General features: G+C 53.5%; 4 protein-coding genes, 1 long non-coding RNA gene and 2 other non-coding genes across 9 annotated transcripts; 2 read left to right on the forward strand and 5 right to left on the reverse strand.

Annotated features, from left to right (window-relative positions):
* Nucleotides 1-11,817: 11,817 nt before the first annotated feature.
* Nucleotides 11,818-21,752, reverse strand: CCDC124 (coiled-coil domain containing 124). The gene is made up of 5 exons (XM_059696249.1): nt 21,620-21,752; nt 15,817-15,986; nt 13,241-13,430; nt 12,745-12,859; nt 11,818-12,272 (listed from the first exon to the last, which is right to left on the reverse strand). The coding sequence occupies exons 2-5, from the start codon at nt 15,973-15,975 to the stop codon at nt 12,065-12,067; spliced, it is 672 nt and encodes a 223-aa protein (XP_059552232.1). The 5' UTR covers nt 15,976-15,986; nt 21,620-21,752; the 3' UTR covers nt 11,818-12,064.
* Nucleotides 21,753-50,259: 28,507 nt separating this feature from the next.
* SLC5A5 (solute carrier family 5 member 5) lies at nt 50,260-65,778 on the reverse strand. Of its 2 annotated transcripts, XM_059696250.1 has the most exons (15): nt 65,065-65,773; nt 64,226-64,291; nt 63,845-63,896; nt 63,555-63,622; nt 62,048-62,202; nt 61,485-61,625; nt 61,268-61,397; nt 60,342-60,430; nt 59,489-59,601; nt 59,338-59,408; nt 58,789-58,875; nt 58,519-58,712; nt 54,280-54,398; nt 53,040-53,155; nt 50,260-50,588 (listed from the first exon to the last, which is right to left on the reverse strand). In XM_059696250.1, exons 1-15 carry the CDS (start codon nt 65,419-65,421, stop codon nt 50,418-50,420), a joined length of 1,929 nt encoding a protein of 642 aa, XP_059552233.1. In that variant the 5' UTR covers nt 65,422-65,773; the 3' UTR covers nt 50,260-50,417. The 2 variants fall into 2 exon arrangements, with proteins under 2 accessions (XP_059552233.1, XP_059552234.1); XM_059696251.1 differs by lacking the exon at nt 61,485-61,625 and having other exon boundaries at nt 65,065-65,778.
* Nucleotides 65,779-66,739: 961 nt separating this feature from the next.
* Nucleotides 66,740-71,881, forward strand: LOC132234823 (uncharacterized). Its single transcript, XR_009452942.1, has 2 exons — nt 66,740-66,886; nt 71,803-71,881. It is a non-coding gene; the product is annotated as an uncharacterized LOC132234823 (long non-coding RNA).
* A 1,629-nt stretch (nt 71,882-73,510) lies between these two features.
* Nucleotides 73,511-77,144, reverse strand: RPL18A (ribosomal protein L18a). 2 transcript variants are annotated; one of them, XM_059696254.1, is made up of 5 exons: nt 76,991-77,144; nt 75,564-75,743; nt 74,481-74,610; nt 73,819-73,928; nt 73,511-73,656 (listed from the first exon to the last, which is right to left on the reverse strand). In XM_059696254.1, exons 1-5 carry the CDS (start codon nt 77,006-77,008, stop codon nt 73,564-73,566), a joined length of 531 nt encoding a protein of 176 aa, XP_059552237.1. In that variant the 5' UTR covers nt 77,009-77,144; the 3' UTR covers nt 73,511-73,563. The 2 variants fall into 2 exon arrangements, with proteins under 2 accessions (XP_059552237.1, XP_059552236.1); XM_059696253.1 differs by lacking the exon at nt 76,991-77,144 and adding an exon at nt 76,064-76,114.
* On the reverse strand, nt 74,005-74,134 carry LOC132236299 (small nucleolar RNA SNORA68). The gene has a single exon (XR_009453245.1). It is a non-coding gene; the product is annotated as a small nucleolar RNA SNORA68 (small nucleolar RNA).
* On the reverse strand, nt 74,892-75,020 carry LOC132236300 (small nucleolar RNA SNORA68). The gene has a single exon (XR_009453246.1). It is a non-coding gene; the product is annotated as a small nucleolar RNA SNORA68 (small nucleolar RNA).
* A 24,759-nt stretch (nt 77,145-101,903) lies between the features above and the next one.
* Nucleotides 101,904-115,754, forward strand: JAK3 (Janus kinase 3). The gene is made up of 24 exons (XM_059696255.1): nt 101,904-101,908; nt 102,825-103,020; nt 103,431-103,554; nt 103,889-104,000; nt 104,173-104,318; nt 104,721-105,015; nt 105,592-105,714; nt 105,797-105,954; nt 106,372-106,483; nt 106,716-106,902; nt 107,459-107,586; nt 107,836-107,967; nt 108,517-108,601; nt 109,295-109,422; nt 110,379-110,511; nt 110,589-110,740; nt 110,838-110,988; nt 111,590-111,729; nt 111,801-111,990; nt 112,475-112,599; nt 112,851-113,023; nt 113,410-113,527; nt 113,735-113,845; nt 115,454-115,754. The coding sequence occupies exons 2-24, from the start codon at nt 102,837-102,839 to the stop codon at nt 115,559-115,561; spliced, it is 3,315 nt and encodes a 1,104-aa protein (XP_059552238.1). The 5' UTR covers nt 101,904-101,908; nt 102,825-102,836; the 3' UTR covers nt 115,562-115,754.
* Nucleotides 115,755-116,395: the final 641 nt, after the last annotated feature.

Below are 116,395 nucleotides of genomic sequence, written 5' to 3' on the forward strand. Positions count from 1 at the left end.
GGCCCAGAAAATAGCTGGATGGAATGAAGGAATGAGCGGACCCGACAGCTTGGGCAGGGGTGGTCCCATGGGTGGGTAAGGGCAGGGAGGCTGAGCAGGGACAAGTGACAGCCTTGGGCTGGTGACTCCTGTCCCCCCCTCTCAAGAGCTGTTCTTCATTCCAGCCGGATGGGGACACCCCAAGGAAGGCCTGGTTGTGTCCTTCCAGGTGGCAGTGCCCAGTGCTGTGATGGTGGAGAAGGGGAGGCCTGGGGAACACCCATCCCCTGCCATGTCCACAGGGCACCAGGAATGGGGTTGTGGTGACTCTAAAGGGGTCATTCCCTGCGCGCAACATCCCTCCTGCATCCCCCCATTTACCCACCACTCCCACCAGGTCTCCCATCTCCCCTCAGCTGTTCCCACCTCCAGGCCTTTGCACTGGCTCTTCCCCGGCCTGGGCTGCCGGGGACTCTTTCTAAACTACTGATGAAGCCAACCACACCTCCCTCGGGGTCTGGCACACATCCCTGCACCACATTCATCGTCCCGGCCCACATACGGGTCCCTGCCCCACAACAAGCATTCATATCCTGCCCACAGGCCGACCCTGGATACACAGGCTGCTGCAAGGGCCGTGCAACATCTGACACTTTCTAAATTCAAGTCCAACATGTAACCATCCAGAAACTTACAAAAGCACCAGCCACCTCCACCCCCACCAGAGGCCTCTCCAGGCCTCCCCTGGAAAAACCCGTCCCGTTTTCTCCTTTGAGCTCACCTGTGCTGAGGGCTCAGGGACTCCCTTCAAGGGGCTGAACTTAGGATGGTCAACCTGGTGACTGATCACCTCCTGCCCAAGTCTGCCTGCTGCCTGCTTGGACCTCACCTCTCAAAGACAAGGCTGGTGGTAGACAGGAGTTGGGGGGATGGATGGTGGTAGGGCAATAGGTGGGGTCCACCTGGGTCTCCATTCCAGACAGAACCTCTCAGCCCATGGCTGGCCAGGAGGGACTGGAGTATGGCTGGGTGTCCCAGGACCCATTCCCCCAGGAAATGGCCTACAGACGGGGCGGGGGGGGGGGGGGCTGGTGGCTGAACAGGAAGCCTCTCGTCCAGGATGTAGGTACAGGAGAGCTGAGAGAACCTCATAGGAGCTGAGGGACCCAGAGGGAGCCGCCTGAGCAGGGATGGCCTGGCCACCCCCCAAAGCTCCCAGCTGTGCATCCACAGAAATCTCAGCCCTATCCTAGGTCTAACTGATGGCTGCCTGGACAGAGGTGGGGCTGGATGCTGGTCCCCTGTGAGTAGGGTGGGATGGAAGAGTGGGAAAGGTATTCACTCACTCATTCATTTACTCACATATCCACCAAGCCCCTTCTCTGACTGGTGCTGGGGACATCTAGTCTGAGATAGATACAAACCTGCCCATCTTGGAGCTGAAGTTCTAGAAGAGGGGAACAATCCTCTCCAAATTAAGAACCAATAAGAATTCTAGATAAAAGTATTGGGAAAAAGGATGGGGAGACTTTAACTGGGGTGACCAGGAGAAGCCTCTCAGAAGAGGGAGCATTCAAATGGGCCCAGGAGCTGCACTGGATGAGCTGGGAGAAGGGTGCACCTGGCAGAGGCCACTTCAAGGGCATAGGCCCTGAGGTAGGACCAAGGGCATTTGGGAGACCAGCGGGGTTAGAGGGAAGAGACAAACAGGGTGGGGCCAGTCAGGGAGTGGGGGTAGGGGTCACACCAGCAGGGCTGTGTGTGGGGGGACTCTGAGCAGAGCAAAAGTCATGGAGGGTTAAGCCCCTTAGGGTCCTGGAAATTGTTGGGGCAGGATGAGGAACAGGGGCAAGCATCCTGGAGGGCTTATTCCTAGGGTCTCCAAATTCAGAGACTTGGAGAAGCTTCCTTTGTTCTATCAGCAAATATTGAGCACCTTCTGTATGCAAGGCTTATACCCTGAAATGGGGATCCTGTGGTGACAAAAGCACACAAAAAAACCAAACTTATGGTTTCAGGCCAGTGGGCAAGATAAGATCTTGATAGATAAATAAATACAGCCCTGGCCTGTGTATGTCAGTGGTTAGAGCGTGGGCTCTGCACACTGAAGGGTCGCAGGTTCAATTCCTGGTCAAGGGCACGTACCTGCATTGTGGGTTCACTCCCTGCCCTGGGTCAGGGCACTGCGGAGGCAACCAGTCGATGTGTCTCTCTCACATCAATGTTTCTCTCTTTCTCTCTTTCAGCATCTCCTGAAAGACAATGTGATCCCGGGGCCAGGTCCTGAGGCTGGGATTCCAAGGCCAGGATTCCTTGGTGAGGGTGGGGCTGAAGGACTGGAACCTGGGGTGGGGGGTGGGGTGGGGGGGGCATTGGGAGCGCATTCCCTCCCATTGTGTGAGTGAGACATGCTCCCTCCCTCCTTCCCTTCCTCCCTTCCACTCTCTTTGAAAAGCAATGCAAAAAATATCCTCAGGTGAGGATTATACATAAATAAATAAATACAGGGTGGGTGAGGGGGGTCAATGGGGAGGAGAGGGGGACATCTGTAATACTTTCAACTATAAAGATAAGTTGTAAATAAATAAATAAATAAATACAACTGATTCCTGCAGAAGATACACGGAGGAAATGAGGCGAAGGAGGGATGGGAAGGAGCTGCACCTGGCACCCCCTGGTTCTCTCCACTGGGCAGTCCACCGGGCCCTCAGTCCCTGCTCTGGAGGAGGAGGTGAGAACCTGGGGGTGACAGGAAGGCAGGAAACCACCTCGGTCATAAGCACAGAGTCCCCTCAAAGTCGCTGAGGTCCAGGAGCCCTGCCCTGAGCTGCCTTGTCCATTCAGGAAAAGGAAGGGCAAAGAGCGGCCCCCGAAGAGCTGTCTCCAGAGACTGAGGCCACAGAAGCCTGGTGGTGAAGATCTGGGAGGGAGTCAGGCCTTGCCAACCTGGGTGAGCTTCCTCCTTCCGCTGTGTGACACCGGGTAGGTCACCTAGCCTCTCTGCACAGGCTCTCCACCACGAGTGATCAGAGAAAGTGGACCGTGATGCTCAGGGGGGCTCTAGAGAACACAGTCATCATCATCATCATCATCATTATACTGTTACTATTATTGCAAAGGTTGGCACTTTTTCTTAAGTCATCAGTTTTCTGCCCAATCTCTGGGCCACCCCCACCCCCAAAGGGATCCACTCACCCTGGGGTGTAGGGATCTTCCGGATGAGCCACCACCAAAGGGACTGTCTCCTTCAGTCCTGCTGGGTTACCACTTGGCTGGTGGGGGGCTGTGTCTGCCTTTCTTTCCCCCTTGACCTGTAAGGACGAGACATAGGGGTAGGGCGGAGGCAGGGCCCCAGAAGGACGGGGTGCAAACACCTCCCAGACGGCAATGGTCTTTACAGCAGATATGAGGTCTGGATCACCTTGAAAGTTTTAAGGAAACTTAAGATTGGTGACATCGTCCAGCCAGTGTAGCCCTGTTTCCTTCCTCAGGCTCCTCAGTGAGTCCCTCCATATACCCACCCCATGCCAGGCCACCTCCCTGGAGGCCCCACCTTCTTCCACTGGACACTGTACTCTTAAGGCTCTATCTGACTCCCCCCATACTGTTCCCTGTCCTCCCTCCCCCCCAATTCCTTTCTCACGAGGAGATCTGAGTGGGTAAGGTTGGAGCGGCTGGTATGAGGATGATAGCATCAGGGATCAATGGCTCGGGCAGCTCTATTCTTGGCTACCCCCAAATCCCGCCCCCGTCCACTGCTGTCCTGGGGCCTGTAGCTCCCTCATGGTATCCCCCTGTCTATACAGGATGGTCTGCAGAGCTCCCGTAGGACACACAGTGCCCGTCCTGGAGGAGGAGGAAGAAAGGAAGACCGAGCAGCCCCATGGTGGGGGGAGTGGGAGGGCACAGCCAGGCCTCAGAATGAGGCTGAAAGGGAAACCCAGTTGGCTGTGGATGTTCCAGCTGCCCTTTCTCGCATCAGGGGTCTGGGGTGGGGCCAATGGCCACCTACATGGCTCAGGGGCTGCTGCCTGTTCCGGCCAGGTGCACCCCGGAGCTGACTCTGACCCTGGGGGGCCAGGGGGAGGATCATCCACTGGGCAGGTGCATCGGAATAAGTGTTATTCAACCAGCTCAGGATGCTCTGGCCCACCCATCAGGAAGATGCCCCCCAGGGATTTCCTTTGAGGCTGGGCAGCCTGAGGATGGGTTGGAGATATTGGGGGGCGGGGGGGACCTAGAAACCTGCGAGCCTGGAGGAGGAAGCCAAGCAGGGCAGTCCTGCCTGAGGCTCCAGCAGGGCAGAGAGACTGGGGGAGAGAGGAACCCTCCGCCTCCCAGTTCTGGGGTCCCCAGAAAGCTCCTCACACCTGCAGTGAAATGCAGGGAGCAGAAAACCCTGATGCTGATACCAGACTGGATTCTGGGGTTAGTGAGTCAGCCACAGACCCAGCTCAGCCCCTGCTCGTCTGGGTGACCTTGGGTAAGCACTAACGGGTCTGCCCACGAGAGTGTTGGGAAGGGGGAGCGGAGCAGGGAGGAGAGCTGAGCGGCAGCTCCGAAGCACAAAAGGCTGGCAGGTGTGTGCGTGTGGGGGAGTTCCCATCCGCTCTGCCCGAGGCGGGGAATCCCGCCACACCGCGAGAGCGATGACTGGGGGTGAGGGGCTGGAAGGGGGGAGAAGGCCAGTCCTTCCCTCTCCCTCTCCCCCACTGAGGGCTGCCTAGGAGGTCCTCAAGTCCACCTTCACAGGGCGGGGGGGGGGGGGGGCGGGGATGTCTCTGCGTCCCAAACTGCAGTAGCAGGAGCCCCCTCCTCACAGGGGTGTGGGGGTTTGAAGCTGACTCAGGGCTGGGTGTCGGGGGGTATGGAAGGGGTTTCTCTCCCTCCCGCAGCTCCCCCTCTGAGTTCCCCGAGCTGGGCACGCCCCTCCCACCAATACGCCCCTCCCAGGGAAGAGGAGCTCTGCGGGGACCTCCACCCGGGACCCCCCGCCACACTGCCGACTCACTGTCTGGAGACCGCCGGCCGCTGCAGCCGGAGCCCCGCGCCTGGCCGGAGCTCGAAGGCAAGTGCCAGGCAGGGCAAGGGCGTGAGAGCCAGAGGGTGTGAGCGCGCCGCCGCAGAGCGCCCCCTCCCCGTGGTCCGGGGCCCCACCCCACCGCCCCAACTGGGAAGGGCCGCTGCCTGACCGCCCTCCCTCCCACGTTGCTTTGTTGGGGATCCCCCTCTGGGTCTCCAGCAAGCTCCCTCCCCTCACGAGCGCGCCTGCCAACCTCAGAGAACCGCTCCAAGAGCTGTTGGGACCCTCTGCCGCCTCAAAGCGCTCATTTCATAGATGGGGAGCCGAGATCCTGAGAGGGGGTGTCCCAGGCCAGGGCCCAGCACCCCAGCAGCACAGATTACCGCTGTCCCCCTACCTCTGGGAGTTGCTTTCCTGTGTCAGAAAAGAACTGGAGCCAAAGAGCCAGGGGAAAGCAATTAAGCACCCCCCCACACCCTGAGCGGGCTCTGGGGCCTGGGGGGGGGGGAGGGGGGCGGGTGTCCAGTGGGAACCCCGAGGCCTCGCGGACAGCTGGTGATGTTGCCCAGGCTGGAAGGTCCCGGTGAAAGTGGGGACACCCTGGATGGCCAGAAAACAAACCAGGGAAACTTCTCTACGCCATTGTTGGGCCATGAAGTCTCCCCTCTCCCCTCACTATTGGGGTACCCCGCTGAGCGTGAGTGACAGAGGCCTGGGCAGCAGATTGTGAAGGTCACTCTGCCAAATTAGAACAATGCGGCTGCCCTGTTTGGGGTCGCAAAGGGCTGAGCACCTGCGGTGACCTTGGTCCTGCTCAGGCGGCCTGAGCCTGTTTCACTTCAGCACCTGGACAGCGCCCACTTCTGGGGGTCCTTTCTGCTCTGGGGAGGCCGTAAGGGTGCCTGCTACGTTTTGCTGTTCCCCTCCAGCTCCTCACCCCCATGAAACGCGGTGCCCTCCAGATCAGAATTCTCCCCACGCCACCCCCTGCCCCACCCAACCTGTCTCTAATCCCCACCCACCTTCTGCCTGGGCCTGGAGGGAGGGGGTTTCCTCTTGGGAGCCAGAGGGCTGCTCTGCAAGCCTCCGTCCTTTGTTGTTGTGATTTCCCCCTCTTTTCTTCCATTCATTCTAAAAATAGCCCTCTCCCTTCAAGCTCCCCCCCACACCCCACCCCCAACTGGTCGGAAGCATCTCCTGAAAGACAATGTGATCCCAGGGCCAGGTCCTGAGGCTGGGATTCCAAGGCCAGGATTCCTTGGTGAAGGTGGGGCTGAAGGACTGGAAGGGGGGGCGGGGGCGGGCATTGGGAGCGCATTCCCTCCCATTGTGGGAGTGTGACACGCTCAGAGGGCACTGCCATCGTGACCGTGACCATGTACAGGGAAAGAGAACAAAGAAGAGAACAAAGTGGGGGTTTGGGGTCTGTATTGAGGAGACAGAAAGGGAGCGAGCTGACAGTACCTCAGGTACCCCTGCCAGCATCTCCGTGGGGGTGACTCACCACTCCTGGGGGTAGGCTGAGGCCCATGCCTTGGTCGGATACCGTGATGGACAGTCGGGAGTCAGCAGTCACAGAACGCACATCATTGGGAAAGGTTCCCTACCCTTGAATCCTCACAATTGCCCTTTGGAGCCCCCAGAAGGCCCCTCCCAGTCCTGCAGCTTGTCTCCAATGTCTCCCCAGTCCCTTCTCCATGACTCAGCCACAGAATTCTATTCTCACCCACGTGACTGATCCAGTCCCTACCTACCCCTAATAACTGACACTCTCCTGCTTGAACCAAGAGAAGGACCCTGGACCACCCCCTCCTCAAAGTCCTACATAGTCTGGCTCTCCCTCCCCTTTGTCCAACCCCTCCAGCTGTCTCCCTGCACCATACATTATGCTCTGGCCATGCCCAGCATCTATCCTAACCAGCCCAGCCCCAGGACCTTTGCATCTGCTGTTCCTTCTGCTAGAATTGCCCTTCCCTGGCTCTCCTCACCCGCTGTTGTCTTTCAGAGCCTGATCCAATGTCACCTCTTATCTAGAGTCATCCCTTCTCTGGGAATATCACCCTAGTTCAGTGATGGCGAACCTTTTGAGCTCGGTGTGTCAGCATTTTGAAAAACCCTAACTTAACTCTGGTGCCGTGTCACATATAGAAATTTTTTGATATTTGCAACCATAGTAAAACAAAGATTTATATTCTTGATATTTATTTTATATATTTAAATGCCATTTAACAAAGAAAAATCAACCAAAAAACTGAGTTCGCGTGTCACAGGTTCGCCATCACTGCCCTAGTTTATTGTCCTCAACCCCTGGTACGGTCTATTCACCTAGTCACCTTCCTGCCCCGAAGAATGTGGGTCCCAGTGCACTTGGGCCTGGCTGATGAGAAGAGGGGGTCACTCTGAGCCAGTGCCACCTCAGAAGCTACCCAGCTCCAAATAAAGGGACAGCACTACTCAGCTCGCCACCCTGGAAAGCATCCCAAGACATGCAAAAAAGGGTACAGGTCCTGCTTCTGCAGGCGCACTGCCTAGGACAGCGACACTGAAAACATGTGTTCCCCACCTGGACCCACTTAGCCTGTTTCCAGAATAACATGCAGCTGGGGACAGTGATCCATAGGCACCAAGCTCCCGATCTGTGAGGTAGAAGCCAGGCCAGAGGAGCAGTTGTTGAAGTGTCCCCATGGCAAATAAGTCTGAGAGCAAAAATGAGAATGGGGGGTCGGAGGGAGGCCCTCAGGGGCTGACAGTTCCCATTATTAGTTTTTCCATAAAGCTTTATTATCTTACATTTTTTAAACCAAAGGGAAAGATAGAAGGAAGATTGCTTTGTTGGAGGGTATAAAGGTTCAGAGAGGGTATCCCTTTTGGGACAGAAAACACACTCTCCAATGCTTTTCAAGCACCTTCTATGTGCTACGTGCCCACAGATTGATCGTGAGCCTGGCCGGTGGGGATTCCTGGGGAGCAGGCAGAGAGTCGGGAGCCCTGGAGGTTCCAGGAGGTGATGGCTGTCAGGATGAGCCGGGACATTTTGCCTCAGCAGGGCCAGGCCCAAGGCAGAGGGTTTGGGTTGGGGGAAGAGAGAAGGCCCTTGAAGGTGCCTGTTAGTGCCACACCTTTGTGAAATTCACTACCTGGCCACACTCCACCTCAGGTTGGTGTTGAAATCCAGGAGGCTGGGAGAGGGCATAGGGAATGGGCTGTAGGGAACCAGGGAGGTGAGCGACAAAGACATCATCTGTTCCCGTGGCTTTCAGAAAGACTCAAAGGACCGGGGGTTTGGGGGGGGGGAGGAGAAAGGGGGGACGCCCAAGATTAGGGCTGCCAGATAATATATTGGGCACGAAATGGAACCTATTTATAATCATATAAATTATATTCATTATTTAACTGGGCATCCTGTACTTTTTTCCCTGGAGACCTTAGGCTGGGATCTTCTGGGGTTTGCTGGGGTAGGGTTGGGGCTCCAGAAGGTGTCCGTCCCAGTCTCTCTTCCCATCACCCGCACAACACCCCCACCCCGTGCTACCTTCATAGGCTTCTCTTTGTCCTCACATGGTCCCTCTTCCTTAACTGCTCCCCAAGGTCCTCCTCCCCTCCCTCTTCCTTTGTTGTCCGTCTCCCTCTGCGCTCTCCCCAGCCCCTCCTCCTCCTGCACCCCTCTCCCTACCCCACCCTGCGCATTTCCCCCAACCTTCCCCGGAACCCTTCCCTCCTCCACAGCCCCTCTCCCCTCGCTCACCCTCTCCCACAGCGCCACCCTCTCCTCTCCTCCCCGCATCCTCCCCTGCGGATCCCCCGGGAGCACGAAGGGAAACCCCGGCCACCGGCGCTGAGCTCCACGCAGGCGCAGAGCAGTCCGGCTTCCCCGAGGCCGCCTCCGCATTGCAGCCCGCGCGCCAAGTTGCCAAGGCAACGGCGAGGGCCGGAGCGGGAACCTGGGGAAGACCCTGCTCTCTCTCCCTCCGCCCGCCACCTCCTGGACTAAGGCGAACCCCGCTCCGGTTTGAGCCGGATTCCCCGCCCCGCCCCCCGGGCGCACTGCGGCGGGTGAGGATTCCCTGGCCCACCGGCAGGGCTCGACGCATGCGCGCTGGACGCGGCGTTCCCTCCCCGCCGCTCGCGCGCCACGGGAAAGCCCTGAAGCGTGGAGATTCCGCCCCCCACCCCCGGCCCCGCGCAGGCGCAGTGCGCACTCGGCGGACCCTCAGCCCCGCAAGGTCGTCCCGGCTCCGCGGGCGGGGAGGTCTGGAAGCGCTGGGAACTCCCAATTCACGCTCCCTCCCGCCACCGCGACAGGCCGGGGATTCCTTCCTGCCGGCGCGCACGTGCGCGCTCGGGATTTCGCGGGGCGGAGAGAGAAGGGGCTTTTCTAAGGCAGTGGTTCTCAACCTTGGCTGCACATTAGAATCACCTGGGAATCTTTTTAAAATCCTGGTTTCTGGGCCTCATCCTCCGGAAATTCTGGTTCTTTCGGGTGATTCTAATCTGCAGCCAAGGTTGAGAACCACTGGTCTAAAGCCGTGGTCGGCAAACTGCGGCTCGCGAGCCACATGCGGCTCTTTGGCCCCTTGAGTGGCTCTTCCTAAGCCTTAGGCGTACCCTAATTAAGTTAATAACAATGTACCTACCTATATCGTTTAAGTTTTAAAAAATTGGCTCTCAAAAGAAATTTCAATCATTGTACTGTTGATATTTGGCTCTGTTGACTAATGAGTTTGCTGACCACTGGTCTCCACTGGTCTAAGGGAACAGACGTTATTACCAACATCTTCACGTTTAGGGGCTGACGGCGGTCCTCTCAGCTCCTGCCCTGAATTTTATCATTACTCTGTAGCTGGCCGGCTGTCCCCCTACAGGTCCCCAAGCCGGGCTGCCAGTACAACTCCTCAGCTCCGATCCACTTCCTCCCCTAGTCACACAACTGCCTATCGCCCTTGCGTGGAGCCCCATTCCTCAGCCTGGAGGGTTCCTTCCTAGGGTTAATCACCATTGGTCCCTGACCTTCCCTGATCCCAGGCCCCAAAGACCCCATCATAGCCATGCCAGAGGCTCCCTTGCCAAGTTCTTCACGCTATGCCCTCCCCACCACCATCTTGTTGGTTCTCGAGATAGCTCAGGGGTAGGTACTGTTTTAGTCTCATTGTATACAGGAGTTAACAGGCTCAAACCCACTAAGTCCCTGGCCTAAGGTCCTAGAGGTAAGAGGCAGAGGCCTCCATTTGTGGGGAGCCATCTGGACTCCTGCACTGCTTATTGGCAGACACCTTCACCCCTGATTCTTGGTCCCACCACCCCTGCTGGTTCCCTCACAGCTCTGGGCACTTCCTGGCTTTATGACACAGGCAGGTGACAGTTCTCCCATCTGTAGAGGGGACCAACACCTCACAGGGCTGTCCTCTGGGCTCAGTGAGATATTACCAGGGCCCAGCATTCAGGGGATGCTTCTTACAGCTGGTCTAGTCCTCCCATTCCCTGTTAATGGGCGCCCTCTGCAGGGCTCCTCCCCCATCTTTCTTCCCTCACCTCCACAGGGTCCTCCTGAATCCTCCACATGCCTTCCAGTCCTCGTCTCAGGGTTGGCTCCTGGGGGACCCCGGCCTAAGCCAGTGCTCATTGTGTTGGTTAGTTTTTATGCCAGCTGCCACCGTCTCAGGCACCCTACATACGGCACTTCAGCTGTACCCAATTACTAATGGCACCCCTCCCTTGAACAGTAGAGTTGTGACCTCCAGGCCTTTGCTCCAGTGGCTCCTTTGGCCTTTTCTGTTTCTTGTCTGTGGAGAACTTCTATGCATCCTTCAAGGCCCTCCCTCCCTCTGGGCAGAGCCTGGCCCCATTTGGCCTAGCCCTGACTCACACAGTTGGGGATATCTATGAGGATCTGCATCTGAGACTTGCCACTTGAAAGAATAGCCTATTTGGCAGGAAGAACCAACAAGGCATAGGCCCTGAGGGGAAACAAGCCTGCTGTGCTGGAGCTGAGATCAAGGAGGCAGGAGGAGCTAGAGCTGAGCAGGGCGAAGAATGGGGGGTGGGGTGGGAAAGGAGGACTCGGACAGCCTTGTGGGTGCAGGGAGGGTGTCACTTCAGTGGGAGTCATAGCAGTGACTTGGTAAATGCTTAGACCCCACTCCTCACCTGTGGGCCCATCTCCAAGCTGCCCTCCCTCTCTGCTGACTCCCTAAGGGTAACTAAGCACTTGGAAGCAGAAACCAGGTTCAGATTCACCCAGCCCTTCCCAGTCATGTGGCCTCTGAAGGGATGCTTATTGCTACGCAGACCCACCTGCCTGCTGCAGCCTCCAGGCTTTTGCCTGCCCAGTGCCCTGCCTCGGTGATGGAATCTGACTGATCTTCCACTAAGGCCTGCTCTGGAGGAACCCTCCTCTGGGAAGCCTGCCCAGGCCTCCCCCCAGATGCCTCCTGTGTTGGAACAACAGAGCAGCCAGCACTGCCTGACCCCAAGCATAGCATGTGACTTGGCCGCTGACTCTGACCCAGACTTAGGATGCCAGCAACTTGCCTCTCCTCTCCTCTGAGTCATTCCCTAAAGTGACCTGGAGCCAGAGCCTCCTCAAGCTTGGAGTCGCACTCTTGCAGGAGCCCATCAAGATTCAGGAATGGCGGCACAGGGTCTTCACTGGACAAATGGCCCAGCCAGGAGGGAGCTCCTTTGGGCCTGAGGCACAGGTCTCAGGTAGCTTGCTGCACCAGGAGTGCTGCTAGGAGCTCTTATCATCCTTGGCTGTGTATCGCATATCCCCCCTCACTCCAGCCTCCCCCTGCCCCCCAGACTTCAAGTACACACTCTGCCTCACCCACCACCTTTATTGGGCATCAGCCCAGGACTGCACACGGGAGGGCGGTGGGTGTCACTCACAGCAGGGACCCTGGGCGGGAGGCATGGCTGATGATGCCAACTAGCCCCCAGGACACGCACTGGCCCGGGCCTCTCTAACCTTGGGACCTGACCCGGTGAGATGGCAGCAGGATCACGACCCTGACCGCCCCTAGGGCGGCTCCCCCAGTTCGTGGGGCTGCTCCCGCAGTTCGGGGCTCACTTGGGGGTGTTGAAGGGCACGGCCCGCTGGTTCATGGGGTTGTCTGGTGAGCGCAGCCACTCCTTCTTGAGTAGCTGCTTCAGCTGCGACAGCCGCATGTTGGGGTTCTCTTGCTTGAGCCGAGGCAGTTGCTCCTCCTCAAAGGCGGTGAAAGCAGCCCGCATGCGGCGCTCTGGGTGCCTGTCTCCGGCCTCCTCCGCCACGCTGCAGGGAGGACACAGGACTTCAAAGGGGCCCAGGAGCGACCTCGCCCTAGAGACTCAGGCCCCGCCCCCAGAGGCTCAGTCCCCGCCCAGGCTTAAGCCGCGCCCCAGAGGCTCAGGCCCCGCCCAGGCTTAAGCCGAGCCCCAGAGGCTCAGGCCCCGCCCAGGCTTAAGCCGCGCCCCAGAGCTCAGGCCCCGCCCCCAGAGGCTCAGTCCCCGCCCAGGCTTAAGCTGCGCCCCAGAGGCTCAGGCCCCGCCCCCAGAGCGCAGTCCCCGCCCAGGCTTAAGCCGCGCCCCAGAGGCCCAGGCCCCGCCCCCAGAGCGCAGTCCCCGCCCAGGCTTAAGCCACGCCCCAGAGGCTCAGGCCCCGCCCCCAGAACGCAGTCCCCGCCCAGGCTTAAGCCACGCCCCAGAAGGCTCAGTCCCCGCCCAGGCTTAAGCCGCGCCCCAGAGGCTCAGGCCCCGCCCCCTACCTGAGCACCGCGATGGCGTCCTCGATGGTGCGCGCCTCCAAGCTGCACTCCTCCAGCACTCGGCGGTTCACGTTTTCCTCCAGTGGCACCTCCAGGTGGCTCTTGGCTTTCTCGGCTGGGGATGGGCAGCCAGCCGGGTGACAGAGACATATCCAGAGAGACACAGTGGGGACAGAAGGGAGGGGAGAATGATGGCAGGAACGCGACTTGAGCTGAGAAGCCCTTCCAGGACCGACCTAGGGGGTGGTCCTACCCTTCCGGTGCCCAGCCCTCTGCCCTCCCCTGGAGCTGGGCACACGGAGGAGACTCGCACACAGCTGCTAGCTCCGCAGCCTCGGGCAGCGTCCCCCATACTGGGGAGGAGCGGCGCTCAAGCCGAGGCCTTCTGGGCCACGCCCACCCATGCTTCCTGCAGAGCCCAGGCTTCTGGGGTGGGGAGGGCCGCTGCCTATTCTTTAATGTTTAAGAGGGCGGAGCACAGGGGACCCTGCCCCACCTGGTTCTTGGGCTTCCTTGTGCTGATGGTCTCTGCGGAGCGTCTCCTCAATCTGGGCACGGGTGACTTTGCTTGGCACAGCTACCCGGGGGGCCTTGCTGCTCTTGAGCTTCGAGTCCTCCTCCTCCAGCAAGCGCTGGGTCTCCTTTTTGCGCTCCAGCTGCTCCAGGCGCCGCTTCTCCTTCTCCTCCTGGGGTGATGGGGCAGTCAGGGGTGGACCCCACCCTACCACCAAGGTGGACTGAGACCCTGCGGTGTGCCAGACCCTGTGTTGGACACAGGGGACACGGCTGGGAGCACGACGGCCCAACATATATGAGGATAGGAACAACACAGGTGGGGATAGGTCTGGAAGGAAAAAGTGACCCCTGGGCAGAGGAGGAGCCAGCCAGGAGGGGGGGGGGGAGTGGTGGGAGTGGCAGGTGTAAAAACCCTGAGGCAAGAGCCACCCGGCAAGCCGAGAAGCACAGAGAACCTAACCGGCGTAGCTGACCTGGGATGGGAGGTATAGAGGGAGAAGTGTGTGTGTGTGTGTGTGTGTGTGTGTGTGTGTGTGTGTGTGTGTGTGTGTGTGTGTGTGGAGTTGGGGGTGGGGCAGTTTAGGAGCCTCAAGGGCTTGGGGCGCAGTTTGTATTGGATTGCAAAGGCGACAGGGGTCACAGAGGGTCTGAATCCATTTGCGAGCTGGGGCAAGAGTTCTGCCCTTTTGGGTACAGAGACCTTGGAGGAGGCAGTCCCCAGTCTAACATCACAGTGGATGGGACTGATGGCACCATGGCTCCTCACGGAGAGAGACCCAGATGCCAGTGGGACGAGGGGACATCTGGCCTAAGAACTTATCCTTGGTCACTGCCCTTCCACTGCTCCAGGGACAGAGAGAGGTTCTCATTGTAGTGTGTGTGGCCTTTGGCTGGGTTCTGCACTGCAGGCACCCTCACTTGCCTACAATTCTGCCATCTGCCTCCCATGCCTCCGGGATAGTCCCTGCCTGCAATTCCCCAGGACACTCCCGTGGCTGGACTAAATGTCCCAGGAGAGGGGTTGACGTGCCTGAGGATACCCACTGAGCTTCCATCCTGCCTGCGTGGCACAAAAGTGTGTGTGGGCAGGTTTAAAGGTCAAGGGTGTTTGAGTATAGCTTCTGGGGCTCCCACTTCTGTGCTCAGGCACCTCAGGCAAGGCCACTGTGTTCTGAGCCTCAGTTTCCTCATCTGGAGGATGGGGATGACCCCACGGCCCAAAGCGAAGGCCTGGGGAGGGCTCCCCGGGCCCAGACTGCCAAAAGGTTTCTGGCTTTTCTGTCTGCATAATGGGTCTTTGGCGGACACTGATTTTCCCTTTGGGTTTTCAACTTTGCTATGTTGTCAAAATGCTGACAATCAAAAAGTTTAAAGACCCCTCCCCCACAAACCCAATGTAGAATGTGAAGAGTGGAGGGAACCAGTGACATTCAATGTCTACTAACCACAAGGCAGGATCCAGTTCTGCACAGAAAGACAATGGGCAAACTCTCAAAAGTGCCCAGGCACCCCATGATCTAGGTGTGCAGGGACTGCATCAGCACTGCTACTTTCCACAACCTTTATCAGTTTTCCAACGGAGGAAACCCCTGTTCTCTGCCTGGAGTCACCATCGCATCCCTCAGGATCCTAGGCAGGCGGGACCAGCCCAGGAACCAGGACGTGTTCTGCGGGTCTCTGGTGCCACCTACTGGGCTGGACAGGTAAGCACCAGCCCTCAAACATTCCCAGACAATTAAGCACCCATTGTGTGCGTGGCACTGGGGCCCATCAGGGATAGCAGCCATCTCTGCCCTCTTCTGTGTTTTCATAAACTCCTGGGAGATCCTGCAGGCCCAGGTCAGCAGGTCACAAGTGGGAGTCTATCCAGAACTTCCCAGCCTCGGTTCTGCTGATGTCTGGGCTGGCTCATTCTTTGCTAGGGGCCCAGTCGCATGCCTGGCCTCACCCACCAGATGCCAGGAACACCCTCCACCAACCAGTTGTGACAACCAAAAATGTCTCCATGCCCTGGCTGGCTTGGCTCAGTGGATAGAGTGTTGGCCTCAGACTGAAGGGTCCCAGGTTCGATTCCAGTCAAGGGCACATGCCCAGGTTGCAGGCTTGATCCCCAGTAGGGGGTGTGCAGGAGGCAGCCGATCAATGATTCTCTCTCATCGTTGTTGTTTCTATCTCTCTCTCCCTCTCCCTTCCTCTCTGAAATCAATAAAATATATATATATATTCTTTTTTTTTTTTTAAGTCTCCAGATGTTGTCAGGTGTTCCCTGGATGCAGAATCACCCAAGTGAGAACTGCCAGTGTAACCTGACCCTGGCATCACACGAAGGAGAGAAACGAGCCCATGGAGGGCAGTGGCTGCCTTGCTGTTCTTCCAACGTGCCAAGTCCTGGCCACCCCAGGACCTTTGTATGAGCTGTTGCTTCTGCCTCCCTCCCTGCCCCTGCTCCGGGTTTAGTGGCTCCTTGCCCTTCAGGCCAAAGCCCCGGAGGCCTCCCCCCACCTTCTCCCATGAATGCCTGTCTCAGCCACAGCACAGCAGCCCAGGGCCCCCAACCTTGCGCTGCTCCTTCCTCATGACGTGTTTGTCCTCATCCTTCCAGTAGGCATCCTCCAGCTCCTTGTGCTTCCGGGCATCCGCCGCCGCCTTAGCCTCAGCCCTCCGTGCCCGGGCTGCTGCTGACTTGGTGTTCTCGCCCTGGAACTTCTTGGGCATCCCTCAGCAGGCTGTGGGAGGAGGGTGGGGACCAGTGAGTCAGGGGCATCCATCTCCAGGAGCCCCAGACTCATTCCTGGGCAGCCGGGACCCCCTTGGGGCCTCACTAGCGTCGTCTGTAAAACAAGGGCTCAGACTTAGTGATTTCTCTTTTTAAAAATGTATTGAAGTGAAACGTACAGAACACAAAATGAACCCTTTTCAATGTACAATTCAGTGGCATTTCATACATTCACAATGTTGTATAATCACCACCTCTAACTAGTTCCAGAACACTCCTATCCCCCCACGTCCCTCCTTCCCCCGGCCCCTGGCAACCAGTAATCTGCTTTGTGTCCCTACAGATTTGCCTGTTCTGGACGCTGCATAGAGATGGAATCACACATGTGGTCTGCACCTGGCTTCCTTCACTCAGCATGTTTTTCAGGATCATCCACATTGTAACGTGAGTCAGGGCTTCATTCCTTTGTATGGCTAAATAACATTCCCCTGTGCGAATGGCTATTTTGTTTATCCACCCAACCCCCGGTGGACATCTGGGTTCTCTCCACTTTTTAGCTCTTGTGAGTCATGCTAGTGTGGACTTCTACAGGCCAGTCTGCCCCCTCGAGGCTTCAGTTCCTGAGTCCCACCACCCTGAGGCTCAGTCCCCCCCATCCTGGGCCAGCAGCGCCGTGAATGGCAAAGAAGGACCCAGCCCCGGCTCACACAGCTGGGAGGTGCTGCAACAATCATGAAGCTGCTGTCTGGGGGGCACATGGTCTGTGCGAGTCCCAGCTACTTCCCAGTGCCCAGGCCTCTGCTAAGCACTTTATATGGGCCAACTCAATGAATGCCCCAAAGCCGTAAATGTGGGGACTGTTCTTATTCCCATTCTCAGACAAGAAAGCCGAGGTACCTGGCCAGGTCACATGGGGCTGAGCTTGGAGTGTCACCTCCAAAGTCTGCCTTTCAGGTGAGGAAGGGAAGGCTGTGCAGTTGAGACATTAACAGCACTACTTCCTCAAGTGCTGACTGAGGACCAAGTGCTGTGTGGCCCAGGGCACATGCCTTCGGGGCCTCAGTTTTCCTCATTTGGGAAATGGGCTGATGCACATCCCTCTTATGTCATCCTCACCCCTCGCAGAGCCTTGGAGAAATGGGCCCAGCATCCAAGAATAAAGGGGAGGGAATGTGGGGCCATCCCGACTTAGGACAGGCAACCTCTAAGTCCGAACTCTCAGCGGGGTGACTGGTGGGAGGAAGCTGCTATCTCTGAGCCCTCGGCAGAAACGCTAATATCAGCTCCTGTTTGCAGCAGTTGTGCGCGCTGGGCCAAGTGCTTCACAGGCAGCGTCTTAGTGAGTTCCCACCACCCTGGTGGGTGACAGCCCGGCTGAGACCTGAAGGAGGGGTTGAAGGCAGCCCTGTGAGGATAAAGGGGTGAGGATACAGGGTGAAGGGCACGTCACATGCAAAGGCCTCGAGGCAAGAATGAGGCTATGTTCAGGCACCAGGGAGTGACAAGGCAGCTTTGAGCAGGGCAGGAACACTTTCTGATTAGTTGGTTCCAAAGCCCTCCCTGGCTGTCAGGTGGGCGGCACCGAACACTGAGGGAATGATGATGATGCAGCGGGCAGAGCCGGAGGTTTGATCGGATAAAGCTGTGTGTGTTCTAAACCAGTGGTCGGCAAACTGCGGCCCCTTGAGTGTGGCTCTTCCACAAAATACCACGTGCGGGCGCGCACGTACAGAGCGATTGAAACTTCGTGGCCACACTCAAGGGGCCAAAGAGCCGCATGTGGCTCGCGAGCCGCAGTTTGCCGATCACTGTTCTAAACCATTTCATCCCCGGCAGCAGCAAAGGCATCCTCCACCAAGCACTTTACAAGGACCAACTCAAACAAATGTCCCACAACCTTAACCATGGACTGTCCTCATTCCCATTCGAAGGTGGAACGCTGAGGTACCTCACCAGGTGCCCATTTACACGTGAGAAACCGGAGGCTTTGAAAGGTTAAGTGACAGGCTGAGAGCCATACCGGGGGCTAGTGAAGGGGCCTGGATTCCAACCCAGGCCTAGCTCCTCAGTCCCAACTCCATGCTCCTTTTTTAAAAATTGATTTCAGCCAAAACCGGTTTGGCTCGGTGGATAGAGCGTCAGCCTGCGGACTGAAATGTCCCAGGTTCGATTCCGGTCAGGGGCATGTGCCTGGGTTGCGGGCACTTCCCCGGTGGGGGGTGTGCAGGAGGCAGCTGATTGATGTTTCTCTCATCGATGTTTCTAACTCTCTATTCCTCTCCCTTACTCTCTGTAAAAAATCAATAAAATATATTTTAAAAAAAATTGATTTCAGAGAAGAAGGGAGAGGGGGAGAGAGAGAAAAACATCAATGATGAGAGAGAATCATTGATGGGCTGCCTCCTGCAGGCCCCCTTCTGGGGATTGAGCCCGAAACCCGGGCATGTGCCCTGGCTGGGAATCGAACCGTTGACCTCCTGGTTCATAGGCAGATGCTCAACAACTGAACTATACTGGCCAGGCCGGACTCCATGCTCTGTATCACTGCTCCACCCTAGGGTCCTGGCAGGTCCCTCAGGGAACATCAACACAGATCAGGACTCAGAAGCCACTAGGGCCCCTCACTTGACACAGAAGGACAGTCCCTCCGGGCTGAGATGGGAAGCAAACCCCACGAGGAAGAACGGGACAGACTGGGGATCAGTGGATCCAGGAGACTCAGGATTGAGTCCTCGGCTCTGTAATCGTAATTGATGCATTTCCCTTCAAACCCCAGTTTTCTTATTTGAGATGTGGGGGTGATTCTAGTCCTTCCCCACACTAAATCCAGCATCCATCACTGAGCATCTACAACAGAAACCCTCTCCAGATTCCCCAGGAAAGCACCACGGAGTGGGGATTACTGTCCAAGTTACAGATGAGAACATGCCTCACCCCCTACTCCAGTGCGAGTCCCTCCATTTCTCCCTTAGGAATCCTGCAGCAGGCACACCAGCCTCCTTGCTATTTTTCAAATATGTCAAGAGGGTCCCCACCTCAGTGCCTTTGCACTTGCTGTGCGCTCTACCTGGCTATTCTTTGTTCCTCTTTGTACCTAGTTAACTCCTATTTAAACCTCTTGCAGCCTTCAAGAAGCCTTCCCTGGGTCCCCTGACTCTTAGACCTCAAACTTTTCTTTGAGATCCTTGTCTGGGTTGCCTTCTGTTCATTTATATGATTAACAAACGTCCCTTTTTCTCACCGGCTGGGAGCTCCATAAAGGCAGGGCTGGGACTACCTAGGTCACTACCGTGTCCCCAGTACCCTCATTCACTTGCACAATAAATGTTTTTCTTTTTCCTCTCAATAAATGTGTCTTTAAAATTTTTATTTATTGACTCGAGAGAGGTTGATTTATTGTTCCTCTTATTTATGCGTTCATCGGTTACTTCTTGTATGTGCCCTTACCAGGGAGTGAATCTACAACCTTGGTGTACGGGGATGGTGCTCCAACCAACTGAGCTACCAGCCAGGGCTCAGTAAATGTTTTAGGCAAATGAGTGAACAAGTGTTGACTTCCAGGGTTCCTCCAGTATTTACTTCATGCTGGGTTGTGTCCAAACTCAGCTTCTTACTGTTCTTCCCACTCACCCCCTCCCCTCCTGCCTCTGGGACTCTGCTCTTGCTATGCCCTCATCTAACACACCCCGCCCTAACCCCTCCTCCTGTGAAAACCCGGCCCAACCACAGGGACTCTGCCCCAGCATCTCCTCATCCTCACCTGCAACCCAAGGCCTGACAGGACTTTCTGACCCCCTCTTCAGGCTGAGAACCCAGGACTGATTGCTTGTGTCCTTCTAACATGCCCATGCTGAAGCCCTAACCCTCAGTGTGACTGTATTTGGAGACAGGACCAGTGAGGAGGTGATAAAGATTAAATGAGGTCAGCCCTGGCCGGTGTGGCTCAATTGGTTGAGCGTTGTCCTATGGACTGAGGTCCCCAGTTCGATTCCCAGTCAAGGGCACATGCCTGGGTTGAGGGCTCAATCCCCAGTAGGGGGCATGCAGGAGGCAGCCAATCAATGATTCTCTCTCATTGTGTGGTATTTTTAAAAAAATATACTTTTATTGATTTCAGAGAGGAAGGGAGAGGGAGAGAGAGATAGAAACATCAATGATGAGAGCGAATCATCAATCGGATGCTTCCTGCACGCCCTATACTGGGGATCAAGCCCACAGCCTGGGCATGTGCCTTTGACTGAAATCGAACCTGGGACCCTTCAGTCCGCAGGCCGGAGCTCCATCCACTGAGCCAGCTAGGGCTCTCATTGTTGATATTTCTGTCTCTCTCCCTCTCCCCTCCTCTCTGAAATCAATAAAAATATTTTTTTCCAAAAAAAGAAGACATTGGTGGAAATCCTACCTTAAAAAAAAAAAGATTCATGTGGTCATAGGGTGGGGCCCTAATCTAATAGGGTTGGTACCCCTGTCAGAGCAAAAGACACTAGAGCATACCCTCCACCATGTGAGTACACAAGGAGAAGGTGGCCGTCGGCAGGTCAGGAAAAGCCTGCACCAGGAACTAAACTACCTGGCACCTTGATCTTGGACTTCCCACCTCCAGAACTGTGAGCAAATCACTGTCTGTGACTAAGCTGCCTGGTCTGTGGTATTTGCTATGGCAGCCCAGGCTGACTCAGACAGACAGCTCTTCTCTGGAACACAGTCCCTCACTTTGTCATTCAGCAAGCAGGTACTAAGCACCTAAAACAAGGGGGACGCTGGAGAAAGAGGTGGAGCCAATGGGCTTCCTGCCCACATGGGATTGCCAGGCTGTCTGGGAGATAAACATTAAGAGTGACAACTTGAGATCTGAGCTGTGATAGGGACCTGCAAAAAAAAGGGGGGGGGGGCTGGAGGGGGCTTCTGGGAGATGTGTGTCAAAGGACTTCCTGGATGAGTTATCCAGGAAAAGGTCTAAAGGAGAGGAAAATCCTAGCCCCCAGGAATGTGGGGCAGGCAGGCTAGGAGGAGGGATTTGTACTCCGGGGTGATGGGAGGGTGGGGAGGGTGCTAGAGCCCGGAGGCGCAGACCTATGGGAAGGAACCCTCTGAGGTTGGTGAGGAAGTAAACTGGGATGGGGAGTGGGGAGGAGACAGAAGCAGGGAGCTCGAGCAGGGATCCGGGGAGTGGCTCTGGCTGGACAGCGGGGACACTCAGGTGGGAATCAAGAACCACAAAACTGCTTGGATGTGAAGGTAAGAGAGAAGAGATGAAGCGCAACGCCGCCTCCTCCAAGAAGCCCTCCGGCCCTCCCTTCTGGGCTCGCCCGGCCCACGGTCCCTCGCTCCCGTCCTGATCCCACTGCAAGAAGCCGGGGACGGAGCTCTGTCATCCCCTAGCCTGGGAGCTGCTCAAGGGCAGGGCAGGGCCGGAGCTGGCGGACTCGAACACGCCGCTGTCCCTCTGGGTTACCGTCGCGAGCTGTGGTTAATGAGCACAGCCCCCGCGGCAGCCTCCGCGACTGGGCGCCGGAAGTGCGCCCGCCCCGAGCACCCCACCTCTCGCCCTCCTCGGGGACGGTCCCAGGCCCAGGCGCCCACCCGGCCCACCCGCACCCCGCCCCCCGAACCCCAGTTCCGCCCGCACACGACCGCTCCTACCTCCTGCCCCCGGCGCCGGTCAGGTCGCTCCTCTGTGAAGTCATCGCGGGACTTGCGTGCTGCGCTCCCGGCGGCGCGTGCTGATGACGTATCCGCGCTGCCGCCATCTTGGTAAAGGAAGTGCCGGCTGATCTCCGGACCCAAGCCGAGGTTCATTTATTCGTTTTCTTCAAAAAGCGTATAGTCTGCCCTAACCGGTTTGGCTCAGTGGATAGAGCGTCAGCCTGTGGACTGAAGGGTCCCAGGTTCGATTCCGGTCAAGGGCATGTACCTTGGTTGCGAGCACATCCCCAGTAGGAGGTGTGCAGGAGGCAGCTGATCCATGTTTCTCTCTCATCGATGTTTCTAACTCTCTATCCCTCGCCCTTCCTCTTTGTAAAAAATCAATTTAAAAACAAAGAAGAAGCGTATAGTCCATAAAAACTCATCCCTGGTGCTCACTGTAGATATTTGCGAGCCGGGAGGGGCAGGTACAGGCAACCTAGAGCCTTGCCTTTACCAAGATGGCCGCTGCCCGGAGGCCGGACGGCCGCTGGCACCTCGCACGTGGTCGGGTGGCATCAGCCGGGGGCTGTCCCCGCTGCCCCCGCCAGGGCGCGCCAGAGCCCGCAGCCCGCGCGCGGTCTGTAGCCCCAAGAGGCGGGGAAATGGTCTTGAGCCCTGCGCTATGGCTTTTATTTTTTCAGCGCTCTCCTGTCTCCCCTTCCCTGCCTCCCGTTTGCGGAGCTGGGGAGGGAGGCGGCAGGAGAAGGGGGCAGGAAAGTTAACACCGCGCTGTCCAGGTGGGGAAACTGAGGCCCGTCAAGGCCAGGAATTGAATTTAGCCAAAATGTAACCGCGAGCGGCTCCGATTTCTCGCGGGCCCCTCCTTCTGGATTACTGTCCTCCCCTACCCCCTTGCAATGTTATTTATTATTTTGTTAAACAGATTTGGGGGTCATTTTGAAACCCGGTCTGGGCTGCCTGCCACTCACTACTTGAGCCAGTTAAGCAGAGGCAGGGTTGAATCCTGCGAGTGTTTATTCCAATACTGAGGGCAGTGTGGGATAGCAGCAGGCCATCCACAGAAATCTGCTCTGCAGACCCCCTGCCCCCTAAAGCCAGCTGCTTATATTGGGTGGCAGGACAAAGATGATATGGGGAAGTAGGCGAAGGAATAAGAAAGGGTGTAAAGGTTACAGGTTACTGGCAGTGCGGGCTGGGGTTGCAAAGGGGTGGGGGCACCTCCAGGACTCCATTGTTTCATGGAGTTAATCTTTCTTGGATAAAGAGAATGGACCACATTTTGAGGTTAATCCCCAGGTCCCAGGATGTACAACTCCCAGGCAGGTCAGAATGTGCTTTCTTTTTTTTAGATATTATATATATCTGGGTGGGACTGTGGTCCATGGAAGCAAAGAATTTTCAGTAACCACCAGAGGCTTGCCCTGATGACAGTGACCGGCACCCTGCCTTGGTCTGGCGCCCCCGCTCACCTGCTCCACCATCCTGCCATGGCCAGTGCCTGCCATGGTCCGCATATGCCCCCTGGTGGTCAGCACACTTCATAGTGACTGGTTGTTCAGTTGTTCCACCATTTGGTCTATTTGCATATTAGGGTTTTATATATAGAGATTTTTTTTATTGATTTCAGAGAGGAAGGGAGAGGGAGAGAGAGATAGAAACATCAGTGATGAGAGAGAATCATTGATTGGCTGACTCCTGCATGCTCCCTATTGGGGCTTGAGCCCGCAACCCAGGCATGTGCCCTGATCTCCTGGTTTGTAGTTCGGTGCTCAACCACTGAGCCACATGGGCAGGGCAGAATTACTTTCTTTAATCAGAACAAAACAATCACAGTTAACAGAGCATGATTAACATCCTATATAATAAAAGCCTAATATGCTAAGTGTCTGGTTGTCTGGTCGTCCATTCAACCAATCAAAGCATAATATGCTAGTGTTATGCTAAGGCCACTCTACTGCTCGCTATGACATGCACTGACCACCAGGGGGCAGACACTCCAACCGGTAGGTTAACTTGCTGCTGGGGTCCAGCAGATCAGGACTGAGCAGATGGGCTGGACACGCCCTAGAGCCCTCCTGGGGTTCCTCCCCAGCTGGCTAACCTCCTGCATCCCTCCCTGGCCCCCGATCGTGCACCAGTGGGGTCCCTCAGCCTGGCCTGCGCCCTCTCACAATCCGGGGCCCCTTGGGTGCAGGACAAAGCCACCCTTTGTCTTCACTAGCAGAGAATGCAAACAAGGATTCCGGAATGCTGGTGAACCTTGAACCCATGGCAAGGGCCAAAGTTATGCACCAATTGTCTAGTCCAGACAATGGGGGTTCAAGTTATTTCCTGATAACTGATCCTTCTAATATTCACTGACCTTTAAGATAGTCTGTCTGTTACCGCAATTACCTGCCTAAGAGCTAGATGTGTATTCAATATTGAATAAAAGGCTGGGCACCAGTGTAAGTCCTTCCCCTTGAGTTGGGCTTGCCTGCCTGGACCCCAATATTTCCAAATTATCTCTTGTCTCTTTCATTTGCGTGCGGCCCCTCCTCCAGATCCTGAACCCTGAACCATGCGGGACATGGGGGAACATACACACTTGGGGAATGTTGGAGAGCTGCTTTCAGCCTAATCCCGCTCAATGCAGGAGCTGCCACCTGGTGGTCAGTGCGCTCCCACAAGGGGAGTGCTGCTCAGCCAGAAGCCAGGCTCATGGCTGGCGAGTGCAGCAGTGGTGGTGGGCGCCTCTCTTGTCTCCATGGCAGCGCTAAGGATGTCCAACTGCCCTGAGGGGAGCGAGCCTAAGCTGTCAGTCAGACATCCCCCGAGGGCTCCCGGACTGCGAGAGGGAGCAGGCCGGGCTGAGGGACCCTCTCCAAGTGCACGAATTTCATGCACCGGGCCTCTAGTTTCTTATAACTACAGCTAGTCCCCACTATTCTATTTCTCCCTCCCACCCCTAACAATATGTGCTAGGGATCTGAGGATGGTTACACTGGGCCTGGCTGTGAGGAGAAGCAGTGAGTGAACTTGGGAGTCAGATCACAAGAGTCTGACTTGACCACAGAGTCCAACCCCAGTGACACTGCTGGGACCTAGGTCAGACCATGGACCTCTCCTGCCTTAAAGCCTCGCCTAGGTCCTTCCTGCCCCCTTCTCCCATCTCCCCACCTCTCCTCCCTTGTCTTCCCCATTCTCTCTCAGCCCCAGCCACACCAGCCTCCTTTCTCCAAATGACCAGTCACTGTCCTGCCTCAGGGAGTTCACCTGTGCTCTTCCCTCTGTCCTCACCCAGCATTTCCCGTGGCCAGCTCCTTCCCTTCCTGCAGGCCTTGGCCCAAATATCCCGTCCTGAGTCAAGACCTCCCCGGCCTCCTGAGTAGTTGGTGCTCCACCTCCAGCCCTCTTTTTTGCTTCCATCATAACATCAACTTGCTTTGTCCATTTAGTGACATGTTTGTTCCCTGTCTTTCCCATGGAATGGTGTTCGTCATCAAGAAGAAGGGGCTTAATGTAAACCAAGCATGTCAAACTTGCAGCCCGCGGGCCACATGGGGCCCACAACGAGTATCTTAGCGGCCCAGCCAATATAATGGTATATAAGAAACGTTTTAATAAAAATTTCGTAACTTGATTTTGACAATATCCTGTTACACATAATTATTAACAACGAGCTACAACGTTCACTTATGACTGATTACTATAATCATGTTGCATTCATTTCTCTTACGCACCTTATGCGCAGGCACACCATTTCTCTCCACTAATACTAGCAGCAAATGTTTTAGCAGCCGATTGCCACGTCATTAGTCTTGTACTGACTTGTTTGGTGTGCACAATAGGAAATATTTCGCTTTTGGAGAACAAGAAAAATAGGTTTATTTGCGTTACGCTTATTAATTTGTGCAGTTATTCAGTGTCTGGTAAGTTAATGTTCAAGAAAAAATATTAATTTTTGTTAAAATGTTCGATGATTTTATGTTAACGTTTACTCATTTATTTCAGCCCTTTGTATTCACCATGTCTCTATCGAAATAAACCTGCGTTTCTATGAAAATTGAAGCCTTTGGTTTTTTCCGGCCCACATAAACTTGAACCTTGTTTGCTTGGCCTTTGAGTTGACATGCTTGATGTAAACATTTATTGTTGTTCACTATCAGGGTGTGAAGGTGTGGAGGTGCCACAGGCAACACCTACTTAACCTTCCACTGAACCGGTTTGTGCCAGGTTTATTTTTTTATTTTTTGTTGATCCTCATGCAAGGCTATTTTTTCCATTGATTTTTAGAGAAAGTGGAAGGGAGAGACAGAGAGAGAAAACATCGATGTGAGAGAGAGAGAGACATTGATTGATTGCCTCCTACAGGCGCCCCAACCTGGGCTGGGGATGGAGCCTGTAACCAAGGTACATGTCCTTGACCGGAATCGAACCCAGGACCCTGCAGTCCAAGGGCTGACACTCTATCCACTGAGCCAAACTGGCTAGGGTTGAACCAGGTTTAAAAATAAATAAGCCCTGGCTGGTCTGGCTCAGTGGATAGAGCATTGGCCTTCGGACCAAAGGGTCCCAGGTTCTATTCCAGTCAAGGGCACATGCCTGGGTTGTGGCTCAGTCCAACGTGCAGGAGGCAGCCAATCAATGGTTTCCTCTCGTCATTGATGTTTCTATCTCTTTCTTCCTCTCCCTTCCTCTCTGAAATAAATGGAAATATATTTTTTAAAATATAGCCGAAACCGGTTTGGCTCAGTGGATAGGGCGTCGGCCTGCGGACTGAAAGGTCCCAGGTTCAATTCCGGTCAAGGGCATGTACCTGGGTTGCGGGCATATCCCCAGTGGGAGATGTGCAGGAGGCAGTTGATCGATGTTTCTCTCTCATCGATGTTTCTGACTCTCTATCTCTCTCCCTCTCTGTAAAAGATCAATAAAATATATTTAAAAAATATATATAAATAAAATTTTTAAAAGAGGCTTGTCACACCTTCCTGGGGGCGAGGAGCCTGTTACTTCATATTGACATAGCTGAAGGCTGCAGGTCAAGTGAATTATTCTGTATGGGGTCAAGCGAGGTTATAGCCCAGTTCCCCTCCCAGTCAGTGCAAAGGTGTCTGCCGGGCCAGCAGCCACAAGGAGGAGAGCAGCCCAGACCTGGGTGGTTCCCACGTCCTTGATAGCTAAACAAACTTCACCAGTCTCTCTTTGTCTTTGGCCTGCACAAGCCATTACAAGCCTGGCTCCCTCCTCCTCCTCACTGCTAGTTAAGTGCCTAGCAGACCCCTAGCAGAAACTCACCTGCCAGGCCATCATTGGGCCTTCCCCATTGTGTAGATAACAGAAGCTATGATCTTCCCCGCTGGTCCCCCACGTGGTTTCTTCAGACTAGCGAAGAACAGCGCGGCACTCCCAGGCTTGGGGTCCTACAGTACACTAGGCTGGTCCGGAAAACCTGGCTTCTAGACCGGGGGTGTGGGCAAGCCTAGCGGGGAAGCGTTGGGAAGGACACCCCAAAGTCTGCCTGGGGCAATCCTGGACCCACAGGGCGAATCCCAGGGTGGCCCGCAGGCCCCACGGTTCGCTGTATTCTGGGGGACCGCCAAGGGACAGGGGTGATGCCCCCTGCATGCCAGCAGGGTTGCTCATGGTCCTGGGGACCGAGGGCAAAGAGCAAATAAGGAAAGGAAAGGATTATGAGGCGCGGCTGCTGTGGTGGCGTGGCCCCTTTTATCCGAAGTGAAGTGCGTGCGGGATGCCAGCAGCGAAACAGTTGGCGGCTGAAGCCAAAGCACTCAGGCTGGAGGAGGAAGTAAAATTAGAATGGGACATGCGTCTGATGCAGGCAGCGCACGTGGAGACTTTGGGGTGGCAGCGAGAGCAAACGGGGCCAGCTGCAGGATTGAGTGGTCTGGGTTGCTCTCCTGAGGGTGCGGAAGCTGACCCCGGCCTGAATGCAGGCCGTGGTAGCGCACCCAGAATGGAGCGCTAGTAAGTGAGGGCCTACTGCTGAAATATCTCCGCCTCGGATGAGGAGATATTAGTTGAGATAGACCCAGCCATGCAGGCTCGGTCCCTTATTATTCAGACACTGAAAACTCACCAGGAGAGGCCGGACGGGCAGGACCTGCCCAGCTGCCTCTACTGCTCAGATACATGCGCATCTCAGCCCAGCCTTACACCTCAGCCCAGCTGGCAGGGTCAGCCACCAACATCACCAGGAGGGGACCGTCCAGCGCAGGGTGGCTGTTGAGGTGGTGGTACCTTGGGGCCGTTGGATAGTCCTGCTGGGCGGTGAGTTGAGCGTGTGGCCTCGGTCGCCCCACACCCCTCTCTGTGGCAGCGCATCCCTGGGGCTGCACAGCACTGAGCATGCCTCCCTTTGGACATGGGTGATGGCAGGGTGTCGGCGACCTGGCCCAACAAGGGACATTTACCCGTGTCTGTGCCTAGGTGGGGTCCCCTGGCGGAGCTCCGAACTCTCCTCCAGGAGATGGGGATGAGGCTCGCTATTTACGATGACGACTTTCTGGGGCCGGAGGCAATGGCTTTCACCACTGGCGTGAGAGGCCACATCCTGCAGGCCGCCCTGGCTGCCTACTCCGGGCCCCTGGTTCCCAGCCTTTCAGGTTTGGTGGGAGACAGTGCAGCCAGCCGCCCAGGTAGTGTTGGATCTGGGAGAGACTGAACTAGCCTTTTACCCGTAAAGGCGTGGGCAGTGGAGGAGAAGAAACAGCCCGGGCGGCTGGCAGGGAGCAGCAAGGCGGGGGAAGTCACCCAGAAGCAAATGTGGCGGGACCCCCTAACAGTCGGGGTGAGTCCCAAGAAAATTGACAGGCAGCCTAATGAGATCTCGGTTCTCCTGTGGCCGCAGGTGAAGCTGCAGCAGCCGTTTCAACCCTCGCCCCAGGCTAAGCCAGAGGTGCGGGTCTTGGAATGAACCCTGAGCGCCAAGGTCGAGCCCCCCCTGCCCCCCTGCCCCACAGCTGGTGGGTTACCTCAAATCGGGCTGGGGCAGAGACTCCGCGGTGGCCGCAGGTGTCCGGTGGCCTGGCCGGGTGGCTCTACTGCAGGCTCTCCTGGAGATGACCCTTGGGGCAGCCTCTTTGCAAAGGGAGCGGGCTAAAGTTCCCACCTGGTTTGGGGTCTTCCGGGAGCCACGTGTAGAGGTTGCCATCTACTGGTGCTGCAAGAGTGTTCAACGGGTGTCAGCCCTCATAGACACAGGGGCTGAGTGCACACTTCTCCATGGGAACCCTGGCCGGCCCAAGGACCCATCAGTGCCATCGATGGGTACGGGGGTGCCGCCAAAGGCGTGAGGCACGTCACTGGCTCATTTGCCATTGGGCGCCTGCCCTCCCTCCCACCCTGTGCTGTGCTTGTTTCTCCTATACTAGGGTATGTCTTAGGGATTGATGGCCTCCTGGAGCTCTGGTTGAGAACTACTGCTGGGAGTTCAGGCTGTGCGTCTGGGTGGTGAAGGCAATCCTGCAGGAGCGGGCGAGAGCACCCCCAATAGTTCTGCCACAGCCAGGGTGTGTGGGAGCCACTGAGCAGTACCAGCTACCCGGGGGCCTCAGAGAAATAGGGGGAACTATTGAGGAGCTCAACAAAGTAGGGATTGTCTGTCCAGCTCATAGTCTCCACAATTCCCCCATTTGGCCTGCGAGAAAGCCAGACAGGACATGGTCAGTGACCACAGACTATAGGGAATTTAATAAAGTGGTTCCTCCCCTCTTTGTGGCAGCGCCCAATAGTACTGACGTCTTCGACACGCTGGCAGGTCAAGCCGACACGGACCACTACGTGGTGGATTTAGCTAATGCTTTCTTCTCCCTTGACATCCACCCTGACAACCAGGACCAATTTGCCTTCACCTGGGAAGGATGCCAATGGGCGTTCACAGTCCTGCCCCAGGGGTACCTGCACAGCCCTACTCTGGCTCATGGTTTGGTAGTGGAGTACCTGGCACAATGGACCTACCCCCTTCTATGACCTTGCTAATCTCTGACTACCTTGCACCTCAGAGAATCGTGCCCCTAGCTCCTGGAGCACCTAGACAAATGGGGCTGGGCCCGGCTCATCTGTCAAATTCTTGGCTGTTGTCTGGATGGATAAGATGAAGGTCCTCCCGCAAGCAGTAGTTGGTAAGATCCAGGCTTACCCACGGCCCCTCACACTCAAGCATCTGCAAGAATTTTGGGGGCTGTTGAGTTTTCATACTGCACTTAGCTCAGATAGTCCGCCCGTTACAGGCTCTGACCCGAAGGGGGGCCACCTGGGAACGGACTGAGGACCACTAACAGGCCTTCCCGTCTGCCATAGCAGCGGCAGCCGTGGTACAGACCCTGGGAGCCTGAACCCTCCTCACCCTGTGAACTAGATGTTACCCATTCGCCTGAGGGGTGGGGCTGAGGGCTCTGGCCAAAGCAAGGCAAAACACGGGTCCCCATAGGCTTTTGGCCCCAACTATGGAAAGGGCCTGAGCCCTAGCCGGTTTGGCTCAGTGGATAGAGAGCATCGGCCTGCGAACTGAAAGGTCCCAGGTTCGATTCTGGTCAAGGGCACATGCCCGGGTTGTGGGCTCGATCACCAGTGGGGGACTTGCAGGAGGCAGCTGATCCATGATTCTCTCTCATCATGGATGTTTCTATCTCTCTCTCCCTCTTCCTTCCTCTCTGAAATCAATAAAAAATATACTTTTTTTTTTTTTTTTTTTTTAAAGAAAGGGGCTGAGAGCTGCTACAGTTCCATTGAACAAGTTCTTGCTGTCTGCCATGCTCTCATCGCCATGGAAGCAAGAACTGGGCCAGCACCTGTCCTTGTGCGGACTGCCCTTCTGGTCTCAGGTTGGATCTACAACATAGGGCAGTGGCCCGAGAGCCGACCGCCACCTTGACAAAATGGAGTGCACACCTGATGTGGAGGAGTACTCTCTCCAGGAGCCTTCTAAGCGCCCAGTTGCAAGAACTCCTTGGCCCTGACACTTATGTGACCACTGAAGACTCCCCTCCCCACCCTGATGACAGCCTCCACCCACTGCCCATGACTGAAGGCAGACCGCCCATATCAGAACCTGCGGGGTGTACACACGGGGCCTGTAAGGGGCAGCCGCCCAGTTGGAGGGCGGTGGCTACCACCCACAGACAGACAGTATCTGGATGGAGGACGAGGCAGGACACGGCAGTCAACGGGCAGCGCTCCAGGCAGTGTGGCTGGTGACATGTACAGACCGATGGGTGGTGTTTCGAAGCTTGACGCTCTGGCTCCCCAAGTGGCAAGCCGATTCATGGCTACTGTCTGGAAAGCCCCTTTGGGGGGTCAGACCTCTTGCAGGACCTGGTCACTCTTGGTGCCCAAAAGGCTGTCCCACTCTATCAGGTGACTGGGCATGCCCCCTTGTGGCTGGTGCCTGGGGAATGACAAGGTGGATGCCCTAGCACGCATCCCCTGGCGAGAGGAGGCCCCCACTGAAGAGACTGCAGCCTGGCCCCACCAGGAGATGACACATGTGGGCCAGCGGACGCTCTGGGCCATGGTGAAGGCCGGGTCTCCCCCTGAGCTATGCGGACGTGGTGGCCGCCTGCCAAGCGGGCCCCTCCTGCCAGAGACACCTGCCAGTTGAGGGAGGGCACTTGTGCCAGGGCAACCAACCCCTGGTGCGTTGACTAGTTGACTACATGGGCCACTGCCCTGCTCGGAGGGAGCTCAGTACGCTGTGACCTGTGCGGACACTGCTCAGGCCTGTGCCAAGAGCACCGGGTGGAGAGGCGTCACAGGGAGCCACCATCCAGGCCCTGAAGCAACTGGGTGCTGCGTATGCACCCAGAGACCATCGGGGGCAACCAAGGCACCCATGTCACTGGGCACCTAGTCCAGCAAGGGGCCGAAGAGCCCAACATTGACTGGCGCTTCCACCTCCCATACAACCCCAGGGGAGCAGGGCTCATCGAGCGGGCGGTACAATGGCCTGCTCAAGAAGGCCCTGCAGGGCTGGACTACCTGCTTGCATGATGCCTTGTGGACCCTGAGTGAGAGGCCTTGGTCCATGCCTGGGTCGGTCCCCGTCGACCTGCTAACGCAGCCCTGGATTTCCCCTGTGTGCCTCCAGAGAGCTATGGTGAAGGCCTTGAGACCAGGGGTGGGAACCCCAAACAATCTGCTTTTGCTGGCCCCTTAGGACGTCCCCCTCACCGCCCCAGGTGAAAGGTGGCCATGGGCTGCCCAAGTTGGGCTCCGCTGATGCTCCCTGGTGGCCCTTTGGGGTGAGGGCTTAGAGAGGGAGTTGACTCTGGTCCCAGGAGTATCTCTGACATGGCACCTCACCCGGTGTGCCATAATCCCAACACGCATACCGTGCCCACGGGAACATACGGAGCGTCTGTGTGGCAGGTTCGCCTGGCCCCCTTGGTTTTGACCTCCACAGCCACCTGCAGAGGGGGGCCTACTTGGGCCTGGCACACCCCGCAGGCTCACCCCCACAGAAGTGACCGTACTAACCCAAGACCGCACCCCTGCAAGGGTGTTACCGGATAAGAAAGACCTGCCTTGGCTGATCCCATCAAAACATCTTTCTTATCACCCCTAGTCTGACCACAGGGAGCCTGTTCCACCGGTCGGCAAGTACCCTGACCAGGGGGGCCAGCCGTCCGGATTGCTGGGTAGGCTCCCAATTTCCTCCGTCGGTAGCTTCGCGTCTCCCCTGGCACATCAGCCCCAGCGATGAGACAGAGCGGAGCCCCCTGCGCCTGTGGAATGACACTGCCCCTGATTCCACTGTAAACCAAGGTCTTCCGCCTCCTCCAACAACAGATTGCTCACACTGGACCATGGCTGGGGTGTTCTGTGTGGGACAGACGAGGCCGGTTGATGGTGGTGCAGGTAGAATTGCAGGGTCAGACTCCCCACTGTATTGAGAGAATAATCCCACACAACATCACATGGGGTAGACCCTTAAGGAACAATGCCTGAACTCAGCCATTCTCACTGACCAAGACCCTGGGGAAAACAGGACCAAAGCTTAAAGGCCGGTGCATTCCCTGCCCCTTGGGGGACCCTCTGGGTCTGTGGAACGTATGGCTGGCCATATCTCCCCTATAACCGGACAGGACGCTGCACTCTGGGAAGCCCTTACATCCCCGGCCAAGGGGTGACCACTCTGCTGGCTATTCCCCCACAACTGGGAGGCCTACACGGCCCAGCAGGGGACCTAGGTACGCCTGACCCCCCCGTGGTTCTACTCTCTTGCCATCTTCTCCCCCCAGGGAGGGACCTATGGACACAACATGAGATCCAGGCTCTAGCAGACCACACAGCTCAAGCCTTGAACCACACGGACCAAGCCTTCCCCTTGCCGAGTCGGTAAGTCGCAGAGATGCGCAAGATAGTGTTACAGAATCGATGGTTCTAGACACGGAGGGACCTTGGCTCTCATCGGTCCCGTTGCTGCACCTACATACCTGACTCAGAACGCAGCGGCAGTTTAGGCTCGCAGGCCCTGAGAACGGAGAGCCGTACTATCCCGCCCTAGGCACTGACCCCTCCCCTCCTGGTGGAACTCTCTTGGCTCCTGCAGGTGCTGTGCCTTTTAGGGGCTGTGGGCCTCCTCCTCCTGCTATTACTCTGCGCGTGTGGCCTGTACTGCATTTGTGGCATTTGGATGCAGTGTGCCAACGCTCTAATCACACAGATCCCCTGCCGGACGATGGGCGCATAGACTATGAGGTGGAATAGGCAATATCAGGGTGGGGATGGAGCGTGGGGTCAAGCGAGGATATAGCCCCATTCCCCCTCCCAGTCGGTGGATGGGTGTCCGCCTGGCCAGCAGCCACCAGGAGGGGAGCAGCCCAGACCCCGGTGGTTCTCACATCCTTGACAGCTAAACAAGCTTCACCAGACTCTGTTTGTCCTTGGCCTGAACGCAGGCCGTTCCCAGCAGGGCCTCCTCCCCCTCCCCACTGCTAGTTAGGCCTGTAGCCGACCCCGGACCCTGGAAACTCACCCCACCAGCCTGCCGGCCACCACTGGGTCATCCCCATTGTGTGAGGAATGGAGGCTATGTCTTTCCCCGCTGGTCCCCCATGCGATTTTTTTGGACTAGCAACGACCTGCATGGTGCTCCTGGGGTTGGAGTTCCTACAGTACATTCTGGGACAAGCTAAGTCTCCTGCAAGGTGACTTCTGCTTCCTCCCGGGTACCCCCACCATGGCCACAGCACCCAGACCCGAAGACTCCTGACTTCTATTGGTCTGACAACCTATAGCTCTTAGTTGCTCACATTCTCAAGTAAGTATTGAGGGTCTGCTGCACATCTGTGCTGGAAACAGTGGCAAATGAGACAGGGCGCACGGTCTCCCCGGGGTTCACAGGGAGTCTAAAATGTTATGATCCGAACCACAGCCAGAAGACGTGCTCATGCTGAGAATGGGTTAAGGAAGCCAGCAGGCTGGATCATCAAAGAGGCCTTCTCAGAGGAGACGAGTTGGGTGAAGAAAGGGAGAGAAGGGTGTTCTGGGCAGAGGGAACAGCATGTACAAAAGCTGGGTGGTGAGTGTACGGTGAAAAATAGAAAAAGCAGGCCCTGACGCCAGTCAGCTGGAATCGGCCTGGTGGCCACAGCTAAGCTTGCTGAACATAAGCTCATAGAATGTCAACATCAGACAAGCCACCCTGGCCAGGACGGAGCAAGACAAAAACAAGACCCCTCCATAATCGTGTCTGATCACAGACAAAAACAAGACCCCTCCATAATCGTGTCTCATCACAGACAAAAACAAGAGTAATAGCTAAGCCCCCAAAGATGTCCACACTCTGGACCCTGGATCCTAAAACTTAAGTTCTATGGCAAAAGGGATTGTGCAGATACAGTTAAGGTTATGGACTTTATTATTTTTTTTATTTAAAAAAATGTAAATACCTTTTTAAAAAATATATATTTTATTGATTTTTTTACAGAGCAGAATGGAGAGGGACAGAGAGTTAGAAACATTGATGAGAGAGAAACATCAATCAGCTGCCTCCTGCACACTCCCTACTGGGTAGGTGCCCGCAACCAAGGTACATGCCCTGGACCGGAATCGAACCTGGGACTCTTTTTTTTTTTTTTTTTTTTTTATTGATTTTTTACAGAGAGGAAGGGAGAGGGATAGAGAGTTAGAAACATCGATGAGAGAGAAACATCGATCAGCTTCCTCCTGAACACCCCCTACTGGGGATGTGCCTGCAACCAAGGTACATGCCCTTGACCGGAATCGAACCTGGGACCCTTGAGTCCACAGGCCGACGCTCTATTCACTGAGCCAAACCGGTTAGGGCGAACCTGGGACTCTTGAGTCTGCAGGCTGACACTCTATCCACTGAGCCAAACCGGTTAGGGCAATGTAAATACCTTTTTAATTACAGTTGACACTCAACATTATTTTGTATTAGTCTCAAGTGTACAGCATAATGCTTAGATCACACTTTACAAAGTGTTGCCCCCGAAGTTACCAGTGCCCACCTGGTGCCATACATAATTATTACAACATTATTAACGATATTTCCTATGCTGTACTTCACATCCCCATAACTACTTTGTAACTACTGATCTGTACGTCTCAATCTTTTCACCTTTGGATTTTAAAAAAATAGAGATTATCTTGGATTTTCCTGATGGGCCCAATCTAATCACACAGCTCTTAAAAGCAGGGAACCTTCTCTAGCTTCAGGCAGAAGAGAGGAGAAAAATGAGAAGCCCACTTTTGCTGGCTGTGATGACGGGGGTGGGGGCATAGACCTTCCTCCTACCCTACAGCTGGATTCTCCCAGCAACCAGAATGAACCAACTGCTGACAACTTTTTTAAAAATATTTTTTTTATTGATTTCAGAGAGGAAGAGAGAGGGAGAGAAAGAAACATCAATGATGAGAATCATTGGTGGGCTGCCTCCTGCGCACCCCTTACTGGGGATCGAGCTGGTATCAGGCATGTGCCCTTGACCAGAACCAAACCCGGGACCCTTCAGTCCGCAAGCGATACTCTATCCACTGAGCCAAACCAGCTAGGGCCCAGCCTGCTGACAACTTGATCTCATACACAGGGAAATCAAAATAAGTCTGTTGTTTTAAGCCACCCAGTTTGTGGAACTATTTTGCAGTGCAATACAGTAGAAACTGGCGCAGTAGATTTCCTTTTACAGGTCCTCTGACAAGGTACTTAATCCCAAACTTCATCTTGTAACAACTGGATCTTGATCTCAGGTCAACAAAATGACTTTCTGCTGAGATAATTGCAACCCTATCAGCAAGCCCAGCCCGTCGAGAGTGGGAACAAATATTTGGGTTCTCCTTGCCATAATAACCAACATGTTTTCCCTAGAGGCACCCCCACCAGCTCTGCAGGAACTATTTAACTACATTCAGAAAATCTCTCCCCTTAAGGGACCAGTGTCTGGCTTCACTCCCGCTGCAGTAAATAATGCTGTGTTCCCAACAGAGTCTGTGCCTTTCTCTGTTATTGCTTCTTATGACACAGGCTCTGCCCTAGAAGTCCCGCAGACCCTTTAAATTCATTGGCCAGTATTGGTTTCCTCGTAGCCAGACATGGGGGAGTCTGTACTATGGCAAACACTTCCTGCTACACTAGAATTCTGCAGGTCAAGTAGAAGAGTCTGATCAGAAAAACAAAAAAGGAGGTCACCTGGACCTCCAGAACAGACCCCCAGCTGGATTGGGGGCACGCTCTCCTTGCCTGGATTTAGTTATCTGGGTTCCTGGCTTTGGGGTCTGTGAGGGGAAGCCTTCAAGATGGTCCCCAGTGATACCCCACCTCCAAGTATTCACATCTTTGTGTTAATCCCCGCCTCTTGAGCTTGGGCTAGACTTGTTAATTTGCTTTTTTAAAAAAAAAATAATTTTATTGATTTTTTACAGAGAGGAAGGGAGAGGGATAGAGAGTTAGAAACATCGATGAGAGAGAAGCATCAATCAGCTGCCTCCTGCACACCCCCACCGGGGATGTGCCTGCAACCAAGGTACATGCCCCTGACCGGAATCGAACCTGGGACCCTTCAGTCTGCAGGCCGACACTCTATCCAGTGAGCCAAACCAGGTAGGGCTTGTTAATTTGCTTTTAATGAATATCACACAACAGAAGTGATGAGACAGCTCTTCCAAGATTAGGTTTAAAAGACTATGGTTTCCTACCTCCCAACTTCCCAGCTTCCTTTGCGTAGGGGTGGTGATGTTTGCAGTGTGCTGTGGGATTTCTAGGAAAGCTTTTTCCATCTTGATAAGAGGGAGCTGCAGCTGGCTTCCTCCTCTTTCTGCTGTGATACCTGGAGGTTGCAACCATTTTTCAATCAGAAGGCAACAAGTCTGGGGATAAAGAGAACATGGAAATGGTGGGATCAAAAAGGAAAAAAAATCTATGGCATCATGGAGCAGGGGAAAGGACACCTGTAGCTGCCCATTCTAGATTTATTGTTACATAAGAAATGTATTTAAGCTTAGAAGGAAAAAAAAAGACCATGGCTACTGTCTTAGATCACTGTTCTCTCCTGGATCACTCATGCTGATGGCAGCCAGCTGGTATGTCATTAGGCATCCCTGTGGAGTGAGTGAATATAAAATTGGATACTTCAACCCCAGTCAAGCCTTGAGCTGACCACAGCCCGGGCAAAACCTCAACTGTGGTCTCATCAATCACATTAATCCATGTGTACCCAGCTAAGCCATTCCCAGATTCTTGACACACAGAAACAATGAGATAAATGTTTTTTGCTTTCAGCTGCTAAAGTTTTAGGGGTCATTTCTTACGCCGCAGTATAGAGCGACTATAGGGCCTACTACATGGACTAATAAAGAGTTTATTTCTGAAAGTTGCAATAGTGCAGTTGGCCACCATAGCCTGCCCAAAGTCTGAAACTCTACTGTAGAGCCAATATCTAGCAACTGCAACCAAAAGAGAAGGAAGTGCCAGGTGGCCCAGACAGTGGCTGACTTTGCACCTTCCTGGAGACCCTAGAGCCAGTGCACCTGGTGGACAGCGTCAGATCATACCAGATTACAACTCTTCACATCCATAAGCGACACACTCAATGGGCAGACTCAATGCGCACCGAAACCCCACTGAAGCAAGTCCTGCTCCATCAGGGTGTCTCCTGCACAGCAGCTCTCCCTCACAGCTGGTCCTCACAGCCAGTTGGCCTGGAGGTCAATTCATCCTAGCGACACCAACAGCAATCAAGGCTCAACTACAACAAGACTGTGCACACAGCCCACAAAGGGGTGCACCTCGAGTGCCCAGCTCAGGCGACTGGAGGGACTAAACTACTGGGCCCTAAAGGACACCTACTACACAAGGCAACTCCACCAACTCCAGGGGACATAGCAGCTTGACCCAATACATAGAAACAAACACGGGGAAGCAGCCAAAATGTGGAGAAAAATAAACATGTCAGAAATGAAAGAAATGGAAGAAAGCAAACTACTGGATACAGAACTCACAGCCACAGTTATAAGGTTACTCAAGGATCTTCATGAGCCCTGACTGGTTTGGCTCAGTGGACAGAGCGTCCGCCTGTGGACTGAAGGGTCCCGGGTTTGATTCTGGGGGCATGTCCCCTGGTTGCGGGCACATCCCCAGTCGGGGGTGTGCAGGAGGCAGCTGATGGATGTTTCTCTCGCATTGATGTTTCTAACTCTCTATCCCTCTCCCTTCCTCTCTGTAAAAAATCAATAAAATATATTTTTTTAAAAAGAAAGAAAAGAATCTTCATGAGACCTTAAAGTGACTTAGTGAGACTTTCAAGGATTTTAGTGAGAATGCCAAAGACATGCAAAAGGACCAGTCAGAAATTAAGCATACAATGTCTGAAATAAAGAATAACATACAGGGATTCGACAGTAGAGTAGAGGATTCCGAGAATCAAATCAAGGATTTGAAATATGAGGACGCAAAAAACACCCAATCAGAAGAGCAAAAAGAAAAGAGAATTCAAAAATATGAAGATAGGGTAAGGAGCCTCTGGAAGAACTTCAAGAGTACCAACATTTGCATTATAGGAGTGCCAGAAAGAGAGGAGAGAGACAGCAAGATACAGTGGGGCCTTGACTTACGAGTGTCCCGACTAATGAGTTTTTTGAGATACCAGCTGTCTCTCGGCCGATTTTTTGCATTGAGTTGATAGAGTAATTTGAGTTAATGAGCTCCTTAATGAGCTCCTTAATGAGCTTGGTCTCAGAACGAATTAAACTCGTAAGTCAAGGTCCCACTGTATTTGAAAATCTATTTGAAGAAATAAATAGACTTTCCCTCTTGGCTATTCTGAATAAAGCCATTATGAAGATAGGTGTGCAGAAATCTTTTCAATATTTGCTTTAAATTATTTTGGGTATAAACCCAGAAATGTATTGCTGGAACATATGGCAGTTCTGTGTCTAATTTTAAAAAATATGTTTTTATTTGTTAAATGTTTTTATTGATTTAATTTTATTATTTAAAAGACTAGAGGCCTGATGCATGAAAATTTGTGCACGGGGGAGGTCCCTCAGCCAGTCCCAAGCCCTCTCACCGTCTGGGACCTCTCAGGGTATGTCCACCTGCTGGCTTAGGCCCACTCCCCAGGGGAATCAAGCCTAAGCTGGCAATCAGACATCCCTCTGGCAGCCCGGGAGCCCTCAGGGGATATCAACTAAAGGCTTAGGCCTGCTCCCTTGCCAGCCATGAGCCGGCTTCTGTCTGAGCAGCACTACCCCTGTGGAAGTGCACTGACCACCAGGAGGCAGCTCCTGCGCTGAGCATCCGCCCCCTGGTGGTCAGTGCACATCATAGTGACCGGTTGTTCCCGGTTGTCCCGCTGTTAGGGTCAATTTGCATATTACCCTTTTATTATATAGAATATTTTTATTGCTTTCAGAGAGGAAGAGAGAGGGAGAGAGAGAAACATCAATGATGAGAGAGAATCATTGCTCAGCTTGGCTGCCTCCTGCATGCCCCACACGGGATCGAGCCCACAACCTGGTCAGGTGCCCTGACCAGGAATCAAACTGGTGACCTTTTGGTGCATGGGGTGATGTTCAACCAACTGAACAACACTGGCCAGGGCTGGGATTCTTTTTTAATTAGATTATTTATTTATTTATTTATTTATTTATTATTAAAGTGAAATTCACATGATTTAATTAACCAATTAAAGTGTACAATTCAGTCATTTAATACATTCATCATGTGCAATCATCACATCTGTCTAGTTCTCAAACATTTTCATCACCCCAAAGGGAGACCATTTTGCATGAGCAGTCACTCCCCATTCTCGCTCCTCCAACCCCTGGCATCCACTTATCCACTTTCTGTCTCTACGGATTTGCCTGCTCTGGCCATTTCATAGACATGGAATCACATACTATATGACCTTCCGGGACTGGCTTCTTTCACTGAGGGGGATGCTTTCAGGGTCCACCCATGTTCTAGCATGCATCCGTGCTTCCATTCTTCCTACGGCGAAGGCTGGAGAATCTGAGTCCATGGCTCATGCTCTGGACAGTGCATGCTCTCCTGCTGCAGGGCTCCTGGCCCCGAGCCTCAGGCTTGGAGAGAAGCCCTCAGATCCAGCTGCGTGCAGCCCTGTACGTGCACCGCTCCCCCTCTGCCCCAGCTGCGAGCTCTGACCCTGATTAGAGGGCTTGGGGCCTCTGGATTTAGCTTGTCTTGAAAACAAATGTTTGAGCAAGGACAGAATTCAGCAAACACCCTCGCCTTCGTGCAGATGGAGGTGGCCTGGTGGGCTGGGCTGGGGCTTGGATGTTAATGTGTGACCAGGCCCCTTGAGGACACAGAACTGCTGTTTGCTTTCTAGGGTTGACCCTTCTCCCCAATAGATGCAATCTGTGGGCTCCCTGCCGTCCTTGCACACCTCAGGTGTTTTCACTTTGCCCGTTAACGGCCAATCTGGATGCCTCTTTCCCTACATCAAACATGGGTCTCCACCAGCCACCGGCGCCTGGGGCCCTCGGAGCCGGCAGCCACCCTGGTAATGCCTCCCATCCAGGGCTGTGCTTTTACAGCACCCAGAACACACACCTTTGCTTTGTTTGTTAATCCTCACCCAAGGATATTTTTTTTCCATTGATTTTCAGAAAGAGTGGAAGGGGGAAGAGGAGAGAGAGAGGGAGAGAGAGAGAGAGAGAGAGAGAGAGAGGGAGAGAGAGAGAGAAACATCAATGTGAGAGAGACACATCAATTGGTTTCCTCCCGCACACACCCTGACCAGGACCAGGGATTGAACCTGCAACCCAGGTACATGCCTTTGATCGAGAATTGAACCCACGACCTTTGGTGTACGGGCCGATGCTCTAACCACTGAGCAACTGGTCAGAGCCACACACACCTATTGTCATGGACAGGGACTGAAGTAAAAGTGACGGAGCTGCCCTCGAGGGTATGGCTCAGTGGGTAGAGTGTAGGCCTCTGAACTGAAGGGTCCCGGGTTCGATTCCAGTCGGGGGCACGTATCTCGGTTGTGTTTCTCTCACATCAGTGTTTCTCTCTGTCTTTCCCTCTCTCTTCCACTCTCCCTAAAAATCAATGGGAACATATCCTCAGGTGAGGATTAAAAAAAAAGTGACAGAGCTGCCCAGGTTAAGCTAGTGAACAAGGTCAGAATTCAAAGTCTGCTCCACCAGGCTCTAAGTCCAGGGTCCTCCTCATCTCATGGGTGTGGGGATGAGGAGAGGAGTGGGGGGACGGAGCAGGGTATCAGAGCTGGCTTCAGCTACCAGATTAATTTTGTTCTGGGAGCAATAGGGAGCTATGCAGGGTGTGTGAGCCAGGGGAGGGCGGGGGGAGGGGGAGGCTGGTAGAGGCCAGAACACTGAAGGGGGGGGAGAGGGGCTGATCCAGCCTGAATGAACAGGACCTAGGGGCAAAGGGTGCTGGGAGTGGACAAGAGGGAGGCCTGTCCAGCTGTTTGGCTCCATTCACACCCCCCATTCCCTAACACCTTTAAGCCCACGACTCCACAGCAGCGTTCATATCTCTCCCATGACTGTGTGGATTTTTAAAAAATCCTCACCCGAGGATATGTTTCCATTGATTTTAGAGGGAGAGGAAGGGAGAGGGAGAGAGAAACATCGATCGTTCGCACCCCCCGCTCATGCACCCCGAGAGGAGATCAAACCACAACCTGAGTATGCGCCCTGATCAAGCCCACGACCTTTTGGTGTACAGGGCAATACTCCAACTAACTGAGCACACCAGGGCTGTGTTGATGTTTTTCTTGATTTCATAATTCCTGGGAACTGTAGGGGGCTGCAGCTTTTCATAACAAGCCTTCCAGAACAATCTGGCTCTTTAAACTTAATATGGTGTGATTAAAAAGTAACAAGAAAAGCCACATTTAAAAAATTTAAAGATAAATAAGATTTATAATTACTAACCAGGAAACATTTTTCCCCCACTCATGAATTTATTAAAGATTAAAAAGATGAATAGTGTGGGTTTAGAGAAAGAGTGTATGAAATAGGAATATATTAAAGTTACAAGTATAAATCGGTTCAGTCTTCCTGGAGGCAAATCTGGCATCAAACCTCACGAGTAGATACTCTTATTGTCCTCACTTTAAAGCTACAGCATAAAACTACAGCACAGGGACGTTAAGCAACATAATGAAAGTATAACAGTTAGTAATTTGCAAAATTGACATTCAAACTCATGCTTGAAGTCTGAGCTCTTAACCACCAAGTTGGGCCGTGAAATCCATTTAGTGGAGTGTGATCAGGGTGGACTAGGGGTGCCTGACGCGTGGTGTGAGTGTCATGTTATGGAACCTCAGCTTCTATGCTGTGGGTCAGGAAATGAAATATATGTCTTCTTGCCAGGATCGTTGCACTCGCCCAGGCAGCTCAATTCCGTCTCCAGCCTCTGCTGGGCTCTTCCCCCAGGTCTTCCCTGGGCAGAGTTTCATGTTATCTGTGATTTAGTCTTGTTGGAAAAAACTAAATTTCTGAGAAATGTGAATAATCTTTGTGTGTGTGTGTGTGTGTGTGTGTGTAAGTTATCACTTTTTTTAAAGAAAATCTTTCTCTCTCTAAATCTTTCTTTTCATTTTTCATGATGTGGGGGCTCTGCCTTGCTGGGGCAACCTGGGTTTGACTGACTCTGTTTTTAAAATATGTTTTTATTGATTTTAGAGAGAGGAAGGGAGAGGGAGAGAGAGAAACATCAATGATGAGAGGGAATCATTGAATGGCTGCCTCCTGCAGCCAATCTACTAGGGATCAAGCCCATAATCCAGGCATGTGCCCTGACTGTGACCTCCTGGCTCCTGGGTCAATGCTCAACCACTGAGCCACACCGGCCAGGCTTGACCAGATTTTTTTCAATAGATGGAGTTATACATATGTTGATATATATGTGATTTGATATGTATGCTATTTTGTTGCATTGACAGCAAGCTTCAAAACTTCATATGTCAAATTTGCTGACGGTGTTAACATCACAGATATTTTTACACTTAAAAATGTCGAATTTTGTGCCAAAAAAAGAGCATTTGCAGGAAGTTTTAATTCATTACTTTATTTTGAAGAAAAGTGCTGCTGAAAGTTATCATATACTTCGGGAAGCTTATGGTGAACATGCTCCATCTCAAGATACTTGTGACGCTGGTTTAAACGCTTTAAAAGTGATGCTTTCGATGTGAAAGACAAAGAACATCCAGGTCAACCGAAAAAGTTTGAAGACCAACAATTACAAGCATTATTGGATGAAGATGCGTGTGAAACTCAAAACAACTTGCAGAAAGATTAAACGTTGCTCAGCAAACAATTTCCGACCGCTTACAAGCAATGGGAAAGATTTTAAAGGAAGGAAAATGGGTGCCACATCAACTGAATGAGAGACAAATGGAAAACGGAAAAGTCATCAGTAAAATGTTGCTTTAACAGCACGAAAGAAAGTCTTTTTTGCATAGAATTGTGACTGGCGATGAAAAGTGGATTTATTTTGAGAATCCCAAATGCACAAAATCATGGGTTGATCCAGGTCAACCATCAACATCGACTGCAAGGCCAAATCGCTTCAGAAAGAAGACAATGCTCTGTGTTTGGTGGGATCAGGAAGGTGTGGTGTATTATGAGCTTCTAAAATCAGGAGAAACCGTTAATACTGATCTCTACCGACAACAAATAATTTGAACCACGCTTTGATCATGAAACGACCAGAATGGGCCAGAAGACATGGCAAAGTAATTTTGCTTCGTGATGACGCACCATCACACACTTCAAAACCAGTTAAAGACACATTAAAAGATCTTGCCTGAGAAGTATTAACCCACCCCCCATATTCACCAGAACTTGCTCCTTCAGATGACCACTTGTTCTGATCAACAGCACACGCACTTTCTGAGCAGCCCTTCAAAACGTACGAAGAAGTGGAAAATTGGGTCTCTGAATGGTTTGCCTCAAAACAAGAAAAGTTCTATTGGGACGGTATCCACAAATTACCTGATAGATGGGGAAATGTGTAGCTAGCAATGGACATTACTTTGAATAAAGCACTTTTGATGTTTCTCTTGAAATTATCGCGTTTTCTTTGATTACAAATCCGCATTATTAACCAGTACACCTACTCTTTGCATGACCCATTGCCAGGTCGGGATCCGGAGAACGGGATGTGGCTGACACAGAGAGGGGCAGGGACTGGCTGCAGGAGGCCAGCTTTCCATTGGGATCTATATTGGTGGATGGGGTGGTATTAGGTGAGCTGCCGCCTGCGGAGCTGCTGGTTTAGGGGAACCCCTGACCCCAGCCCCAGTCTGAGACTTGGCTGCAAGGACAGAATGTAAGCCAGATCCTCCTTCTTTCACTGCGGTGCCCCTGGAGCCAGCAGTGCCTGAGGCTGACCCAGTTGTGAACCTGGGGAGGAGGCAGTTGGGGCATTCCAATGAAACTTACCTGCCAAGCCCTGAGTCCTGCTCAATCTGGCTTCTTGACAACTGTCCTCAGGACCAGAAAAACCAAGAACTTGTGGGCCCTGGCAGGGTAGGTCACTTGGTTAGAGCGTCATCTCAATACACCAAGGTTGTGGGTTTCATCTCCAGTCAGGGCACATAGAAGAATCAACCAATGAATGCTTGCTCACTCTCTCTCAAATAAATAAATTTTTAAAAAAATTTGTGGCCTCTGTCTTGGCTTTAGCTGAGGATACCAAAATCAGCAGGGGACACTGGACAAGCCCATCGCTCTGGGGTGTGTGCGTGTGAGGGGGAGCTGTATGACTGGCCCCTCCCTCCTTTAGGAGAATGATTCAACAGGATAGGGGGGGATGGGGTGTAGAGAACCAGTGAAATAAGGCAAGGAGGCCTGCCCAGCCCATGTAGCTCAGTGGGTGAGGGTCAACCTATGAACCACGAAGTCACGGTTCCATTCCTGGTCAGGGCACATGCCCGGGTTATGGGCTCGAACTGCAGGAGGCAGCCAATCAATGATTCTCTCATAATTGATGTTTCTCTCTCTCCCTCTCCTTTCCTCTCTCTGAAATCAATTTTTTTTAAAAAAAAAAGGAGAGGAGACCTTCACTGGGGTAGCTCAATGGTTAGAGTGTCAGCCTGGAGGGTCATGGGTTCGATTTCTGTCAAGGGCACATACCTCGGCTGCAGGCTCGATCCCCTGGCCTGGGTCAGGACACATGCGGGAGGCAACCAATCGATCTGTCTCTCTCACACTGATGTTTCTCTCTTCCACTCTCCCCCTCCCTTACACACTCTCTAAAAATCAATGGAAAAAATGGGCGAGGATTAACAACAACAAAAATAAATGGAAAAAATACCCTCCAGTGAGGATTAACAACAAAAAAAAGGGTAAGGAGGCTGCGCAGGGTGCAGGGTCGGCCAGCAGGCTCCTGGAGGAGGAGCTGTTCTGGGAGCTGCGGAGCTGAAGTCGCCTGGTTGAGCTCCTGCAGAAGTTCTGAGCAGACCCTCCCCCACGCCCTGCGGGAGTCAGCTCAGCTGCAGGGTAAGGACCTGCCGGGAGAGGGTCAGGAGCCTGGGCACATGCAATCTGAGCTCAGCTCTGCTTTAAAGGACAGCATACCAGGGGCATGCAGGGCTTTATTCCAAGGAGGCAGGGACGTTTAACAGCAGAAAGGCTCCTTGACTCCATGAAGACACGAAAGGAGAAAAAGGCCAAATGAGTATCTCTCGGTGCTAGAAAACTCAGACAGCATTCAGCAACCATTCCTGATTTTTAAGTTCTTAGTAAATGGGGAGTAGGAAGAAATTAGTCGGATCAAAGAGTGTGATTCAAAAGAAACCGTCCACGTTGTATTGGATGTTGAAACAACAGATACCGTATTCCAGAATGGGGCAGGGGTGCCCACAATCACAGCTAATATTAGATGCTTAATATGCAAGTGCGGGCCAATGTGATAAGAAAAAGAATCGAGACCAGATGATACTATCATCAATAGAAAAATCAAAAAGAAAAAACAAGCAAAATGGATAGAACTGATTTAGAGGTTGAAGGCAAGATGAATACAGTATAGGTGTAACAGGGAATTTTTAAGGCAGGAAAACTATTCTGTATGGTAGCATAACGGTGGACATTATGCACTTGTCAAAATCCACAGAATGTACAACACAGTGAATTCTAGTGTAAGCTGTGGACTTCAGTTAATAATAATGCATCGATATTTGCTCATCAATTGTAACACATGTACCACACTAATGAGAGAAGTTAATAGGGGAAACTGGGAGCGGGGGAGAGAGGGATCTGGGGGAGCTTTCTGAACTTTCTCCTCAATCTTTCTGTAACCCTAACACTGCTCTAAAAATGTATATTAATTAAAAATAAGCCAAAATAATTACAAAAAGTGCTTGTTACTGAGTCGATGCTCAATAAACATAGACACTTTTACCAGTGTATGAGTAAACCACTTGGCACACAGTATATGATCAAGGAATGTCAACCATTTCATAATATCCTTCAGATTATAAAAATGGATCACTTTATCCTTAGCTGGTTTGGCTCAGTGGATAGAGAGTCAGCCTGTGAACTGAGGGGTCCCGGGTTGAATTCTGGTCAAGGGCACATGCCCGGGTTATGGGCTCCATCCCGAGTAGGGGGTGTGCAGGAGGTGGCCGATCAATGATTCTCTCTCATCATCAATGTTTCTCTCTCTCTCTCCCTCTCCCTTCCTCTCTGAATATCAACCCATGAATCAAGAGGTCATCAGTTCGATTCCTAGTCAGGGCACATGCCCAGGTTGTGGTCTCTCTATCCCTCCCCATTTTTTTCTCTCTCTCCAATCAATAAAAACATATTTTAAAAATTTTTAAAAATGAATCACCTCAAAAATGAAATAATACAATGGAATACATATGTCATCTATTCTTTTTGCACATACTAGCAGAATAGTGATGCTTGCCCTAGCTGGTTTGGCTGAGTGGATAGAGCGTTGGCCTACGGACTGAAGGGTCCTGGGTTCGATTCCGGTCAAGGGCATTCTGTACCTCGGTTGCAGGCTCCGCCCCAGGCCGGGCCCTGGTCCGGGCACGTGCAGGAGGCAACCAACCGATGTGTTTCTCTCACATTGATGTTTCTCTCTGTCTTTCCCTCTCTCTTCCACTTTCTCTGAAAGTCAATGGAAAAATATCCTCAGGTGAGGATTAACAATAAAAAAGAATAGTGGTGCTCAACTGGGGATGACTCTGCCCCCCTACACACACACACACACACACACACACACACACACACACACACACACTGCCCATGGATACTGGAGGCATTTCTGGTTGTCACAGCTGGGGAAGGGGAGCGTGCTACTGGGCCCTGGTGAGTGGAGGCCAGGGATACTGCTCAACACCCTACAACCCACAGGATAGCCCCTCAATAGAGGATTACTCAGCCCAAAATATCAATAGCACCAAGGCTGAGAAATCCTGGCCTTCACCTGACTATGGGCATTGCTGAGCAACTTGCTTTTGCACCTTGTCCCTTGGAATCCGCTGCAGCCCTCCAACCCCAGTGAATTATTTAATTGCCAGCCTGGTGTGCTGTCCCCTAAAAGCCCCACGTCCCATATTCCAGGCTCTTGCGATGGACCAATGGATGTTTTCTTTCTTGTTACCGCCAGCCCCTTGGTGTTCTGAACGCCCGTGTGCCCCCCATACACACCGGCCCATGCCCTTGGACCGGGGCCAGGTGGCATTCTCCCAAGGCCCGCAGTCCCTGGCCTGGGACAATGCCGAGGCCTTACTATAAAGCTGGGGAGGTGCTTGTGTCGGCATAGACCAGGGTTCTCGCTCAGGGGCAGTTTTGCCCTCAGAGGACACTGGGCAATGTCTGGAGACATTTTTGGTTGTCGCACTGGGGGAGGGTGCTACTGGTACCCAGTGAGTTGAGGTCTAAAATCAAGAATGTCTGCTTTGTAAAAATTTCTGTCAATGTCGTATTAGCAGTTCCAGCCAAAGCAATGAGGCATGGAAAGGAACTTAGAAGATACCCAAATTGGACAGATATGCATAGTCCATGGTCACAGACAATAATGTGGCAGAGGCCTGGGGGAGGGGGCGCTGGGTGAAGGGGGCGAAGAGGAGGAAATGGGGGAAATCTGTAACAGTGTCAACAATTAAAAAACACTAGTTAGTTAGTTAATTAATTTAAAAAAGATATATCCAAATTGGATGGCCAGGGCCAGACCAAGCAGGACAGCAGAGATTTCATGACGCGACTCACAACTGTGTGTAATTGAAAACATGAATTGTGTCCCTGGCTTGTGTAGCTCAGTTGGTTGGGCATTGGCCCATACACTGAAAGGTTGTCAGTTCAATTCTGGGTCAGGGCACATGCGCAGGTTGCGGGCTCAGTCCCTGGTAGGGGGCATACAGGAGGCAGCTAATTGACATTCGGCTCTCACATAGATGTTTCTCTCTCTCTCTCTCTCTCTCTCTCTCTCTCTCTCTCTAAAAATCAATAAAAATATTTTTTAAAACCTTATTGATTATTTACTTCTGGAATTTTCCATGTAATGTTTTCAGACCCCAGTTGACCTTAGAAAGTGAAACTGTAGATAAGCGGGGACTACTGCATTAGTTTGCTGTCACCGCCATAGCTTAAAACCAATAAGAATGTATTCTCTCACAGTTCTGGAGGCCAGACGTTCAAAATCCAGGGGTGGGCAGCGCCACGCTCCCTCTGAAGGCTCGAGGGGAGGGGTCTCCTTGCCTCTCTCATTTCTGGCGGCCCCTGAGTTCGGAGGCTGTGGCAGCATCACTTCAATCTCTGCGTCCACGTCCACATGACTCTCTCCCTTTGTGTTTATGTCTCTGGGTCTCTCCTCCTCTTCTTCCTTTTTTTTTATTCCTCACTTGAGGATATTTTTTCCATTGGTTTTTAGAATGAGTGGAAGGCAGAGGGAGAGACAGAGGGAAACACCAGTGTGAGAGAGACACATCGATTGGTTGCCTCCTGCACCCCAGGGCTGGAGCCTGCAACCAAGGTACGTGCCCTTGACCGGAATCGAACCTGAGACCCTTCAGTCCACAGGCCAACGCTCTATCCACTGAGCCAAACCGGCTAGGGCTCTCCTCCTCTTCTTATGAGGACACAGTCATTGTATTCAGGGCCCATCCGAATCCAGCATGCCCTTACCTTAATTTAGATTACGTACACCTGCCAAGAACTTATTTTAAAATAAACTCACTTTCTGAGGAAAAGCTGGTGTCCAACTCTCATGAATGGGGCAGGGGCTCTATCGGACCTGGCAGCCTCGACGGCCAGGTGAGCAGGGGGCCATGGAGCCATGGCAGGTGTGTGCGCAGAGGCAAGTGCAGCCAGCTCTCGTGATCACAGAGACCCCGGGGGCTGGTGCAGGGACATGGAGGAGGCTAACCAGGTGCAAAGGGCAGCCAGGAAGGAGTGCTTCAAGAAGGAGTCAGGAGGGGAGACAAGCGGTGGGTCAGGGCGGGCAGTACCGTGCACCCTGACCTGGGAGTGGTCACCTCTCTCTGGTGATTTAAAGACTCAGGTTTATTCACGTGCAGGCTTGGGCAAGAGACACAGAGCTCCGTGCTCAGACTTCGAGAGCTGAGGCCAGAATGACTTCTCAGAGATATCAAGCCTGAGTCTGTTTATTTGATGTGTGTGGATGTCGTCTCCAGTGTGCACTCGCCGGGTGGATTGGACCCTGGACACCGTGTCCTCCGTGGAGCATCATGCAGCACCCAGGCCTGTCCCTGCCTGACTGGACTTGCTGGGGGGGGTCTCAGGCAAACTCCCTGAGCTTCCGTTTCTTCCTCTGCAAAGTGGGTTCACGCTTCTTAATGAATGAGATGGGGAAAGTGTCCAGATGCAGGAGGAACGCTGAAACGTTATTTCTCCTTCCTCCTCCCACCCTGCTCCCAAGGTCGGAGGCCAAGTACCATCTGACCCTTCAAAGGGAGGAAAACAGGAAGAGGTGAAGGAGGAAAGGCTGGTGTCCACCTCTCAATGTGTCTCTGGTTTGTCCTGTGGCCTTGGCCACCTCCCTGCCCCTCTCCAGGTCTCGTTCCCCTGCCTGCGAAATGAGGTACCGGGGAGGCTGGGCCTGAGGACCTCCACAATCCTTGCTAAGGTTCAGGCACCTCGCAGAAAGAGCTGGGGTCTTTCTTTGACCCTAAGGTGGGACCTGGAAGTTTCCCATGGTCTCCAGAGGGGATTCCAACATCTTTTTATTGTAGGTATGGAAAAATCCGGCCTCGCTTTGGGGGTGCTGGCAGGGGGACAGCATCTAAGGCTGACTAACTGCTGACTGGAGGGGGGGCTGCCCCTGAGTTTCCATTCCAGGTGGCCAGTCCGGGCTGGTTCAGAGGTGTGTCTCCCGCAGGTCACGGCCACCCTCACGTCCTCTGCCAGGGTTCCAAGAGCCGGAGCTAGTTCCATTCACCTCCTTCTGCCCCAGGAAGAGCAGCTGGTCCTCGTTTGTGAGCCCGAAGCCAGGAGGCCTCTTGGCGCTGGGAGGCAGCTCCTCGGCCCCCTGTGGAGAGGAGAAAAGAAAGACCCCTTCAGAGATTCCTTTTTCTGTGTTAGCTCATCTCCCAGATGGGGACCCGAGGGCCTGGGAGGATGGGACCGGGGCAGGGTTACAGAATGTCCTCTTGTCCAGCGCCCCAGCCAGTTCCCTCGGTCTCCAAAGTCTCCACCCACTTGTCTCCCCCATGCCCATGTCATCTACAGTCCAGGCCATCAGTGCTTGCATGCAGGCCTGCCTCCATTCTCTCTGACTCTCTGCCTGTTACCCTTCAAGAAAATAAAATAGCCGTAGCCGGTTTGGCTCAGTGGATAGAGCGTCGGCCTTTGGACTGAGGGGTCCCAGGTTCGATTCCGGTCAAGGGCATGTACCTTAGTTGTGGGCACATCCCCAGTGGGAGGTGTACAGGAGGTGGCTGATCGATGTTTCTCTCTCATCGATGTTTCTAACTATCTCTCCCTTCCTCTCTGTAATAAATCAATAAAATATATATTTAAAAAAAAAAAGAAAATAAAATATTTCCCCACAGCAGCTGGAGGGAGCTTTAGAACATTCCAGCCAAATAGATTCCTCCCCAAACCCCCTCTTGTCAAACCTATTCCAGCCTCAGGGCCTTCATACTTGCTGTGCCCTCCATGGAGACTGCCCTTCCTCCGCTGGCCTCTTTCCTCCTCATCTGGGCTCTATCCATGTCCCCTCTTCAGGAGGCCACCCCCATCCTGTAGCCTGTTTTGTCGTCTTCCTAACACTCACCCCCTGCCCAAGACCCTACTCTTTTCTCAGCTTAGTTTTTATCTGCTCCTGCTTGGCAGTGGGCTCGGTACAGTGAGTGCTTAATAAATGGGGAAATGAAACAGGGGATCCAAAGCAGGGCATGAATCAGACCCCTCAGGGACAGTGTTTCCCAAACTGAAGGCATTTACATAGCAACCACGGGGCTTTGAGCAAAGGCTGTCTGTCTAGCCCAGTGGTTCTCAACCTTCCTGATGCCGCGACCCTTTCATACAGTTCCTCATGTTGTGGTGACCCCCAACCATAACATTATTTTCGTGGCTACTTCATAACTGTAATGTTGCTACTGTGATGAATCGTCATGTAAATATCTGATATGCAGGATGTATTTTCATTGTTACAAATTGAACATAATTAAAGCATAGTGATTAATCACAAAAACAATATGTAATTATATGTGTTTTCCGATGGTCTTAGGCGACCCCTGTGAAAGGGTCGTTTGACCGCCAAAGGGGCCGCGACCCACAGGTTGAGAACCGCTGGTCTAGCCCATCACATTTCCTTAGGTAAGTTATCTCCATGTTGACTCACTTTTTAAAAAATATAGATATTTTTGCAGAAACCGGTTTGGCTCAGTGGATAGAGCGTCGGCCTGCGGACTGAAAGGTCCCAGGTTCGATTCCGGTCAAGGGCATGTACCTGGGTTGCGGGCATATCCCCAGTGGGAGATGTGTAGGAGGCAGCTGATCGATGTTTCTCTCTCATCGATGTTTCTAACTCTCTATCTCTCTCCCTTCCTCTCTGTAAAAAATCAATAAAATATATTTAAATATATATATATATATATATATATATATATATATATATATATATATATATATATATATATCTTATTGATTTCAGAGAGGAAGAGAGAGGGAGAGAGAGAGACAGAAACATCAATGATGAGTGAGAATCATTGATTGGCTACCTCCTGCATGCCCCACACTAGGGATCGAGCCCACAACCCAGGCATGTGCCCTGATTGGGAATCAAACCATGACCTCCTGCTCTATGAACTGCTCAACTGCTGAGCCATGCTATGCTGGCTGGGCTGTTTTTATTTTTATTTTTTGTTAACCCTCATTCGATGATATTTTTTCCATTGATTTTTTTTTTAGAGAGAGAGGGGAGGGAGGAGGGAGAGAGAGAAAAAAAATCTATGAAGGAGAGACACATCGATTGGTTGCCTCTCACACACACCCTAACCAAGGCTTGGGATTGAGTCTGCAACCGAGGTACAAGGTATGTGCTCTTGATGGGGAATCGAACCTGAGGCTTTTCTGACTTCAAGGCCAACGCTATAACCGCTGAGCCAAACCGGCCAGGGCTGAGTCACTTTTGAATTAAGTAATTTTATTTTCAGGAGAGACTTCTATCAATACCCTAAAGTTTCACCTGCCATAGATCGAAAGTAAGTGTAAAAACAGATACACTGTTGTTATTTTTTTAATGAAAATTATGAACTTCTGCTTAGCCTTTGTTAAAGGGGATAATAGAAAGTGTTGAAGATACAGCACCTCCCAACGGAGTCTCTCCACTGGTGGTAACAAGAAGCTGAGAAAGACAGTGACTGATCATCGTGTCATTCCCTTGAGTTATGGACACGCCCAGAGCACCCCAAGCTACTTCACAGCTACTTTACTGTCCCTTCCCCCATTTGGGGAGCCCCTCCCTGAGACTGACCTTCACCAAGCTGTCACCCTGGGTGGCCACTTCTTCCTTGGGAGCCACTGATGCTGTCTGCGACGTGAGGTCCCACCACAGCAAACCAGGACCCAGGGCACTGCGCTTGGTTGGGCCTGGGGGTCAGAGAGAATTGGGGTCATTAAGAGAGGGGTGGCCACAACTGGAGGCTGGGAAGGGAAGGGAGAGCTCGGATGGACTCCAATCCAAGATCTGATAGGGACCCACGGGGCGACCCTGGCAAGCCTCTGCCCCATCCAGGCTTCGGCTTCCTCATCTCTACATCAGTGGATGGCCAGGAGGGGCCAGTGTGTGGTTCTGTTCACAGCACGGAGACAGACTCAGTAAACGCCTGGTAAATGTAAAGTCTACACTCAGAAAGCTGAACGGGCCCTGACCGGTTTGGCTCAGTGGATAGAGCGTCGGCCTGCGGACTGAAGGGTCCTGGGTTCGATTCCGGTCAAGGGCATGTACGTTGGTTGCGGGCACATCCCCAGTAGGGGGTGTGCAGGAGGCAGCTGATCGATGTTTCTCTCTCATTGATGTTTCTGACTCTCTATCCCTCTCCCTTCCTCTCTGTAAAAAATCAATAAAATGTATTTTTTTAAAAAAGAAAGCTGAACGGATACTGTTATTACTATTGAACTCTCTTTTTTAAAAAATATATTTTACTGAATTTTTACAGAGAGAAAGGGAGAGGGATAGAGAGTCAGAAACATCAATGAGAGAGAAACATCGATCAGCTGCCTCATCCCCACTGGGGATGTGCCCGCAACCAAGGTACATGCCCTTGACCGGAATTGAACCTGGGACCCTTCAGTCCGCAGGCCAACGCTCTATCCACTGAGCCAGACTGGTCAGGGCACTATTGATTTCTCTTTATCTCTTTTCACTTCTTTGTGGGGTTCAGAATTCCCTGTGGATTGCATAGCGGCCAAGGTCCCGATGGGAATGTGTTTCAGCACCACGGACAGCATCTCGCGGCCTTGCTACATTCTCTAGCAAGGACTTAATCTTTGGGGGTGTGCGGGTGTCTCCGTTTCTGCCTTTGCAAAATAAGACAAGCCCTGCAAGGTGCAGGGTGGTCCTGAAGGTGACACAGCATAAAGGGTGCAGATGTGTCCAGTATATAGTGGCTGCTTGGCCACTGGGGGCTTCCTTCCTCTTCCTCCTGCCCAGTGGGTCCTGGAGACAGAGGGACAAACAGGGTGCCTCTGAGGAAGCCATAAGCCCTGCTTACCCGTCAGGTAGCTGATGAGGGCTCCACATAGCACGGTGCTCAGTGTGCCCAGGGCACCATAGTACAGATAGGAAATGGCGTAGAAGCTGTCAGCCAAGGTGGGTCGACCAGGGTCCATTCTGGGGGAGGGAGAGATGAGCCTGAGTCTAGAAGCCACACTCAATCCATTCCCTTCCTTTCATCTTCACTTCCACAGCCTAGCCCAGTCCTCCATTATTGCTCACCCAGATGTGTGCAGTAGCCAAATACTTCTCTCCCACTATCCTGCCCTCAGCTCTGCTCCAGGCTTTTTCCTCACACAACCAGAGGGAGTGTTACCAAAATGTAACTCAGATAACCTCCTGCCTCTGCTCACTGCCCTCTGTGGCTCACTACTGTCCTCAGGATAAAGCCATATTAAACTCTTAGAAGAAAACATAGGGGTGAGGACCTAAATAGACACTTTTTCAAAGAGGACATTCAGAAAGCCAAGAAGCAGATGAAAACGTGCTCAAAGTCACGAATCATCCAAGAGCTGCAAATCAAAACACCAATGAGGTACCACCTCACACCTGTCAGAATGGCTGTCATCAACAAATCAACAAATGACAAGTGCTGGCGAGGTTGCGGAGAAAAAGGAACCCTCCTTCACTGCTGGTGGGAATGCAGACTGGCGCAGCCACTGTGGAGAACAGTATGGAGTTTCCTCCAAAATTTAAAAATGGAACTGCCATTTGACCCAGTAATACCACTTCTAGGAATATATCCCAAGAAACCAGAGACAATAATCAGAAAGGATATATGCACCCCTATGTTCATAGCAGCACAATTTACAATAGCTAAGAATTGGAAACAGCCTAAATGCCCATCAACAGATGAGTGGATTAGAAAACTGTGGTACATCTACACAATGGAATACTATGCTGCTATAAAAAAGAAGGAATTCTTACCATTTGCAGCAGCATGAATGGAACTGGAGAGAATTATGCTAAGCAAAATAAGCCAGGCAGTGAAAGGAAAATACCGCTTGATCTCACTCATTTGTGGATAATAAAGAACATTATAAGCTAATGAACAGAAAGATAGATACAGAGGCAGAGAAGCATCAAACAGACTGTCAAATTACAGCGGGAAGGCTGGGGAGTGTTGGAGGGGGGCGGTGGTGGTAAGAGATCAATTGAAGGACTTGTATGCATGCATATAAGCATAACCAATGGACACAAGACACTGGGGGGGGGGGGGGGTAAGGGCATGTGCCGGGGGATAGGGGAGGCCAGGGAAGGTCAATGGGGAAAAAAAAGGAGACATATGTGCTACTATTTGTAATACGTTAAACAAGAAAATAAAATTAAAAAAAGAAAACCATAGGTATGAATCTTTATGACTTTGGGTCTGGCAATCATTACTTGGCTATTAACACCAAAAGCACAAGCAACCAAAGAAAACATAGATAAATTGGACTTCAAAAAAATTAAAAATTCTTGTGCATCAAAGAACACGATCAAGAGAAGAAAAGACAACCCACAGAATGGAGCTGGAAGGAGACTTCACTGTGGGCGGTGAGTGCACGATGCAGAATGCAGATGATGTGTTATTGAGTTGTACTCTTGAAACTTGTATGGTTTTATTAACCAATGTCACCCCAATAAATTCAATTAAAAAACCTAACACTTGCCCTAGCCGGTGTTGCTCAGTGGATAGAGCGTTGGCCTGTGGACTGAAGGGTCCTTCGTTCAATTTCCGTCAAGGGCACATGCCTGGGTTGCGGGCTCGATCCCCAGTAGGGGGCATGCAGGATGCAGCCAATCCATGATTGTCTCTCATCATTGATGTTTCTCTCTCTATCTCTCCTTTCCTCTCTGAAAACAATACAAATATATTCTAAAAACAAAACAGCTGAAACCGGTTTGGCTCAGTGGATAGAGCATCGACCTGCGGACTGAAAGGTCCCAGGTTCGATTCCGGTCAAGGGCATGTACATTGGTTGCGGGCACATCCCCAGTAGGGGGTGTGCAGGAGGCAGCTGATCGATGTTTCTCTCTCATCGATGTTTCTAACTCTCTATCTCTCTCCCTTACTCTCTGTAAAAAAATCAATAAAATATATTTAGAAAACAAAAACACAAAAACAAAAACAACAAAACAAAACAAAAGAAAAACCTAACACACACACACACACACACACACACACACACACAAAGACAACTCACAGAATGGGAGAAGATATTTGCAAATCACACATTTGATAAGGATCTAGTATCCAGAATATATAAAGATATAAAGAATATATAAGTTACAACTCAACAATAAAAAGACCCAATTTAAAAATGAAGAATTTAAATAGACATTTCTCCAAAGAAGGTATACTTATGGCCAACAAGCACATGAAAAGATATTCAACATCATTTGTCATTAGAGAAATGCAAATCAAAACCACAATGAGATACCACCTCACATCCACAGGGTGGCTAGAATTTTTAAAAAAGGAAACTGATGAGTGTTGGTGGAGAAGTTGGAGCTCTCAGACATTGCTTGTGGGAATGTGAAATAGTGCAGCTGCTACAGAAGACAGTCTGGTGGGTCCTCAAAAAGCTAAACATAGAATCACCATATGACCCATCAATTCCACACCGAGGTATAGACCAAGAGAAATGAAACGTATGTCCACACCAAAACTTGTACGTGAGTGTTCATAGCAGCACTGGTCACAGTCACCAAAAAGTAGAAACAACCAAAATATCCATCAGCTGATGAATGGACAAACAAAATTTGGTCGATCCACACAAGGAAATGTTACTCAGCCATAAAGAGGACTGCAGCATTGGCAAGCACTACAACATGGATGAACCTGGAAAACATCATGCTGAGTGAGAGAGGCCAAACAGAGAAGGCCACACATTGTATGAATCCATTTATATGAACTAGTGACCCGGTGCACGAAATTCATGGGGAGGGGGGGCTGTCCCTCAGCCTGGCCTGTACCCTCTCCAATCTGGGAACCCTCAGGGGATGTCCGACTGCCAGTTTAGGCCCGATCACATAGGTCCCTCTTGCAATCCAGGACCGCTGGCTCCTAACCGCTTACCTGCCTGCCTGCCTGATCACCCTTAACCACTCTGCCTTCTAGCCTGATTGCCCCCAACTGCCCCCCCTGCCAACCTGCTCACCCCAACTGCCCTCCCCTCCTGGCCTGATCGCCCCTAACTGCCTCTACCTTGGCCCCCCCACCATGGCTTTGTCCAGAAGGACATCCGGAAGGTCTCCTGGATGGTCTCCTGGCCTAATTAGCATATTACCCTTTTATTAGTATAGATGTCCAGAACGGGCAAATACATAGTGACAGAAAGTGCTTAGTGGTTGCCAGGGGCTGGGGAATAGGAAGTGACTGCTGATTGGCACACAGCTTCTTTTTGAAATGATGAAAAATTTCTTGTTAGTTAGTGGTGGTGGTTGTATAATGCAGATATACTAAAACCCACTTTTAAATGACTAGTTTTTAAAACATATTTTTATTGAATTCAGAGAGGAAGAGAGAGGGAGAGAGAGATAGAAACATCAATGATGAGAGAGAATCATCGATTGGCTTCCTACTGGGGATTGAGCCTGCAGCCTGGGCATGTGCCCTGACTGAGGATCCAAGAATCCAACTGTGACCTCCTGGTTGGCTCATAGGTTGACTCTCAACCACTGAGCCATGCCAGCTGCGCTTAAATGACTAATTTTATGGTCTGTAAATTATGTCACAATAAAAAAAAAATCAGACCTCCAAAGCCCTAGCTGGTTTGGCTCAGTGGCTAGAGCATCAGCCTGTGGACTGAAAGGTCCCAGGTTCGAGTCCAGTCGAGGGCACATGCCCAGGTTGTGGGCTCGATTCCCAGTAGGGGCAGCCGACCAATGATTCTCTCTCACCATTGATGATTCTATCTCTCTCTCCCTCTCTCTCCCTCTCTGAATTCAATAAAATATATATACATATATTTTAAAAATTTTTTTAAAGTAAAAGAAAATATAGAAGACACTTGTTAATTAAAAAAACAAAAAACAAAAAACCAGACCCAACTCCCCTGGCTGGACCTTGTCTCCTATTCGTCCTTCTCCCTTCAAGTCCACTCCAACCTCACCGCCGCCAGTGCACTAATCTGAACCTGGGATCCCCGCTCCCTCAGCTGGGAACGCCCTTTCCTCCCCTCTCACCCAGCCGGCTCCGGCTCCTCATCTGGGCTCAGTTTAAGGCCCTTCCGGACCGCACTCTCCCGCTCACCTGGCGGCCCCGCTGGAGGCGTTGGCGAGGAGGAGCGGGCCCAGGAGGCCAGAGGCGTTGGCCGCGGGCCCCGCACAGCCGGCGGCGGAGGACGGCAGGACCCCCATGGCCTTCGCGGCGGGCGGGTACAGGGTGGCGCCCACGGCCACCCACAGCGAGACGATCAAGCCGGCCAGCAGCCCGGAGAGGACGCCCTGGGAGCCGAGCCGGAGTCAGCCTCGGGGGAGGCTGGCCGCGCCCGCAGCCCCCAGCCCCGCCGGCCCCACTCACCGGCGTGTTGCAGGCGGGGAGGAAGATCCCCAGGGAGAAGGCTCCGAGGAGGGGGCCGCTCAGGACGCCCATGACGGTGAAGGAGCCCTGCGGGGGGGGGGGGGGACTGAGGGCAGAGCCACCCCCTCTCCAGCCTCGGTTTACCCGCAGGGAAAGCAGGACCTGAGGAATCGCACTGCGGGCCTGAGACCCTCTGTGCCTCAGTTTCCCTCCGGGAGGGGAAGCCCTGTTTTTGCCTCCCCGGGGTTGGAGGCAAAGAGGCCCATTCTCTCCCCTAACGGATGCATGCGGGTGCGATCGATCCCATCCCACCTCCAGCCCCTTCCTGCCCCCAGGCCACCGCCTCCCCCTCCCCCCACCTCCTCCCAGGCCACCGCCTCCCCCTCCCCCCACCTCCTCCCAGGCCACCGCCTCCCCCTCCCCCACCTCCTCCCAAGCGGCTGCAGGCAGTATCCCTCCGCTGGTGGCAGACGGGACCCAGAGAGGGTGTGACCCCCTCTAACCTCAGTGCGAGGCAGGAGGTGCCCGACCTCTCGGGGGAGGGCTCACCTGGAGGACCCCGCCCCCCAGCAGTGAAGACAGAGCCGCCACGGAGATGCAGGCCGAGCCATAAATGAGCGCTGCAGCGAGGGGAGGAGGGGAGGCACCGTCAGTGGGGAGAGGCTGCCCTGGCCCCCCACCCAGATCCCCCCCAACTCACAGAGCGCCTTGGAGATGATGACGAGTCTGCGGGGTGCCAGGCCGGGCAGCCGCGGCTTGATGAGGTCCTCCACAGTGACCGCAGCCATGGCATTGATGCTGGTGGACGCGGTGCTGGGGGGCAGGGGCGGGAGGAGAGTGTGGTCAGGCCATATCCAGAGACTGGCCAGGCCAACTCTGGGGCCCACCTGCTGGGGATCCCCCTGCTGGCCACACCGTCTGGCCTGCCAGGACCCCACCTAGCCAAGGGCAGAGGCATGGGTGACAGACTCCCCTAAGAGTGGAGGCGAGGCCTACCCTACCCCCATCCACAGACTTGAGACACCCCCCCCCCCCCCACACACACACACACAGGAGCAGGGATACCCACACCCAGGGACACGGATGGCAACGTTCTTGTTACAGAGTCACAATGGGCTGCGGAGACCTGCCACCTGGGACTCTGGTCACCCTGTGGCCAGAAGTCATGGAAGACTTAAAACCACCAGAAAGTGAGGCCCATGAGGGCAGGAGAGGGGGGCCACTTGGTCACGTCTGGGCCCCCAGGATTTAAAACAGCAGCTTTAAAGCAGAGTCGTCCTCAATAAACATTTGTTTGGGGAAGAAGGATGGGGAGGGGGAAGGAAGAGAGGGGAGCCAGGTGTGGCTGCCAGGTACTGAGGCAAAGACCCCACAGCTGGGTCCTTGTGCCCAGGGTGTGCCCTCTGCCAGGCCCACCCGAGCTGCCCGCTGGGAACCAAGCAGGAACTGTGAGTAGGCACGGTCCAGAGCATTCTGTCCCGAAGGGGGGCGGCTGGTAGGGACAAGGCTCTGAGGGGCTGGGACAGGCTGGGCGAGCAAGCAGGGCCACTCACCTGAGGGTGCCACTGTAGGCACAGGCCAGGAAGAGGCCAGGGACTCCAGGCAGGTCCTTAAAGATGTCCAGCACGAGCAGGGGCATGTACTGGGGGGAGGAGGGGGTCAGCCTCCGGGACAGGAGCACCCAGACGCTGGGGCTTCTGTCTGTCCTCACCCTGCACGGCCCCAGCGCCCAGTGCAGACCGGGCTCACAGTGGGCACTCAGTGTGTGTTTGTGGATGGGCTGCATGCACCTGTGATGGCCACTGAGCCCCGCCACGCACAGAGCCCTGGGGTCCCGGTGAGGCAGGGCCCCGTGTCATCGCTTTGTTGACGAGGACAGTGAGGCTGAAAGGTGCAGCCCCGCCTGAGGTTGCAGTCAGGCAGGCAGGATTCTGACCCCAGAGGATAGCAGATGCAACAGCCTTGCAGCCTCTGTCCACTCTGTACCCTGTAGCTAGAGCTGCCTTTGACTTGCCTGCGGACCTTAGACAGTTGCCTCCTACCCGCTCCCGCCTCAGTTTGCTCATCTGTAAAGTGGGCACCATGACATCCTTGGCCCTATCACATATTGAAGAACTGGATGGGTCACTAACTGCTTGTGAAGGGAGGGAGTGGCATGAGACACAGGGTCGGTGCTTGGCACACGGGAGCTGGTCATTATTATTAACACCATCACTGTGTGTGGGACCACGGTCCCATCTTCTCCTTGATACGCCTCAGGGAGTCTGACTCGAGGCCTGAATGTGCCCTCTCCTGCTCACATCTACCATGGCTCCTCATCGCCTCCCAGATCCTCCCCTGAGCCAAACGCTCTCCTGCGTCTGTGCCTCTGCACAGGCTGCTAGGAAAGCCCTTCTACCGTCACCCCGAGATTCATCCATATAGAGATTCAGAGTGGGGGTGGGGTCAGGAGTGGCCTGGGAGCCTGGACCAGACTCACCTGGTCGGGGGCAGAAATGCGCCCTGTGAGGAGTGGGTCGCAGTCCATATAGAGTGTGAACATGACGATGCCACAAGCAACAGCACTGGACACAATCAGGAACAGGCCCAGCTGGTTGATGAGCAGGGCCCTGTGGGGAGGTGTGCCTCAGGCTGGGGATGGGGGGGGACGGTGCATCCTAGAGACCCCCATCCTGCCCCCTCCCCCAAACACTTACAGCTTGGCCTGCTTCTCTGTGCGGCAACCCACATAGCGCTGCACCTGTGCTTGGTTCACGCCATACATTGAGAGCCACACCAACGTGCCGCCCACCGTGAGAGTCCAGAATGTGTACCGACTCCGCGGATCTGGGTCAAAGCTGGATGAGGGCAGGGCAAGCCATCCATGTGGGGATACCACATTGAATTCACTTTTCCAAGGGCCCCAGATGGCCATTACCCTTAAGGGCCTTAAGGGGACATTTGGAATGGGTTTTGAAGTGTGAATAGGAGTTTGCCTGATTGAAATTCATTAATTTGTTTACTGAGTCATCTGTATTTGTGTTCCAAAACCATCCTTTCTGTGCCCCGCTAGGACCTCAGAGAGCCTTCGGTTTCCAGTCTGGCCAGAGGTGGGGTGGGGGAGTACAGAGAAGGGGAGCCAGGGTACTATCTTTGGGGAGCCTGGGGAGGGAATGGGGAGGGGCGCTTCCTGGAGCAGTAGGCATTGGCTGGCTTCTCCCAGGGCAGCGGGATGCCAGCTCCATCCTCTTGCATTATCCCCCTCTACAGTTTCACTCACTCCATCAGGTTGATCCGGGAGTGGTTCTGGGCAAGCTTGAACACCTGTCTGGGCCCGCCCATAAGCATGATCCCGCGAACCAGGACAACCCAGAAGCCAGCCAGCATCACCACAACCTGGAACACATCGGTCCAGATCACAGCCTTCATGCCGCCCTGCAGGATGTGACAGAGAGGGAGAGAGGGGGTCAGACAGAGACCTGTCTGGGGCCTGCAAGACAGGACAGAGTGAGGCATAGAGGGAGCAGACAGGAGACCTGGCTGGGGCCAGTCTGGCCTGGCCTCCAGCAGTAGCCTGGACCAATGCCCCCTTCTGCCTGTTTCCTATCTGTAAAGCAGGGTTAAGGACAGTACTCTCCTGCCCTGGCCGGTGTGGCGCAGTTGGTTGGAGTGTCGTCCCATACAAGGAAAGGTGGCGAGTTTGATTCCCGGTTGGGGCAGGGGTTGGATCTCCTGTCAGGGTGCGTTCGGGAGGCAAAGGATGGATGTTTCTCTCTCTCTCTCCTCCCCTTTCCTCTCTCTAGACTCGATTAAAACAAATAACAGCACTCTCCTTATGGTGATGTAAGAATGAAATTAGTTAACATGAGAAAGATATTTGGAATGGCGCATATAAGTGTTCAGTGAGTGAGTGATGGCTGCCGCTATGATGATTATCACCATTATTATCACCTGCTGCCTTTACCCTCCCGGCCTCCACGCTTTTACATTCCCATGGCAGCCCCTGCACTTTCCTCTGCAGAAGCCCCTTTTCCCTCATAGGCTGTTCAGGTGAGGCCAGTCCTGCTCCCAGCTCCAAGAATAGCCAATGAGAATATCCGAACCCCAAAAGCTGAAGGGATTAAGCCACAAAGCCAAAAACCTCATAGACACAGACAACAACATGGCGATTCCCAAGGAGGACGGGGAGTGTGGGGAGGTGGAAGAGGGCCTCGGGGGGTAAGTGGTGATGGAAGGAGACCTCTTGGGGTGGTGAACACACAACACAACCTACAGATGATGCATTATAGAATTGTACACCCGGAACCTATATACCTTTATTAACCAATGTGACCTCAATAAACTCAATTTAGAAAAAAGAATAGCCCAGCCCCCCAAACTTCTGCTCATTCTGTGCACAAGACCAACGCCGGCCAAACAGAGCCCTCCCGGACTTTAGCCAGCCCATCCTGAAACAGGAACTCACTTTCTGCCAACGGGATGGATGCATGGAGCTGATGGAGCCCCTAGAGATGGGAGCGGTACACAGAGGGCACTGCTGTAGCCCCTGGATCCAGCCAGGCCTGAAGCAGGACGCCCATGACAGTTAGGGACGCCCTGGGCCCTAACCAATAAGCCTTTCAAATATTCTTTCATTATAAAGATGAGGAAACGGGCCCAGCTGACACGGGGCTTCCTCAGGAGGAAGGAAAGGTAGGGAGTGCAGACAGCCAGCCCAGGGTCTCCCCTATCCAGCGGGCATGAAGCCCCCAAGTGGGGTCGGCGGGGGGGGGGGGGGTGTCACTCACCACAGTGGTGTACAAGGTGCAGATGACTCCAGTGGACAGGAGTGACCCCCAGATGTCCAGCCCGGTCACTGTTCAAGGAAATCCCCCCCATTAGGCCACCAAGTGGGGTGGAGATTTGGACTCGTGTCTTGGGCTCTCCTCCCTCCAGGAGTCTTCCCTCCCATGTCCCTGGGGCAGCCCCTGCTGCCTCCTCTGGGATAGCCTGTAAGCCTTTGCCGAATTGCAGACACCCTCCCCGCTCTTTTCTCTCTCTCTCTGTCTCTCTGTCTCTCTCTCTCTCAGAGCCAAACCTTGGTTCAGGATGAGTGCAGGGGCATAGATCACGATTCCAGTGTATAGCACCTGCAGGGGGGAGAGGGGGAGGGTAGTGGCTGTGGTGACTGGGAATGAATCAGAGAGGGGAGAAGGAGGGTGTTTGGGGTAGAGAGGAGGCAGGTGGGCAGGGTCCGGCAAGTGGGGGCAGGGTCAGGTCAGGTCAGGGCTGGCATAAGGGGGAGTAGCGAGGGGGGGGGGGGGCTGGCGGACCTGACAGAAGTGGGCAGGGCATGGGCTGAGCCTTGCTGGGTGGAGATGGGACCCACAGGGGTAGGTGGGGAAGGATGGGGGAGGGCTGTGGGCGGGGCCGACGAAGGCAGGACCCTCAGGGAGAGGGCAGGGCCCAGGCCACTCACTGTGGCCAGCAGGTACTGCAGCGTCCCACAGAGCCTCACCGCTCGGCTGAAACGGAGCTCCAGGTACTGCAAGGAGGAGCCGAGGGCTCGTGGTCACCTGGACAGATCCTACCTCGGGGCTCCAGACCTCTGGGTTCCTTCACCCGCCCCCTTGGCTTCTGCCCTCTCTCCAGAGGACAGCTTTGCTCTCTGCACTCCTGCCCGTGGGAACCTCTACCAAGTGCACACATTCCCATTGTCCGCACACACCTGTGCACACCCACCACCTCCATGCCTGTGCCCACAGAATGTGTGTACACGTCCCCCCCCCCCCCCCCACCACACACACACACACACACTCGTGGCCAACAGTTATTAGCCTCGATTTTAATCACTTCACCCACTGCCTAAGGGAGGTCCTGTACTCAGCCGGGTTGGACGCCTGGGGAATCTGGGCAGAGGCCTGCCCCGTGCCCGAGTGGGAGACAGAGGGGAAGTCAGGTTTGGAATTTCCAGCCCGCCGTCCGAGAGCACTCAGGCATCGACATGCTGAGGCATGTGGGGGGCAGGTGTGCACCTGTCCACAGGTGAGTGCAAGCCCGGCCCCACCCCCTGCGGGCTTCCACCGAAGAGAACCAGGACACCGGCTCCTCTTCCTCCTTCCTGCCCCTGGCCTCGCTGCCTGGGGCTTCTTCCCAGAACCCTGCCCACCTGGATGCCTAAGGGGTGGGGGCGGGCACAAAAGCACCAAGAAGCCCCTCTGTGTACCCCTGCACCGCGGCCCACAGCCCCAGGGCTCCCCCCACTGCATCCCCGCGTCCCCAGCCAGGCAGGTCCGGCTGCCGGCCTCTGCCCAGTACCTGGTACGTGCTGGTGAGGCCCAGGCGGTAGAAGATGGGCAGGTAGAAGGCAGCGGTCAGGAGGGAGTTGAGCAGCTGGCCCAGGCACATCCAGAGGAACTTGAGGCCGTAGCGGTAGGCCTCCGCGGGGACGCCCAGCACCTGCACCGCCGACATGAAGCTGGCGGCCAGCGAGAGGCCGACGGGCAGGGCGGCCAGGCGCCGGCCCCCCGTGAAGAAGTCCTCCGCGCTGCGCTGTCCGCCCCGCGCCAGCCCCACCCAGAGCCCGATGCCCATGGACACGAGGAGCATGAGCGCAAAGACCCCATAGTCCCAGGCTCCAAACGTGGCCCGCGCGCCCGCCCCGACGGCGGCCATGAAGGGCAGGTGCAGGTGCCGGGACCAGGCGCGACCCCGCCCACCCCGCGCGCGGCCCGGGAGGCAGGCGGCGGCGGAGGCCGGGGCTGAGCGGCGGTGGAGGATGCTCGGCCTCCTCCGCGAGGCGCACGCCTGTTCCCTTCGGTTCCTGGCGGCCTTCGCGTGGCCCGCTGCCTCCCTAGCTCTCCTTTCCGTCCACGCGGTTGCCTTCGCCGTCTGTCTGTCTGTCCGTGCACCTCGCCTCCCCCTCCGTCGGGCTCGGTGGCTCTCCCAGGGAGGCGCGCCCAGCGCTGACAGCAGGAGGTCTCGGTGGGGCTTCAAGGGGCGGCCCCGGGCCGCGGGCTGCGGATTTATTGGGCTCCCGCCCAGGTCAGCAAAACTCCACCCCCGGACCTGCCCGCACTCTTTCCTCCCTGGACGGGGTCGGTCACGTGAGTGTCTGCTGGGGGTTGGGGCGGGGAGGCCTCGCGCGGCGCTCCACCCCGGCTCCTCCTGGCTCCCGTTGCCTGGTGCGGGAAACTGAGGCTCAGAAGTGGCTGTCACGCCCGCAGGCCGCACAGCTGGCAGCAGTGGCCTTGGCATTCAAGCCTCGCTGTGCTGGAGGGCCTTTGAGCGACCGGAGCTCACTCTCGCACAGGACTGGGGTTCGCTTTCAAGGCTGCGGGGTCCTCTAGGGCAGTGGTTCTCAACCTTCCTAATGCCGCGACCCTTTCATACAGTTCTTCATGTTGTGGTGACCCCCAACCATAACATTATTTTCGTTGCTACTTCATAACTGTAATGTTGCTACTGTGATGAATCATGTAAATATCTGATATGCAGGATGTATTTTCATTGTTACAAACTGAACATAAAGCATAGTGATTAATCACAAAAACAATGTGTAATTATATATGTGTTTTCCGATGGTCTTAGGCGACCCCTGTGAAAGGGTCGTTTGACCCCCCAAAGGGGTCGCAACCCACAGGCTGGGAACCGCAGGAGAACTGGGCTGGATTGAACCCCTTCTCCAACTGGGCTCCCCGTTCTCTAGAGCCTAGCGGGAGCGCATCACCAACCCCACCCTCGGGCTAAGCCGCATGGAAGACATGGGGTCCAAGTCCTTAGCGCCTACGCCCTGGAAGAGGTGCCCCTCCCTGGGCCGTTTCCCGTCTGAAGTAGGCATAGAGGAGCCCCTGCCCCAGGGGAGTAAACTGCACCCGCAGGACACACACCTGGCACAGACTAAGAGCCTTTCCCGTCGTTCCTTAATTTATTCGTTGGCTCCTCGTCAAACACGCACAGAGCATCTGCCTGTGTCGGGCGTACCGTACAACGAAGGTCGCGCGGAGGTGCTGTCGGTGGCCACGAACCCGAGTAAGTGGTAGACGCACGACAACCTGGGAAGGTGGTGTCAGGCGAGTGCCCATCACACAAATGAGGACACTGCGCCGGGAAGTCCCTTGCCTGGGGTCATGCCGCCCAGGTACCCAGACACTGTCATTTTGGGGCCCTTCGCCGGGGGGCCCAGAAAGGACTTTGGCCTCTGGTGGCTCCAACCCCTGATTCGCCCTGGAAAAGCTGGGTACCTTCCTCGGTAAGGGGGCGGGACCTAAAAATCCGCGGTTGGAATGCTAGGGCCCCGCAGTCCTCACCGGCCTCTGTCGCCCCCTGGTGGCCCCCTCTGGCCTACATGCGCCGCCCCAGCTGAGTCCAATGTGCCGGGTAGGGCGGGGGGCGAGGGGGGAGGGGACGGGGAGGGGAGGCGCCTTCACGAGTGTCCCCCGGGACTCGCTTCTCGTTATATATGTGATGTGTAGGCCCCTCTCTTAGGGCTCCGACACCGCAAATGTCACACGGCCATCTGTGGCTCGCTGGCTTGCCCCCTCCGCCTATGCCGCCGGGAGGATGTGGAGGACACCAGTTCCTCTTCCTCCCGCCTCCATTATTTTTCCAGGCCCGGGCGAGACATCTTCCTGGAAAACCTGCTGGGAAAGGGGAAATCCAGGCAGGGATCTCTTCCGGAAAAGTCATTCAAACAAATTAAAACATATGCAAACCTGTCCTATCTCCCCAGGGAGGTTCTTGGAGGGGGTACCGTTTGGTGTCAGCATGAGTCTTCCCCTACCCTACCCTGGAGGCCTGTTCATGGAGCACCTACTGTGCACAAGGCCCTGCACCAAGCGCTGGGGACCCAGGCGGACCCCCGGCACGCAGGATCAGGACACTGGCCCAGCCAGCAATGAATACCCATCTCAGGAGCGATTGGATGACAAGAATGATGGCCTGGGGGCAACCATAGGCGGGGCCTGTGGGTGGGGCCCTTTCTGGGTGGTGAGTGGAGACTTACTAGCAGAGAATGAGCCAGGCTGGGGGAAGGGCCAGGGGTGGAAAGGAGCTGGGCAGAGAGGGCCACCAGGGGATCTTGAGCCTTGGTGGGGGGTGTGGATTTTATTCCAAGGGCACTGGGAAGCCACTGGAGAGTCTGGAGCAAATGAGGGATCTAATCAGTGGGGCGTAGTGGGGCAGATCTAATCATAGACATAATGAGATGGGAGAAATGTGCGGATTCACAATGTTCCGGAATTTCAGAGCGTGAGAGGAGGAGGTTCAGAGTTGGGAGCCCTGGGGGTAGGCAGGGCCATCTCCTGTGCTGCTGGGGAGTTGGGGCTGGAAGCATGGAGGGGGGCAGGGAGCAGGGTGGAGAGAAGTAGCACCTTAATTGGAAGGAGGCAAGCAGGGCCGCAGAATATGAAGGGGTAAGGCATTCCTGAAGACCCAGCAGCTGCAGTCTAAGCAAAAGTGCCGGGGTCCAGCCCCAGCGGGTCCAGGGGTCCCCAAAGGTGTGGACGGAGTCGGCGAAGAAGGAAGGACACGGAGACAGGGTTCAGTTGATCAGCAGCCTAGCCAGGATCTCCAGCCAAGTTCTGGTCTCGATCTCCAGAGAGGTTCTGCTCAGGTTCTCCAGTCAGGTTCAGTCACCAGGTTCTAGTCAGGCTCTCCTGCCAATCTCCGCAGTCAGGTTCAGTCCAGGATCCCCTGCCATGCTCTCTCGCCAGGCTCCGCCTCCAGGCTCCGAGGCCAGTCCCTGTCCAGGATCCTCCGGCATGCTCTCGCCAGCGAAGTTCTTCTGTCTCTAGAGAACGTTCTGTGTAGGTTCTGTGCCTAGGCTCTGTCTCTCTTGGTCCTGTCTTCCAAGCCCTGTATTCTCAGTTCTGAGTGTTTCTGTCTTGTTACAACTGTATTTATACCAGTTGATTCAATCCTATCAATCTCTATTACAAAGGTTAGGGTGTTTCTTATCTCCATTCCAGGGAGAAAAGATTATGTAGTTTAAGCATGATTGTTCGTAGTTAAAGGGATTAATTACCCGCCTGGCACTTAGTTGAGGGGTTTTATTCCCTCCCTAACTTCAGGGGAAAATCCCTACCTGGGGATTCAACCTTTCTCTGAGAGGTGACCTTGGTTAAAACACAGCGCCAAGAAGGTGAGCAAACATATTAAGAACCGTATGCCATATATGCCAGGTCCCTTGAAACAGCACGGATGGACCGGCTCCCGGCACAAAAGGGGCAGGAATATTGGGATGTCATCTTATCTGCTGTCCTGGGCATCTGTCCTCCCATGGCTCCCTGGAGACATGGCAAGGATCAGGCTGTTAGCTACTTGCTCCAGCATGATCTGCCGGGTCCTTGAACTTGTATCCTGCACTCAGTAAAAGCAAACCTTTATTACCCCTGGTGCTGTCACTGTGAGATTCCAGGAGTCTAGTCTTTTTATATTATTATTATTATTATTACTACTACTACTACTACTACTATTGGTTTTAGAGGAAGAGAGAAACATCAGATTTGTTGTTCCACTTATCTATGCATTCATTGATTGATTCTTGTGTGGCCTGACTGGGGATTGAACCCGGAACCTTGGCTTATTGGGATGATGCTCTAACCAACTGAGCTATCCAGCCAGAGCCCAGGGGCATCCAGTTGGAGAAGTTCAGGATCCAGTCCTGAGAATCTTATGATCCTGATTCTCAAGTCTCTGGGTCTCCTGGGCCCCCCATTCTTCTTGCCTTGGTACCTACCTGATCTGATGGTCCTAACTCAGGAGCTGGGTGCAGGGTGGGTCAGGGAGGAGGGGTTCTGTCTCTCTCCTCCAGGGCTCCCAGCCTTGCCAGGGCATGACGCCTGGCACCTGGCCATGCCCAGGAAGGGGTCCTGGGATGCCTCAGCACCTGAGGCAGTGGGAAGGGTGCACTGGGTTCCTGTCGTCCTCTGAGCAGACCAGTGGTGTCCGCAATCCAAGGACCATCCTGCCTCACGGGCCAACCTCCCCCTAATTCTGGCCTTTGCCCTGGTGGTTCCCGCACACCACCCTTGGTTCAGTGGCCCTCCCCTCCAGCCAGTGTCCCCACCAGCTGCTCTTGGCAGGGTTTGAGGGGAATTGGCAGGTGGGTGGTTACATGGCAGAGGATTGTGTGGGCAAACCGGTAAGACAATGAGCAAATGGCAGGGTGGGTGGGTCAGCAGGTTGAAGATAGGGAGCTGGGCTTACTATCCTCAGTTCAAGGCCCCTCAATAATGGGACTGGCCCCACACCTTGGCTAGTGGGGGCAAAGCCCTCCCAACGGGTTCCCAGGCCGTAATGTGGATGATGCCTCAATGGAACCCCAAGGTGGAGATGAGGTGCCTGGTGGGCCTGTGAGGGACGCGGAACTTCCACATTCCTGGCAGTACATCCTGGATGCTCAACCTCTAGCTTATCTGAAGCTCCCCGCCCCCCAAACTAAAGGATCACCATTCCCACTTTACATAAAAGGAACTAGGCTCAGAGTAGGCAGTGACTTGCTCCAGGCACAGCCATCAGGGCCCACCTCCAGGCCACATCGGGAGTGATCTAGCAGCGCACAGAGGGTCAGGAATCCAAGCTCTTCCCACTTGGTTGCTGGTGTGGCTTGTGCCCAAGGATGGCTGTTGGAGGATTGGCATTGTGGCAATATTCCAACTGTATGGGTACTTCCTGTTCGTGGCACACATCGCTACTGCTATCACATGGCCACTCCTAACTGGAAGGTAGGCTGGGAAGCTTTCTGGGTGGCATCTAGATATGGAGAACCTATTACTGAGGGGGGAAATGGAATATTTGGAGAAACTAGGAATTTTTGCTAGAAACTACAATAAGTTAACGAAATCCACAAGGCAAACGTGTTTGCAACATGGGGAGATTCTTCTTCCAAGGTTTTACAGATCCATAACCAACGGCCCAATAATGAGCCAAGATGATACAAATGAATTCATGGGGAGGTGGGGAAAGCCAATCCTAAAATTTGATTTTTTCAGCCATCAGTTTACTAACCCACCAGTGCTGGCAAAGTTGGGGAAAACCAGGATCCCTTTTAAAAATCAACACTAATAAAAGAGAAAAATGGTAATTGGCGTACGAGCTACCCTTTTCATTGGCTAATCAGGGCTATATGCAAATTAACTGCCAACTAATATTGGCAGTTAACTGCCAACAAGATGGCGGTTAATTTGCATACGTAGGCACAATGCAGGGAGGCGAAAGGGAAAGCAGGAAGAAGCCCCCTGCCACTGACAGTGATCGGAAACCCAGGGGGGAGCTAAGAGCTGGGGGGCAGGGCAAAGGCGGCCCTGGGGCCGCCTTTGCCCTGCCCCCCAGCCATGATCGGAGAATCAGGCGCCTTTGCTGCCCTGGCCAGTGATAGCAGGAAGTAGGGGTGGAGCCAGCGATGGGAGCTGGGCACGGTCGAAGCTGGCAGTCCCAGGAGCTAGGGGTCCCTTGCCTGGGCCTAAAGCGGAGCCCACAATCTCGGGGCCGCTGCCACTGCAGGTCCCCGCTGCCGGGGCCGGACGCCTAGGCCAGAGGCGTCAGGCCTGGGCAAGGGGCCAATCCTGTGATTGGAGGGTGTTGGGGGTCAAGGCCTGAGGGCTCCCAGTATGTGAGAGGGGGCAGGCTGGGCTGAGGGACACTCCCCCCCCCCACACACACCCAGTGCACGAATTTCGTGCACCGGGCCCCTAGTATATATATATTTGAATTCAGAAAGGGATAGAAACACCAACGATGAGAATCGATTGGCTGCTTCCTGCCCTTAATGCTGTTGGATATAAAGGGTGTCGCAAAATTCACCTAAGATTTGAATTTAATGGTGCTCACTATCACATGATAATCCAGTTTTTGGTGCCTAAATTGCAAGATATGGATGTGGATAACATGTGGTTTCAACAAGACGGTGCCACATACCATAGAGCCAGAGAAACAATTCAATTACTGCATGAGTCATTTCCTGGTCCTGTAATTTCCCATTTTGGTGATCAGAATTGGCCGCCCAGATCATGTGATTTAACGCCGTTGGACTTTTTTCCTTGGGGTTTTTTGAAGTCTAAGGTTTATGCCAACAAGCCCATGACCACCCACGCCTTGAAGGAGGAAATTGAGCGCTGTATCAACGAAATTCAGCCACATTTATGCAAAACGGTCATGGAAAATTTCAACAAGTGCATATGTGCCAGCAAAGCCGTGGAGACCATTTACCCAATATGCTATTCCATACATAACCCTATACTGTATACTTTATGAATCAGTAAAAAATTTACAATTTTTAATTATAAACCTGTTTTCTATCAAAATTACTTCTTGTGTGAATTTTGGGACACCCTTTAGATGCATCTATGGAGGATAGTCTGGCAGTGCCCAAATCAAATACCTGGCCCAGCAACTTAACAGTTAGCCTATGTGCTGCAGACACACCGGTGGAGGGATAGTCATTGGCCATCTGCCCTTTTCTGGGTCCCACAGCTCTGCCAGGGACAGTGACAGATGTGGTCCCAGCCCCAACTGTCTGGTGGGGGTTGAAAGCTGTCCTTATGGATATACTAGAGGCCTGTTGCACAAAAAGATTCGTGCAATAGGCCTTCCCTTCCCCTGGCTGCCGCACTGGTTTTCCTCCAGCACCCAGGACCCAGGCCAGAGCTCCAGCGCTCTGGGTCTGCAAATCAACCGCCATCTTTGTTGGTGGTTAATTTGCATATCTCACTGATTAGCCAGTGGGAGGCATAGCGAAGGCAGTCAATTACCATGTTTGTCTATTAGATAGGATGGTTCAGAAACATCACTGAGGGGAACCCAGTGATAAATCTGTGGAGAGCAGCCCAGGTAGAGGGCCCAACATCGTTGACTAAGCAAAGCAGCTAAGGGCCTCGGAAGCCTGGGACCCACTCAGACCCATCTTGCCTAGAACGCTGGCTATGCACACGCTGTGCCCTGGGGATCTGGCCTCTCCACAGGTGGGTTGGAGACCTTGTTTTCATGCACTCCTCCCCTTCTGTGGGGCAGCAGCTGTGTTCCCTGACCAGGACTGGCTTTCTGCCTTTTTGTGCTTAGGGCTCCCTCCTGATCCATGGTGGGTCCTGCCCAGCCTGTGCCTCTGGTACTTGCACCCCCAGCACTGCTGATCAGTAAAGGTGGTAGGTGGCCTGGACACCTGTGCTCAGAGGGATCAAGGTGACACATTAAGGACAGGTGCTCCCAAGGCCTGTGTCAACCTCCTTGTTGAGGGCTAAGCCAGGTGGGATTACTTTCGTGCCTGCATTTTTTCCAGGCTTTCAGTGGTTTCCTGGAGACAGATGCCCTCAAATACCCTGCAAGGATCTTGGAACCAAGAACCAGGTTCTGGGCCAGGAGGGGAGGTCCCCGGTAGAACCAGCCTAACCATCCTGGTTTCCTCCAGGGTCCAGCTGCCGCATCTCACCACCCGAATGGGGGGAAATGGAGGCCCGTGGGACAGACTTGGGGGCCAAGCCTGCGCCCTACAATGCACCCTCAAAGCTCACGCAGAGGGCTGCCTGATAGGGCTGAAAGCTCGGCCCTCACACTAGGACCCCAACCATGACAGCTCCTTACTGGACAAAGCCTCAAGGAACTGAGTGGGCAGGAGAGCTTGGGGGTGAGGACTCCCACCACCCCTTCTGAGGGTCCTGCTGTCTGGGCCCCACTTGAGCAATACTCCTCTCAGAGCAGAGAACTCTTGGGCTATGCCCTTTTGAGTTCTGCAGGGTATGCAAAGAAAACAAGTGTGTATGAGCACCCCGATTTTCCCAAAAAGTTTATTTGGGCAGACCAAGGGAGGGAGAGACCCTGCATCTAAAAGAAGGTGTTGGGCCTCTTGGTGGTGAAGCGTGGCTTGTGCTGGCGACGAAGGACCCGGTGCGGCAACGGGAACTTGATCTTGGAGTCCTATGACAGAGAGAGGCAGGTGAGGGGGTGGTGTGGTGGAAGCCTCTTAACCTTGTCCTTTGAAAGGTCTACAGAGGTGTGGACATGCCCCACTGGGCTCCTGCGTCAGACCCAAGGCTAGGGAGAGCTCCCCTCAGTCCAGAAGGGGCCCAGTGCACTCACGTGGAACTGCTTGACTGCTGGTCGGCGGCACTTGCTGGCTGCAATCTCCTCCACTTTCATGATCTGGATTGAGTGGGCTCGGGCACGGTGCCGGGCCCCCATATCTCGGTCTGCAGGGTGAACAGACAGGTGTTCCTCAAAACTCCCATTAGGTGCTTGCCTAGGAGACCCCTCTCTGGCCACCAGGAGTGTAGAACCTTCCAATTCACTTTGAGGGGCACAGTGACAGCCCCCAAAGGCGACAAGATCCACTTACTGTTAGCACCTGTTTCAACTGCTGCTACAGCAAACAGCAGTTCTTGGGTTTAGGTGCTTGGGTTTCAGCCCTGATAGGTGGCCCACTCTGGGAGCACCTTGGCCCACCACAGGTCCCACCACAGGAGAAGGGCTGGACACGGTGATGGGTGGGAGCTGCGTCTCTACCAGAGACTGGCCCCAAAAGTCCACTTGCTGCCAGGTTCCAGGAAAAGGTGTTCCGGGGATATCCTCTCCATTTCTACCTCCTAAGCAAACACCCATCACCATCCCTGGGACTTTTCACACCCCCAAAAGCCTCTTGCATTTGTCCTGCCTCAGTCTAGGGGGGAGGTGTCAGACAGCTGCAGATGTCTGTCAAGGATGACTCTAAAAGGAAGGACGTGGATGTGACACAGACAACTTACAGCACTGGGTGACGGCGCCGGCGGTGGTCAGGTCCCGGTACTCCCGGTACATGTTGTGGGTGCCACTGCGGGAGTCATAGCGCAGCCAGATGCCGAAGTTCTTTACCCGAAGGGGGGATTTTTCAAACACCTGCCAAAAAGGAGACTGGCTGAGGGGAGAGCAGTAAATGGGCCTCCACCCCAACCGCTACCCTCACTGAGCCAATACTTCTACCCTTGCTGTCCCAAGGACAGCCCCTGAACCAGTGGTTCTCAACCTTCCTAATGCCGCGACCCTTTAATACAGTTCCTCATATTGTTGTAACCCCATTTCATTGTTACAAATTGAACATAATTAAAGCATTAGGTCTCTGGGTGTTCCTCAAAACTCCCATTAGGTGCTTGCCTAGGAGACCCTTCTCTGGCCACCAGGAGTGTAGAACCTTCCAATTCACTTTGAGGGGCACAGTGACAGCCCCCAAAGGCGACAAGATCCACTGCTGTTAGCATCTGTTTCAACTACTGCGACAGCAAACACCAGTTCTTGGGTTTAGATGCTTGGGTTTCTGTGATTAATCACAAAAACAATATGTAATTATATATTTGTTTTCCGATGGTCTTAGGCAACCCCTGTGAAAGGGTTGCCACCCAAGGTTGAGAACCACTGCCCTGAACCTTCAGACAACCGAGGGCAATCTGCTGTCCACAGAAATCTCCACGGCAAAAGTTGGGGGTTCAGAGTAGTCCAGGCCACTTTCCTCACGGGGACCAGCTGCCACCCAGTGTAGCCACATGATGCAGAGTCCAGTGCCCATCATGGCATTGTGCCCAGGCGATGGCACCTTTTCCCCTTCACAGATGAGGTCCAGGGAAGGTAGTGACCTCAGCTGAGACATCTCAGCACGACAGCCACACCATCCCCCGGCCTTGGGCTTTCTCGTTAAGAGAAGAGCAGATTCACCCACCCCATCCTGGTCTAGGGCCTGAACTACACCTGTGAACAGGACCAGGGGCTCTGAAGCGCCATAACCCTGTGAGGCCAGGGCTGCCTCATGGGAGGTGTAAACCCATTCCAGACCCCAACGTGTCCCGGACACTCCATACCTGCCCACAGTAGACGATTTCCCCTGAAGACTTCTTCATCTTCTTTAGCTGAGACACAAAGTACCAGAAGCGGGACTTGGCAACAACATGGTTAGGTGCAAAGATGCGCATGCGGTAGAGGGGTGGCGTGTGGCACTTGGGGGTGGGCAGGCAGCGCCCCACCACCTTGTACTCTCGAAGCTGAAACAGAATCAGAGGTGAGGTAGGATCAGCAACCAGGCAACTGCGGAGATGCCTCGCTCTCCTTCCCCGAGACCTGTGATATCGATCAGGGACAGAGGAGGGACAGTCCCAGGCCTGGGCTTCCACGTGGAATCCAGGGGATGGTGGGTCACACCACTGCCCCGCCTTCCCCATAAAAGTAAGGGCGGTGTGCCCGTTGCCCTGGCTCCAGAAAGCGGGGCAGGACCATCAGCCCCACTGTCTCTCCCTTTCTCGTTATACTTGTGGCAAAATGGAGGCCCAGACTTGCAGCCTCAGGCTCAGAACCAACAGGCAACCTTCTTGTCCACAGCATCTCCGCAGCTCACCAACATCTTGCCAAAGTTCTCTTTCACTCTGGGGCTGAGGCCGAAGCCAGCCCGGGATCTCACAGCCCGCCCCAGGTAGTCCCGAGACAAGAACCCAGTTCCCTCTCCAGCCCGGGTTCCTGCACCGCGGCCAGCAGCTTGCAGCTGCCTGCATTTCCCAGGTGCCCAGGAGGTGTGGGTTCCCCGTCTACACGATGCTAAGGTGAGGTGTCTGCCAAACCGAAGCCCTGCGGCATAGCAGAAAAGAGCCACCTACCTAAACGACTCGCCATCGTTTCATTACGATCAGGAGAAGCCAGCCCCAAACACTGCAAACTCGGCTACTTCCACCTCTGAATCTGCCACGTGAACCGCGCGGACCACCCGTTCTTAAAGGGGCCGACGCAATGCCTTTCCCAGCGTGGAAACTGGGGCTGGAGAGCTGAACATGACGTCACCCCAGCGCTGTATTTCCCGAGGACCCACTCTTCCATCTCTGCCTCACAGCGCCCTGGTTCTGCCCAGCGCCTGCCACAACGATAAGGCTCGCAATCTCCTCGTCAATTCGAGTTCATAACTTTCCTCTACTTCTCACGGCCATCCTGGGAAAATGAAACACTACTGCCGCCCCCAGAACTACACTCACTACCCGAGATCCGGAGACTCAACGAGGTCTGGTAGCACGAGCCTCCCTCCGACTCCGCGATCCCCGAACGGGCCCGGATCAAGAACCGGCCTCTCTCTCCACGCGGCGCCCAGAGTGGCCGCCATGTTGACTGCACCTCCGGGCAGCCGCACGCGACCGCACGGGTCCCATCCGGGAGCGCGCACTACCGACTCGGTCCACAACCCCTCCTAGGTCCCCCATTCGATCCACGACGCGCTCCCCGGCCCCCTCCCTTGTCGCGGCCGCCTTACCGTGCCCGAGGCCTTCATGGCGTTCTCCCCGTGTTCGCCACCACGCACAAAAGGAAGTGTCTACTCTCGCGCAGCCGCTCACCATGACTTCGTTACAGGAAGTCCCGCCCTCTCGAAGCCGCGGGTCCATTGGCTTCTTGGCCTCGCGCTCAACCAGATCTGTTTCTTTATTGGCTCTAGATGCACCAATCACTTTACAGCCCCGTCTTCCTTAGCGACTAGACTACAACTCCCAAGAGGCAACGCGATCAGTCTCTCCTGTTCCGTCGCGTAAGGGTGCGTAGGCGCGCGCAGCACGCGGGGAGTGGTAGGCTCCTGGAGAGACGTCTGTGGCTGGTTATAGCGTTTCATCCCACCCCGACCCCCGCTTCAAGCTTAAGTATAAATGGAACCAGCTCTAGGGTGGGCGTGATGTTATGATACGATGGCGGCGCCTTTCCTGGAGGTGAAATACGGAGGTCTCAAGCCACATCTCTGAGAATTCTTATCTGTAAAATGGGAATAATTCCACTGTTTTTCTCCTAGAAATGTGACCATAATTAGCTGGGCTAACTCATGTAAAACGCCAGGCACAGAGCAATTAACAAGTGGTAACATTCATTAAGCGCTAGAATGCTAGTTGTTACTATTATTATGGGGACCTGTTTGTGTTTCGTAGTAGCAGAAATTCAAACCCTGTCTCCTAGCCTCCACTACAGATCCTGGGGGGCGGGGAGGAAGTGGGGGCGCTGGAACTGACCTGGTGCAGCCCCGCCTTTGAGAGGCTCCCCTGGAGGAGAGACCGGAAGATGGAAAAGGAAAGAACCACAAACACCTCACGATTTCAGGCTGCGAAGAAATACAGAGGAAAGAGGATAAATTGGAGGGCTTATTGGGGCGGAGGCTGCCCTTGGAGAAGGTGACAACTGAGCCCAGTTCGCATTTTTCTTTTTCTCTTTCTAATTAAGTAATATCTTCATTGACACATAGTTCACATACCATACAATCCGCCCATTTAAATTGTACAATTCACTGGCTTTTACTACCATTTATTCCCAGACACATTCATACACTTAGTATATGCACAGTTGTGCAGCCATCACAGTAACATTTAGAACATTTCCAGCATCCACCAAAGAAGCCCTCACAGTTAGCAGTCACCTCCATCTCCACTCCCTCACTCCCCACCCCCGCCCTCAGCCAAACTAGGAATCTGTTTTCTGCCTCTAAACAGCGGTTCTCAACCTGTGGGTCGTGACCACTTTGGGGGTCCAATGACCCTTTCACAGGGGTCGGCTAAGACCATCGGAAAACACATATATAATTACACATTGTTTTTGTGATTAATCACTATGCTTTAATTATGTTCAATTTGTAACAATGACATTGGGGGTCACTGCAACATGAGGAACTGTATTAAAGGGTCGCGGCATTAGGAAGGTTGAGAACCACTGCTCTAAGACTTGCCCATTCCAGGTATCTCACATTATTGTCATCAGACAAAATATGAGGTCTTTTGTGATCCGTTTCTCTCATTTAACGTCTTCAAGGTTCATTCTCTGTGTAGTACTTCATTTCTAATTACTGCTGAATGATATTCTATAGTCTAAATATATCTTGTTTATCCATTCGTCAGTTGATGGGCATTTGGGTGGTTCCCACTTTTTGGCTATTGCAAATAATGAGCTATTGATATTTGCATGCAAATCTTGGTGTCTTAGCCATCGTGAGTCAGATTTTTAAAAGTTGTATGTTTTCATTTCTCTTGGGTATATATAGCTAGGAGTGGGATTGCTGGGTCACACGGTAATTCTATGTTTAACCTTTCAAGGAACTGCCATACCTTTTTCTAAAATGCCTGCATCATTTTACACTCCCATCAGCAATCTATGAGGGTTCCAATGTCGTGTCCTCACCAACACTTTTTTAAAAAATATATTTTATTGATTTTTTACAGAGAGGAAGGGAGAGGGATAGAGAGTTAGAAACATCGATGAGAGAGAAACATTGATCAGCTACCTCCTGCACACTCCCTTCTGGGGATGTGCCCGCAACCAAGGTACATGCTCTTGACTGGAATCGAACCTGGGACTGTTGAGTCCGCAGGCTGACCAGTTAGGGCCTCACCAACACTTTTTATTATTTGTCTTTTTTATTGTAACACTAGTAGCCCGGTGCACAAAATTTGTGCACATTAAAAGGGAATTAATTGCCGAAACCGGTTTGGCTCAGTGGATAGAGCGTCGGCTTGCGGACTGAAAGGTCCCGGGTTTGATTCCAGTCAAGGGCATGTACCTGGGTTGCGGGCACATCCCCAGTGGGGAGTGTGCAGGAGGCAGCTGATCAATGTTTCTAACTCTCTATCTCTCTCCCTTCCTCTCTGTAAAAAATCAATAAAATATATTAAAAAAATAATAATAAAATAAAAGGGAATTAATTGCCCCAATCGGTTTGGCTCAGTGGATAGAGCATTGGCCTGTGGACCCAAGGATCCTGGGTTTTGATTCCGGTCAAGGGTATGTACCTTGGTTGCAGGCACATCCCCAGTGGGGGGTGTGCAGGAGGCAGCCGATCGATGTTTCTCACTGATGTTTCTAACTCTCTATCCCTCTCCCTTCCTCTCTGTAAAAAATCAATAAAATATATAAAAATGACAGAAACATGATATGAAAACAACAAAAACATGATATAAAAGCTACAGTGATGCAAACTGACTGATAAATTGATTAAACTTATTCTAATATCTCCCTGTACACCACATTAAGAGTGAAAACAGCCTGACCGGTTTGGCTCAGTGGATAGAGCGTCGGCCTGCAGACTGAAGGGTCCCGGGTTCGATTCCGGTCAAGGGCATGTACCTGGGTTGCGGGCACATCCCCAGTGGGAAGTGTGCAGGAGGCAGCTGATCAATGTTTCTCTCTCATTGATGTTTCTAACTCTCTATCCCTCTCCCTTCCTCTCTGAAAAAATCAATAAAGTTTATATAAAAAAAGAGAGTGAAAACACTTTCAGAGTGCTTGAATTGGTCATTTATTTTGGGAATGAAAGGTTCTTCCACCGAGAAGTAAATCTGCAGCAATTCCTGTAGATGCTGTGGGTAAAACAGTACCACCACAACCTCTAATATAATGTATTAAAACTTTATTGTGGAGAGCCGCTACAGTGTTTTGGACAGGTTCAAGCCTTGGACTGATGAGAGGACACAGTCCTCTCATTGCCATGTGCAAGTCCCAGCTTGGAGGGTAGGGCCCTCCCAGCACAATTATAGCCAAAAGCTATAGTTGTGAGCTTGAACCTATGGTCCGAACATGTGGCCCCACGTGTCTGAGTAATATGGGCTTGATAGAGTTCAGGTGCATGTAGTTGAATAGGATTGAAACCCAGGAGAATATCTTGTAAATATCTTGGTCACACCCTTACTTTGCCTTGTGGCATCTGCTATAAAATAAAGACACGGCTGTGGGTGTGGTCTCTGTCTGTCAGAGAAGCAGCCTCCCACCAAGACCCAGATTTCATTCTCTTGTCTGTCTTTTCTAAGCCTTTCAGCCGCCCCCACTCAGATTCACCCTTGGCTGTGCTGGCGCAGCACGCTTTATAAAGATATGCCTCCATGATCCGAGGGTGGGTTCCTGCCTCAAACCCTGCCCTTACAGGAAACAGCTCCAGGAAACAGCTGGGGTGGGGAGGGGAGGGTGCAGCTGTTTCCAAGAGACCCCTGCAGGACTGACTTCCTTCCGGTTGGTTGCGGTTCTGGACGTGATGTTATACCCAGGGTTTTTATATAAGTAGATTCCTGGTGAGTGGAAGTGGTTTTGATTTGCTTTTCCGTAGTTTATTTCTTTGTTAATCCTCACCAGAGGATATTTTTCCATTGATTTTTAGAGAGAGTGGAAGGGAGAGGGAGAGACAGAGAGAGAAACATCAGTGTGAGAGAGAACCATTGATCGCTGCCTCCTGCACCCTTACCTACACCCCCCTCCCACCATGGAGATCGAGCCCGCAACTCTGGCATGTGCCACTCTCCAGAATCAAACTTGGGACCCTTCAGTCCACAAGTCCATGCTCTATCTACAGAGCCATTCCTGCCAGGGCTCTTTGCCCATTTTAAATGAGGTTGTTTTTTTTAAAAAAATATATTTTATTGATTTTTTACAGAGAGGAAGGGAGAGGGATAGATAGTTAGAAACATCGATGAGAGAGAAACATCGATCAGCTGCCTCCTGTACACTCCCCACTGGGTATGTACCTGCAACCAATGTATATGCCCTTGACTGGAATCAAACCTGGGACCCTTGAGTTCGCAGGCTGACGCTCTATCCACTGAGCCAAACTGGTCAGGGCTAAATGAGGTTTTTTAAAAAATTGAGTTTTGTAAGAGTTCTTTATATATTTTATAGATACATAGTTCCTTATCAGATACATGACAAAAACTTTTTTCATCCTGTGGGTTATCTTTTCACTTTCTTTTTTTTTAAGCTTATCTTTTTAAAAAAATATATTTTATTGAATTTTTACAGAGAGGAAGGGAGAGGGATAGAGAGTCAGAAACATCAATGAGAGAGAAACATCGACCAGCTGCCTCCTGCACACCCCCCACTGGGGATGTGCCTGCAACCAAGGTACATACCCTTGACCGGAATCGAACCTGGGACCTTTCATTCTGCAGGCCGACGCTCTATCCACTGAGCCAAACCGGTTATGGCAAGTTTATCTTTATTGTTGAAAGTTTTACAGATGTCCCCTTTCCCCCCCCCCATTGACCCCCTTCCAGCCCACACCCACCCCATCACTCTTTTCATTTTCTCAAAAAAAAATTTAAAATCTTTATTTTATTTTTGTTTGTTTGCTCATCCTCACCTAAGGATATTTTTCCATTGATTTTTAGAGAGTGGAAGGGAGGAGGAGAGACACACAGAGAGAAACATTGATATGCGAGGGTCTGACCAGGGCCGAGTGGGGATAGAGCCTGCAACCGAGGTACATGCCATTGACTAGAATCAAACCTGGGACCCTTCAGTCTGTGGGCCGATGCTTGGTCCACTGAGCCAAACCAGCTAGGACTTAAAAAAAATATTTTTTTTAATTTCCTTCTTTCACTTTTTTTTTTTTTTAATGAACCACTTTTTAAAAAACATATTTTTATTGATTTCAGAGGGGAATAGAGAGATAGAAACATCAATGATGAGAATCATTGATGGGCTGCCTCCTGCACACCCTCACCTCCTGCACACCCCCTCCTGGGGATCGAGCCCGCAACCCAGGCATGTGCCCTTGGCTGGACTTGAACCTGGGACCCTTCAGTCTGCAGGCTGATGCTTTATCCATTGAACCCAGCTGGCTAGAGCCCTCTTTCACTTTCTTGACTGGTTTCTTTGAGGCACAAAAATTTTTAATTTTTTTATTTTATTGATTTTTTACAGAGAGGAAAGAAGAGAGATAGAGAGCTAGAAACATTGATCAGCTGCCTCCTGCACACCTCCCACTGGGGATGTGCCTGCAACCAAGGTACATGCCCCTGACTGGAATCAAACCCGGGACCCCCAGACTGCAGGCTGACACTCTATCTACTGAGCCAAACCCGTCAGGGCAACATTTTTAATTTTGATGAAGTCCAATTTATCTTTAAATATATACCGAGTGGCCAGATTGTATGACTACCTAACGTATGTAGGCAAATTAGCTATAATTTCCCCTGAAGTTGCTAGAGGGCCAGACCATTATAAACAGGGAAGCAGGTGGTTTACCACGACAGTAGAAGTGATTTTTCCCCGAAGACATGGGTAAACAATGCGATTTAACAGCCTTTGAATATGGGATATATTTGAACGTGAGTGGCCAGATTATTATGACCACCCCATCAGTACTTCGTTGGGCCACCTTTTGCCTTCAGTACTGCAGTGATTCTTCTTGGCATTGACTCCACAGAGATGTTGAAAGGTGATGCGAGGAATCTGACACCATGCCTGATGAATAGCACTGTCCAGTTCTGTCAGATTTGATGGTTGTGGAACCAGCTGCCTGATGGCTCTTTGAACTTCGTCCCACAAATGCTCAATTGGATTGAGATCTGGTGATTGTGGGGGCCACCTAAGCAAGGTAAAGTCTCCCTCATGTTCTTGAAACCACTCCTGCACAATACAAGCACCGTGGCATGGCTCATTGTCTTGTTGGAAGAAGCCATCTCCATTGGGATATGCCACAACCTGATAGGATGAACCTGATCAGCAACGATACTTAGGTATGTTGCGCTTTTCAGACGTTGTTCCACACGAATTAAAGGGCCCAAATCATGCCAGGAAAACATGCCCCAAACCATAACAATGCCCCACTAGCTTGAAGGGTTGTACTCATGCATGTGGGGTACATGCTGTCATGCTGTTTCCGCCAAATTCTCACTCTGCCATCTGCATGATGCAACTGGAAATGTGATTCATCGGACCACGTGACTTTTTTTCCAATACTTGACTGTCCAATCCTTGTGTTCCTGTGCGAATTGGAGATGTTTTATCTTGGTAACTGCAGACAGCAAAGGTGTTCAAACAGGCCTTCGGCTGTTTTGCTGATACTCGCTTCATGGCTCCAAACGCCAACAATCATCTCACGTTCAAAGGCTATTAAATCGCATTGTCTACCCGTATCTTCAGAAAAAAATCACTTCTGTCATGGTAAACAACCTGCTTCCCTATTTATAATGGTCTGGCCCTCTAGCAACTTCAGTGAGAAATTGTAACTAATTTGCCTACAAACTAATTTGCCTACAAACGTGAGGTGGTCATAATAATTTGGACACACACACACACACACACACACACACACACACACACACGGCCCGGTGCATGAAATTCGTGCACATTAAAAGGGGATTAATTAGAGGAAATATTTTATTTTATTTTTAATATATTTTATTGATTTTTTACAGAGAGGAAGGGAGAGAGAGAGAGAGTCAGAAACATCGATGAGAGAGAAACATCGATCAGCTGCCTCCTGCACATCCCCCACCGGGGATGTGCCCGCAACCCAGGTACATGCCCTTGACCGGAATCGAACCTGGGACCTTTCAGTCTGCAGGCCGACGCTCTATCCACTGAGCCAAACCGGTTTCAGCTAGAGGAAATATTTTAATATTGCTATTTGCCCTTTCTCTATAATAGAAGTGTCAGAGATGAAAGAAAATTAGTAAAATGTATATTAAAATCTTCCTCCTGTCAGAGTCTGGGGTGTGCAGCGGGACCCAGGGTCAAGTCCCTGCACACCTGCAGAGCCTCAAAATTACGCGAGACCCAGACCCAGCCAGCCCCACCCCCATTGGGTGAGATCCAGACCTAGCCGGCCCCACCCTTGTCAAGCCCCACCAGGCAAGGGGCGCAGCCTCAGGTCCCCAAGTGCACCTTCAGGTCTCCCGGCCCGGTGCCAGGACTGGGGCACGGCCTGAGGTCCCCTGGCTGGGGCAGGGGGCATGCCTTGAGGTCCCTGTCAAGCCCTGCTGGGTGTGGGGCATGGACTCAGGAACCCTGTCAAGCCCCACCAGGCGGGAGGCGCAGCCTTAGGTCCCTGCTGATTGCTCATTAAGGCTTGTTACAGGAACTCACCCACTGTGGGTGCAGCCATTTTGACCATTAAGGCATGACGGTCAATTTGCATATTCCCTCTTTATTAGTTAAGGTGTATACACACACACACACATATATACACACACATACACACACACACACACACACACACACACATATATATATTATTGATTTCAGAGAGGAAGGGAGAGGGAGAAAGAGAATAGAAACATCATTGAATAGAAACATCAATGATGAGAGAGAATCGTTGATCGGCTGCCTCCTGCACGGTCCACATTGGTGATCGAGCCTGCAACCTGGGCACATGCCCTGACTGGGAATCGAACCATGACCTCCCGGTTCATAGGTCAACATTCAACCACCGAGCCATGCTGGCCAGACTATCTTTTTCTATTACTTGTACTTTTTTTTTTTAATTGATTTTTCACAGAGAGGAAGGGAGAGGGATAGAGAGTTAGAAACATTGATCAGCTGTCTCCTGCACATCCCCTACTGGGAATGTGCCCGCAATCAAGGTACATGCCCTTGACCGGAATCGAACCTGGGACCCTTCAGTCCACAGGCTGATGCTCTATTTACTGAGCCAAACTGGTTAGGGCTATTACTTGTACTTTTGATGTCATATCTAAGAAACTATTACCTAATCCAAGGTTATGAAGTTTATGTCTGTGTTTTCTTAACAGTTTTATAGTTTTAGCTCTTCTATTTAGGTATTTGATCCATTTTTAATTAATTTTGCATATGTTATGAGACAGGGGTCCAATTTCATTCTTTCACATGTGGATATACAGTTGTTCCAACCATTCGTTGAAAGGTTATATTCTCCTTTGAATTGTCTTGTTGAAAATGTGATTATTTCTGGAATTTTTAAAATTGGATTTCTCTGATCTGTATGTCTTTCTCACTTTATACCAGTACCACTCTGTTTTGATTACTGTAGCTTTGCAGTCAGTTTTGAATTGGAAAGTGTGAATTCTCCAATTTTGATCTTCTTTTTTTAAGATAGAAAAGGTGAGCCTGAGTCCCTTGAGTTTTCATATGAATTTTAGGATCAGCGTGTCAATTTCTGCAAAGAAGCCAGCTGGGATTTTGATAAGGACTGCATTGAATCTTTAGATTGATTTGGGGAGGATTGTCATCTTAACAACATGACATCCACAATTTTACTTTTGTTTTTCTATATCTGGTGTCTTTTTTGTTGTTGCTTCTCTATTCTTCCTTTACTGCTTCCTATGCATGAAGTGACTGTTTTCTAGTATAACATTTTAATTCCTTTAATGATTTTTTCAATATTTTTTTGAGTTATTTCCTTAGTGGTTACTCTAGGGCTGAACATATACATCTTAACTTAGAATCTACTTCAGGTTTATGCAGCCTTAATTTTAATGACATATAGAAATGTGACTTCAAGATAGATTATTTCCTCTTCCCCTTTTGTACAATTATTGTTATTACTAGTGGCCCGGTGCACAAAATTTATGTGTGTGTGTGTGTGTGGGGGGGGGGGGGTTGTCCCTCAGCCTGGCCTGCAACCTCTCGCAATCTGGGACCTCTGGCTCCTAACTGCTCACCTGCCTGCCTGCCTGATCACCCCTAACCACTCTGCCTGCCAGCCTGCTTGCCCCCAACTGCCTCCCCTCCTGGCCCGATCGCCCCTAACCACCTCTGCCTCAGCCCTGCCACCATGGCTTTGTCCGAAAGGACATCCAGAAGGTCTCCCAGTCTAATTAGCATATTACCCTTTTATTAGTATAGAAGAAGATAAAGACCTGGTGCACGGGTGGGGGCTTCCTGGTCTACCCTGAAGGGGGCCCCGGATCAGGGTGGGGTTCCCCTTGGGGGCGGTGCTGGCCTGGGCAAGGGGCTGGGGAGGTTTGCAGGCAGGCCATGCCCCCATCGGGGTGAGGGTCCTGTTGGGGGGCATAGCCAGCTTGGGCGAGGGGCTGAGGGCCATTTGGGGGCAGTTTGCAAGCCGGTCAAGCCCCCGGCTTTGTTCAGAAGGATGTCCAGAAGGTCTCTGGAAGGTCTCCCAGTCTAATTAGCATATTACTCTTTTATTAGTATAGATTGTGCTATTAATGTTGTACATACTACATTTACATATGTTGTAAACCCCCACAATGCCTTGTTATAATTACTACTCCATACAATTAAACTGTATGTCTGTTGAAGAAGCAGACAACAGACAAGGGCAAGTATATATTTACTAGAGGCCCAGTGCACAAAAATTTGTGCACTTAGGGGGGAGGAGGGTCCCTCAGCCGGGCCTGTGCCCTCTCGCAGTCTGGGACCCCTCGGGGGATGACCACCTGCTGGCTTAGGCCTGCTCCCTGGGGGATTGGGCCTAAGCTGGCAATCAGACATCCCTCTGGCAGCCCGGCAGCTCTCGGGGGATGTCCACTTGCCAGCGGGGAGCAGACCTAAGCTGCAGTCGGACATCCTTAGTGCTGCTGAGGAGGCAGGAGAGGCTCCCGCCACCACCGCTGTACTGGCAGCCATCAGCCTGGCTTGTGGCTGAGCAGAGCTCCCCCTATGGGAGCGCACTGACCACCAGGGGGCAGCTCCTGCATTGAGCGTCTGCCCCCTGGTGGTCAGTGTGTGTCATAGTGACCAGTCATTCCCAATCCTTCTGCTGTTAGGGTCAGTGTGCATATTACCCTTTTACTCTATAGGATAGAGGCCTGGTGCACAGGTGGGGGCCGGCTGGTTTGCCCTGAAGTGTGTCCCGGATCAGGGTGGGGGTCCTGCTTGGGTGCCTGGCCAGCCTGGGTGAGGGGCTGATGGCTGTTTTCAAGCTGGCCACACCCCCTTTAGGGTGGGGGGTCCCCACTGGGGTGCCTGGCCAGTCTGGGTGAGGGGCTGAGGGCCATTTTCAGGCTGGCCAGCGACTGAAGCTCCCAACCTCTCCTTTTTTTCTTTTATTCTGGGATTTATTTATTTACTTATTTATTTTTTATCTATTTTTTTTATTATTATTAGTTAAGGTATTACAAATGTGTCCTCATCCCTCCCATTAACCCCCAACCTCCCCCCACACACACAAACTCATACTCCCATCCCCCTGTTGTCCATGTCCATTGGTTTGGCTTATACACGTGTATACAAGTCCTTCGGTTGATCTCTTCCCCTTACCCCCGCCCTCCCCTACTTTCCTTCTGGGGATTGATAGCCTGATCGCTGTTTCTCAGTCTTTGGGTCTGTCCCTTTTCATCAGTCTATGTTGTTCTCTATAATCCACAAATGAGTGAGATCATGTGGTATTTATCTTTCTCTGACTGGCTTATTTCACTTAGCATAATGCTCTCCAGTTCCATCCATGCTGTTGCAAAAGGCAAGAGTTCCTTTTTTTTTTTACCGTAGCATAGTATTCCATTGTGTATATGTACCACAGTTTTCTAATCCACTCATCTGCTGATGGGCACTTAGGCTGTTTCCAAATCTTAGCTATGGTGAATTGTGCTGCTATGAACATAGGGGTGCATATATCCTTTCTGATTGGCGTTTCTGGTTTCTTGGGATATATTCCTAGTAGTGGGATCACTGGGTCAAATGGGAGTTCCATTTTTAGTCTTCTGAGGTAGCTCCATACTGTTCTCCACAGTGGCTGCACCAGTCTGCATTCCCACCAGCAGTGCAGAAGGGTTCCTTTTTCTCCACATCCTCTCCAACACTTGTTGTTTGTTATTCTGGGATTTATTTACCTTCTGTGATTGAAACTTTGTTGCCATCACTGGAGCTAAGAGCTGGCTCTTGCTCCCTCCAGCTCTGAGGCCAGGCCTGCTGAAAGCAGGTATCTGGGGTTTGTTTAGCTTCTATAATTGAAACTTTGTTGCTTTCGGAGCTCAGAGCCGAGCCGCGGCAGGTGGGGAACCTTGGCTTCCTCCATCACTGGAGCAAGCAAGCCTCCTGCTCACTTCAGCTGCATGGCTGCCGGCTGCCATCTTTGTTGGCCGTTAATTTGCATATCGCCCTGATTAGCCAATGGGAAGTGTATCGAAGGTACGGTCAATTACCCTTTTTGTCTTTTATTAGATAGGATAGAGTTGTTATATTAATTTTCTACTTTTGAGTTTCTGGTTCCCTTCATTAGTTTTTGTGTATTAATTATTACTTGGTGTCATTTCCTTATTCCAATACAACTTTGCTCCCTCCACCTCCTTTGTGCTGTTATGGTCAAATATATATGCTATAAACCCAACAGTACAATGACTATATATAGGGTGTCACAAAAAGCATATACACACTTTGAATGATTATAAAGTCAGTGTTTATTAACATCTAGTTCGTTTTCAAAATTTAAAAAAAAACTACAGAAATTAATCATTTTTTGTTTGGCCAACACCTGTTTTCAAACTGGTGACCGTCCCGGTGCAGGCACTGCTGATAACGTGAAGCACTGGAATCCCAAACATCAGGAATCATTCCCTTCGGTAGTTGTGTGCCCTCAATTTGTCCACTGTTGCCGGTTTTGTACCGAAAGCTTTATCTTTCATGTATCCCCATAAAATGTTTTAGTGGATACATTTTCTTTGTTCGAAGCTTAGTCTGACTTCACCCATTATTTCAAATCAGTTAAACCTGAAAAGGAGTGAAAATTAAGTGAGTTATCAGCTGTTAAAGTGTGTATACATTTTTGGGGGGGATACTGCCCCCCCCCAAAATGTATACTCACTTTGAATAATTATAAAGGCAGTATTCGTACTTCAGCTGCGTTTGCAAACTTCCAGCAGCATTTTAGGATGAATTTCCTTTGTTCAAATCTTAGTCTGGCTGAAAAGAAGCATCAATTGGGCTATCAACTGTTAACGTGTGTATACGTGTTTTGGGGACACCCTGTATTTTTACACAACTGTTTTTGAATAATGTAAGAGACAAAAGGAGAAGCAATGCGGATATGCTCTCTTTTATAATTACAGAATTGCTTTGAGGTCTTGCCCTGGTCCCTTTCCAGGCTAGAGGGGACGCCATCCGAACGGCACTGCCCCAAGGGTCCACTAGGTGGCAGCAAAGCCCTTTTGTCTCCGCCGGGCAGGTAGCCTGGACACTGGCTGGTGTGGGGCAGGTTAGAATCCCTTTGAGAGTTTCCCTCCAGCCCTCAGTCTCCCCACCCATTAGATGAGGCTAATAATAGGTCCCGGCTCGTAGGGTTGCTGTGCGATTTAAATGGCGTATAACTGTCAGGACTGGGGAGGCAGGCGTCCTGCCCTGCTGGTCGTGCCCCTCCCTTTGTGTGTGAACTCGCGGCTCTGAGCCTCAGTTTCCCCAGACTATGTGGAGTAAACGGTAGGTGGAAAGAGGTCCTGAGGAACTCGGGGCTGGGACGGGGCACAAACTAAGTGTCCCAGGGAGAGCACGAGATGGGCCAAAGGGGAGTCAATAGTGAGAACAAAAATAAAAGGGAGGGGGAGGAGGAGGAAGTGGGGACGGAGAGCCCCAGCCTTGGGGCCTCTGCGTCTGACTCCAAGGTCTTGGTCAGGGTGACCCACCCCGCAGCTGAAGAGGATGATCTGGCTAATGTTTGTTTAAAAGCTTTTTTTGTTGTTGTACATTTTGGCTCCCCGCTGTGCCCGGGACACACTGTCTGGTCCCAGTGCACCCCTCCCTTCTGCTCCCCCAGCCTCCACCCATGCAGGAATCCCAGCCGGGTAAGCTGGTCCTGGACCTCGGACCACAAGCAGAGCCCTCTCATGCTGCTCACCCACGCTTCCATCTTGGCGCCTGGTACCCCAGGGCTCACCTGGCTAGAGTTCTGCTCAAAACGCCCCAAACCACCCACTCCCCTGTACCCTCGCTGCCAACCCATTCAGACTCTGGCCTCCTGTCCCCGATTGTCCCTGCTCCCAACCCTCCCGAATTCATTCATTCATTCATTCATTCATTCATTCATTCATTCCCACTGAGGACACAGCCCTGATCAGGACAACCAAAACCTGCAGTCCTGGGGGGAGCTGGCAGGCAAACGGGGTAAATAAATGAACAAAAACAAAATAAATAAGAAAAATATGTATCTGGGCAGAGTGATATGTGCTAGGAAGCAAAAGAAGGTGAAGAAGGGGTTCCCATGGGCTCCACGTAGCATCTCCCCGTCCCCAGCTGGAGCCCTTCTCCTTGGCTCAGCCTAACGAGGGGTGTTCTAGGGCGTTGTCAGAAGGGGGAGCAGAGCACGCTGGAACCTCTTCCCTCCTGTCACTTCACACCCCAGCCTCAGTGTCCCCCTTTGTAAATGGGGTCACAGCGCACCCCTCTGAGATGGTTTCAGGGTTAAAGGAATGGCTACGGGTGAGAAGCAGTGGTGGCTGCCCCTGCACTGCTGAGCACTGGATACGTTTGCTGTTGTCAGTAACAATACGGTTGTTTTGGTTCATGGTCAACTTCTGAGTAACAGCCCCCATCGTCCCACTGCTCTCCCATTCCGTGTGGTTACATAGACTTTATTTTTGTAGGAAACACCTTTTAAACACTCTTCACAAATACTGAAATTCAACCAAAGGGAAAAGCTATAAACTGAGTCTCCCCTTTTTGCTGATCATGGCTCCCCAGTACCCCTCCCTCCCCCCGGGGCCACCAGAGGAACAAGTTTTTCATGTTTTGATGCGGAGAGAGTCTGCACAGAGGAAATCTACATCAGCTCCTCTCTTGACAAACTAACCCTTCCTGCCCAGGTGGATTTGCTCCTGCTTTTCCTCACCGAGTCTCCCCACGTCATCAGGACTGTGCTGCCCTGTTCTCTTGCACAGCTGCCGACCGTGTCACGCTGAGAATGGCCAGAGCTCCCCAGCGCATCCTCAGCAGCTAGGCGTCTAGGTCCTTTCCAGCTGGTTGCCGGTACAAACGGCGCTCAGGTAAATAAATAACCCTGGATGGATGTCATTCCTGGACGCCGCATTCGCTTACAGGAGACTCCCTGCGGCCCAGGGCAACTTCTTCAGCTCCCAGCTGAGCCAGTCGGTACAGCCAGCCATTTCCACTCCTCACAGCAGCAAACGATTTGTTTCTACACTCCCTTGAGAATACACTGAGTTCTCATACCTTTTATCTGTCCGCCTGACAGGTGGAAATGGCCCCTTGTTATGCCTTCCTCTGCCTCCTACCCAGTGGCTCATGGCGGATTGTGTTAGGACCATAGGGCCCTATAACCCTGAACGGCCATTTGTAAGCTTTCCACCGCAGAAGGACAGAGACCAGGAAGATTTGCTGGACACCAGGCATCTGAACATGTAAGCAATTAAAACTGTCCTTTGGCTCAGTGGATAGAGTGTCAGCCTACGGACTGAAAGGTCCCAGGTTCGAATCTGGTCAAGGGTACATGCCCGGGTTGCGGGCTCAATCCCCAGTGGGGGGCGTGCAGGAGGCAGCCAGTCGATGATTCTCTCTTCATTGATGTTTCTATCTCTCTCTCCATCTCCCTCCCTCTCTGAAATCAGTAAAAATATGTTTTAAAAAATAAAAACACCTGATCACACACCTGAGTTCCCAGCCCACCAGCCCAGCCCCAGACCCACTGGTGACAGGAGCTTCCCGCCAGTGGCTGCCCGTGAGGGTGAGATCCTGGTGCTGCGGCCATCCACCCGGTGTCTGCTCGGCTCGGGGCTGTGCAGCCCTTCCCTTTGGGTCTCCCACCCACCATCCCCTTCCCGGAAATACATTCAATGTTTCTTTATCTACCGTCTGAGATGGCCGTTGAGCCTGTCTGCGTGCCATCCCGTTAACCTCTCAGTTTGGAGTTGCATTTCTCTGATGACCAATGAGGTTGAGCATCTTTTCCTGTGGACAGGCTCCGCCTCAGGAGTCACTACACTCTGTGCTCTGGCTGTTCCCTCCCCGGCTCCTCCATCCTCACCCTGCTCACCTCTCCACCTCCCCTCCCCCCATTTCAGAACTCTGCCTGAACAGCCTGGAAGGTTCTGAGCTCTCTCTGTATCTCACATCCAGCCTTTCCCGTATTTGGTGTCTTCTGCCTAGGACACCCCTCTAATTCCTACCGATCCTCACCGCCCCAGAACCGTTGCCTGATCTCCAGGCTGTGTCAGTAGTCTCTGGCCACCCCGGGTGCCCTGCGCTGTCCCCATCGCACACGATCATGTCACCTTGCCAGCCTGTCCCGTTCTCGGCTGTGCACCCAACTCCTGGGGTGAGCTAAACGGGTGGGATGGAGGGTGGAGAGGCAGTGTGGCCCTGACAGAGTTGCAGAAGGGCAGTCAGTTAAGTGACGTTGGAACCCAGGTCCGGCTTGAGAGTGTTCTGGGGCTGGTATTGGTGGGAGCCTGGAGGGCGACTGAGGGGCACATGTACAGCGATGGGCCCTGTGTGTGTATTTCTAACGCTGCCATGGAGAGGCTCAGTGAGGCGGTGGGGGTGAGGAGTGGGGGGTGGAGGGTGAGGGGAGGGGGGTGGACAGGGCCTCTCTTACTGTCTCCGGCCATGCACGCGCCATGAAGCAACACGAGATGCTGATATGACACTTGGCTCATCAAACTCGCTCAGTCCAAAGGCAGTTTGGGGTTCGGCGCAAAGCAAGTCACCAGGTCAGGCTTCTCCCCGAAAGCCCGCGCCTCCCTGCCCTTGGCTTCCGCGCACAAAGCCAGGAAGGCCCGCACGCTGGGGCGCTGCCGCCGGCCCTGGTCACGGAGGCGGCTCGCCGGAGGCCTGCGGACGCGGCTGCGGGCTGCGGGCTGCCCTCCTGGGCCCCAACGCCCAGCACCTCGCCTGCGGCCAGCGTGCGCTTCAGCCACCGCGCGGCGCGGGACCAGGGCGCCGTGGCCTGGAGCTCCTGGTGCCCCAGGCTGAGCGGCGTGGCGGCTGCACCCTGGCCCTGGCCGCGGGCAGCTCAGCCGCGCGTCTTCTTCCTCAAAGGAGGAGATGAAGCTTCCCGGCTGCCTGCCCCGGGCTGTGCGGCAAACCGCTGACCCCCATGCGGCTCAGCCTCCCCCTGAGCACTGACGCCCCTGACAGCGCGGGATGGGGTGCAGATCCCGCAGCGCCCACTCCACGGTCAGGGTGGCCCCGTGGAGCCCTGCCCTTCCGGTACCGGGGTGGGGGCGGGGTGGGGTGGGGGCGGGCTATCATGCTTCCCGCATAGGGCATGCTGGATGCCCTGGGCATCACGGCCTTGCTCACTCTCAGCCATTGTCCCAACCACTTGGAGGGTCACTACCGGAGCAGGGCATCCCGGAGGAGGACAGCACATCAGCTCCTGGTTCAGAGGCGATGGACTTCATAGACTCCTTGGAGAATGCCGGGGGAGCCCGGCTGGTTTGGCTCAGTGGATAGAGCGTCAGCCTGCAGGCTCCATGTAGGGGGCGTGCAGGAGGCAGCTGGTCAATGTTTCTCTCTCTGCATTGCTGTTTCTGTCTCTCCCTCTCCCTTCCTCTCTGAAGTCAACAAAAATAGAAAGAAAGAAAGAACCAAACCTCCTGGTTCATAGGTCGATGCTTAACCACTGAGCCATGCTGGCCGGCTATTACTTATTAATTATTGTATTTTTTATATGAACAACTGTAAGCCTACTTTTGCTCCACCCTGTATAAGAATATAAAGTGTATAAAAATGCAATAGAATTTTATCTATACGAATCAGGGACATAGAAAGGGAATGGACTCATTATTCTTGGTGGGGAAAGGGGTGTGGGAGATGCAGGAAGAGACTGGACAAAAATTGTGCACCTAGGGTTGAGGGAAGTGGGGGGGGGGGTAAGGGCAGAGGGTGGGGTGGGAACTGGGTGGAGGGGAGCTATGGGGGGAAAAAGAGGAACAAATGTAATAATCTGAACAACAAAGATTTACTAAAATAAAAAAAATTAAAAAAGAATTTTATCTATTAACGTCTTAACCTGTAAACTTGCTAAATTCACTTATTAGTTCTAGTAATTCTCATAGATGTCCTTGGGTTTTTTTGTTTTTGGTGTGTATGGTTTTTTTTTACACTTTTTTATTGATTTCAGAGAGAGGAAAGGAGAGAGAGAGATAGAAACGTCAATGATGAGAGAGAATCATTGACCGGTTGCCTCCGACACGCCCCCTACTGGGGATCAGCCCCCAACTCAGGCATGTGCCCTTGATGGGAATCGAACCTGGGACCCTTCAGTCCACAGGCCGACGCTCTATCCACTGAGCCAAGCCGGCTAGGGCTCCTTGGGTTTTTACATAAGCAATCATAACACCTGCAAATGGGCACAGTTTCCCTTCCTCCTTGTGAAGCACGGTGATCCCTCCTTTGGAAAACTGCTGCTTGAACTACTCTGTGATTCTTAGACAGTCTCTTATTCTGTAGGTCAACGCTATTATTTTTAGGCTGTAAAATAACTTTGTTTATTAGCTCGAATACTAGAAAAGGTAAACTGAACTGTCTGACCTTGCAAGCTAGCCATCGAAAGGGGCTGATACACTGACACTGATATTAATTCACATTTCGCGCCAAGTGTTTGTTCATCCCAGGTTACAGGTGTCTGTATAGATATGACAGGTGTTTGATTAGCTATCATATGTACTCAAAGTTACAAGCTGTGTTACACAAAGAAGGAGAAGGTTATAAAAAGGAAATACTCCCTCCTGTGTCTGCTCATGATTTAACAGAGGTGATCTGCTCTGAACCTGCACGCAACAAAGATGACTCCTAACCAGTTGGCTCATTGGGCGTCTTGTCCAGCTCGCTGATTTGCGATCCAACACTTTCCATCTTGATGCCTTGGATTTGTTTTTCTTGCCTTATGGCCATGGCTACAACGTCTAGAACAGTGCTGAACACAGGTAGTGAGAACAGGGACCTGTCTTATACCCCGTCTCAGGACACAGTTCAGCCTTCCACAGTAAGTGTCATATTACCTGTAGACTCTTTCGGTAGATGCTCCTTATCAGTTTGAGGAAGTTCCCATTGATAACTAGTTTGCTAAGAATTTCTATTTTTAAATATATTTTTATTGACTTCAGAGAGGAAGGGAGAGAGAGATAGAAACATCAATGCTGAGACAGAATTATTGATTGGCTGCCTCCTGCACACCCCCTGGGCATGCGCCCAGACCGGGAATGGAACCGTGACCTCCTGGTTCATAGGATGATGCTCAACCACTGAGTCATGCCAGCTTGGCAAGAATTTCTATTTTTAAATCATGAATGGGTGTTGAATTTTGCCAGATCTTTCCTGCATCCACTGAAGGTATCATATGGCTTCCCGATACTTTTAATTTGCATTTAGCGAGGCTGAATGTCTTTTTCTGGGGTTAAGAGCCATTTGTACTTCCTTTTCCGTGATTTCTAGGTTCATAGCCTGCAGTTTCTGCATTTCCTTATTGCTTCCTAGGAGTTGCTTATATAACAAGGATATTTTATCCATAATATGCGTTTAACTTTTTACCCATTTCCTTTGTTTACTCCTTGACTTCTTAGGGGCTTTTTTTGAGCAGAAAAGTTGGGATGTTTGTATCACTGAAGTTTCGGTTTGCTCTGGGGCCAGTCCTGGGCTTGGCTCCTCAGAAAGTCCTCATGGAGCCTTCATGCCCCCTCTTGGAGCGGAGGGTGCCCCCTTTGTCTTCACCCTGTTCCCCGCCTGCTCATTTTTCAAACACCGCGGTGACCATCCCATCGCACTGGAGTTGCCGGGGCCCAGAGACGCCCGGTCCTGCCTGGGGGCAGCAGCCTGTCTCAGGGGAAGGGATGGGAGTGTGGCTATGTTTGTATTTCTCGCTGCTGAAGCCACTCAGGAAGTTAAAGAAAAACACTGAGCCCCACAGAGCACTTCCTGCCACAAGCCTGCTGGGCTCCCACTTCGCTGAGGGCAAAACCCAAGCCCTTTCTTCCACCCCGAGGCCCCACTGATCCCTCTAAACAAGTCTTGACATGGGCCTCTGCCACCCTACCCTCCTCAGGAGCACCCTACCCCTCTCAGGAGCACCCTACCTCTCTCAGGAGCACCCTACCCTCCTCAGGAGCACCCTACCCCTCTCAGGAGCACCCTACCCCCCTCAGGAGCACCCTACCCCTCTCAGGAGCACCCTACCCCTCTCAGGAGCACCCTACCCTCCTCAGGAGCACCCTACCCCTCTCAGGAGCACCCTACCCCCCTCAGGAGCACCCTACCCCTCTCAGGAGCACCCTACCCTCCTCAGGAGCACCCTACCCCCCTTAGGAGCACCCTACCCTTCTCAGGAGCACCCTACCCTCCTCAGGAGCACCCTACCCCTCTCAGGAGCACCCTACCCCTCTCAGGAGCACCCTACCCCCCTCAGGAGCACCCTACCCTTCTCAGGAGCACCCTACCCCCCTTAGGAGCACCCTACCCTTCTCAGGAGCACCCTACCCTCCTCAGGAGCACCCTACCCCTCTCAGGAGCACCCTACCCCTCTCAGGAGCACCCTACCCCCCTCAGGAGCACCCTACCCCTCTCAGGAGCACCCTACCCTCCTCAGGAGCACCCTACCCCTCTCAGGAGCACCCTACCCCCCTCAGGAGCACCCTACCCCTCTCAGGAGCACCCTACCCCCCTCAGGAGCACCCTACCCTCCTCAGGAGCACCCTACCCCTCTCAGGAGCACCCTACCCTCCTCAGGAGCACCCTACCCCCCTCAGGAGCACCCTACCCCTCTCAGGAGCACCCTACCCCCCTCAGGAGCACCCTACCCTCCTCAGGAGCACCCTACCCCTCTCAGGAGCACCCTATCCTTCTTAGGAGCACCCTGACCTTATCCAACCTCACATCACTCTCTGGCTAATCTTACCTGTCCTTGGATTTTAGTGTCAAAGTTGCTTCCTCGCCCTGACCAGTTTGGCTCAGTGGCTAGAGCGTCGGCCTGTGGACTGGGGAGTCTCAGATTCGAGTCCGGTCAAGGGCATGTACCTTGGTTGCAGGCATATCCCCAGTGAGGGGTGTGTGGGAGGCAGCTGATGGATGTTTCTCTCTCATGGATGTTTCTGGCTCTCTATCCCTCTCCCTTCCTCTCTGTAAAAAAATCAATAATATATATATATATATATATATATATATATATATATATATATATATATATTTTTTTTTTTTTTAAAGTTGCTTCCTCCAGCAAGCCCTCCCAGACTCAGGGGCCTCTCCTAGCAGCCTGGGCCCAAGGGCCACTGCCACAACCCATAGGGAATAGATTTCTTTCCTGTCATCTCCCCAGAGGGTGTGTCTGCTGTGTTCCCGGCTGTGTCCTCCTCGTACCCTTCACGGGGAGGTGCCCAGTAAGTATCTGGAAGATTGCATTAAAGTTAACAAAATACATACCTGTCATTTTTGGGCCAGGACGTGTGATGGGATTACCGAGATAAAAGAGTCCTCTAAAATCTCTCCTCAAATTTCTTCGCATGGCTCATAGCCTATTGAGGACACTGGCCCAGCCTCCCCTGGGTGGGGTCCAGCTTCCTCCACTGAGGACCGCGTCAGGGGAGCTAAACACACAAACCATCAATCAGACCCCACCCTCTGTCCTCCCCCCCTCACTTCCTCCAGCCCTAGGGGCCTCCTGCTCTTTAAACTGCTCAGCTCACTTCCATGCTTTTGTCCTTGGGGTGCCCTCTGCCGGGAGAGCTCCGTGTCCTGCCTCAGATCCCAGCTGGATGGATCCTGGCCTTTGCCCAGGCCCACAGGGCCCTGGCCTGTCAGCTAATTTTCTTTGCTGTCCACGATGATTAATTGCCTCCCTGCCAGACAGATGGTGAGGTGTGCCCTCGGGCAGGAGCAGCTGGGGGCTGGGCACACAGGGCACCATGCACTGGGGGGGAGGGGCTCTGCCCCTCCGGGGCCTCCTGGGAGATACAGCTGGAAGGAGAACTTGACCTTTGTCTAAGACAACTTCCTGGCCTCCTTTCTGGGAAGATCCAGCCCAGTGCCCTTCCCTGGGCATAAAATTAGCTCCTCTGGGTGCCCCATCTACCCATGCCACAGATGGGGAAACTGAGGCCCGGGGAGCTGGGGCGTTGCTAGGACCCCACAGAGAGTGGGTCTGGAGCTTGCTTGTAATCGGACAACGCACGGGTCCGGGCTGCCTGTCACTACTGGAGCCAATAAAGCAGACACAGGGTTGAATCAGATATGAGTGTTTGTTCGGGTAATGCCGGCATATGGGAGAGCAGCAAGTCATCCAGGAGAATCTGCTCTGTCCCTCCCCATCAGCCAGCTGCTTCTATTGGGTCGGAGGTAAAGATTTCATGGGACAGGAGGAACTGCAGGCCTGGGGACGTAGGTAAGGCATAGAGCTCACAGGTTACAGGCCATGCGGGCCGAGGGGGTGGCAGAGGGCGGGCGCCTCCGGGAGCAGATGGACTGCATTCCAACGTTAGTCCTCACCTCCCAGGGCGTACAACTCTCAGCCCAGTTAGAATGCGCTTCCTCTAATCAGCACAGAACAATCACCGTGAACAACATGATCAATATTTCTTATCATGATAGCGCGTCCCCGTGTCTCTATTTCTGCCCTTAACATACTGAGACCCCTACGTGATCGTCTGCTGTGCAGGCCTCTGGAAATCCCTGCCCCTCCCCAGCTGGGCCCTCTCACCTCCCCGCCCCCGTCCCCCACAGGCCATGACTTTCGGTAAGTGACAGCCGCTCAGGAAGCAGAGGGGCCCACACAGGAAAGAGCCCAGCGGGACTTTCCTCCCACTGCCACGGCTCTGCCTTCCGTCGTTGGCCCAGGGTCCCCACCTGCCAGGTAAGATCTGGTGGTGCCATGGGGCTCTGGCCAGGCCCAGGGGGGCGCACGGCTGGGTCTGGGGATGTCAGGGCGAGCGGAGGGCACTGTGACCGCCAGGGCGAGTTCGCCTTCCCGGCCGGCACGGAAAGCTGCAGGCCTCATGTGAGCTCGGACGCTGGCCGAGCACTGGCTCTGGGGGCCTTGGCTTTGTTGGCCATAAAATGAGGCGTCACCGTCCCAGCTCTGGGAACGCGAGTCAATCCCCGTACTGGCTTCGGGGACCAGCTCCAGCCAGACCCTCGTGGCCCCCGCCAGAGCCTGGGGTGACCCAGCATGTGGGAATTTTGGTGTCAACACAAGGGCATTTTTCTCATCGCCAAACCGTGGGTTTTCACCTCTGGGTTTTCCTTTTTTCCACTTTCGATATTTAAACAATCATGTGGGAGTTTTTTGGTGTTTTTTTTTAAGACTTATTTTAAAGAGAAGACATGCTGTGTTGATTCTGTTTTTATGAAAGTGCAAAGTCGGGCAAGATCAGGGTGGCTGTTAGAAACAGGACAGCAGTCCCCGCTGTGGGGTGACGGGGTCCCCGGCTCCTCAGGCTGTGAATGCTCCCATGGCTGGTCTGGGAGCTGGTGGCACTGAGGTGATCCTAGGGGAAAGTCCTGTCCCTACCACACCCTCCCTCCCTGACAGGAACCACTAAACCACCTTGCCAGGGGTCTTCCTGTGTGGTTAGCTGGCGTCTGTCCAGTGCTCGCTCGCTAAGGACTGGGTCCGTTCCTGCAGATTAACCGGGCTGACACCTCTGGCCGGGCTCAGGGCACTGCCTCACTGAGGTGGGTGAGGAGTCAGCTCATTTCACAATTGACAGAGAGACCCAGTGGTAGGAGCCCTGCTAGGGTCACATGGCCAGGACATGGGGGTGGGGTGGGGTGGGGTGGGGGGCTGGGATTTGAACCCAGAGCCTGGGGTCTTCATCTATCCCAGCCCCAGGCTGATATTCTGAGTGCGTGACAAATACATTAATGCTGTCCCCTCTTCCTCCCATTCCCTACTATTATTTTGTAACATAGTTTTTTTTACCCAACATTCTCTTTGTATTGTCTTAATTCTGGGCAGTTTAAGTGGTTCTTGACCACCTCCCCAATTTTCCTCATTGGGTTCAAAGACCAAGCCTTTGCCCAGCCCAGCCCAGCCAGGGGCCCTGAGCTCTGGGGATCCCCAGTGGTGATGCTGGGGGGTGGCTGTGAACAAAGGGGGTATTTTCCTCTTGGGCGTCCTGCCCTGGGGCCTGAGATGCCCTGAGGGGCTCGATGATAGGAGTGATAGACAGAGATGGTGGTGGTGGTGGCGGTGAGTCAGACACAGGGACCCCTGTGGGCAGAGTCATCAGACTGGGTCTGCCCCCTGGGCACGGACCAGGTCAGATGCGGAAGCTTCCAGCTGGAAGTGCTTGAGTGCCACTCCGACCAGCAGGGAGTGACGGACACCCGTACTCCTGTGAACCCTTATGTGCAAAAGCCAGCACCCATCTGCTTCCTGGTGTGGCAGCAATTGCTCCTGCCTTCCTGGGGCAGGGGCTGGACTAGGGGGTAAGTGCAGAGGCTGCAGATTGACTGGAGATGTCTGCCTTGGGCACTGACGATCTGGCTGCAGAGCATCTTCCAGCCCCCAGCACAGACAGGCCGTGGCTCCTCACCCGCCTGGCATGCTCAGCACCCCCCCTCCCCATCTTTCTCGTTCTCTCTGTGTATCTCTGTCCCTCTCTTCTTTCTCTTTTTCCAGCCGAATCCCTACCTCACCCACCCCCACCCCCACCCCTTCCCAATCCAGGAGGTTTGTACAGTAAACCCTGCATTTTGTGGAGCTTGATTTAACAGATTTGGGCTATAATGGACAAAATTTCTGTTTGTGAAAAATAATATCCTGTTAATTTTAAAATGCTTTTAACCAAGATTTACTTATAATTAAATCAGCGGTTCTCAACCTGCGGGTCGCGACCACTTTGGGGATTGAACGACCCTTTCATAGGGATCGCCTAAGACCATCGGAAAACACATATATAATTACATATTGTTTTTGTGATTAATCACTATGCTTTAATTATGTTCAATTTGTAACAATGAAAATACATCCCGCATATCAGATATTTACATGACGATTCATAACAGTAGTAAAATTACAGTTACGAAGTAGCAACGAAAATAATTTTATGGTTGGGGGTCACCACAACATGAGGAACTGTATTAAAGGGTCACAGCATTAGGAAGGTTGAGAACCACTAAATTAAATTAACAGAGGGCTTTTTTTTTTGTTATTAATTCACTGTTATTTTATTTTTTATTATTATTATTTTTTAATATATTTTATTGATTTTTTACAGAGAGGAAGGGAGAGAGATAGAGAGTTAGAAACATTGATGAGAGAGAAACATCGATCAGCTGCCTCCTGCACATCTCCTACTGGGGATATGCCCGCAACCCAGGTACATGCCCTTGACCGGAATCAAACCTGGGACCTTTCAGTCCGCAGGCCGACGCTCTATCCACTGAGCCAAACCGGTTTCGGCCACTGTTATTTTATTATTTTTGCTTAATTCTCACCTGAAAATATTTTCCCATTGATTTTTAGAGAGAGTGGAAGGGATGGGAAGAGACACAGCGAGAGAAACATCGATGTGAGAGACCCACGAGCCCCGACCAGGCCGGGATCAAGTCGGCAATCAAGGTACGTACCCTTGACCGGAATCAAACCCCAGACCCTTTAGTCCACGGGCCGATGCTCTATCCGCTGAGCCAAACCAGCTAGGGCAATTCATTGTTATTATTAACAAATTTTAGCGAATAGACCACATGTTGGGAAAAAACACTAATAATTCCGCTGACAGAAATAAATATTACATATCTACAACTATAGTTGACATATTTAAGTCCAAGAGTCACCGCTCCTAAACAATGTTCCGGAACGATGAGCACGTGGTCACCCATCACGCAACTGGTTCTGTGTCTATCGGTGTGACTTTCTGCAGAAGCCCGTATTCCAATGTGCACTGAGCCACACCCAGCCCTGTGCACTGTTTACTCTCTGTGACTGGTGAGTGCGTGCATTTACTAGACCTATTCAGTATAAATTTAAAATTATAGTCATAGGCATAGAAAATTTTCTGTGAAATTAAACTGTTCCTACATACTTGACGTTTAAAATATGTATTTGTATTGATTTCAGAGAGGAAGGAAGAGGGAGAGCGATAAAAACATCAATGTTGAGAGAGAATCATTGATCAACTGCCTCCTGCACGCACCCCTCCTGGGATCCAGCCCACAACCCAGGCATGTGCCCTGACCGGAATCCAACCATGACCTCCTGGTTCATAGATCAATGCTCAACCACTGAGCCACACCGGCCAGGGCCACACATACTTAATTTTAAGCACACAAATGTGTCTACATAAGTAAAAAACAGGTAAACGAACTAATTTGTCAATTTTTTAACATACACATTCAGAAAACCCAAGTTATTATAGAATGGACTCTTGGCTTTAACAGACCCCCGCCTCGCCCAAATTAGTCCGTGATACCAAGGTTTTACTCTCTGTCGTCTTGCCCCTCTGCCCAGAACTCAGGGCCTGCCCCTCTCTGTCCAGGCAGCTGCACTCATGGCGCCTCCCGGTGAAGAGACACCCCTGATCCCCGAGCGCTCTTACAGCCTCTCGTCTTCCGAGGCTGGTGCCCTGCATGTGCTGCTGCCCCCTCGGGGTCCTGGGCCCCCTCGGCGCCTAACCTTTTCCTTTGGGGACCACTCGGCTGAAGAGCTGTGTGTTCGGGCTGCTAAGGCCAGTGGTGAGTGGGCCCTTAAAATGCGGGGCCAGAGGGACGGGTAGGAGTGAGGGGCCCGGATTGGGAGCTAGAATAGCTGCCAGCCTGAGTCAGCATGGGGACTGAGGCTTTGCGGGATGAGTAGGAGTTTGGTAAGGGAGGAGGGAATGGCATGTGATAGCACAGGAGGGAAAACAGCTGATCATCCTCCAGGTAAAGAGTACAGGGGAGAGAGATACCCTGGGGAGAGGGGGAGAGAGCCCTGAGAAGATGGTGAGTGGCTTCTCTCCTGAGGGCAATGGGAGCCCCGGTGTGTGTGTGAGCAGGGGTGGAGCAGCGTCGTAGCTGAAGGTGCCAGAGAGCCCTGTGCACTGTCTGGGGGCTGCAGAGGACAGGTGGAGGCCAGAAGGGAGCTGACAAGGGCCTCCCCTCAGGCATCCTGCCCGTGTACCACTCCCTCTTTGCTCTGGCCCTGGAGGACCTGTCCTGCTGGTTCCCCCCGAGCCACATCTTCTCCGTGGAGGATGAGGGCACCCAGGTCCTTGTCTACAGGCTCCGGTAGGAAGCGCTCCCCCTCACCCCTCTGCCAAGCACCCCTCACCACCGCACCCCCCACCCCCCAGCCTTTGGCTGAGGGCTTAGGAAATGGGAGTTTGAAACAGTGATCCTACAATGTATCATTTCCCTGTACCTCACAATGAGCACTCCAGGGAGGGTGTGATCACTGTCCATTTCACAGATGGGGAAACTGAGGCCAGAGAGGGTATGTGGCTTGCTCAAGGTCACACAGCAATTCATTGGCACACCCTGGGCTCTGTGAGGTCTTGGCACAGTCCTCTACCCCCGCCCCCCCAATACCCCACACTCTAGGGTTCTCCCCTCCCCTACACAGCTTTTACTTCCCCAACTGGTTTGGGCTAGAGACCTGTCACCGCTTCGGGCTTCGAAAGGACTTGGCCAGCGCCATCCTTGACCTGCCAGTCCTGGAATACCTATTTGCTCAGGTAGGGGTCTGTGTGGGGCCTGGCCTAGGGTTGGGGGTCTGCAGAGCCACCTCAGGGGTGGCCTTGGCTGATCCTCCCTGTGGCAACCCAGGGATGGGGGTCAGCCCAGGGGTGGGGGTGGGGGCCACAGGGCAACCTCAGGGCTCACAGTTGGGCTATCACCGGCTCCCAGCACCGCAATGACCTGGTGAGTGGCCGCCTTCCGGTGGGCCTCAGCCTCAAGGAGCAGGGCGAATGTCTCAGCCTGGCTGTGCTGGACTTGGCCCGGATGGCCTGTGAGCAGGCCCAGCAGCCGGAGGATCTGCTGAAGGCCGTCAGGTGAGGGCCTCCAGGCTGTGGTGCCCAGCTGCTAGCTGGGAGTGTGCACACATGGCTCCACCAGGGCATCCCAGAGCTCAGGAACCCCATAAGGCTCCCTACCTAGAAGCCTGCAGTGTGTCCATGTGATGACCCAGGCCTCAACCCAGTCCCATGCCCCACTGAGGCTCCAGGGCCCGGCCTCCTGCCCCCGGAGGCCTGCCCGTGTCCCTGTCTGTCCTGTGGGCCCCAGTGACCTTCGCCACACTGAGGCCCTGCTCCCATGCACGCCCCTGAGTGTGTCCCCATGCCTACAGACAGGCCCCACTACGGCCCCTCATCCACAGCCTGGGCGGGGGGTGTCCCTGCCAGTCCCTGCCGGGACTCGTTCCCACACTGAGAGTCCACGCCCCCCACTCACAGCTACAAGGCCTGCCTGCCCCCGGGCCTGCGCGACCTGATCCAGGGCCTGAGCTTCGTTACGCGGAGGCGCATCCGGAGGAGGGTGCGCCAGGCCCTGCTCCGCGTGGCCACCTGCCAGGCTGACAGACACTCACTCATGGCCAAGTACATCATGGACCTGGAGAGACTGGACCTGGCGAGGGCCACGGAGACCTTCCTCGTGGGCCTCCCCGGGTCGGCTGGGGGTCAAGAGGCGAAGGGGCTGCTCCGCGTGGCCGGTAGTAGCGGCATCGCCTGGAGTCCAGGAACACAGGAGGTGCCCGTAGAATATGGGCGGGGCCAGCGGCGGGGGCGGGGCCTATGAGGGAGGGGCGGGGAATGGGCAGGGCTCTTGGGGGCGGGGCCGAAGCTGGGGAGAGACTGGGAGGGCTCAGGTAGTGGCTAGCAGGGTGAGGGGCGGGGCTGAGCGAGGAGGCGGGAATGAGAATGGGCGGGGCTGAGAGGGAGGGAGCTGGTTGGGCGGAGCGAACCGATGGTACAGGGAGGAGGCGGGACTAAGAGAGTGGGTGGGGCTCCCAATGGACTGAGAGAGGCGGGGAAATCAAGCGGAGCTCAGCAAGGGAGGGGCTCAGGGAAGGTTCCCACTGAAATGGAGGAGGGTTTTGGCAGAGGTCGGGTGGGGAAAATTTGGGGATGGGCAGGGCAGGTGTCGAGAGGGGCGTGATTAGTAGAAGAGGGGGGCTTGGCAGGGGCGAGGTGGGAAAGGCATGGACTGGGCCCGGCTGCGAGCTGCGGGGTTCATTGTGTGGGCTGGTGGGGTTCAGGCTTCCAAGAGCGTTTGGGGGCTCCGAGAAAGGGGGCTCCCGCCCTCAGGCCCCCGCCTCCCTCCCAGGTCTTCCAGCCTTTCTGCGACTTCCCAGAAATCGTGGACATCAGCATCAAGCAGGCCCCGCGCGTTGGCCCAGCTGGGGAGCATCGCCTGGTCACCATCACCAGGACAGACAACCAGATCCTGGTGGGTGCTGGACGCCCCTCTTCCGACTTACCCAAGAGCGGGGACCACAACAGGCACTAACGCGGCCCTCGGCCCCTCGCAGGAGGCTGAGTTCCCGGGGCTGCCAGCCTCCTTGTCCTTCGTGGCGCTCGTGGACGGCTACTTCCGACTGACCACGGACTCCCAGCACTACTTCTGCAAGGAGGTGGCGCCCCCGCGGCTGCTGGAGGAGGTGGCCCAGCAGTGCCACGGCCCCATCACGTAAGGACCGGCCTTCCATACCCGCCCTGGGTAGCCTGTTCCACCCGGGTCCAAACCCTGGTCACTCCCCTTCTTGGTGCCTCAATGTCCTCGCCTTCCCGGAGCCGTGGGCAAGGGGTCAAGTGCTGGACAGTGGCTGGTGCACAGTCAGCACTCAAAGAGGCTGGGGCCTCTTGCTGCCCCGGCAACCATGTCCCTCCTTCTGACGCCTGGGGTCCCAGGCCATTTCCTCTTGCTTAATCTCCTAGGCAGAAACCCATCATTTGGCCCATTTTCCATATGGGGAAGGGAGGGAAGGTTTCCTGGTGAGAGTCCCAGGGCCTCAGAGAGACCAGAGTTAGAAACCAGGCCTGGCTTGGTTTCTCTACCTCCATCTCTTTGTCTTACAATCTTGGTTCCCTTCCACCTTTCCCCAAGCCTGGATTTTGCCATAAACAAGCTCAAGACTGGAGGCTCCCTTCCTGGCTCCTATGTTCTCCGCCGCAGCCCCCAGGATTTCGACAGCTTCCTCCTCACTGTGTGTGTCCAGGTGAGTCCACTGCTAGGACCCAGGAGGTCAGGGAGGGCTTCCTGGAGGAGGTGAGATTTGAGTGGAGACCTGAAAGATGTGTGAGCATTTGCTCCCTGAAGAAGGAAAGGGGAGACATTCCCAGTGGAGGGAAACGGCATGTGCAAAGGCTTGGAGTGCTGGAGTGCTCAAGGAAGAGGGAGAGAGCGAGCAGGGTGGCCTACTCCCACTCAGCGACCACTCCTCCCTGCAGACCCCGCTGGGCCCCGATTACAAGGGCTGCCTCATCCGGCGCGACCCCACAGGCACCTTCTCCCTGGCTGGCCTTGGCCGACCCCATAGCAGTCTCCGAGAGCTCCTGGCGGCCTGCTGGGACGGTGGTCTGCATGTAGACGGGGTTGCTCTGAACCTCACCTTCTGCTGCACCCCTAGGCCCAAAGGTGAGCCTGCCCTTTCCCTTGAGCTGAGGAGGCATCTGGGGCCCTGCTCTTCTGTTTGCCACAGCTCTTGGGTGGCAAGTGGCAGACAATGCAAGTGCTTTAGGGAAAAAAAATTGGCTCATTGGCTTGTGGGATAGATTACTGCCTGTGGCTGGATCCAGAATCTGAAGGAGGGATGCCACTAGCACTCAGTCTCCCTTCATCTTTTGCCCTTCCCTCTGGGTGAATTTCACTCTCCGACAAACTCCTGGGATGGGGCAGCTCTGTGGTGTGAGTGCTGAGTCTCCCAGAGCCCCGGGCAATCCTGAGACCCGGTTGACCATAGTGCTGGTGGCTCATTGGCGCCCCCCGCAGGTTCCTTCCCTCTCTGTTTCACCCCCAACCCCTCACCCAGGGGCTACCTGCAGTCTCCTTTCGAGTGAACCCTGTGCCCTGGAGTCCTCGTCTCAGGGCCGGCTTCCTGGGGCGACTCCAAACTAAGACAGGAAGTGAGCAAACCTTTGAGGGCCTTTTACCTCTGACCTCTGGTTTTTCTCTCTCCACCCCCTCCTTGTAGAAAAGTCCAACCTGATTGTGGTCCGGAGAGGTTGCAGTCCACCCACATCATCCCCTGTTCAGCCCCACTCGGGATGCCAGCTGAGTCAGATGACATTTCACAAGATCGCCGCTGACAGCCTGGAGTGGGTAAGGAGCCTCAGGAAGCAGGGGTGGATGGGGACCTCAGCTGGAGTCCAGAGACCTGGTCTGCATCCACCTCTGCTGTGTGGCCTCAGGCATGTGATGTAACCTCTCTGTGCTTCTGCTTCCTCATCTGTAAAATGGGACCAGTGCCTGTGCCTTGCTCAGGCCAGGGGGCGGGGGCGGGGGGGTGGGGGGTCAGAATCCCACAGGAGTGCCCTTACTGGCCTCTTCTGTTGTCCTCTCACCCTCCAGTGTGAGAACCTGGGTCATGGATCCTTCACCAAGATTTACCGGGGCTGTCGCCACGAGACTGTGGATGGGGAGCCTCGGGAGACGGAGGTGCTGCTCAAAGTGTTGGATGCTAAGCATAAGCACTGCATGGAGGTGAGCGGGTGGGGACCAGGCCTTTGGGGTCAGGGCTGGCTGGAGAGAGGGTCATGGAATCAGAGGCATTTTAAGACACAGAAATGTAGCCACGGCATCTCCAAATGATGAAGCACAGAAGAGCTGGGGAACATTCTTTCCATGGCCGACGCAAATGGAAAGAATGCACCAGCCAGTGCAAGGGTCCTGAGGCAGGACTGGGCATGGCACATTTGAGAAACAGTGAGGAGGCCAGTGGGCTAGAGAGGAGTGTGCAAAGGACAGGGGGTGGTGCCGATGGAGGCATCAGAGGGGCTAGGCCTTGCTTAACCCCCAAATCTCCCACTTACCTGTAAGAGACTCGAGGTAGACTACAGTGCCCACTTCCAGCCGCCATCAGAAAATTATGATATACCGTGCGGTGTCCACTCACAGTGGGACCCAGGTCCAGAAAAAGTTGGGGCCAGGCCTCCTCCCAAGGCAGGTTTGTGAGCTGCAAGTTTGGGGCCTCTGGTCGGATCCTGGAGTGAGAGGAACCCATGCATCTTCTCTCCCTCCTGACCTCCCCAGTCATTCCTGGAAGCAGCGAGTTTGATGAGCCAAGTGTCGTACCAGCATCTCGTGTTGCTTCATGGCGTGTGCATGGCCGGAGACAGTAAGAGACAACCTGTGCCCCACCCCCGTCCTCACCCTCTACCCCCACCCCCACCGCCTCACTGAGCCTCTCCATGGCAGCGTTAGAAATACACACACAGGGCCTATCGCTGTACATGTGCCCCTCAGTCGCCACTCCAGGCTCCCACCAATACCAGCCCCAGAACACTCTCAAACCAGACCTGGTTCCAATGTCACGTGACTGACTACCCTTCTGCAACTCTGTCAGGGCCACACTGCCTCTCCACCCTCCATCCCACCCGTTTAGCTCACCCCAGGAGTTGGGTGCACAGCCGAGAACGGGACAGGCTGGCAAGGTGACATATGATCGTGTGCGATGGGGACAGCGCAGGGCGCCCGGGGTGGCCAGAGACCGCCGACACGGCCTGGAGATCAGGCAATGGTTCTGGGGTGGTGAGGATCAGTAGGAATTAGGGAAGAGAGAGAAGAGGGGTGTTCTAGGCAGAAGACGGGAAAGGCTGGATGTGAGATACAGAGAGAGCTCAGAACCTTCTAGGCAGTTCAGGCAGAGCGTTCTGAGAGGGGGGAGGGGAGGTGGAGAGGTGAGCAGGGTGAGGATGGAGGAGCCGGGGAGGGAACAGCCAGCACAGAGTGTAGTGACTCCTGAGGCGGAGCCTGTCGCACAGGATGCAGTCCTGCCTCCCAACCCTGCCCTTCCCTGTGCTGCCGTCAGGCATCATGGTGCAGGAATTTGTACGCCTGGGAGCACTGGACACGTACCTGCGCAAGAGTGGCCATTTGGTGCCGGCCAGCTGGAAGCTTCAGGTGATCAAACAGCTGGCCTATGCTCTCAACTATCTGGTGAGTGCTCCTCTGCCTGCTCCATCCTCCATTCTCAGAGAGGAAGGGGGGTTGAGGGTGGGCTCTGTTGTACGGATAGCAGTTTGGCAAGGGTGCAAGGGGAGGCATTTTAGATGGAGGGCAAAGCATATGTACCGGCTCAGAGGTGTAAGAGCAGAGGGAGGGAACAGCTGGTCATGTGGGTACCGGGGAGTAGTGAGCCATGAGGCTGGGTCAGGGGGAAGTCTTCCCCAAGAGCCGGGGCCTGGAAGGTTGAGCTGGAGCTCATCATGAGGAGAAAGCAAGGAGAGCGTGTCAGGCTGAGAGAACAGCCTGGGCAAAGGCCTTGCAGCGAAGAGGGTACGTTTCATGTCGGGGTGCATCATTTCGTTCACTTGGCAGGAGCTCAGGGTGGGGGTGTGAGAGCTCATGGGAAGAATGCAGAAGGGCTGGACTTCAAAAGGCCTTGAACGCCAGGCTGAGGACCTTTGTCTTTTTTTTTTTTTTTTTTTTAATATATTTTATTGATTTTTTACAGAGAGGAAGGGAGAGGGATAGAGAGTTAGAAGCATCAATGAGAGAGAAACATCGATCAGCTGCCTCCTGCACACTCCCTACTGGGGATGTGCCCGCAACCAAGGTACATGCCCTTGACCGGAATCAAACCTGGGACCCTTCAGTCCACAGGTCGACGCTCTATCCACTGAGCCAAACTGGTCAGGGCGGACCTTTGTTTTTATCCTGAAGCCAATGGGGAGCCAGCCACAGGGTGGGAAAGCAGTATTCAAGAAGGGAGGTGGGCATCGTAATAGGGGGTGGACTAGAGGAGGCCAGTCAGGCTGCCAGTATTCTAGGGAAGATTCTAGAGTGTGGTCTGAGCAGCCCCAGGGGGGCTTTGCAGGGCGCGTAGCAGTCAGCAGCCAGCATGTTCACGCATCAAACCCTCCCCGGCATCTCCTTATGCCCGGCCCACTTAGGAGGACAAAGGCCTCCCGCATGGCAACGTCTCAGCCCGGAAGGTGCTCCTGGCTCGGGAGGGGGCTGATGGGAGCCCGCCCTTCATCAAGCTGAGTGATCCCGGTGTCAGCCCCACTGTGCTAAGCCTGGAGAGTAAGTGCGGCGGGCTGGAGGCAGGAGGGGCCTCGTGGGGCAAGGAAGTGACCCTTGGTGCCCTCTCCGCCCCACAGTGCTCACTGACAGGATCCCCTGGGTGGCCCCTGAGTGTCTCCAGGCGGCCCGGACGCTTAGCTTGGAAGCTGACAAGTGGGGCTTCGGAGCCACAGTCTGGGAGGTGTTCAGCGGCGTCACGATGCCCATCAGTACCCTGGAGCCCGCCAAGGTCAGGGTTCCCCTTTGACAGCTGGGGGGGGACGAGTGGGTCTGGGAAGGCCTCCCGAGGGGGCACCAGGGTGACTAGCTCCTCCTTCCACCCTCAGAAGCTCCAGTTTTATGAGGACCGGCAGCAGCTGCCTGCCCCTAAGTGGATGGAGCTGGCCCTGCTGATCCAACAGTGCATGGCCTACGAGCCAGGCCACAGGCCCTCCTTTCGCGCTGTCATCCGTGACCTGAACAACCTCATTACATCAGGTGCTCCTTGGGCCGCAGGGTGGGAGGACCTGCATGTGGTATTGGGCCCAGTGGGAGCAGAGCCCAATCTGTGTGCCTAGAAATATTGGAGTGTTGGTCCTGTAACAGTCAGCTGTAATGGTCAGTTTGATAGCAGCTGTAACAAACAGCACCTGAGCTCAAGGCTGAACATGATGGGTGTTTAGCTCTCATTCAATGTCCAGGTCAACAGGCACCTCTTCTTTGGTGGCTCCATCCCAGGGCCTCGGGTCTCTGTTGGATCCTCTGTAGTTAAGAGAAAGAGTGTGGAGGGTCCAATTCTAGGTTTCCATGTGCCAGGCCTGAAGGGGCGGAGAGTGCATCTCCCCCATCAGTCTGAGCTCAGTCATGTGACCACAGCTCACAGCAGTGGAGTCTGGAAAGGCCCTTCAATACCCATAGCCATGTGTAGTGGCACAGGGTGTGCCCTGCCTGAGGGACCTGCCTGGGCCCCGAGGGCACTACTTCGGCCCCACAAAGTACCCTGTGGCTCGCGGTGGCCATGTGCACAGAAGGGGTCTGCATGTAGATTGAGGTCACATAGCAGATCAGTTTCAGACCACTCACTGTCTGTGGCCCCCAGATTATGAGCTCCTCTCGGACCCCACACCTGGTGCCCTGGCGCCCCATGACGGGCTGTGGAATGGCGCCCAGCTCTACGCCTGCCAGGACCCTACCATCTTTGAGGAGAGACACCTCAAGTACATTTCACAGCTGGGCAAGGTGAGGTGGGCTGGGCTGGGGTGGGCAGGGTGGCACCCAGGCACGTGGACACCAGCCCTGCTCTCCCTCAGGGCAACTTTGGCAGCGTGGAACTGTGCCGCTACGACCCACTGGGAGACAACACGGGGGCCCTGGTGGCTGTGAAGCAGCTGCAGCACAGCGGGCCAGACCAGCAGAGGGACTTCCAGCGGGAGATCCAGATCCTCAAAGCCCTGCACAGCGACTTCATTGTCAAGTACCGCGGCGTCAGCTATGGCCCAGGTGCACCCCCGCCCCAATGGGCACTCTTTACATCCCACTTCCTCGTCACCCTGCAGTGCCACTTGGGGGTAGTCTGCGAACACCAGTAGGTGCCGTGGACACTGTTACTTATTCTGCGCTCTCACTTCCCGCCCTGTCCCAAGGGCTGAGTTTCAATATTCCCACCTGAAAAATGGGTCATTCTGAGGTGTCAATGGATCAGTATATATGGTGCAAAGTACTCAAGAGTTGTTGCGTGTTGTTGCCCTCCCATCTCTAATAATAAAAGCGTAATGTGCTAATTAGACCGGATGTCCTTCCGGTCCAAGCCCGGGCAGCCGATGCAGCCGCCGCATTTTGTGCATCTGGCCTCTAGTTTTATAGAAAGCAATACTGAGTCCAGGAAGAACCCAGGGTCCCACTCGGGACAGGAGGAAGCATGGGGAAGGGAGTAGACAAGGGCTGGGCCCCTGGTGACTCCTCCCGCCGCCGCCCTGCCTCCTAGGCCGCCAGAGCCTGCGGCTGGTCATGGAATACCTGCCCAGTGGCTGCCTGCGCGACTTCCTGCAGCGGCACCGGGCGCGCCTCGATGCTGGCCGCCTGCTCCTCTACGCCTCGCAGATTTGCAAGGTGCGGCCGAGCTGGCTAGCCTGGGGCAGGGGTGGGGGTGCGGGGGGTGCGGGGGGGGGGCGGTGAGTCTGGGGAAAGCAGAAGGTTTATGTTTGGAGTCCGGTCTGGTTGGAGGTGGGGTTGAGTTGGGAACAAGGTCAGGACTGGAGTGCAGGATGGGGCGGTGGGGTTAGGCTTGGGATCTGGATCCAGGTCGGGTTCAGGGCCCCTGCTGAGTGATCCTGGGGTCTGGACCCCGTGTCGGCCTGCAGGGCATGGAGTACCTGGGCTCCCGCCGCTGTGTGCACCGCGACCTGGCAGCGCGGAACATCCTGGTGGAGAGTGAGACGCACGTCAAGATCGCTGACTTCGGCCTTGCCAAGCTGCTACCGCTGGACAAAGACTATTACGTTGTCCGGGAACCGGGCCAAAGCCCCATCTTCTGGTGGGAAACCCCGCTTCAACTCGCCCCTCTTCCCCCAGGCCTTTCCCTCCTAGGCTACGCCCCTCCTCCCAGTGTGCTGGCCCCGCCCACAGCTGCAGCTGCACCCTGAGCCCCGCCCTGGTCCCCCGCTTCTCCTCTCCACCATCCGGGCCCCTCCCGTCCCCACAACTACAGCCCACAGAGTTGACACCCCACCCACCCCGCCCCCAGGTCCCGCCCTGGCTGGCCACAGACAGCTCCACCCCAGTCAGGGGAACTGAGACCCTGGAGCTGGAGTCTGACCTTCCTTTAGCCCACCTGCCCTGGACAGCTGCCCGAGCCCAGGGCTGCTCCTCTCCCGTCCTCCGCCCCGCGCTCGCACCCCAAGGCCGCCCTGTCCCCTCCAGGTACGCCCCGGAGTCCCTCTCGGACAACATCTTCTCGCGCCAGTCAGATGTCTGGAGCTTTGGGGTTGTTCTGTACGAGCTGTTCACCTACAGCGACAAGAGCTGCAGCCCCTCCGCTGTGAGTCAGCGCCCTGAGCCCCTAGCACCCTCCTTCTCCCACCCCCTCGCTGTGGCTGACCGCCTCCCCTCAGGCAGCCCCCTGCATCACAGAGGACCCCTCCCCGACCCCCACCAGCAGCGAGCCCTTCCTCCCTTCAGGATGGCTTACCCCCTAGTCACCTGCTCCCCTCTTCCCCTCCATCACCTGGGTTCCCTCTGGCCCCAGGAGTTCCTGCGGATGATGGGGTGTGAGCGAGATGTCCCCGCTCTCTGCCGCCTCCTGGACCTGCTGGCCGAGGGCCAGAGGCTGCCTGCACCTCCAGCCTGCCCTGGTGAGGTGAGTGTTTGCAAGAACTGACTCAGTTTCCCACACTAGGGTCTTGGGCAAGCTGGCTGGCCCCTCTGAGTCTCTCCACCACATTGTCTCTTGGTTGAGAACTCCTGTTGGAGCGTGAGGCTGAGCATTTTCAGAGCCACAGTTTACCCAAATCCAAAATGGAAATAGCAGTGCCTTACGGGATGGGAAGGCCCAGCACACAGCTGGCTCTCAATAAAATCGTAGGGACTCATGTTTATCATCACAACTTTGTTGTTTTTGTTAGTCCTCACCAGAGGAAATGTTTTCCATTGATTTTTAGAGAGAGTGGAAGGAAGGGAGGGAGGGGGAAAGAGAAAGAGAGAGAGACATCAATGTGAAAGAGACACATCAATTGATTGCCTCCCATGCTTGCACCCCAGCGGGGCAGGAATCAAACCTGCAATCCAGGTACACTCCCTGGACCAGGAATTGATCCCACGACCTTTTGGTGCATGGGTCAACACTCTAACCATTGAGCAACACCAGCCAGGGCTATCATCACAACTTTTGTGAGAGTTTCTGCCATGCAGTTGGTCATTCATAAATTAATTGGTTTGGGCCACAAATATGGAGCTACGACTGTGTGTGGATGCTGGGGACTCAGCAGGGTCCTCCCAGGAACCAGCAGAAACTAACAAAAACATTCTGGTGGGTCCCTGGCCTGTGTGGCTCAGTTGGTTGGGCAAGATCCTGTGCACAGAAAGGTTGCTGCTTCAATTCCGGGGTCAGGGCACATGCCCAGGCTGCAGGCTTGATCCCTAGTAGCGAGCGTGCAGGAGGCAGCCAGATGATGTTTCTCCCTCTCCCTTCCTCTCAATCTAAAAATCGATACAAATATCTAAGAAAAAGAAAACCATTCTGGTGGGAAAGAGATGAACAGGGGAGGTGATCAGGGAAGGATGGTCAGGGAGGACCTCTTAGAGGAGGTGATACCTAGAGGAGCAGCCCATCCACGGGGCGAGCTGGCAGAGGGCTTTCTCAGTGGAGGATACGGCAGCTGTAAAGGCCCTGAGGTAGGAATGAGCTTGATGTGTTTAAGACTTAACCTGTGGGTTCTCAACCTGTGGGTCGCCAACCTGTGGGTCGAGACCCCTTTGGGGGTCGAATGACCCTTTCACAGGGGTCGCCTAAGACCATCGGAAAACACATATATAATTACATATTGTTTTTGTGATTAATCACTATGCTTTAATTATGTTCAACTTGTAACAATGAAAATACATCCTGCATATCACATATTTACATGACGATTCATAACAGTAGCAAAATTACAGTTATGAAGTAGCAACGAAAATAATTTTATGGTTGGGGGTCACCACAACATGAGGAACTGTATTCAAGGGTCCCAGCATTAGGAAGGTTGAGAACCACTGGTTTAAGTAATGATGTGGCTGATGGAAGAGGGAAGGAGGTAATGGAGGGAAGGAGGCGAGGAGGGGTGAGGTTTTGTTCTGAGACCCGTAGGGAGCCATGGGAGGCTTTGGAGCAGGGGAGGGATGGAGTCTAAGTATATTTTAGAACAAGAGTCATGTCCTTCCTACCACTCCCATGTAACTCTGTTCTCCCCCCCCCCCCCCCCCCCCCCAGGTTCATGAGCTCATGAAGCTGTGCTGGGCTCCTAGCCCACAAGACCGACCATCCTTCAGCACCCTGGGCCCCCAGCTGGAGGCGCTGTGGAGTGGAAGTCGGGGGTAGCGTGCAGAGGCATGAGATGCGCACCTTCCCTGCTTGTCCGGAGGGAGACCCTCACTCACTGTCGTTTTTATATCTCCCGCACCTCTGGGTCCTTGTCTCAATGGACTGGCCTCGCGAGTTTGGGCAGGACGCTGCTCCTCTCCAGGCCACCAGCTTAGAGTCTGATGACATTGCATGTGGGGGCATCCCTGGCGTGTGGGGGCATCCCTGGCATGTGGGGGCATCCCTGGCGTGTGGAGCAACGGCAGCTTCGTGGCCTTTGGAATTTGTAAGAATTCAAGACAGATGGCTCCATGGGGCCGCTGAGCCCGGCTCCCAGAGGGGAGGGGCCACATTTAAGCTCCTCCCATTTCCCCATCTTCTCCGAGGATGTCTTCCCGTCTAGTTTCCAGCAGGGACTTGGTGTAGCTCTCATATGATCTCAGGCTTCTGTTCGCCCATCCTGCTCTCACCGGAGGAAGCCAAGGACAAGAGCAGCTGCTCTGGTTGGACACTCACTTTTTGGGAGAGCAAGGGTGCCTGGGACTATGTCAAGGGCCAGAAGACGCTGGGGTCCCAGGCCACCCTAACTGTACCCCGGGGCTTGTTTCCCCGCCTGTACACTGGAGCCTTTCTCTCTTGACCAGACGGTTACACATTGATGACTCTGAAAAGCCTGACAGGAGCTTTTCAGCAGCTGAGGGAGGGAAAGGCATTCTTGGCAGAGGGAACATCATGGTGACCGTGAGGAGGCTCAGAGTACAGAGTTTGTTGGAGCCATTTGCTGTGTGACAGTGGGCAAGTTGCTTGCCCTCTCTGGGCCCCAGTCCCATATGCTGGCTCCTCAGCTGTGCA

The sequence above is a fragment of the Myotis daubentonii genome, chromosome 5 (genome assembly GCF_963259705.1).
Source record: "Myotis daubentonii chromosome 5, mMyoDau2.1, whole genome shotgun sequence".
NCBI classification, from domain to species: Eukaryota; Metazoa; Chordata; class Mammalia; order Chiroptera; family Vespertilionidae; genus Myotis; species Myotis daubentonii.

Bases quoted from the DNA above. Each gene is read 5' to 3' on its own strand.
- RPL18A (XM_059696253.1), bottom strand. From the start codon at position 76,099: ATGTTGGTGAGCTGCGGAGATGCTGTGGACAAGAAG. The intron at 74,611-75,563 runs GTATGGAGTGTC...CCTTTTTGGCAG, and splicing joins AAATCGTCTACTGTGGGCAG to GTGTTTGAAAAATCCCCCCT. The intron at 73,929-74,480 runs GTAAGTTGTCTG...TTCACCCTGCAG, and splicing joins CGGCGCCGTCACCCAGTGCT to ACCGAGATATGGGGGCCCGG.
- CCDC124 (XM_059696249.1), bottom strand. From the start codon at position 15,975: ATGCCCAAGAAGTTCCAGGGCGAGAACACCAAGTCAGCAGCAGCCCGG. The intron at 12,860-13,240 runs GTGGGGCAGGGT...GCCCATCCCCAG, and splicing joins CAAGGAAGCCCAAGAACCAG to CCGAGAAAGCCAAGAGCCAC. The intron at 12,273-12,744 runs GTAGGGGGCGGG...TCCTCCCTGCAG, and splicing joins GACGCCATCGCGGTGCTCAG to CGTGGCGGAGGAGGCCGGAG.
- SLC5A5 (XM_059696250.1), bottom strand. From the start codon at position 65,421: ATGGCCGCCGTCGGGGCGGGCGCGCGGGCCACGTTTGGAGCCTGGGAC. The intron at 63,897-64,225 runs GTGAGTGGCCTG...TCCCCCCTGCAG, and splicing joins TGCAGTACCTGCTGGCCACA to GTGCTATACACTGGAATCGT. The intron at 61,626-62,047 runs GTGAGTGAAACT...GCCCTCATCCAG, and splicing joins TCCCGGATCAACCTGATGGA to CTTTGACCCAGATCCGCGGA.
- JAK3 (XM_059696255.1), top strand. From the start codon at position 102,837: ATGGCGCCTCCCGGTGAAGAGACACCCCTGATCCCCGAGCGCTCTTAC. The intron at 105,955-106,371 runs GTAAGGACCGGC...CCTTTCCCCAAG, and splicing joins CAGTGCCACGGCCCCATCAC to CCTGGATTTTGCCATAAACA. The intron at 113,024-113,409 runs GTGGGAAACCCC...TGTCCCCTCCAG, and splicing joins GGCCAAAGCCCCATCTTCTG to GTACGCCCCGGAGTCCCTCT.